We start from the raw sequence: 115,000 nt of genomic DNA on the forward strand, positions 1-115,000 counted from the left end.
CCCCTCCCCCCTCCCTCCCTCCTTCCTTCCCACCCCTCCTCCCCTCCTTCCCACCCCTCTCTCCCTCTTTCCTTCCCACCCCTCTCTCCCTCTTTCCTTCCCACCCCTCTCTCCCTCTTTCCTTCCCCCCCTCCCCCTACCCCCTCCCTCCTTCCCACCCCTCTCGCCCCCCTCCTTCCCACCCCTCCCCCCTCCCTCCCTCCCTCCTTCCTTCCCACCCCTCCCCCCTCCTTCCCACCCCTCTCTCCCTCTTTCCTTCCCACCCCTCTCTCCCTCTTTCCTTCCCCCCCTCCCCCTACCCCCTCCCTCCTTCCCACCCCTCTCGCCCCCCTCCTTCCCACCCCTCCCCCCTCCCTCCCTCCCTCCTTCCTTCCCACCCCTCCCCCCTCCTTCCCACCCCTCTCTCCCTCTTTCCTTCCCACCCCTCTCTCCCTCTTTCCTTCCCACCCCTCTCTCCCTCTTTCCTTCCCACCCCTCTCTCCGTAATCATGCCTCATCACCTTCCTCAGGAAATCTTTGGACAAAGCTCCTGCACGGATTTGGATGGAGGAGTGTTATTTTATGGAGACACAGTGCGGAATAGGCCCTTGAAGCTACCCCCGCCCCCCCCCGTAACCCCCGATTGAAAGCTAAACCAGGGGTTCCCAACCTTTTTTATACTATGGACCAATACCATTACTGGGAAACTCTGCCCGAACCTAATCGCGGGACAATTTACAACGATCAATTAATTTGCTAACCGGTGCATCTTTGAACAGAGGGAGGAAACCGGAGCACCCGGTGGGAACCCTCACATTGCACGGGGAGGGAGTACAGACTTTCCTGCAGAGGATGATGCTGGGATTGAACTCTGAGCTCCAGCTCCCCGAGCTGTAATGGCGTCATGGTAACCACGACACTACTGTGGCGTCTGTCTGTCTCTGTCTCTCTCTCTCTCTATCTCTCTCTCTCTTTCTCTCTCTCTTTCTCTCTTTCTCTTTTTCTCTCTCTCTCTATCATCCACTTCCCTCTCCCTCCCATCTCTCTCTCTCCCCCCCACCTCCACACCATCTACTCCAAATGGAGTAGATGGTTGGTATCTGCCTCCCAGGTCCGGAAAGTCTCATACCAGAGGGCTTGTAGATGAGAGTTCAAAGGGGGTCGTACAGACTCCTTGGAGAGGATGCCGGGATTGAACAGTGAACTCCGATGCCCCAAACTGCAATGGCGTCATGCTAACCGCTACCCTACCGTGACACCCAGCTACTGTGTCCGTGACCAGTGGCAGGACCTCTGTTGGGCCCAGAACCTCACAGGTAAAGCCCTCCGTTGGGCACATCTACCTGAGACGCTGTCGTAGGAAAGCAGCCTCCATCGTCAGAGATCCTCACCATCCAGGCCCGTGTCCTCTTCCCGCTGCTGCCATCAAGTCCAGGAGCAGTTACTGCCCCTCAACCATCAGGCTCGTGATTAAAAGGGCCCATCACTTGCCCATCCATTGAGATGCTCCCACAATCAATGATCTCACTTTAAGGACTCTTTATCTCACTATCTCATGTTCTCGTTATTTATTGCTATTTATTTATATCCATATTTGCACAGTTTGTTGTCTTCTGCACTCTGGTTGATCTTTCATTGATCGGGTGATAGTTACCGTTCTATAGATTAGGTGACTATGTCCACTGGAAAATGAATCATCAAGTCAGGTTTCTTGTCATTTAACTATATACATGTACACCATCAAACGAGACGTTTCTCCGAACCAGGGTGTAAAGCACATAGAACACATAACACACGTATAACACATAGTAATATAGGAAAGTAAGGATAAAATCTATAGATTAATTATGCATAGATAAACACAGTAAAGAGCACAGATTAAATACTGTATGGTACTGAACAGATTAACCTGTGACTCTTCAAATGCGATGCGACAGGGAGTTCAGAAGCCTAATGGCCTGAGGTAAGAAACTGTTTCTCATCCTATCCTGACCGTCTTGTCTTTATGCATCAGAGTCTCCTGCCCGATGGTAGGAAGTCAAAGAGGATGCTGGATGGATGGGTGGGATCCTTAATAACAATAAGGGCCCTACGTATGCAGCGCTCATGATAAGTGTCCCCTATGGATGGTAGGGAGACCCCTGTGATCCTCTCGGCCGTTCTTACAGTCCTTCGTAGGGACTTCTGGTCCAATGCTCAGCTGCTCCCAGACCAGACAGAGATGTAGCTTGTCAGGAGCAGGGTTGTATATAGAAACATAGAAAATAGGTGCAGGAGTAGGCCATTCGGCCCTTCGAGCCTGCACCGCCATTTATTATGATCATGGCTGATCATCCAACTCAGAACCCCGCCCCAGCCTTCCCTCCATACCCCCTGACCCCCGTAGCCACAAGGGCCATATCTAACTCCCTCTTAAACATAGCCAATGAACTGGCCTCAACTGTTTCCTGTGGCAGAGAATTCCACAGATTCACCACGCTCTGTGTGAAGAAGTTTTTCCTAATCTCGGTCCTAAAAGGCTTCCCCTCTATCCTCAAACTGTGACCCCTCGTTCTGGACTTCCCCAACATCGGGAACAATCTTCCTGCATCTAGCCTGTCCAATCCCTTTAGGATCTTATACGTTTCAATCAGATCCCCCCTCAATCTTCTAAATTCCAACGAGTACAAGCCCAGTTCATCCAGTCTTTCTTCATATGAAAGTCCTGCCATCCCAGGAATCAATCTGGTGAACCTTCTTTGTACTCCCTCTATGGCAAAGATGTCTTTCCTCAGATTAGGGGACCAAAACTGACCAAAACATATATGTACTTTGATAACAAAATTTACTTTCAACCTTCTGGTATAGATAGAGAAATGATTTAAATAAATTAGTAAAGTTTGCAGGTGACACAGAAAGTTGCCAGTGTTGTGGATAGAGAGGAAGGTTGCCTCACTGGCCACTTTATTAAGTACAGGAGTTGTACCCGGTGCAGTCTCCTGCTGCTGTAGTCCATGCACTTCAAGGTTGTGCATTTAGAGATGCTCTTCTGCTCACCACTGTTATAACGTATGGTTATTTGAATTACTGTTGCCTTCTTCTCAGCTTGAACCAGTCTGGCCATTCTTCTCTGACCTCTGTCTCATTAACAAGGCGTTTTCACCCACAGAACAGCCTCTCACTGGATTTTGTTTTCGCACCATTATCTGTGAACGCTAGAGACTGCTGTGCGTGAAAATCCCAGGAGATCAGCAGTTTCTGAGATACTCACACTACCCCATCTGGCACCAACAATCATTCCACAGTCACCCATATCACATTTCTTCCCCGATTCTGATGTTTGGTCTGAGCAACAACTGAACCTCTTGGCCACATCGGCGTGCTTTCATGCATTGAGTTGCTGCCGCAGGATTGGCTGATTAGATATTTGCATTAATGAGCAGGACCACCTAATATAATGGCTGCTTGAGTGTCTCTGTCCATGACTAAATTGAAATAAATTCGTTAACTTTGTGTGGTGGACGCAAAAGCCGCTGGTGCGGTGGGCGGTGAGAAACGTGGCCAAGGGAGGTTGGTGAGATGGAAATGTGGGCAGAGAAATGGCAGGTGGAGGTTAAACTGGACAAGTGTGAGGTACAGCACGTTAGGCCAAATGTCAGAGGACAGTGTCCAGCAAAGGCAGAACACAGAGGGATCTTGCAGTCCAAGTCCATAGTTCAAAGTAAATTTATTATCAAAGTTCATATATGTAGCCTGAGATTCATTTTCTTGTTGGCATCCACCATAGAACAAAGCAGACCATAGGAACAGAATTAGGCCATTCAGCCCATCTCCTTCGCCATTTCATCATGGCTGATACCTTCTCCCTCTCAGCCCCAATCTCCTGCTTTCTCCCCATAACCTTTCCCGTGCCCCGACCAACCATAAGACCATAAGGCAAAGGAGTAGAAGTTGGTCGTTCGGCCCATCGAGTCTGCTCCGCCATTTTATCATGAGCTGATCCATTCTCCCATTTAGTCCCACTCCCCCGCCTTCTCAGCATAACCTTGGATGCCCTGGCTACTCAGATACCTATCAATCTCTGCCTTAAATACACCCAATGACTTGGCCTCCACTGCCGCCTGTGGCAACAAATTCCATAGATTCACCACCCTCTGGCTAAAAAAATTTCTTCGCATTTCTGTTCTGAATGGGCGCCCTTCAATCCTTAAGTCATGCCCTCTCGTACTAGACTCCCCCATCATGGGAAATAACTTTGCCACATCCACTCTGTCCACGCCTTTCTACATTAAACACCCAGCTTCTGCCTTAAATACACCCAATGACTTGGCCTCCACAGATTCATCACCCTCTGGCTGAAGAAATTCCTCCTCATCGCTGTTCTAAATGGACGTCTCTCTGTTCTGAGGCTACGCACCCTCCCCCACCATAGGAAACATCCTCTCCACATCCACTCCATCTCGGCCTGGGCTTCCCAACCTTCTTTATGTCATTAAGCAAGGTGTCTGTGAAACCCAGGCTGGGAACTCCTGATCAGCAGTCGATAGGTTTCAGTGAGGTACCCCCCCCCCTTCATTCTTCGCAATTCCAGCAGGTAAAGGCCCAGAGCCTTCAATTGCGCTTCCTACAATCAGCCATTTATTCGCGGAGTCATACTCGGGACCCTCCTATGACCTCCAGGGAAACGCAACTGACTCGATGAAAAACTACACACAAAGCCTACAGCTCCCTGAACGTGCTGCGCGAGCAGATGGGGAGGTGTAACGTGATGGGTTAACTTACCGGCCGGTTGCAAACCGCTTCGGCTGTGCCAGTGACCGATTGGCCCGTTGGGAGGATGTGGCAGCTCTCTCCCGTTGGCCGGTTTTCATGCCATGACACCGGCTTCCGGTTTGGGGCAGCGCAGGGGGGTAAGTGCGCGAGACCCGGTGTCCCTTCTCGGTAGGAGCTCCCCTTCAGACTGAGCTGCGACTGGTGTTGGACCCTTGGGGAAGTGTGCTGCAGGAAGGTGGGCTCGTGTGCACACCTAGACAAGCACCTGTTTGTTGACTGTTCAGTTTTGTAGTTGTAGACTTAATGAAGTACCTGCTTTGAGTTAGGAGTGTTATTGAGTGCTACAGTTTTGTAACTTTGGAGTCACTTAGTAAAGTACTTGTTCGATTGAGTGTTTGTTTGAAGACCAATAGTTAACATGCTTGCTTGCGGTCAGGGTCTTCTGTCTCGGTAGTCCGCGTAACGGTGTGAAGGTGTACGAAATACTTGCCGTAATCAGTTGAGTACAAGAGTCGAGAGGTCACAGTGCAGCTGTGTAAAGCTCTGGGCAGGTAACACCTGGAGTGTTGCGTACAGTTCTGGTTAACCCCCTCCCAACCCCGACCCAATCACAGGGAGGATGTGCAGGCTTTGGCGAGGGCACAGGAGAGGTTCACCAGGATTGGAGGTGGAGGGGGCAGATTCCACAGCTCTGCTCTCCCGAGAGAGTGTGAGCCTTAAGAAGATGGAGCGGTTCAGACTGTGGAGAGACCTGGTAGAGGTTTACAAGATTATGAGAGGCGGAGATGGGGGCAGACATTCATGCCCTCCATGGACTCTGCCTGCACTTCTCTCTGGCTCAGTAAAGCAAGGACTCCACCCACCCTCCTCAGACATTCTCCCTTCTCCCCTCTCCCATCGGGCAGAGGATACAAAAGCCCAAGAGCCCGTCCCACCAGGATCAGGGACAGCTTCTACCCCGCTGTAACAGACCTCCTATGATGGGTTCTTGACCTCACAACCTATCTCGTTATAAACGTACACCTTATCACTTACCTGCACTGCACTTCTCTGTAGCTGTGAGACTTTATTCTGCATTCTGTTATTGTTTTACCTTGTTCTACCTCAATGCTCTGCGTGCCGATCTGATCTGTATGAACAGTATGCAAGGCAGGATCTTCACTTTTATCTCCGTGCCTGTGACAATGATTAACCAATTCCAATACAGGATTGAAATGTTTAAAATTAGAGGCCGTGCATTAAATTGAGAGGGGGATGTTTAAAGAAGATGTGTGGGGCAGGGTTTTCTCTCCCACAGAGAGTGGTGGTGCCTGGAATGTGATGTCAGGGGTGGTGCTGGGGGCTGTTTGACCGGCACATTAAACAGCCAGGGAATGCAGGGATATGGACCTCACGCAGACAGACGGCTACCGCGGTTTGCACAAACACGATGGGTCGAATGGCCTGTTTCGGGCTTCCCTGACCGAGCTCACGTGTGTCCGCAGGGATCAAGTTGGGGATGCGTTCAGTGCCGCTGGCATCCGCGTGCACCATCTACCACAAGTTCTTCAACCGGACTTCGCTGGGCAGCTACGACCCCTACCTGGTAGCCATGGCGGCCCTCTACCTCGCTGGCAAGGTGGAGGAGCAGCACGTCCGAGCTCGGGACATCATCAACGTGTGTCACAGGTCAGTCTCCCCTCCCAATTGTTCCATTCTGTCATTCTGTCACACACTCCCAGGGTCAGACACAGTGGGAGGGCACGGACAGTCGCTGGTGTGTGTACGCACATGACTGGCCGCTCTCCGCCTCAGGACTCTGCTGCAGAGATTCCTGTACGCCGAGCACCCTCCCAGGTGGCACGTGTTGGCAACATTCTTCCTCCGGAGGGGCTGCTGCCTTCACGAAAATATGCAGCTACCACCGGCGGGCGTCAGCCGTGCTGCTTTGCGGAGTCTGCCCGGCTTCTATCAGGACCTACTGAGAATCTGGAACATGGTTGCCTTAGGCCGGGAATTCCCTCCTCTGGCAGAGAGTGGAGTCCTGGCCGACCCTTGCCCTGCCCCAACGGATGTCAGTGCGGTTCGGGTGTGTGGATCGACTCAGGCTGAGCTGCTCGTCGGGCCCAGGCCCCGCAGCCTTACCCGGGAGCCGAGTCCACACAACTTGAGCCGTCTCTCCTCGACACCCACAATCCTGTTCGGCGGTGTAGTAGGAGGTACCTCTATGGGCTGCTGCTCCACACCCTCCGCTTCCTTGCCCTTGTCCACCGTCCCGACACGCCATGGTGGGCGGTCTTTCCACCTGGAGGTGAGGGGGGTCCCCAGTGGAAGTCCCTTTACAAGGGGGTTCTTCCCATGCACCTGGGGGATCTCGGCTGGAGGGGCTGGACAGAGCGGTACCCTGTAATAAATTCTTTAGTCTGTACACGGATCTCCCAGCTGCGTGTCACTTCTGCGGGCTGGAGGAGACCGTGTACCACATGTACATGGAGTGTGCGAGGCTGCAGCCCCTTTTTGCATATTTGCGTGGGCTGCTTCTCGCCTTCTGGTCGCATTTCAGTCCCACCCTATTTATATATGGTAAGGAGGGGGGCACAGAGGGATGAGGATGTCCTTGTCAACTTGCTCCTGGGGCTGGCGAAAACTGCCATCCGTGGGTCTTGAAAACAGGTGGCAGGAGAATCTGCCCAGGCAGACTGCCTGGCAATGTTTAGGGGATATGTTCGTGCCCGAGGAAATATTGAAAAGGAACACGTGCAGTCCACGACGACCGTAGAGGCGTTCCGGGACCTGTTAGTCACTGTTTTGTATATACTGTATAGCACCAAATTTGTAATAAAAGAAATTTTGTAAAACAAAGGGTCAGGCACAGAGTGAAGCTCCCTCCACACCGTCCCATCACACACTCCCGGGGTCAGACACAGAGTGAAGCTCCCTCCACACCGTCCCATCACACACTCCCGGAGTCAGACACAGAGTGAAGCTCCCTCCACACCGTCCCATCACACACTCCCGGGGTCAGACACAGAGTGAAACTCCCTCCACACCGTCCCATCACACACTCCCGGGGTCAGACACAGAGTGAAACTCCCTCCACACCGTCCCATCACACACTCCCGGGGTCAGACACAGAGTGAAACTCCCTCCACACCGTCCCATCACACACTCCCGGGGTCAGACACAGAGTGAAACTCCCTCCACACCGTCCCATCACACACTCCCGGGGTCAGACACAGAAGGTGAAGATGCATGAATCTTGTTGCTTACGTCCATTTATTAGGTGCTGCAAAAGTAAAGGGCAAACAAAGGAGAAAGAACAGCAAAGTTGTGGTTCTTTGACAAAATCTAACACTCTTTTAAAAAAATAACAAGTTGCCTTGGTAACATGTAGCCAATGAAATGGCGATATTCTAGAGTTGGGATACTTGCTGCGGAGTAACTAGGAAGCTTCTAGAAAAATACACACGAGCGATTCTGCAGATGCTAGAAATCCATCCAAGCAACACAAGATGCTTTAGGAAGTCAGGAGGTCAGGCAGCATCTATGGAGAGGAATAAACAGTTAACCCTTTGGGCCAAGTCTCAGCTCAAAACACCAACTTTATTTATTTCCAGAAAAATGCACAATGGCTAATCCCACATTTCCTAGAAAACTTACTGTCAACTGATCTGACTCAGGTCTATTATCACTGACACAGAGCACTGTGCAAAAGTCTTAGGCACAATGGCGTATCTAAGGTATGACAGGTGTGGCACGTGCCCTGGGCGTCACTGAGCAGTTTCTATTAAAGTCAGACAAGCCGTCCTCGGATTGCGAAAAAGGAATTTTCTTCAGATGTATGATATCTGTTTGATTATCATGGAGGAGAAGCACTAGGATGGCCTTATTTCAGAGCATTGTGTAAGAAGACAATGAAACGTTTCTTCACAAAGAAGGAAAGTGGAGCTGAAGGACGGAAGAGATGAAAGTCGGAGGTGGAGGAAGCCAAGAAGTCGAGCAAGTTCTTCAGGCCCTTCTTTGAAAAGCCCGCAACAAGCAGTTCGACACATTCCATGGAGTCGCCTGCACCTGCTACAAGTTTGTTAGAATCCAAAGGTGGATCATGTACAAATGCGTCACAGGCTGAGGAGGAAGTCAGGTCAGATAAATCTGAGTATGATGAGATTAAGAGTGAAGCTGCCACAGAGAACGTGGACATGACAGGAGGGGAAGACGGTGGTGGTGGTGGTGATGTTGAGTTTATTGTTGAGATTTTACCTGACAACAGTGAACCTGGTGACACTGAACCTAGTGAACTGGATGGTGTCAAAGAGCCTGGAACTCTCAGACCAGAGGTAATTGAACAGCATGACGTTGGACTTCCGAAGTTTGACAAGGATACTGAAAAAGAAATTCTACCTGATGCGTTGAGAACAGAAATAATAAAGCTGGGTTTGAAGTATTTCCAGAACAGTGAGGGGCCTTTCCTACCAACAAATAACCGCTCAATGAACAAAACTTGGTTCAAGAGGAAATTGGGAAATGGTCATGGTGAGGAAGTGACTCACTCATGGCTGGTCTATTCCCCTTCTAAAAGGTCTGCATTTTGTGTCTGTTGTCATCTCTATTCCCAGTCAGACCATCAATCCTCATTGGAACAGGAAAGTGGATTCAACCAGTGGAAAGCACCTGAAAGGATTAGTGTTCATGAAAATGCCAAGAATCATAGGGAATGCTTCACACAGTGGAAAGAAATGGAAAGAAATTTAGCTGGAAACAGAGGAGTTATTGACGCGGTATTTCAGTCACAGATTGAGAAGGAAAAGCAGAAGTGGCGTGATATCTTGACGAGAATCCTTCACTGCATAAAATCCCTTGCGACTCAGAACCTGGCTTTGCAAGGACACAGGGAGTCACTTCAGCTAGATGATGACTCCGATGTGGAAAATTTCCTTGGCTTACTGAAACTACTGGCCATCTTTGACCCTGTCATAAAAGAACACCTCACTCATTTGGAAAGTCATCCTGGATCCACGTCTTATCTTTCACCGGGTGTCCAGAACGAATTCATCCACATGATGGCATCCACTGTTTGCCAGAGTTTACTGAGAAGCAGTTGTAAAGCCAAGTACTATGGTCTCATATTCGACTCAACTCCTGATCAGGCACACCGTGAGCAGATGTCAAGTAGTGAGGTTTGTGGAAGTTGATTTTGAGAGGAAAACAGGCCGTGTTAGAGAGTCCTTCCTTGGTTTTATCCAGATAAGCCAGAAGGATGCTGAGAGCTTAGTTGAAGACATCTTGAAACAGCTAGAGAAGGACAAAATGGAGCTACAAGATTGCTATGACAACGCTGCTGTGATGGCTGGACACAGAAGTGGTGTTCATCAAAGAGTCAGTGAGAATAACAACCTGGCAGTGTCTGTGAATTGCGACAATCACTCACTCAACTTGGTGGGTGTACATACAGCCAAGCAGGATATACAATGATGGTCACAGGGTTTTTTGGAACCATCGAAGCTCTCTACGTGTTTTTCTCTCGTTCAACACAGCGCTGGGAAAAACTCAAAAATGCCATGCCTGTGGTTGTTAAGTCAGAGTCCGAAACCAGGTGGAGTGCAAGGACAGAAGCAGTGAAGCCCATCAACAAGCACCTTGAGGAGATACTTCAAGTTCTCCAGGACATGATAGACAATGAAAACAAGACCAGTAAAACAAGAAGTGACACAAGGCAGCTGTACAACTCCATGTTGAGTTACGATTTTCTGATTTTGCTAGGATTTTGGAACAAAGTACTTATTCGCATTGACCGTATTCAAAAGAGGCTACAGGATCCTAGCATGAACTTCCACGATGCTGCCCTGGATTTGAAAGCCCTCCGAGATCGTTTTTATGATGAAAGAGAAGTGTTGGTCAGTGAGTCACTCGAAGAAGGAGTCGGTCTCTGTCAGGAATGGAATATCGAAGTTGAAAGACGTCAGAGACGAAAGAAACGAATGGCTGATGAGAACTCGAGAGACGCTGGGTTCACAGCTAAGGAGGAAATGGAAAGAGTCATGAAGGGAACACTTGACCATCTTCACAGAGAAATGGATGAAAGGTTCGCTCATTTGCACAACACTGGCACCAAGTTTGGGTTCCTTCTCGATGTCGAGGGAGTCTGTTACGGTGCTGACAGTAACGACCTAAAGAAGAAGTGTGAAAATTTGGGCCAATTGTACAGCTCTGATGTTGATGGACAGCAGCTATATGAAGAAATTTTGGATTGCAGAATGTTACTGTCAAGGCAGGTCAACGTGAAAATATCAAGATCTGAAGAACTTCTTGAATTTATTGTTCAGTATGGAGATGACAGTGTCTTCCCCAATCTTCGCATTGCTATTCAGATAATGCTAACCATCGCAATTTCCATCGCCAGCTGTGAGAGATCATTCAGCAAGTTAAAACTAATACTTTCGTATTTGAGAGCCTCCATGGGTCAAGGCAGACTCTGTGACCTTGCTCTGCTGAGTGTAGAAAGAGAAGAAACTGAAAGAACTGATTTTGATCACATCCCAGACCAATTTGCATCAGTGAAAGCAAGGAAGGTGCAGTTAAAATTTTCATGTAGTGCCATAATTTGTTAATTAAAAGATTAACGAGCTTGACTTGTATTTTTGAGTTGATATTATGGTAAAGTTATCTAAAAGATGGGTGTCAGATGTTTGGATGGGGAGGGGGAGTGCGCAATTTCAGTGCTTGCCATAGGCACTATTTTCCGTAGATACGCACTTGCTTAGGAGCCTAAGACGTTTGCACAGTACTGTATTTGTCAACGTGAAGCAGAGAGCGAGTTTGTAAATCTAGCGGGAGCAAAGGATGCTGGGAATGGCGAGGCTGGAGCGCCGCGAGAGGGGTGTGGGACAGGTGGCAGAGAAGGAGTTGGCGGGGTTTGGCGTGGGTGCAGACACACCCAGCCCTGAGATACCAGTCAAATCATTCGATCCCAAACAATTGGTTTATTGATTTTTACAGAATGTCTCTCTGGTGCTTCCTGCTCCCTTCCCTCTCCCTTCCCCCTTTCCCAACCATGATTCCCTTCTCCCTGCCCCCTTCCCACTCTCAGTCCACAATAGAGCTCCAGATCAGGATCAGGTTTATCATCACTCATTATGTCAAGAAATTTGTTTTTGTTTGTGGCAGCAGTACAGTGCAATACATAAAATTACTACAGTACTGTGCAAAAGTCTTAGGCACCCGAGCTATATACATGTGCCTAAGACTTTTGCACAGTACTGTGTATGTATATTGGGTGGCGGGGTGGAGATCGGTCTCTACCAAAGGCGTAAGGCGCTCCTTCCCTCCACTAGCCTGCAGGTCACCCTTGGGCAAGGTGTAGCACCTGCTTAGCCCCCCGATCAGAGTCACATGAAGCCTGGGAGCGGGTGGTGGATGGTCGTACGAGCTGCTGGTGAACATCGCAAGTCCTAGTTACGTGACCACTGACGCCAGGCAGGCAATCTCTAAAGAGTATTGATAATGGCCGGGGTCTCCTGTCCTGTAAAGACACTGCCCAGAAGAAAGCAATGGAAAGTCACTCTCCTGTAGAAAAATTTGCCAAGAACAATCACGGTCCTGGAAAAGACCGTGATTGTCCACGTCAAACGATACAGCACAAAACGAACGACCGTGTAAGTGATTACATAGAAATACAGTCAGGCACTCTCTAATCTATCATCCGTGTGTCCGTCAGGTACCTGAATCCCCACATGGAGCCCCTGGAGCTGGACAGCACCTTCTGGGACCTGCGGGACAGCCTGATTCAGTGCGAACTTCTCATGCTGAGGCTTTTGAACTTCCAGGTCTCCTTCCAGCATCCACACAAGGTGAGGAACCCCGCGGCCTGCTCAGCTCTCCCCTGGGCCGGCGCTCTCCTGCGCGCGTACAGTAATCGGGTGGGTTTAATTTTCCCAGCCACTCTGCATCCGGCTGTCCCATTCCGTGTTTGGTTTTCCCAGAACCTGGATCGCATAACACACACACACACACACACACACACACAAACAACGTACCGTCAGTGGCCCACTTTAATTAGATACACCTGCTTGTTAGTGTATATATCTAGTCAGCCAATCACGTGGCAGCAACTCAGTGAGTAAAAGCATGCCGACGTGGTCAAGAGGTTCAGACCAAACATCAGAATGGGGAAGGAAATGTGACATTGACCGTGGAATGATTGTTGGTGCCATATGGGGTGGTTTGAGTATCTCAGAAACTGCTGATCTCCTGGGATTTTTACGCACAGCAGTCTCTAGAGGTTACAGAGAAGGGTGTGAAAAAAACAAAACATCCAGTGAGCGACAGTTCTGTGGGTGAAAGCACCTCATTACTGAGAGAGGTCAGAGGAGAATGGCCAGACTGGTTCAAGCTGACAGGAAGGCGACTGTAACTCAATTAGCCACGCGTTACAACAGTGGTGTGCAGAGGAGCATCTCCAAACGCACAACACATCAAACTTTAAAGTGGATGGGCCACAGCAGCAGAAATCACAAACATACACTCAGCGGCCACTTTATTAGGTACAGGAAGTTCTGCACCATTCGTAGCTCCTCAGATAGTGAAGCAGTTCATACCCAAATGCAGCAGGACCTGGACAATATCCAGGCTTGGGATAACAAGTGGCAAGTAATATTCGAGCCACGTAAGTGCCAGGCAATCGTCCCTTGACATTCAGTGCCATCACCATCACTGAATCCCCTATCAACATCCTGTGGGTTACCATTGACAGGAAACTGAACTGGTCTAGTCTTATAGACACCGTGGCTACCAGAGCAGGTCAAAGGCTAGGAATCCTGCAGCTTGTAACTCACCTCCTGACTACCCAAAGCGTGTCCACCATCTACAAGGCTCAGGTCAGGAGTGTAATGGAATACTCGCCACTTGCCTGGGTGAGTGAAGCTCCATCAACACTCAAGAAGCTCGACACCATCCGGTACTAGGCAGCCCACTTGATTGGTACCCCTTTGTCACATACCCCGTGACGGGTTAAAGAACCAGCAGAAATAGAAAACACTTCGGAGTCCAGTATTGCTATTAACTAATAATATTTATTAGTAACTACGTTAGTAACATTTATTTAAATGTAGATAAATCAAACAGATTAGCAATGATTATATATATATATAAGTAAATATATCAGTAAATGTGGAAATACATGTGAAAAATCAAGCTTCCTTAAGTCTAGGGGTTAAAAAGATACAGTCTTACGATGATGAGTAAAGTTCAGTTCAGTTCGTGGTATTGAGTTGAGTAGTGATGGAGAGAGAGAGAGGGAGAGATTTGAGTCTTCAGATGAGCTGTTGTCGTCGATCTTCTCGTTGTCCTCCGAAATCCTTTAAAAGTCACCGACTGTGAACACACGAAGGAGACCGGTTTTCTGTGGTGGAGATATCACCCAGGCAAGGGTGGACACATGGACAACTCCCCACCGGTCACTGCCTTTTCTCTTCACTGCAAGAGCTACTGATCGATCTGCCTGATCGATCCTCCAGAAAACTCACGTTTTCTGCGGGCACAACAAAGCTCATTCAGTGTCCAAAACATGTACCTGAGGTCTACCATCTGACCACCTATTTTATCTTGCTGTGCTGAATATCAACTGTCTCTCAAATAGCTCCTTCCTTTCTCTGTGTAAGAAATGTAGAAGCAGGCGATGTCCTTGAAGAAAGCAGAAACAACCTGTGAGCAATCTTCATCTCTCTCTCTCTCTCTCTTTCTTTCTCTCTCTTTTCAAAACAAGGTATCAGTGTCAAACAACTCTCTCTTTTCAAAAGCACAGTCCATAGGGGTAATTGAGCACAGTTCATAGGGGTAATTCAGGACCCTGTCACACCTTCCACAAGCATCCAATTCCCCCACCATCGATGAACAATTGCAGCAGTGTGTACTGTCTACGAGATGCACTGCAACAGCACACCAATGTTCCCAAGGCAGCACCTTCCAGACCCACGACCACCACCATCTAGAAGGACGGGAATAGGAGATACCTGGGAACACCACCACTTGGAGATCCCTCTCCAAGTCACTCACCATCCTGACTTGGAAACATATCGCCGTCCATTACCGGTGGGTCAAAATCATGGAATTCCCTCCCTAACAGCACTGCGGGTGTACCTACACCTCAGGGACTGCAGTGGTTCAAGAAGGCAGCTCATCACCTCCTTCTCAAGGGCAACTAGGATTGGGGCCCAAATCCAGTAAATGAATAAAATTTTTTTAAAGTACCCGCTCAGTGTACATTTGCTGCTGATGAAGTTAAATGGAGCTTTGAAGTCCGCCTGGGGTGTTTCTGCTATCTCTCTCTCTCTGTCTCTCTAGTACCTGCTCCACTACTTGGTCACCCTGAAGTGCTGGATGAACCAGCATACGTGGGAGAGGACGCCGGTGGCGGTGACGGCCTGGGCTCTGCTGAGGGACAGTTACCACGGCAACCTCTGCCTGCGCCACAAACCCCAGCACATCGCCGTGGCCGTTCTCTACTTTGCTCTGCACTGCTACGGGCTGGAGGTGCCCGGGGAGGCCACCGCCAAGAGGCTGTGGTGGGAGGTGCGTTCCAGGGTCCGCCCACCTTCTACTCCCCCCCCCCCCAGCAGAGCGGCGTTCCCTCCTTGCCTCCCCTCCTGCAGTGTGGAGATCCCTCCCCCCGCCTCATTAGCTGCCCCCTCCCGCAGAGCTGTGTTCCTATCTCACTGCACCCCCGCAGGGCTTCACTCTGACCAGCAGCGTTCCACCTCACTGACACTCCCTCGGCACAACCTCCTTACCACTCCTCCCACAGCGAGGCTCTCCCTCCTCGTCTCCTCGCCCCACAGCGCTCCCTCCTCACCGCCCCTCCCGCAGCACAATCTCTCCTCACCGCCCCTCCCTCAACACAATCTCTCCTCAATGCCCCTCCCTCAACACAATCTCTCCTCAATGCCCCTCCCTCAACACAATCTCTCCTCAATGCCCCTCCAATGCAATCTCTCCTCCCTCAGCACAATCTCTCCTCAACGCCCCTCCCTCAGCACAATCTCTCCTCACCGCCCCTCCCTCAACACAATCTCTCCTCACCGCCCTCCCTCTACACAACCTCTCCTCACCTCCCCTCCCTTAACACAATCTCTCCTCACCGTCCCTCCCTCAACACAATCCCTCCTCACCTCCCCTCCCTCAACACAATCTCTCCTCACCTCCCCTCCCTCAAGACAATCCCTCCTCACCTCCCCTCCCTCAACACAATCTCTCCTCACCTCCCCTCCCTCAACACAATCGCTCTTCACCTCCCCTCCCCCAACACAATCTCTCCTCACCGTCCCTCCCTCAGCTCAATCTCTCCTCACCGCCTTTCCCTCAACACAATCTCTCCTCACCGCCCCTCCCTCAACACAATCTCTCCTCAATGCCCCTCCAACGCAATCTCTCCTCCCTCAGCACAATCTCTCCTCAACGCCCCTCCCTCAGCACAAACTCTCCTCACCGCCCCACCCTCAACACAAACTCTCCTCAACGTCCCTCCCTCAGCACAATCTCTCCTCGCTGCCTCTCCCTCAACACAATCTCTCCTCACCTCCCCTCCCTTAACACAATCTGTCCTCACCTCCCCACCCTCAACACAATCTCTCCTCACCGCCCCTCCCTCAACACAATCTCTCCTCACCGCCCCTCCCTCAATATAATCTCTTCTCACCTCCCCTCCCTCAACACAATCTCTCCTCACCGCCCCTCCCTCAACACAACCTCTCCTCACCTCCCCTCCCTTAACACAACCTCTCCTCACCTCCCCTCCCTTAACACAATCTCTCCTCACCGCCCTCCCTCAACACAACCTCTCCTCACCTCCCCTCCCTTAACACAATCTCTCCTCACCGCCCCTTCCTCAACACAATCTCTCCTCACCGCCCCTCCCTCAACACAATCTCTCCTCACCGCCCCTCCCTCAACACAATCTCTTCTCAATGCCCATCCAACGCAATCTCTCCTCCCTCAACACAATCTCTCCTCAACGCCCCTCCCTCAGCACAATCTCTCCTCGCCGCCTCTCCCTCAACACAATCTCTCCTCACCGCCCCTCCCTCAACACAATCCCTCCTCACTTCCCCTCCCTCAACACAATCTCTGCTCACCTCCCCTCCCTCAAGACAATCCCTCCTCACCTCCCCTCCCTCAACACAATCTCTCCTCACCTCCCCTCCCTCAACACAATCTCTCCTCACCTCCCCTCCCTCAACACAATCCCTCTTCACCTCCCCTCCCCCAACACAATCTCTGCTCACCGTCCCTCCCTCAGCTCAATCTCTCCTCTCTGCCCCTCCCACAGCACAGAGATACCCCGTCACTGCCCCCCCGCTGCGGGTTAAGGGGACATTAACAGGAGCCATTCTCTCTTCCCCGTCAGGTCCTCAGCGATGGAATCTCCCGGGACATCATCCACAGCATTATCGCCGAGATCGTGGACATCTATGAGATGGACGCCAAGCTCTGAAGGAGGGGGCATTCGGTGGGTGAGGCACACCCACCCTCTGAACTGGAGCTGTCTCACCGCGCCGTGCCGTGACACGGTGCCTCGGTCACCGGCGACTCTGGGCTCGGGCAGAATTCCTGACCCCCCCTACCCCCCGAGTGATGGTTCCAGCCGGCAGCTGGATGCCAGAGGTTGAGGGCGGGACACTGGGGAGGGTGGGGGTGCAAGCTGGGGCACGGGGAGCAGTGTTGCCCAGTTACCACCTCTGTGGCATGTGGACAGGGTGCATGCGTGCCTCTGTTTCTGTCTCTGTGTGTGCGTGCATGGTTTGTGTCTGTGTGTGTTTGCACGCGTTTGTGTCTGCCTGTGTGCACGTGTGAGTGTGCGCGTTTGTGCGTGTGTGTGTGGAGAGATGGCCATATGTTTGTAACATGATTAAATTTCTTCATGCACAATACCATTGTTTGTCAGTGAGGGGGGAGCACAGCACTGTTGGGGGACAGTGAGGAGGGAGTGAAGAGTTGGGGTTCAGTGAGGTGGGAGTGAAGCGATGTGGGGGTTCAGTGAGGAGGGAGTGAAGCGATGTGGGGGTTCAGTGAGAGAGCGAAGCGATGTGGGGGTTCAGTGAGGTGGGAGTGAAGCGATGTGGGGGTTCAGTGAGGAGGGAGTGAAGCGATGTGGGGGTTCAGTGAGGAGGGAGTGAAGTGTTGTCGGGGTTCAGTGAGGAGAAGTGAAGTGTTGGGGTTCAGTGAGGAGGGAGTGAAGAGTTGGGGTTCAGTGAGGAGGGAGTGAAGCATTGTGGGGGTTCAGTGAGGAGGGAGTGAAGCATTGTGGGGGTTCAGTGAGGAGGGAGTGAAGCGATGTGGGGGTTCAGTGAGGAGGGAGTGAAGCGATGTGGGGGTTCAGTGAGGATGGAGTGAAGCGATGTGGGGGTTCAGTGAGGAGGGAGTGAAGCATTGTGGGGGTTCAGTGAGGAGGGAGTGAAGCGATGTGGGGGTTCAGTGAGGAGGGAGTGAAACGTGGGGGTTCAGTGAGGAGGGAGTGAAGCTTTGTGGGGGTTCAGTGAGGAGGGAGTTGAAGTGTGGGGGTTCAGTGAGGTGGGAGTGAAGCGATGTGGGGGTTCAGTGAGGATGGAGTGAAGCGTTGTGGGGGTTCAGTGAGGAGGGAGGGCAGCACTGCAGGAGGGATGTTGAGAGCACCATGCCAAGGGAGGGGGATGGTGAGGAGAGAGCGTCACGCTGTGGGAGGGGTGATGACGAGGGAATTTCAATGTTGCGGGTGGGGTGGGTGAGGAGGGGTGGTTGTCCGTACTGTAGGGGGGCAGCCAGCGTGGAGGATGGTGGTGTGAATCCCTCTCACTCTCTCTCTTTGTGCCTCCTTGACCAGTTCAGTCTTCAACAAGGGGGCTGCCAGCAAAGAGGGCCGACCCCAGCGTAAGCAAAGTAGGAGGAGGTGGATTCTCTCCCAGATTCTGCCTCACCGATGTCTTGCACAGCTCTAACGGGACGTCCCAACCCCTGTATTCAGTTCCCTGACCGACGAAGGGCAGTGTGCCAAATGTCTTCTCACTGTCCTGTCTACCAGTGACGCCACTTTCAGGGAACCCTGTACCTGTACCCCTGGGTCTGTGTTCTACAACACTCCCCAGGGCTCCGTCATTCACTGTGTAAATCCGGCCCTGGCTTACCTTCCCAAAATACAGGACTTCATGGCTGTCAGAGTTTAACTGCGTCTGCCATTCCTCAGCCTCCCTCCCCAGCTTATCTCAGTCCTGTCATAGCTGAGGCTAGCTTCACCCCAGAGTCTATTGTTAAGGATGAGGTTTTGAGGTACTTGGAGACTAATGATAAACTAAGTCAAAGTCAGCGTGTAAAGGGAAATCTTGCCTGACAAACCTGTTAGAGTTCTTCGAGGAAGTAACAAGCAGGGTGGACAAAGGAGAGGCAGTGGGTGTCATTTACTTGGATTTTCAGAAGGCGTTTGTTAAGATGCCACACATCAGGATAAAGTCCTATGGGGTACAGGAAAGTTACTGGCATGGATAGAGGAATGGCTGACAGGCAGGAGGCAGCGAGTGGGGATAAAAGGGGCCTTTTCTGGTTGGCTGCCAGTGACTAGTGGTGTTCCGCAGGGGTCAGTATTGGGACTGCTACTTTTCACATTGTTTTGTCAGTGATTTAGAGATAATAGAATTGATGGCTTTGTGGCAAAGTTTGCAGATGATACGAAAATAGGTGGAGGGGTAGTTAATGCTGAGGAAACAATGCGATTGCAACAGGACTTAGACAAATTGGAAGAATGGGCAAAAAAGTGGCAGATGGAATACAGTGCTGGGAAATGTATGATAATGCATTTTGGTAAAAGGAATAATAGTGAAGACTATTATCCAAATGGGGAGAAGGTTCAAACATCAGAGGTGCAGAGGGACTTGGGAGTCCTTGTGCAAGATGCCCAGAGGGTTAATTTACAGGTTGAGTCTGTGGTAAAGGCGGCAAATGCAGTGTTAACATTTATTTCAAGGGCAATAGAATATAAAAGTAAGGAGATAATGCTGAGCCTTTATAGGACACTGATCAGGCTGCATTTAGAGTAATGTCAGCACTTTTGGGCCCCATATCTCAGAAAGGATGTGTTGTCATTGGAGAGAGTCCAGACGAGATTCATGAGGATGATTCTGGGATTGAATGGGGTTAATATATAACGAGCGTTTGGCAGCTTTGGGTCTGTATTCACTGGAATTTGGACAGTGTGTGGGGATCTCATTGAATGTTTAAAGGACTAGATAGGGTGGATGTGGAGAGGATGTTTCCTCTGGTGGCACAGCCTCGGAATTTGAGGGGCGACCTTTTAGCACAGAGGTAAGGAGGAATTTTTTTAGCCAGAGTGTAGTGAATCTGTGGAATGCTCTGCCACAGACTGTGGTGGAGGCCAAGTCTGTGGGTATATTTAGTTTCCTGATCGGTCAGGGCATCCAAGGATACGGCGAGAAGGCAGGTGTATGGGGTTGAGTGGGATCTGGGATCAGCCATGATGGAATGCTGGAGCAGGCTCGATGGGCTGAATGGCTGAATTCTGCTCCTATGTCTTATAACGTCAAGGAGTACAGCCTGTTCTGCTCACAATGTTGTGCTGACTTTTTAGTCCACTCCAAGATCAATCCAAGCTTTTCCTCCCACACAGCCCTCCATTTGTCGATCATCTTATGTACCTGCCTAGGAGCCTCTTAAACGTCCCTCATGTATCTGCCTCTACTACTACCCCTGGTGGTGCATTCCATGTACCCACCACTCTCTGTGTAAAGAAACCTGCCTCTAGCACCCCCCCCTATGCTTTCCTCCAGTCAACTTCAACAAATGTCCTGTGGTATTAGCCATTTCCGCCCCAAGATGGTGCTGGCTGTCCACTTTATCCATGGCTTTTATCATCATCTCCTCTCATCTTTCTTCACTCCAAAGAGAAAAGCCCCAGCTCGCTCAACCTATCCTCATAAGACATGCCGTCTAATCCAGGCAGCAACCTCGTAAATCTCCGCACCCTCTCTAAAGCTTCCACGTCATTCCTATAATGAGGCGACCAGAACTGAACACAATACTCCCAAGTGTGGTCTGACCCAAGTATTATAGAGCTGCAACATTACCTCACGGTTCTGTAATTCGTTTGGGACTTCTCCCCGGTGCTCAGTAACTTTAGGGCACCCCTCTTCACAGGGAACATTAGATCACAGGAAGACAGTCACCCCAAACATACAGTCAGGTTGACAACATGAAGGGAGACTGCATCTTTAAACAAACACCTCCCTAAAAAAAAAGTTTTAAATTTGAGCTTCTGGTTTTTGCTAGTATGGTTAACATCAAGAACTCCATGTGACATTCCCAGGAGGGAAATAGGACGATCTGAGCTGGATTCAGGCAAGAGCAAGAAAAGCCCTGAAGAGGGGTCCTTGTGTGTTGATGTACTGGGAAGAGGGGTTATAACCATGTCTCAGTCTGGTGTTGGGACGGCACAGTAGTGTGGTGGTTGGCATGACGCGTTACAGTGCCAGCGACCCGGATTCAGTTCCTGCCCACTGCCTGTCAGGAGTTTGTACATTCTCCTCGTGACCGCGTGGGTTTCCTCCAGGTTCTCCGGTTTCCTCCCACAGTCCTATCATACCAGTTGGTAGGTTAATTGGTCATTGTAAATTGTCCCGTGATTAGGGTAGGATTAATAGACAATAGGGCCCTTTGAGCCAGCACCGCCATTCACTGTGATCATGGCTGATCATCCACAATCAGTATCCTGTTCCTGCCTTCTCCCCATATCCCTTCACTCCGCTATCATTAAGAGCTCTATCTAACTCTTTCTTGAAAGAATCCAGAGAATTGGCCTCCACTGCCTTCTGAAGCAGAGCATTCCACAGATCCACAACTCTCTGGGTGAAAAAGTTTTTCCTCAACTCCATTCTAAATGGCCTACCCCTTATTCTTAAACTGTGGCCTCTGGTTCTGGAATCCCCCAACATCGGGAACATGTTTCCTGCCTCTAGCGTGTTTCAGTCAGATCCCCTCTCATCCTTCTAAATTCTAGTGTATACAAGCCCAGTCGCTCCAATCTTTCAACACATGACAGTCCTGCCATCCCGGGAATTAACCTCGTGAACCTACGCTGCACTCCCTCAATAGCTAGAATGTCCCTCCTCAAATTTGGAGACCAAAACTGTACATAATATTCCAGGTGTGGTCTCACCAGGGCCCTGTACAACTGCAGAAGGACCTCTTTGCTCTTATACTCAACTCCCCTTGTTATGAAGGCCAACATGCCATTAGCTTTTTTCACTGCCTGCTGTACTTGCATGCTTGCTTTCAGTGACTGATGAATAAGGACACCAAGATCTCCTTGTACTTCCCCTTTTCCTAACTTGACACCATTCAGATAGTAATCTGCCTTCCTGTTCTTGCCACCAAAGTGGATAACCTCACATTTATCCATATTAAGCTGCATCTGCCATGCATCCACCCACTCACCCAGCCTGTCCAAGTCATCCTGCATTATCTCAACATCCTCTGCACATTGCACACTGCCACCCAGCTTTGTGTCATCTGCAAATTTGCTAATGTTACTTTTAATCCCTTCACCTGAATCATTAATGTATATTGTAAATAGCTGCGGTCCCAGCACCGAGCTTTGCGGTACCCCATCAGTCACCGGCTGCCATTCTGAAAGGGACCCGTTAATCCCTACTCTTTGTTTCCTGTCTGCAAACCAATTTACGATCCATGTCAGTACCCTACCCCCAGTACCATGTGCTTTAATTTTGCCCACTAATCTCCTATGTGGGACCTTATCAAAGGCTTTCTGAAAGTCCAGGTACACTACATCCACTGGCTGTCCCTTGTCCATTTTCATAGTTACATCCTCAAAAAATTCCAGAAGATTAGTCAAGCATGATTTCCCCTTCGTAAATCCATGCTGACTCGGACCTATCCTGCTACTGCTATCCAAATATGCCGCTATTTCATCCTTTATAATTGACTCCAGCATCTTCCCCACCACTGATGTCAGGCTAACTGGTCTATAATTCCCTGTTTTCTCTCTCCCTCCTTTCTTAAAAAGTGGGATAACATTAGCTACCCGCCAGTCCTCAGGAACTGATCCTGAATCTATAGAACATTGGAAAATAATTACCAATGCGTCCACGATTTCTAGAGCCACCTCCTTAAGTACCCTGGTGTGCAGACCATCAGGCCCCGGGGATTTATCAGCCTTCAGACCAGTCTATCCAACACCATTTTCTGTCTAATGTGAATCTCCTTCAGTTCCTCCATTACCCTAAGTCCTCCGGCCACTATTACTTCTGGGAGATTGTTTGTGTCTTCCCTAGTGAAGACAGATCCAAAGTACCTGTTCAACTCGTCTGCCATTTCCTTGTTCCCCATAATAAATTCACCCTTTTCTGTCTTCAAGGGCCCAACTTTGGTCTTAACTAATTTTTTCCTCTTCACATACCTAAAGAAGCTTTTCCTATCCTCCTTTATATTCTTGGCTAGCTTGCCTTCGTATCTAATCTTTTCTCCCCGTGTTGCCTTTTTAGTTACGCTCTGTTGCTCTTTAAAAGTTTCCCAATCCTCTGGCTTCCTGCTTATCTTTGTTATGATATTAAATCAGGGCATTGCCCCATTCTACACTGTATCTTGTTTTCTAATCTGTCTTTCCCCTCTCCCTCTCTCACCCCTGAGACAAAAGATCAGAATTAGGCTGTTTGGCCCATCAGTCTGCTCTGCCATTCCATCATGGCTGATTTGTTATCCCACTCAACCTGTCTTCTTCCCGTAACCTTTGACACCCTGACTAATCAAGAACCTATCAATCTCTGCTTTAAATATGCCCAGTGACACGGCCTCCACAGCTGCCTGTGACAATGAATTCCACAGATTCACCACCCTCCGGCTAAAGAAATTCCTCCTCATCTCCATTCTAAAGGGATGTCCCTCTATTCTGAGGCTGTGCCCTCTGGTCCTAGACTTCCCCCACGATAGGAAACAACTGCTTCATCTCGATCTTTCGAGGTTCGTTCAGTTTCAATGAGATCACCCCTTCAATCCTCAGAACTTCACCCTTTCCCTTCCGGCTCTCTCCCCACCCCCACCCCCAACTGTGACCCAGTCCCTTTCGTTCTCTTCTCTCATCCGCCCATCTCTCTTCTCTCTCCCAATATTCCCGGCTAAGAGCGAGGTGTCTGCACCATCCCAGCAGAAATCCCATCAAAGTTCAAAATAAATGTATTATCAAAGTACGGATATGTCACCACATACAACCCTGAGATTCATTCACAGGAAAATACAGAAAATGAGTACAATTTATGAAAAACAATACATAATCAAAAGTTGGCAAACAGCCAATGTGCTAAAGAGGTCACGGAGATGGGGAGGCTTGTAGGGGAGGAAGGGGGTCATGTAGAGAGTGGTGTAGGCAAGGGCGGGGGTCACTGAGACAGAGAGGGGTGTGGGGGAGGGAGAGGGTCACAGGGATGGGGAAGGCTGCAGGGGTGAGAAGGGCTCACAGAGACGGGGAGGTGTTCATGGAGACTGGGAAGGGTTTAGGAGAGGGAGGGTGTCATGGAGACGGTGAGGCTTGCAGGGGAGAGAGGGGGACACAGAGATGGGGAACAGTGTAGGGGAGGAAGGGGTCACGTAGAGGGGGGTGCAGGTGAGAGTGGGGTCACTGAGATGGAGGGGGGTGTGGGGGAGAGAAGGGTTCATAGAGATGGAGGAGGGGTGTAGGAGAGAGGGGTCACAGAGACTGGGAAGGGATTAGGGGAGGGAGGGCATCATGGAGAAGGAAATGGGGTCGTAGGGGAGGTAGTGGGTCACAGATGGGGAAGGTTTTGGGGGAGAGAGTGGATCAGAGAGATAGGGAAGAGTTTAGGGGGTCACAGATGTGGACAGGGTTGCAGGGGAGGGAGGGGGTCACAGAGACAGGGAGTGAAGGAGGGGGGTCATAGAGATGGAGGGGTGCAGGCGAGGAAGAGTCTCACAGTGTAGGGGAGGGGGGCCACAGAGAGGAGCCTTCTGATCCGCGTGAATGAGGCCACGGTTTCAGTGGGCTACAGCGGATCGGGAGGTGGACATTACACAGATACATTCCAGAGGCCTGTCGTGCTGTTCTCGAAGCTACTCTGGTATCAGATGTTAACAAATGAAAAGAATAGCCCGCTGACTGCACAATGCCCAAACCTCTTGACATTTTCTGCCTATTTAAGTCTCGTACAGTGCGTAGACTGCAACCTGATAATCTTCAGCTTCATGTTCCTGTCATAGTCACAGAGCACTTCAGCACAGAAACAGGCCCTTCGGCCCATCAAGTCTGGGTCTTATTCTGTCTCCTCCCATCGGCCTGCACCGGGACCACAGTCCTCCGTACCCCTCCCATCTGTGTACTGAACCAAACCTCTCTTAAATGTTGCAATTTCACCCGCATCTACCACTTCCGCTGCCATCTCGTTCCACACACTCACCCCCACCCCACTGAAGAAGCTTCCCTTCAAACTTCTCACCTTTCACCCTTAACCCATGACATCTAGTTCTAATCTCACCCAACTTCAGTGGAAGAAGCCTGCTTGCATTTACCCCACCCGTACCCCTCGTAATTTTATATACGTCTATATTCCTCATTCTTCTAAATTCCAGCGAGTACCGGCCCAGAGCCGTCAAACGCGCCTCATATGTTAACCCTTTCATCCCTGGAATCATTCTCACGAACCTCCTCAGAACCCTTTCCAGTGTCAGCACATCCTTTCTTCGACAAGGGGCCCAAAGCTGCTCACGATCCTCCAAGTCAGGCCTCACCAGTTCCTTATAACGCCTCGAAATGCATGTTAACATTGCATTTGCCTTCTTCACCGCCCACTCAACCTGCAGATTAGAGAATCTTTGCACAAAGACTCCCAAGAGTCTTTGCACCTCGGGTGTTTGAATTTTCTCCTCATTTAGAAAATCGTCTATGCTTTTATTCCTTCTTCCAAAGAGCATGTCCGTCTGCCTCTTCTATGCCCATTCCCCTAATTTCTCTTAATCCTTTTGGGTCAGCAGTCTCCCAGCTTCCTCAACACTACCTGCCCCTCCACCTACCTTCATCTCGTCTGCAAACTTGGCTACAGAGCCATCAATTCTCTCATCCAAATCATTGGCATATAACATGAAAAGAGTGGGGTGACACTTGCAATTTTCCAGTCCTCTGCAATCATTGCACAATCTATCGATGCTTGAAAGATCATTACTAATGGCTCCACAATCTCTTCAGCCACCTCTTTCCGACCTCTGGGGTGTTCTCCACCTGACCTACTCACCTTCAGACCTTCCAGCTTCCCAACACTGACACCTGCAGCACATGACTAGTCACCGACAGCCAATCAGAAAAAAGCTCCCTTTGTTCCCTCTCTTTGCCTCCATACCAGAATCTCTCCTGTAATACCATAGGCTCTTGATGAGCAGCCCTCATGTGTGACACCTTGTCAAAGGCCTTATGAAAATCCAAGCACACAACATCCACTAAGTCTCCTTTGTCTATCCTGCCTGTTAGTTCCTCAAAGAATTCCAACAGAGTTGTCAGGCAAGACTTTCTCTGAAGGAAACTGTGCTGACTTTGGCCTGTTTTATCCCTCTGTTCTACTACCCTCCTCGGTGCCCTTAGTGTTTGCTGTGTAAGTTCTACCCTGGATTAATGTCCTAAAGTGCAACAGCTCACACTTCCTTCTTTCAATCCACTGTATCAGGTGGTCCACCACCCTGTCCTGTTGTTTGTCTCAACCCTGGGCACGGAGCCCCCGCTGTTGGTCTGACCCAGATGGATAGGGAGACAAGAACTGTGCACAGTGCTCCTGGTGTGGGTCTGACCCAGGGATACAGAGATGGGAACTGTCCACGATGCTCCTGGTGTGGGTCTGACCCAGGGATACAGAGATGGGAACTGTCCACGATGCTCCTGGTGTCGGTCTGACCCAGGAGATATGATATAGGAACTGTGCATGGTGCTCCCAGTGTGAGTCTGACTCACATATACAGATGGGATCTGACCAAAGGTTATGGAGATGGGATCAGTGCACGGTGCCCTAGTGTGGGTCTAACCCTTGGTTTGGGGACTCCTGACTGCACCGGGAACAGCATATTCTAGGGAAAGTGTAGCCCTGCCCACCCTACCCTCAGCCTATCCTGTTGCCTAATATTGGCATAGTCTTACTCATTCCCTCTCTTGCTACATTCCTGGCCTATAATTCCCACTGAAATCAATCCACAAAATGCACCCTCCTCTCCTCTCTCTGTCCCCCATTCCCTCTCTCCCCTTCTCCCTCTCTCTTCCCCCTCCCCATCTCTCACCCTTCCTCCCTCCCCATTCCCCCTCTCTACCCCTCTCACCCTTCCACCATCTCTCCCCTTCCCCTCTCTCTTCCCTCTTCCCATCTCTCCCCTTCCCCCTCTCTCCCCTTCCACCCTCTCACCCCATTCCCCCTCTCTACCCCTCTCGCCCTTCCACCATCTCTCCCCTTCCCCTCTCTCCCCTTTCCACCATCTCTCCCCTTCCCCTCTCCCCTTTCCATCCTCCTGCCCTTCCCCCTCTCTACCCTTCCCACTTCGCCCTTCTCTCCTTCCCCTTCCACCTCCCCTCACCCTCCCATTCCCCCTTTCTCCTTCCCCTTCCCTTACCTCCCCTTTCCCCCTCTCTCCCTCCCTTCCCCCTCTCTCCTTTCCACCCTCTTTCTCCCTCCCCTTCCCCTCTCACCCTTCCCTCTCCCCTTCCCCCTCTCTCCTCCCTGGAAAGCTTCCATTTCTGAGGTGCAGAACTGAGCACTGTTGTCCCAGTGTGGTCTAACCAGCGTTTTATCGGGTTCAACGTTACCCCGTGGCTCCCTAATTCATTTCGATGTCCCCCTCATCCTCTCCCTCTGCTCCCTAAATCGTGCCGGAGTGTTGGAGAGAGGAGTTTTGAAAGCAGAGGCGGAGGGAGGAGTGTATTGAGGGATAGAGGGGAGAGGTTGGGGTCTGTTGTGTAGTTAATATTTGAGTAATATTGTAAATGTATTGTTTGGGATACCAATAATGTTTCAATAATTCACTGCGGGTTGAGTGCAAATTACGTGATGACGCTATCACGTTCGCGCTTCGGTTAAAGTGAGACCCGCATTTTGGACAACTTCGTCTTCCTTTCGATCCGTTTGGAGTTACAAAGCACAGGGGGAGAGAACCGGACCCCACTTGACCAGTGACCCTTCCGCCATCCCCATGTCACCGACGGCTCGGGCCCGTTTGCCCTCTCGGGACACTGTCCATGGTCAGCCCCGCACGGTGACCCATCTTCCAGGCCTGGATCCGGGGCTCTGCTCCGTCCCAGCAGCATCACCCCTGGCAACCCCCCCCCCCTTGTCGTCTTGCATCTCTCCCCTCCATTCACCCTGTCTCCTCCCATTCCTACCCACCCCTCCATCCCTCTCCCATCCTCCCTCACTCCCCCTCCGTATTCCTATCACCTTCCCTCTCCCTATCCCTTCTCTCCTCTCCCCCTCACCATCTCCCATCCCCCTCACACCTCCCTCCCCCTCCCTCTCCCCCCGCCTCCACTCACTGTTTCCTCCCCTTCCCAGCCACCCACCCATCCCCTCTCCCCCGACACACTCCTATTCTCTCTCCCCTTCACTCCCTCTTTCTTCCCCATCTCACCACCCCTCTCCTCATCTCCCCTCCGCCTCTCTCCCCTTCCCCTCTCTCCCCACTCCCCCTCATCCCTCCACTCTTTCCTCACCATCTCCCCACCCCTTTTACTCCCTCCTCTTTCCTCCCCATCTCACTACCTGTCTCCCCTTCCCCTCTCCTCTCACTCCCCATACTCTCAATCTCCCCTCTTCCTCCGATCACACTCCCCCTGCCCAGTCTCCCTCCTCCCACTTACCCCTCCCCTCTCCCTCCTCCCACTTACCCCTCCTCTCTCCCTCCTCCAATTCCTCTCCTTCCTACAATTCAGTTCATCATCACACCTCCATCCACTCCTTTGCCTCCATTCACCTGCCTCCCCTGAATGCCCCCGTTCCTCCCAATTCAAGTGCCGTCCCACTCTCCAGAGCCTCCAGCAGCAGGGCCACCTTTGACAGAACCTGCGACAAGTTTGCTCGACTACGTCAGGCCCAGAGTGGGGCCACCAGACCTGAGCCCCAGCAATGGCTGTACGGGAAGAATCTCATTAATGAGGTTCACTCAGCTGGCCTCCACCGCAGGCCTGTAACTGTGGGTCTCGACTCGGTCACACACCGCTATGTCTGGGCCAGGCCTCAGAAATGAGAACGCCCTCCCCCCGCTCAGCCGGGCCTCGAGTGAGGCTACCGATTCCACCAAGGCCTGGCATTGAAGTATGGGTCCAAAGTGGGCACAGGAGTGGGGCGGGGGGGGGGGTCTCTAATAAAGCTCCAAAGGCCAGATCCCCCAGTCTGGTCTTGGTTGAGGCCCACATCTGGTCCGCAGGCAACGATCCCCAGCAGGCCCGGGCCTCGAGTCGGATCCGAATCTGGGCATGAAGGCCTGTCCTTTCCCCTCATCACTGTGCGAAGGAGCGTCTAGCCGCTGATTCAGCCAAGAGCACCACAGTGACTGGAATACTTGGCACTGCCTTTAATTAGACTTTCTTTTACATTACTCAGGATTTGATATACCACATTTGTAGATCAGTGATAAATGCACCATACACAACGATACAATGGACAGGTTATACGATAGGTCTGGGGGAAAGAAGGCGGCGTTGGGTCTGCGACAGCTTTTGGGGTGATGCTGTGGAGCTGAAGGGGGCTGCTGATTCCTCCCTTCCTTTCTCTCTCTCTCTCTCTCTCTCTCTCTCGGAAGGGCTGGCCAGTCGGTGCACCGCGAGCCTCGCCCGCCGCTGGGGTTGGGCTCCCCGGGCCGCTCAGTGCTCCGTCCGCCGCCGGCCTTAGAGGTTCTGCGCGGGTGCGACTTACCAGCAGCGATCGCCCGCGGTCGGCGGGTTTAGCCCCCCCACCACTCACTACATGGCGGCGGGGAGAGAGTGGGCTGGGGGGGGGAAGGGGGTGGAGAGAGAAGGAGGGGGTAAATGGTGGGGGTGCAGAGGGGATAAGGAGGGGGAGAAGTATGGAGCTCCTCTCCCTTTCCCTTTTCTCTCTCTCTGCTTTCCTTCCCTTCTTTGCCTCTTTCCTCTCTCCCTCTCTGTCTGTCTGTCTCCCTCCCCCGTCCACCTCTCTCACCCCCTTTCCCCTCTCTCCCTCCCCGTCCACCTCTCTCCCTCTCCCTCCGTCCCCTCTCCCTCTCCCTCCGTCCCCTCTCTCTCTCTCCCCCATCCCCTCTCTCTCTCCCTCTTCCTCTGTGTCTCTCCCTCTTCCATTTTACACCCAACCACTCTTTCTCCTTTCCTCCTCCCTCTACTCTCTACCCCGCACCCCCATCCTCCTCTCTCCCCCTCCCGGAAAACCAGAGACAAATGGATGGGAGTGAGGAGAGGGGGGTAATTAAAGACTGCTGACCGGCGAGGGCAGGGCAGGGATTTGGGGGTTTAAGCCAGGCGACGGTGAAGATAGATTGCTGAGTCGAGGAAAGCGGGAGGGCGAGAGATGGCCGGGACAGGGAGATATTGGGGGGAGGGGGCTAGAGAGAGGATCAGAAAGAATTGGAGGAGGAGGTTAGGAGGGAGGGTGAGAAAGAATTGGAGGGAGAGGGAGGGATAGGTTAGGAGGGAGGGTCAGAAAGAATTGGAGGGGCGGGAGGGAGAGGATGAGAGGGTCAGAAAGAATTGGAGGGGAGGGATAGTGCGTGGGGAGAGAGCGGGAAGAGGTGAGAGAAGGTTTGAAAAGTTGGAGGTGCAATGCCATTGGAGAACGAGGGAGGGAGGAAAGAGAAGCAGGTTGAGGCTGAGGGAGAAAGGCGAGTGGGAAGGAAAGAGAGAGAACGGACAAAGGGGGAGGTGAGGATGGAGAGGAGTTAGGCACTGTACAAGGGCTGGTCACACTGACCCTGCCCGGAGACGGGGTGGGGGAGAGTGGAGTGGAGAGAGCGTCTGGCGGACTATTTGCGGTAGTTGCCGAACTGGATGGCCATCCTGTCAGTGACGCAGCGGAAGGTGGCCGGCTGGACATCCCAGTAATTGACGGGGTTGTTGAAGAGGCTGATGCCGTGGTAGGAGGCCCTCTTGAATCCGAAGCCGGTGGAGCAGAAGTCGTTGACGCCCACTTGGCTGATGTTGTTCGAGTGGAGATAGGCGACCTGCAGGGAGGGGGGAGATGGCATCAGAGTCGGGGCTTCACCGCGGCCCCTCCCGCAATGCAGTGATCTATCCTCACCGGTGCTCCCCCATGTCCACCCCTCCAGCGGCGCGGCACTCCCCCATCTCCGCCCCTCCAGCGGCGCGGCGCTCCCTCCTCACTGCCCTCCCGCAGCGCGCAAACTCGGCGGCGATTCAAGATTGCATATTGAAATGTATTTATCGAATAGACAGCGAAATGCGTCGTTTGCGTTAACAATCATCACGCCCGAGGGTGCGCTCGGGGCAGCCCGCAAGTGTCACTGCACATCCCGGCGCCAGCATAGCAAGCCCGCCGTGCTCGGCAAAACAACACAGACACAGCCCGCGGCCCCCGCCCCTCACCTGCAGGTACTTCATGTGGTTGAGTCCAGCTGGGACGCGGGTCAGCTCGTTGTGCTCCAGGTGGATCTCCCGCAGGTTCTGCAGAAACGCCAGGCTCCCGTTCTCGATCACCCGGATGTGGTTGAAGCCGAGACCCAACCTGCAGTGGGAAGAAACGCCGACACACGTTCACGCTCCCGCCGCTGGAGGCCGACTTCCCCGCTTTCCGGGAGGGTGAGCACGCGTGGATTATGTTGTGGGGTTGGAGAGAGCTCATCTGAGCGTTAGCACCTCGTGTGACCTGGCCTGGGTCCCGCATACAGTCACGATCAGGAAGGAGGAGGGGCAGGTAGTGTTGGGGAAACAGAGAGGCTGCAGAAGCACTTGGATTAGGAGAATGGGGAGCATATGAGGAGCGATTGAAGCCTCTGGGCCTTTACTCGCTGGAATTTAGAAGGAAGGAAGATCCCATTGAAAGCTATTGAATGTTCTATGGCCTCGACAGAGTTCAAATGGAATACAGTTTCGGGAAGTGTGTATGGTCACGCACTTTGGTCGAAGGACTATTTACACTTAGACTATTTTCTAAACGAGGAGAGCATTTTAAAAATCTGAAGTGCAAAGGGACTTTGCAGGATTCCCTGGTGGTTTATTTCCAGGCTGAGTTGGTGGTAATGAAGGCAAATGCAATGTTAGCATTCGTTTCGAGATGACTGGAATATGAAAACAAGGATGTAATGCTGAGGCTTTATAAAGCGTTGGTCAGACCACACCTGGAGTATTGTCAACTGTTCTGGGCTCCTTATCTAAGAAAGGATGTGCTGACATTGGAAAGTGTTCAAAGGAGGTTCATGAGAATGGTTCTGGTAATGATGGAGTTAACACATGAGGCATGATTGATGGATCTGGGCCTTTACCCACTGGAATTTAGAAGAATGAGGGAGGATTTTATTGAAACCTATTGAATGTTGAAAGGCCTCGATAGAGTGGATGTGGAGAGGATGTTTCCTTTGGTGAGGGAGTTGAGGACGAGGGGGCCTCAGAGCAGAGGGACGTCGATTTAGAATGGAGATGAGGAGGAATTCCTTTAGCTGGAGGACGGTGAATCAGTGGGATTTGTTGCCACAGGCAGGTGTGGGGGCCAGGTCACTGGGTGCATTTAAGGTTCATGGGTTTTTGATTAGTCAGGGTGTGAAAGGTTATGGGGAGAAGGTACGGGGATTAGGGTTGAGCTGGATAATAAATCAGCCATCCTTCCTCAGGAAGTTAAGGAGGTTTGACTTATTACTGAACACACTAACAAACTTCTACAGAGGTCCTGTTGAAAGTGTCTTGACTGGTGAATCCTGGTTAGGAATGGAAATTTGGACGTGTGGGGAGCTGCAGAGAATATTGGGCCCAGCTCAATATGTTATGGGTACATCTCACCCCCACCGTCGGTCATACCTACAGCAAGCACTGCCTGAAGAAGGCAACGTCCACCATCACCTGGGCCGTGCCATCTTCTCTCGGCTCCCGTCGGGCGGGGGGGGGCGGGTACAGAAGCCTGACCTGCCACACCACCAGGGTCAGGAACAGCGACTTCCCTTCAACCATTCGGTTCTTGAACCAACCGACACAACCCTAATCACTGCCTTGGCACAGCGACACTGGGCTAGAACGGACTTGGTGTTTTTGTTCAAATTGTGTTCTTTCTTGTAAAAATCGTGGATAATTTATGTAATTTTTTTTCTTGGGAAAGGTTCTGTCTCTGATGCAATATGCCTGTGACTCTGCTTCAAGTAAGTTTTTCATTGCACCCGTGTATATAACAATAAATAATTTTTACTTTGAAATTTCCCATGTCAACAGTCACGGGACAGTGCTCAGGTAGTCACCACATGGTGGCAGTACCACCCTGCTAACTTAACACTGATTGGGTGGCTGGCTTGTTCCTGATCTATCCTGGGATCCCTCTAACATCCCTAACTTGGTTAATTGGTTAATTATAGATACGGTGAAGACCTTGTCTTGCACACTGTTCATACGGATCAGATTATTACACAGTGCATTGAGGTAGAACAAGATAAAACAATAACAGAATGCAGAATAAAGTGCCAAACAAGAGAAGATCTGCAGATGCTGGAAATCCGAGCAACACACACAAAATGCTTGGAGGAACTCAGCAGGCCAGGCACCAGCTATGGAAAAGAGTACAATCGCTTTTCACCTCCATCCCCCACCAGGAAGGCCTCAAAGCTCTCCGTTTCTTTCTGGACACCAGACCCAACCAATTCCCCTCCACGAACACCACTCTCCTCCTCCTAGTGGAACTTGTCCTCACTCTTAATAATTTCTCCTTTGGTGCCTCCCACTTCCTTCAGACAAAAGGTGTAGCCATGGGCACTCGCATGGGTCCCAGCTATGTCTGCCTGTCTGTCAGCTATGTGGAACAGTCTGTGTTCCAAACCTACACTAGTGACCGTCCCGCACTTTTCCTACACTACATCGATGCTTCCTGGACCCATGTGGAGTTTGCCGACTTTTTCACCTTTGCCTCCAAATTCCTCTCCATTTTCAACACCTCCCTCCCTTTTCTCGATCTCTTTGTCTCTATCTGTGGAGACAGCTTATCTACCGATGTCTATTGTAAACCCGCAGACTCTCACAGCTACCTGGTCTATACCTCTTCCCACCCTGTTACTTGTAGAAACACCATCCCCTTCTCTCAGTTCCCCCCGTCTCCGCTGCATTTGCTCTCAGGCCGATGAGGCTTTTTATTCCAGAACGAAGGAGATGTCCTCCTCCTTCAAAGAAAGGGGCTTCCCTTCTTCCGCCATCAACGTGGCCCTCAACCACATCTCTTCCATTTCACGCACGCCTGCTCTCACCCCGTCCTCCCGCCAGGTCCTCACCTACTACCCCACCAGCCTCCGCGTCCAGGCATAATTCTCTGCAATACCCGCAATCTCCAATGGGATCCCACCACCAAGAACATCTTTCCCTCCCCCCCCTCACTTCCTGCTTTCCGCAGGGATCGCTCCCTACGCGACTCCCTTGTCCACTCGTCCCTCCCCACTGATCTTCCTCCTGGCACTTATCCTTGCAAGCAGAACAAGTGCTACACTTGCCCCTACACCACCTCGCTCAGTACCACTCAGGGCCCAAACAATCCCTCCAGGTGAGGCGACACTTCACCCGTGAATCTGTCAGGGTTATCTACTGTATCCGGTCCTGGTGTGGCCTCCTGTATATCGGTGAGACCTGACGTAGATAGGGGGATAGTTTCACTGAGCACCTATGCTCCGTCTGCCAGAAAAAATGGGGTCTCCCAGCGGCCAGCCATTTTAATTCCACTTCCCACTCCCATTCTGATATGTCAATCCATGGCCTCCTCTACTGTCGCGATGAGGAACAACACCTTATATTCCATCTGGGTGTCCAACCTGATGACATGAACATCAATTTCTGAACTTACGTTAATGCCCCCCCCCCACCTCCTCACCATTCCCCATCTCCTTTTCCCTCTTTCATCTTATCTCCTTGCCTGCCCATCACCTCCCTCTGGTGCTCCCCCCCCACACTTTTCTTTCTTCCATGACTTTCTGTCTTCTCCTATTAGAACCCCCCTTCTCCAGGCCTGTATCTCTTTCACCAGTCAACTTCCCAGCTCTTTGCTTCACCCTTCCCCTCCCGGTTTCACCTATCACCTTCCTCTCCTCCCCCCACCTACTAACTCTACTCCTCATCTTTTTTTTCTCCTGTCCTGCTGAGGGGTCTTCACCCGGAACATCGACCATAGATGCTGCCTGGCCTGCTGAGTTCCTCCCGCATTTTGTGTGTGTGTCACAGAATGAAGCGTAACTGTTACAGAGAGGATGCGGTGCAGGCAGATAATAGGGACAAGGGCCACGGAGAGGTAGATTGTGAGGTCAAGGGTCCGAGTTATTGTAGAAGAGGTCCATTACTGCGGGGTAGAAGCTGTCCCTGAGCCTGGTGGGACGGGCTTTCAGGCTTTTGTATCTTCTGCCCGATGGGAGGGGGGAGGAGGGAGAATGTCCGGGGTGAGTGGGGTCTTGGATTCTGCTGGCTGCTTTACCGGGGCAGAGGGAAATGCAGACACAGTCTGCGGAGGGGAGGCTGGTTTCCGCGATGGGCTGAGTGGTGTCCACAGCTCTCTGCGGTTCCTCGCGGTCACGGACAGAGCTGATGCCGTGCCGAGCCGTGATCAATCCCGATAGGATGCTTATTATGGTGCATCAATAAAAATTGGTGAGGGTCATATGATGGATTCCTTTAGCTTCTTGAGGAGGTAGAGGCTTCCCAGGCCACTAGATGGGTCAGTCCTCTTTGTATCTCCTCTGAGCCGCAGCGTTCCTTTCTCACCCCCGCCCCCGTGGCTCGACACTCCCTCCTCTCCGCCCCTCCCGCGGTACTCCCTCCTCTCCATCCCCACCCCAACACCTGCGGCGCGGAGCTTCCTTCTCTCCGCCCCGCCCATAGCACAGGACCCCCCCCCCACTTTCATCCCGCAGCACAGTGCTCCCTCTCTCCATTCCCTCCTACTCCTGCGGAGCGACGCTTCCTCCTCTCCGCCCCTCCCGCAGCATGGCAGGCTCTACACTCCCCCAACCCACGGTGCGGTGCCCCTCATCCCGCTCCCCTGTCCCACCTGTACAGCTGACTGTAACGGATGAGGTCTTCCAGCTCAATGGCCTGGATCTTGTTGTGGTCCAGGTGGAGTTCGTGGATGCTGTTGGGCAGATCTGCGATCAGACAATACCAGGCTGGTCAGTGGGTCCACTGTGCACTAGTATGACTCGTTAGCCCAAATGCCCGGCTTTCGTGTTGCAAAGAATATCAGACACATTTCTGCATGTGGGTCAGACACAGAGTGATGCTCCCTCTGCACTGTCCCATCACACACTCCTGGGGTCAGACACAGAGTGAAGCTCCCTCCACACCGTCCCATCACAGAATCCTGGGGTCAGACACAAAGTGAAGCTCCCTCCACACCATCCCATCACACACTCCCGGGGTCAGACACAGACTGAAGCTCCCTCCACACCGTCCCATCACACACTCCCGGGGTCAGACACGGAGTGAATCTCCCTCCACAGCATCCCGTCACAGAATCCTGGGGTCAGACACAAAGTGAAGCTCCCTCCACACCATCCCATCACACACCCCCGGGGTCAGACACAGAGTGAATTCCCTCCACAGCGTCCCGTCACAGAATCCTGGGGTCAGACACAAAGTGAATCTCCCTCTACACTGTCCCATCACACACTCCCGGGGTCAGAGACAGAGTGAAACTCCCACCACACTGTCCCATCACACACTCCCGGGGTCAGACACGGAGTGAAGTTGTTCCAACACCTCCTGTCCATCACACACTCCCGGGGTCAGACACGGAGTGAAGTTGTTCCAACACCTCCTGTCCATCATTGCCACCTCTCCAGGCACCTACTCACCTTTGGGAACGCCCGAAAGTTTTGCCTCTGAAATGCGGATGTAATTCAGCTTCAGACCATCGAAGGCTCCCTCTTCGAATCCCGAGTTCTCCAGAGGGTTCCCTCCCATCTCTGTCACGGGGACAGCAGTGTTGGATGTTAGTACAAGGTAAGAATCTCGCTTGTCTTGCACGTGGCATAAATGATTCCCCATTCAATGTAAAGACCCCAACAGCAAGCACTAGTGGCCGAACACCCCTGACTTATAGATAATGGAGAGGTAATGTGGCAGATGTGGAGTGCATGGTCTAACTTCACCAAGGGAAATGGAGAAGTCCCAAGGAACTGCTGACTTGTAGATGGGGGGAGGGTAATGTGGTGGATGCGGAGTGCATGGACTAACTCTACTCAGGAAAGTGTGAATTTTCCTGTCACATTTCAGATGCTTGAACTTGTTTATGGGACTCTATTATAGAGCATCCAACAGTCAGCAAGATTTAGAGGAGAAAATTTGTGGAGAAGTCGTAGACAGTTGCAAGAAAAATAAGTTTGTTTAACTTTCCACAAACTTACTGGGACTCTCCTCCTGTGAAAAGGCTGGGTGGGGAAAGAGTTCATCAGCTGTGTTCAGGAATGTTTCCTTAATCAATATACAGAGGTCCCATCGAGAGAGAGTGTGATCCTGAATCTCCAATGATGGACAAGACAGCTGACAGAAATGTGTGCAGGGGATCCAGTGAACATTTCAAGATAATTACGGAGAAGGGTAGGTCTGGTCCTCAGCTTGAGTTTCTAAATGGGAGGAAGGCCAGTTTTGATGGTCTCGGGAGGGATCTGGTAAAGATAGATTCCATTCTGGCAGGGGCCCGCTTGGCAAGGGAGAGGCGTTCAGCAGTGACATTTGAGAGAATGGAGTTTATGTTCCTATCAGAATAAAAGGCAAGGATATCACGTTTAGGGAGCCTTGGCTTTTCAGAGGTATTGAGTCTTTAGGTAAGAAGAAGAAGAAGGAGGTGCTTAGGAGAATCAATGGCATCTACGGCAACTCCTTTCCTTGCATCTTCAGAAACAGCTCTGTTTTCATCTTTAATATCGCTATTTTTCCCTTTCAGGGTTCTTTTGAAGATCCTGACTTGGAGTTACACACTGACTACGGTTCTTTGTGGGAACGGGGCCCCATCTTGGGGTTTCATGTATGGCCATTATTCGGTATGCCAAGGATGCGGTCTAAGAGTTTCACTCGCCTTTGGTGGACCAAGATCTCGTGGCTCTGGAGATGGGGGTTGGGGGGGGGTGGATTGGAGGTCGGTGTCTGGGCAGGAGATACGTGTGTCATGGGAGATGGAAGATGTAAGGCTGTTTGCCCAGAGACCCAAGATATTTGGGCACAGAGGTCGGAAAAAGTGACACAATGTACTTTTAACATCGTAAACCAGCGAGTTGATTGTTATGCCTCCTCTCTCACTGTGAAGAAGAGACACCTCTTTTTTCCTTATTAGGGAGAGAGAGAGCCTGTGGTATGTCAAATACCGGGTGAACAAGTAGTCTTTGGAGTACTGCAAGTCTGTGTCTTTTCTGTTGCTTTGCTCACACTTGAGTGCTTGGTGGTGGGTCCTGATGCAGTTTTTTTTGCCGGTGGAGGTAAGGGGGGATCATTGCTTGCTGCGGGAGGGAGGGGGGAGTGGGGGGTTAGTTTGGAGTTCTAACATTTAATTGTCATTCATTCTTTGGGACACTCCTGTTTTTGTGGATGTTTGTGAAGAAAAAGCAATTCAGGATGTATATTGTATACACTTCTCTGACATTAAATGTACCTTTAATATCACAGAGGCAGGAAGGAACAAATGAGGTACTTGAGGAGTATAAGAGATGCAAACAGAGGGAAATCAGGAGAGATCTGGAAATACAGATCCCCATTTCCTTGAAAGTGGTGTCACAGCTGGATAGGGTCGTAAAGAGAGCCTCTGGCATACTGACCTTCATAAATCAAAGCACTGAGTACAGGAGTTGGGATGCTGAAGTTGCATAAGACATCGGTAGTAACAAATGTCCTCCCAGAGGACCACAATCTTGTCGTAGGGCTCGGAGGCTTGCGTGCCTCAGTGACCTGGAGAGCGACGTTGGCTGGAGTCAGGGCTTTATGCTTTGGCTCTTGGTAGGGTCACCCATGCCAAAACAGGTCAAAGGGTAGAGGCCAGACTAAGAGTGGCCCACCGGTCCTCCAGGTTCACTCAAGGCCAACAACCCTGACTGGTCAAATAAATAAAACTTAAGGGATGCTTGATTTTGTTAGTCGAGGCGTTCAGTTCAAAAGTCAAGAGATTATGTTGCAACTTTATAAAACTCTGGTTTGGCCACATCTGGAGTATTGCATGGCCGCCCCTCTCTAGGAATGACTTGAGGATTTGGAGAGGGGGCAGCAGAATGCTGCCTGGTTTAGAGGGCATGCGCTACCACAAGAGGCTGGATAAACTTAGTCTGTTCTCTTTTGAATGGCGAAGGCCGGGGGGAGATCTAATAGAGGTTTATAAGATTATGAGAGGCATGGATAGAGTAGATAGGGAGTATCTTGTGCCCAGGTTTGAAATGTCTAATACCAGAGGGCAGGCATTGAAGGTGAGAGGGGGTAGGTTCATACGGGATGTGAGGGGTAGGTTTTTTACTCAGAGAATGTTATGGTGGTAGAGGCAAATACATTAGGGACTTTTAAGTGATGTTTAGATGGGCGCATGAATATAAGAATGATCTGGTCCCAACATATCGATGTAGTTATAAAGAAGGCAAGACAGCGGCTATATTTTATTAGGAGTTTGAAGAGATCTGGCATGTCAACAAATACAGTCAAAAACTTCTGCTGTACCATGGAGAGCATTCTGACAGGCTGCATCACTGTCTGGTATGGAGGGGCGACTGCACAGGACCGAAAGAAGCTGCAGAGGGTTGTAAATCTAGTCAGCTCCTTCTCAGGCAAAGTACCCAGGACATCTTTAGGGAGCAGTGTCTCAGAAAGGCAGTGCCCAGTATTAAGGACCTCCAGCACCCTTTTCTCACTGTTACCATCAGCTAGGAGGTACAGAAGCCTGAAGGCACACAATCAGCGATTCAGGAACAGCTTCTTCCCCTCTGCCATTCAATTCCTAAGTGGACATTGAATCTTTGGACACTACCTCACTTTTTAAAAACAATATACAATATTTCTGTTTTTGCACGATTTTTAAAATCTATTGAATTCACATATTTGTTTATTTTTTTTCTTTGCTGGATTATGTATTGCATTTGTTTACAAATTTCACGTTACATGCTGGTGATAATTCACCTGATTCCGGTTCTGGATGTTGGGATTAGTTTTTTTTGGGTGTGTTTGATTTACTCTTTAGCTGGTCCAGCCCAACATTGTGGGCCGAAGGGCCTGTTACTGTACTGTACCGTTCTATGTTCCATGTAAAAACTGTTAAAAAGAAACAGCAATGGAGAGTCCTTCTATGTCTGAGTGGCCAAGGATAGACAGAGATGGAGGCCCTTCATTTCTGCCCTAAATGGCAGGAAAGATACCAATTGAAAGAGATGCAGAGAAAATTTACAAGGATGTTGCCGGGATGTTGCGTTACAGGGAAAGGTTGAATAGGCTACGACTTTATTTTCCAGAGCATAGGAGAATGAGAGGAGATTTGATAGAGGTATACAAAATTATGAGGGGTACAGACAGGGTAAATGCAAGCCGGCTTTTTCCAGTGAAATCAGCGACACAAGAGATTCTCTGGAGGCTGGACACCCAGAGGAACGCACACATAATGCTGGGGGAGCTTGGCATTTTCTGTGAGTTTCCTCCACTGAAGACGAGTGCAATCAGAACTAGAGTGCGTGGGCTCACTCCACCCGGGTAGGTGGGGAGTGTCCTGTCACCCTCCTGACTTGTAGATGTGGGAAAGGTAATGCGGCGGATGCAGAGTGCATGGACTAACTCCACCCGGGTAGGTGGGGAGTGTCCTGTCACCCTCTTGACTTGTAGATGTGGGCAAGGTAATGCGGCGGATGCAGAGTGCACGGACTAACTCCACCCGGGTAGGTGAGGAGTGGGAAGGAAGGGGTTTGGTTTTCTTGTCACTCACCGATACAGTTCATGCTTTTAAGCCCTCGGAAGGCCTCCTTGGGAACCTTGGTGATGTGGTTATCGTGAATCCTGAGCTCAACCAGGGACCGAGGCAGATTCTTGGGGATTTCCACCAGGGCGTTCTTGGACATGTACAATTTCTGGATGGAGACCAGTGGCTGAAACGCTCTAGGATGGACCTTTTTGATCTTGTTATTGACCAGGTACAGTGCCTGGGTGGTGAAGACAGAGAGATGAGATCCCTCTTCGTCGCCCCACCCACAGCAAGGGGTTCCCCTCTCACCGGCCCTCTCGCAGCCCGGCGCTCCCTCCTCACCACACCTTTGCTGGGGCTCCCTCTCACAATTCACTCCCACACTGCGGCGCTCCCTCCTCACTGCCCCTCCCACAGTACTCCCCCTTCTCTGCCCCCTCCCACAGTACTCCCTCTTCTCTGCTCCCTCCCACAGTACTCCCTCCTCACTGCCCCCTCCCACAGTACTCCCTCCTCACTGCCCCCTCCCACAGTACTCCCTCCTTGTTGGCCCATCTGCAGACTAGTGCTCCTTCCTTCCTCCCACCATCCTATAACGCAGCATTCCCTCCTCAACCCCTCCACAATGCTCCCTCCTCACCCCCTCCACAATGCTCCCTCCTCACCCCCTCCACAATGCTTCCTCCTCACTCTCCACAATGCTCCCTCCTCACCCCCTCCACAACACTCCGTCTTCACCCCCTCCCACAACATTCCCTCCTCACCCCCTCCCACAACATTCCCTCCTCACCCCCTCCACAACGCTCCCTCCTCACCCCCTCCACAACGCTCCCTCCTCACCCCCTCCACAGCATTCCCTCCTCACCCCCTCCACAGCGTTCCTTCCTCACCCCCTCCCACAGCATTCCCTCCTCATTCCCTCAACAGCATTCCCTCCTTACTGTCACTCCCACAGCACTTCCTCTTCACCCTCTCCCACAGCTCTCCCTCCTCACTGCCCCTCCAACAGCGTTCCCTCCTCACCGCCCCTCCCAGTGTGTTCTCTCCTCACCCCCTCCCGCAGTGCTCCCACCTCTCCGCCCCTCTCACAGCATCAACATAAACAGAAATTTGACACGGCGTTTGAGCGTCAGGAAACCCTTACGTAAAGTTTGCCGAGGTTTTTAAAATCTTTTTCCTTAATCTCGGTGATCTTGTTGTTCTGAAGATCCAGTAAAGTCGTGTCACTGGGAATGTTGGCCGGAACCTCCTTCAGTCCTGGTGAGAGAGAAGACAACAGGTTCATGTCCCTGTGTAGACAATGGGTACAATCAATCGGTTCCCTGCAAGTTCACCCCTGAATGATTAGGATCTGGGGAATGTTGTACAACAGAGGGATTTCCTTGAAAATAAAACCTGACCTCCACTCCTGGGAAGCTTTGACACTCTTGAGGAGGAGGGTTTGGGGTGTCAGAGGCAACCCCGATATCACATATTGAGATTGTGCAGAGGGCCTGAGTTCTGGAGGACAGAAGTTACAACGGGGAGCAGGTCAGCTTTGATCTGGAGACACTTCCCGACGGAAGAGAAACTTGGACTATGGAAGCCCGTCACTTTGCACACTGTTCTCTGGGCCTCGACATTGAATGTCCATCGGACATTGTTGGAGAGCGCACAGCTGGTGGTGACCACTAGGGGGAAGCAAAGACCCACAGCCAACTTCTCCCTGTGGCCTGTCCTGTTAACCCCCTCCTCGCCAAACAGATGACACTAAAACAGGCAGTGGAAATCAAAGATAAAGTAAATTTATTATCTAATTATGTACACTGAGTGGCCACATTATTGGACACCTGCTCTACCTAATAAAGTGGCCGCTGAGGTACATTCGTGGCATTTCACTGCCGTAGCCCACCCACTTCAATGTTTGGTCTGTTGAACTCCGCTGTTGTGAGAGCGTAAGGCCTCCATCGATCATGCACGCTGCATCCTAACTGTCTCGATATGCAGACTGGACAGTACAATACGGAGAGCAGGCTGTTGCCCATGCATCAAGCTTGGCCCCTCTGCGCATCTGGCGAGCCCAAAGGAGTGGTACAGACCAGTTCAGCTTGGCACCAGCAGCGAGACAGGAGTTGCCAGTCAGCATTGAACTCAGTGTAAGAGTTCACTGTGTGTCAATGCAAGGAGCATTCATAACAAGGTGGATGAATTAAAAGTGCAGATTGTTATTAATGATTATGATATAGTTGGGATCACAGAGACATGGCTCCAGGGTGACTAAGGATGGGAGCTCAACATTCAAGGATATTCAATATTCAGGAGGGATAGACATGAAAGAAAAGGAGGTGGGGTGACATTGCTGGTTAGAGAGGAGATTAACGCAATAGAAAGGAAGGACATTAGCCGGGAGGATGTGGAATCGATATGGGTCGAGCTGCATAACACTAAGGGGCAGAAAACACTGGTGGGAGTTGTGTACAGACCACCTAACAGTAGTAGTGAGGTTGGGGATGACGTTAAACAGGAAATTAGAAATGTGTGCAATAAAGGAACAGCAGTTATAATGGGTGACTTCAATCTATATATAGATTGGGTGAATCCAATTGGTAAGGGTGCTGAGGAAGAGGATTTCTTGGAATGTATGCGGGATGGTTTTTTGAACCAACATGTTGAGGAAACAACTAGAGAGCAGGCTATTCCAGACTGGGTATTGAGCAATGAGGAAGGGTTAATTAGCAATCTTGTCAAGAGAGGCCCCTTGGGTAAGAGTGACCATAACATGGTGGAATTCTTCATTAAGATGGAGAGTGACATAGTTAATTCAGAAACAAAGGTTCTGAATTTAAAGAAGGGTAACTTTGAAGGTATGAGACATGAATTAGCTAAGATAGACTGGCAAATGACACTTAAAGGGTTGACGGTGGATATGCAATGGCAAGCATTTAAAGATCGCATGGATGAACTACAACAATTGTTCATCCCAGTTTGGCAAAAGAATAAATCAAGGAAGGTAGTGCACCCGTGGCTGACAAGAGAAATTAGGGATAGTATCAATTCCAAAGAAGAAGCATACAAATTAGCCAGAAAAAGCAGCTCACCTGAGGACTGGGAGAAATTCAGAGTCCAGCAGAGGAGGACAAAGGGTTTAATTAGGAAAGGGAATAAAGATTATGAGAGAAAACTGGCAGGGAACATAAAAACTGACTGTAAAAGCTTTTATAGATATGTGAAAAGAAAAAGACTGGTAAAGACAAATGTAGATCCCTTACAGACAGAAACAGGTGAATTGATTATGGGGAGCAAGGACATGGCAGACCAGTTGAATAACTACTTTGGTTCTGTCTTCACTAAGGAGGACATAAATAATCTTCCGGAAATAGTAGGGGACAAAGGGTCCAGTGAGATGGAGGAACTGAGCGAAATACATGTTAGTAGGGAAGTGGTGTTAGGTAAATTGAAGGGATTAAAGGCAGATAAATCCCCAGGGCCAGATGGTCTGCATCCCAGAGTGCTTAAGGAAGTAGCCCAAGAAATAGTGGATGCAAGAGTGATAATTTTTCCAAACTCTTTAGATTCTGGACTAGTTCCTGAGGATTGGAGGGTGGCTAATGTAACCCCGCTTTTTAAAAAAGGAGGGAGAGAGAAACCGGGGAATTATAGACCGGTTAGCCTAACATCGGTGGTGGGGAAAATGCTAGAGTCAGTTATCAAATGTGTGATAACAGCACATTTGAAAAGTGGTGAAATCATCGGACAAAGTCAGTGTGGATTTGTGAAAGGAAAATCATGTCTGACGAATCTCATAGAATTTTTTGAGGATGTAACTAGTAGAGTGGATAGGGGAGAACCGTGGATGTGGTATATTTGGATTTTCAAAAAGCAAGGTCCCACACAGGAGATTAGTGTGCAAACTTAAAGCACACAGTATTGGAGGTAAGGTATTGATGTGGATAGAGAATTGGTTGGCAGACAGGAAGCAAAGAGTGGGAATAAATGGGACCTTTTCAGAATGGCAGGCAGTTACTAGGGGGGTACCGCAAGGCTCAGTGCTGGGACCCCAGTTGTTTACAATATATATTAATGACTTAGATGAGGGAATTAAATGAAGCATCTCCAAGTTTGCGGATGACTTGAAGCTGGGCGGCAGTGTTAGCTGTGAGTAGGATGCTAAGAGGATGCAGGGTGACTTGGATAGGTTAGGTGAGTAGGCAAATTCATGGCAGATGCAATTTAATGTGGATAAATGTGAGGTTATCCACTTTGGTGGCAAAAACAGGAAAACAGATTATTATCTGAATGGTGGCCGATTAGGAAAAGGGGAGGTGCAACGAGACCTGGGTGTCATTATACACCAGTCATTGAAAGTGGGCATGCAGGTACAACAGACGGTGAAAAAGGCGAACGGTATGCTGGCATTTATAGCAAGAGGATTCGAGTACAGGAGCAGGGAGGTACTACTGCAGTTGTACAAGGCCTTGGTGAGACCATACCTGGAGTATTGTGTGCAGTTTTAGTCCCCTAATCTGAGGAAAGACATCTTTGCCATAGAGGGAGTACAAAGAAGGTTCACCAGATTGATTCCTGGGATGGCAGGACTTTCATATGAAGAAAGACTGGATGAACTGGGCTTGTACTCGTTGGAATTTAGAAGATTGAGGGGGAATCTGATTGAAACATATAAGATCCTAAAGGGATTGGACAGGCTAGATGCAGGAAGATTGTTCCCGATGTTGGGGAGGTCCAGAACGAGGGGTCACAGTTTGAGGATAGAGGGGAAGCCTTTTAGGACCGAGATTAGAAGAAACTTCTTCACATAGAGAGTGGTGAATCTGTGGAATTCTCTGCCACAGGAGACAGTTAAGGCCAGTTCATTGGCTATATTTAAGAGGGAGTTAGATATGGCCCTTGTGGCTACGGGGATCAGGGGGTATGGAGGGAAGGCTGGTACAAGGTTCTGAGTTGGATGATCAGCCATAATCATACTGAATGGCAGTGCAGGCTCGAAGGGCCGAATGGTCTACTCCTGCACCTATTTTCTATGTTTCTATGTTTCTAAGACTGCCTTAAGGGACTCCAGCTTCAGATTTTACCCTCAGAGTTTACTCCCGAGCCTTCCCGGTAGACACAAGGCAGTGGAGGTTTGAGATTGGAGTTTTCCTAGGAAGATGAACCACGGCTGATGGGCCCATCTGCCTGAAGCGACTGGTTTTAAAGTGCCAGTGACCTGCCTTTGCCCCTTCTCCTGTCAATAGAAATGGTTCAGCCATGCTGAGAATATAGGCCACACATGAAGGCCAGGAGCTGGACTTGGTTGTCAGAGGCTATTTGAGGTGCATACCATTGGGAGCATTTAATAGGTAGTGGAGGCTTGTCCCCATTACCATCCCCGGCTATAACAACTGTTCTAATGTGGGGTTGTTTGAGTTACTGTTGCCTTCATGTCAGATTGAACCAGTCTGGCCATTCTCCTCCGACCTCTCTCATTAACGAGGCGTTTTCGCCCACAGAACTGTCGCTCACTGGATTTTGTTTTTGATTCTCTGTAAACTCTAGGGACAGTTGTGCATGAAAATCTCAGGAGATCTGAGATACTCAAACCACCCCACCTGGCACCAACAAGTACTCTACGGTCAAAGTCACTGAGGTCACAGTTCTTCCCCCATTCTGATGTTTGGTCTGAACAACAACTGAACCTCTTGGCCATGTCTGTATGCTTTAGTGGTCAAGTCCTTGAAAGTGAGACTGTAGGTTGCGGAATCAATTCAGTGTAGAGGTGAGTGAAGTTATCCACACCGGTTCAGCAGCCTGATGGTTGTAGGCTAGGAACTGTTCCTGAACCTGGTGCCACTGACAGTGAAGGCGGTTTACCAGACTTACAAGGGGGATCTCGATCAGCTGGGTAAGTGCGCTGAGGGACGGCAGGTGGAGTTTAATTCAGATAAGAGTGAGGTGTTGCAGTTTGGGAAGGGAAACAAGGACATTCACAGTGAACAGTGGGGCCCTGGGGAGTGCTGTAGACCGGGAGCCCCAGGGGTTCAGGTACACAGTTCTCTGAAAGTGGCATCACAGGTAGACCAGGCGGTGAAGAAGGTGCAAAGGAGGCTGCACTGGGAGCACAGATAATCTCCATAACCTTTCCCATCTCCATCTGACACAAGGACTGCTCTGCACGTGATTCCCTTGTCATTTCGTCCCTCTCTTAACCCTGCACGCAACGCAATGCCACACCTCCTCCCTCACCTCCATCCAGAGCCACAAACAGTCCCTCCAGGTGAGGCAACACTGCTGTGTCCGGTGTTCCTCTACATCGGTGAGACCCAACGGGGACTGGGTCGACTGCTTCATCGAGCGACTTCGCTCTGTCTGCCGCCAAAGGCAGGATTTACTGGTGGCCATCCATTTTAATTTGATTTCCCGTTCGGACGTGCTGGTGCACGGCCTCCTCTACTGCCACCATGAGGCCAAACGCAGGTTGGAGGAACAATGCCTCACTTTCTGTCTGGTAGCCTCCAACCTGATGGCACGAACATTAATTTCTCCAACTTCCCTCCTCTCCATTGCCCTCTCATTCCCCTCGCACCCCTTCTCTTTTCCTCTCCTACCTATCACTTCCCTTCTGTGCCCCCTCTCCCTTTCTCCCATGGTCCACTCTCCTCCCCGATCAGATTCCCCCTTCTGCAGCTCTTTACCTCTTCTGCCTATCACCTCCCAGCTTCTTACTTCACCCCTACTCTCACACTCATCTTCCCCCTCACCTATCACCTGCCAGCTTGTACTCTTTCCCTCACCTCCCATCTTCTTATTCTGGCTTTCTACCCCCTTCCTTTCCAGTCCCGATGAAGGGTCTCGGCCCGAAACGGCGAATGATTATTAACCTCCATAGTTGCTGCCTGACCTGCTGAGTTCCACCAGCATTTTACTTGTGTTGTCCGAGGACGCAAGGCCGACGGTGACCACCAGGGGGCAGGAAAGCACCATGATCAACTACCCCCTGCGTCTAGTCCCGGTTACCCCCTCCTGAACAAACAGGAGAGTCTAAATCAGCATTTATTGTGTGGGGAGGGGGAATCTCGATCAGCCGAGGAATAGCAGACGGAGTTCAATTCCGATCAGAATCAGTTTTAATGTCACCCGCACATGTTGCGAAATGTGTTAACTTGGCGGCAGCAGCACAACGCAAGACATAATATAGGGAAAAACAGCTGTGGATTACGGCAAATGCATATATATTGATATATATTAAATAGTTAAATTAAATAAGTAGTGCGAAAACGGAAATAAAGAGGTAGTGAGGTAGTGTTAAAGGGTTCAGTGTCCATTCAGAAATCAGAAGGCAACGTGGAGGAAGCTGTTCCTGAGTTGCTCAGTGTGAGCCTTCAGGCTCCTGCACCTCCTCCCTGATGGTAGCAGTGAGAAGAGGGCACGTCCTGGGTGATGGGGGTCCTTAATGACAGACGCCACCTTTCTGAGGCATCGCTCCCTGAAGATGTCCTGGATACTACGGAGGCGAGTGCCCGTGATGAAGTTGACCAATTTTATAACTCTCTGCAGCTTGCTTCGATCCTGTGCAGTGACCCTCCCCACCCCATACCAGACGGTGGTGCAGCCAGTTAGAATGCTCTCCACTGTACACCTGTAGAAATCTGCGAGTGTTTCAGGCGACAGACCAACTCTCCTCAAACTCCTAATGAAGTATAGCCGCTGTCTTGCCTTCCTTGCAGCCGCGTTGGTATTGTGTCCAGGTTAGGTCCTCAGAGATATTAAAACCCAGGAACAAGAAACTGCTCACCCCCCCTCCACTTCTGTTCTCTCTAAGCGTGAGGTGTCGCAATTTAGGAAGACAAATCAGGGTAGCTCTTTCACAGTGAACAGCAGGGCCCTGGAGAAGTGTTGTAGAACAGAGACACCCAAGGGTACAGGAATTCCCTATATCCCTGAAAGTTGATACCCGGGTAGACTGGGCGAAGATTAACTCATGCAGGATTCCCTCAAGGTTAACTTGCAGGTCGAGTCGGTGTGGGGGGTGGGGGGCGGGGAATGCGGGAAAGGTAAGTGCAACGTTAGCATTCATTTCGAGAGGCTTAGCATATGAAAACAAGGATGTAATGCTGAGGCTTTATAGGGCATTGGCCAGACCGCACTTGGAGTATTGTAAGCAGCCTTGCGCCCCTTATCGAAGAAAGGATTGCTGGCATTGGAGAGGGCCCAGAGGAAGTTCTCAAGAATGTTACTGGGAATGAAAGCGTTAATGTACGAGGCACATTTGATGACCCTGAGCCTGTACTCTCCCGAGTTCAGAAGAATGAGAGGGAGATCTGATTAAAACCTATCAAATGTCAAAAGGCCGAGATAGAGTGGATGTGGAGGAGATGTCTCCTCTGGTCGGGGAGTCGATGACCAGAGGGCACCGTCTCAGAATAGAGGGACGTCCGTTTACAGCAGAGATGGGGAGGAATTTCTTCAGCCAGAGGGTGGTGAATCTGTGGAATTCACTGTCACAGACGGCTGTGGAGGCCAAATCTTTTGAAGTGGTGCTTTTGATAGGTTCTCGGTGAGGCAGGGGATCAAGGATCACAGGGAGAAGGCAGGAGAATGGGGTTGAGAGGGATAGTAAATCAGCCATGACGGAATGACAGAGCAGACTCGATGGGACGAATGGCCTAATTGTCCTCCTATGTCTTACGAAGAAGGCGCTTGGCATTCTGACGGTCATCGATCAGGCCACTGAGTACAGGAGTTGGGAAGTTACGGTACAATTATACAAGATGATGGTGTGACCACACTTAGAAGATATTCCGCAGAGGCTGGAAATCCAGGCAGTGCACACACAAGATGCTGCAGGAGCTCGGCAGGTCGGGCAGCATCCACGGAAACAGATAAAAGCTCCATGTTTTCGGCCGAGAAGATTTATGAGGATGTTGCTGGGACTCGAGGGACTGAGTCAGGGAGAGAGGTTTTTCTTTTCTGTGATTTTTGCCTGATGCTTTCCATTTTGCTGAGCAAAGGGGAGGAGTTTGGGAGGGGGGAATGATGTTCTTGTCATATTCTGTTAGTTTTTGGTGTGGGGAGAGACGGGTTTGGGGTCGATGTTCCTGTCCCACCTTGTGTAGGGAGAGTGGGGTCGATGAGGGGGAGGGGAGAGGGGTCGATGGGGGGGAGGGGAGAGTGGGGTTGATGAGGGGGAGGGGAGAGTGGGGTTGATGGGGAGGGGAGAGGGGTCGATGGGGGGAGGGGAGAGTGGGGTTGATGAGGGGGAGGGGAGAGTGGGGTTGATGGGGGGAGGGGAGAGGGGTCGATGGGGGAGGGGAGAGGGGTCAATGGGGGGAGGGGAGAGTGGGGTTGATGAGGGGGAGGGGAGAGTGGGGTTGATGAGGGGAGGGGAGAGTGGGGTTGATGATGGGGAGGGGAGAGTGGGGTTGATGAGGGGGAGGGGAGAGTGGGGTTGATGGGGGAGGGGACAGTGGGGTCGATGGGGGGAGGGGAGAGTGGGGTTGATGATGGGGGTGCCCTTTTTTGGTGTTGGGGGGTTGGGTTTAATGTTTCTTTTTGTTCTTTCTTTCTTTCGTGGCTCTCTGGGAAAGACTAATCTCAGAGTTGTATACAGATACCTGCTTTGACAATCAATGACTATTTGGACCTTCAGGTTGAGAAAGGATGTTGGGATTTTGTTCTTCAGAGTGAAGGAGACTGAGCGGTGACCTTTTAGTAAGGCATCCGTTAGTCTTGCAAGACCATGGATCTGTGCCTGGAAAGTCTTCACTCTTCAGGGTGCAGGCCTGGGCAAGGTTGAATGGAAGACCAGCAGTTGCCCATGCTGTGTCTCCCCTCTCCAGGACACCAATGTTGTCCAAGGGAAGGGCATTAGGACCCATACAGCTTGGCACCGGTGTCGTCGCAGAGCAATGTGTGATTAAGTGCCTTACTCGAGGACACAACACGTTCCCTCGGCTGGGGTTCGAACTCACGACCTTCAGGTCGCTAGTCGAATGCCTTAACCACTTGGCCACATGCCCACAGGGTGACCTTTTAGAGGTTTATAAAACCACGAGGGACATAGATAAGGTGCATGGTCACAGTCTTTTCCCCAGGGTGGGGGTGGCTCTGAAACTGGAGGGCACAGGTTTGAGGTGAGAGGGGAGAGACTTAAAGGGGACTGAGGGGCAACTTTTTCACCCAGAGGGTGGTCCCTATAGGGAATGAGCTGCCAGAGAAAGTGGTTGAGACAGGTAGAGGAACGACGTTTAAAAGACCCTCGGACAGGTACGTGGATAGGGTTAGGGTTAGAGCAGCAGATCCCAACCGTCTTTACCGTTAATCAAGACGTCCGCAGACTCCCAGGTTGGGAACCCCTAGTTTTGTGGGATATGGGTCTAACGGGGGCTACTGGGACTAACTTAGACGGGAATTTCGGTCGGCATGGTTCGGATGAGCTGAAGGGTCCATCTCGAGCAAAGCGGTTCTTCCCCGCTGCCTCTCCTGCAGCTTGGCGCACGCTCCCCGCCGCCCTTCTCTCGGTGCGGCACTCCCTCCTCACCGCCCCTCCCGCGGCGAGGCACTCCCTCCTCACCGCCCCTCCCGCGGCGAGGCGCTCCCTCCTCGCCGACCCTCCCGCGGCGAGGCGCTCCCTCCTCACCGACCCTCCCTCGAGGGGGCGCTGGTTCTCCGCCCGACCCTCCCGCCGCACGACGCTCCCTCCGTGCCTACCGAGGTCCGAGCACTGGACGACACGTATCTGGCACTGGCATCCGAACGGGCAGGTAGGGTAGATTGGGGGAAGGACCGTCTCGTCCAGCTTGACCGTTGGGACGTCGGCATCAATGAAGGCGGAACCCTCCTCGTCGTTCTGCATGGCATCCAGCAGGTCCCTGAAGAAGCCGCGTTGATTGAAGGGTACGGCCCACCCGCCAATCAGCAGGGAGGAGATGAGGAGGAGGAGGGCATGCATGGCTGCGATGGGAGGTGAGGGGGTGTTGCGTCTCTCTCTCTCGGTGCGCGGAGTATGGGGGCGGGAGATCACCTCAGGGCTTCGGATCCGGGTCTGACCTGCGGAGAGTTCAGAGTGAGATGGTAAGGGCTGGATTCCCGGTGAGGTCGGTGCTCTTTTGTCCGTTGTCCGCCTCATTCCGACTGGGCTCCCAAAAACCCAAAGGATGCAGACAGAAGGTGATGGGAAAAGGCTGATCAGCCCCAACACCTCCCTGCTAGCCCATCTCCCCATCCCCCCTCTCTTTATACCCCATCGTCGCCAAGTCCACGCACCTTCGTTGGGATGCAGGAGGGAAGCCCACGGGGTCACAGTGAGAACGGGCAGACCCTGGGCACAGATACAGCTGGAGGTGGGCATCAAACCTCAAGAGAGAGAGTGGGGGAGAGAAGGGGGAGACAGAAAGGGGGTGAGAGAGAAATGGGGAAAAGACACAAAGGGGAGAGAGAGAGAGAGATGGGAGAGAGAGAAGGGGGTAAAGAGAGAGAGAGGACTTTGTATGTTCTCCCCGTGACCGCCTGGATTTCCTCCGGGTGCCCTGGTTTCCTCCCACAGTCCGAAGACGTGCGGCTCGGAAGGTTAATTGCCCATGGGTGTAATCGAGTGCCACGCTGGGCCTCATCGGGCTGGAGGGGGCTGTCACTGCGCTGTACCTCGAAATAAAATTAACCGTACTCCAGCAACTCGTTCCACACTCACACCACCTCCGGAGCGAAGCAGGTCCCCTTAAACATTTGACCTTTCACCCTTAACCCATGACCTCTGGTTGTAGTCCCACCCAACCTCAGCGGGAAAAGCCTGCTTACGCTTACCCTATCTCAACCCCTCATAATTCTGTCTACCTCTGTCAAATCTGAGGAAACCAGAGCACCTGGAGGAAGCCCATGGGGGGGGGGGGGGCGTGTACAAACTCCTTATAACCAACGGCTGCGATTGAAACCGGGGTCTCTGGCGCTGTGAGAGAATACAGAGGAAACATAGAAAGATATTGCCAGGACTTCAGGGCTGGAATTCAAGACTGAACAGGTCAGAACCAGGTTTAATATATCTGGCATATTTCGTGAAAGTTGTTGTCCTTGCAGCAGCTGTACAATGCAATGCATAATATTACAGAACATGTGAATTACAGCAAAAAATACATATATACAGTTAAATTAAGTAAGCAGTGTAAAAATGGAAATGAAAAGTAATGAGAGGTAGGGTTCATGGGTTCAATGTCCATTCAGAAATCGGATGGCCGAGGGGAAGAAGCTGTTCCTGAATTGTTGAGTGTGGGCCTTCTTCCTGACGGTTGCAACGAGAGCAGGGCACGACCTGGGTGATGGGAGCAGGATTGGAGGTTATTCCCTGGTGTGTAGGAGAACGAGGAGAGATCTGACAGAGGGATACAAAACCATGAGGGGTATAGACGGGGAGAATGTGGGACAACACTTGCAGGCTGACCCCAAGCAAACCTTGGTTGCTTAGGCAAATGGTGTAAACGTGATAATTAAATCTGAAACAGAACACAAGCCAGAGGCCATTCGGCCCATCAAATTCCTGCCAGCTTGCTCGGAAAATAAAGGCTGTATGTGATTCAGGATCGTCTTTGGAACAGCTGCCTTTTCTAACAGCCGGCAGCAGACTCAGACAACGGGAGCGTTTGAACCTCTGCAGAAGGTACCACTTAAGTTATCTGCATGTAGACACAAATCACTCTCACTCGGAGTTCCTGTGGAGAGGGACTGTTGCAACAGGTGTGGGCTTGTGAGTTAACTGAGCCACCCAGGGGCTTGCTCAGTCAGGGGAAATTATCAAAGAGCTTTCAACATGCAGTAACTTACACCATCTCGGGTTCAGACACAGAGCGAAGCTCCCTTGACACCGTCCCATCACACAGAGTGAATCTACCTCAACACTGTCCCATCACACACTTCCCGGGGTCAGACACAGAGCGAAGCTCCCTTGACACCGTCCCATCACACACAGAGTGAATCTACCTCAACACTGTCCCATCACATACACCCGGGGTCAGACACAGAGTGAAGCTCCCTCCACACCGTCCCATCACACACTCCCGGGGTCAGACACTGAGTGAAGCTCCCTCCACACCGTCCCATCACACACTCCCGGGGTCAGACACAGGGTGAAGCTCCCTCCACACCGTCCATCCGCACACTCCCCAGGTGAGGCACAGAGTAAAGCTCCCTCCACACCGTCCCATCACACACACCCGGGGTCAGACACAGAGTGAATCTCCCTCCACACCGTCCCATCACACACTCCCGGGGTCAGACACAGAGTGAATCTCCCTCCACACCGTCCCATCACACACTCCCGGGGTCAGTCACAGAGTGAAGCTCCCTCCACACCGTCCCATCACACACTCCCGGGGTCAGTCACAGAGTGAAATTCCCCCCACACCATTCTCCGTGTCAGAACAATCTTCACGATGTTGTGAAGTGTTAAATGGTATAGATTAATTAATTAATTAATCCAGGCATCTATGACATCATCACCACAATCTATAACCTCATGAGTCCTTCTAGCAAAGTGAAGAAATTGTGTCGGATACTGAGGGACCGAGGGAGCTCGGTGTACGAGGGTAGGACACACACCATGAGTGGTGGGGAGTGTCGAGGGACAGAGGGACCTCGGTGTACGAGGATAGGACACACACTGTGAATGGTGGGGAGTGTCGAGGGACAGAGGGACCTCGGTGTACGAGGGTAGGACACACTCCGTGAATGGTGGGAAATATCGAGGGACAGAGGGACCTCAGTGTACAAGGTACGACAACACAGGTGGGTAAGGTGGTGAGGAGCGCTTCCGGGATACCTGCCTTCATTAGCCGGGACACAAGTACAAGAGCAGGGAGGTGATGATACAATTTTATGACCCATTGGTCAGCCCACAGCTGGAGTTCAGTGTTCATTTCTGGTCTCCACATGACAGGAAGGAGGTGACTGCACTGGAGACGGTGCAGAGGAGATTCCCCAGGACTTTGCCCGGGATGGAGCGTTTCGGTTACGAGGAGAGACCGGAGAGGCAACGTCTGTTCTCCCTGAAGCAGGGGAGGCTGAAGGGGGACTGATAGAGGTGGACAGATTGACGAGGGGCAGACACAGGGTGGGAGAGTAGGGGCCCTCTTGCTGGGTCAGAGGACCTGAGTTGTAAGGAAAGATTGAATAGGCTAGCTCTTTATTCCTTGGAATAAAGATTAAGAACGTAGAAGATTGAGAGGAGATTTGATAGAGGTAGACAAAGTTATGAGGGGTATAGATAAGATAAATGCAGGCTGGCTTTTTTCCACTGTTGTTGGGTGGAACTACAACCAGAGGTCATGGGGTAAGGGTGAAAGGTTTAAGGGAAACTTCTTCACACAGAGGGTGGTGAGAGTGTGGAACGAGCTGTGGTGCATGCGAGCTCAATTTCAACTTTTAAAAGAAGTTTGGACAGGTGCATGGATGGGAGGGTGTGGAGGGCTGTGGTTGCTGTTCAGGTCAATGGGAGGAGGCAGTTTAAATGGTTCAGTGCAGACTAGATGGGCCAAAGGGCCAGTTTCTGTGCTGTACCTCCTCATCTCGGTTCTCAAAGGACGCCTCTCTATTCTGAGTCTGTGTCCTCTGGTCTTAGACTCCCCCAGCATAGGAAACATCCTCTCCACATCCACTCTGTCAAGCCCTTTCACAATTCGATAGAGTTCACTGAGGTCACCCCTCATTCCGCTGAACTCCAGTGAGTACAGTCCCAGAGCCTTCAAACTCGTCTCCTATGACAAGCCTTTCAATCCTGGAATCATTTTTGTGAACCTCCTTTGAACCCTCTTCAGTGTCAGCATATCCTCTCTTCGGTAAGGAGCCTAAAACGGCTCACATACTCCAACTGACGTCTCGCCACTGCCTTACAAATCCCCAACGTTAACGGCATCTTTCCCACAGCCAGACAACCAAAACTGAACACCACCCTTCAAGTGTGATCTCACCACGCCTGTTCAGCGGTCCGTATGCGCTGGAATTCAGAGGAATGAGGGCTGACCTCAGTGAAACCTATCGAATGGTGAAAGGCCTTGACAGAGTGGATGTGGAGAGGATGTTTCCTTTGGTGGGGGAATCTAAGATCAGAGGGCACAGCCTCAGAACAGGGGGGCGTACTTTTGGAACGGAGATGAGGAAGAATTTGTTTAGCCGGTGGGGGTGAGTTTGGTGGCTGCAGAGGCCAAGTCACTGGGTGTATTTCAGGCAGAGGTTGATAGGTACTTGATTGGTCAGGACGTGAAGAGATACAGAGGGAAGTCAGGAGGTAGGGGCTGAGAACAAAAATGGATCAGCTATGATGAAATGACAGAGCACCCTCGATGGGCCAAATGGCCTAATTCTGCTCTGATATTTTATGGTTTTATTCAGAGTCTCGGGAAAGAGTGGGGCCGTAGGATTAGTTTGGGGACTGACACAGGGCTGTGGGGAGAGAGTGGGACAGTGGGATTAGTTTGGGGACTGACACAGGGCTTTGGGGAGAGTGTGGGACAGTGGGATTAGTTTGGGGACTGACACAGGATTGTGGGGACAGAGTGCGACAGTGGGATTAGTCTGGGGACTGACACAGGCTGTGGGGAGAGAGTGGGACAGTGGGATTAGTTTGAGGACTGACACAGGGCTGTGGGGAGAGAGTGGGACAGTGGGATTAGTTTAGGGACTGACACAGGGCTGTGGGGAGAGAGTGGGACAGTGGGATTCGTTTGGGGACTGACACAGGGCTGTGGGGATAGAGTGGGGCCGTGGGATTAGTTTGGGGACTGACACAGGGCTGTGGGGAGAGAGTGGGGCAGTGGGAATAGTTTGGGGACTGACACAGGGCTGTAGGGAGAGAGTGGGGCCGTGGGATTAGTTTGGGGACTGACACAGGGCTGTGGGGAGAGAGTGGGACAGTGGGATTAGTTTGGGGACTGACACAGGGCTGTGGGGAGAGAGTGGGACAGTGGGAATAGTTTGGGGACTGACACAGGGCTGTGGGGAGAGAGTGGGACACTGGGATTAGTTTGGGGACTGACACAGGGCTGTGGGGAGAGAGTGGGACAGTGGGATTAGTTTGGGGACTGACACAGGACTGTGGGGAGAGAGTGGGACAGTGGGATTAGTTTGGGGACTGACACAGGGCTTTGGGGAGAGTGTGGGACAGTGGGATTAGTTTGAGGACTGACACAGGGCTGTGGGGAGAGAGTGGGACAGTGGGATTAGTTTAGGGACTGACACAGGGCTGTGGGGAGAGAGTGGGACAGTGGGATTCGTTTGGGGACTGACACAGGGCTGTGGGGAGAGAGTGGGGCCGTGGGATTAGTTTGGGGACTGACACAGGGCTGTGGGGAGAGAGTGGGGCAGTGGGAATAGTTTGGGGACTGACACAGGGCTGTAGGGAGAGAGTGGGGCCGTGGGATTAGTTTGGGGACTGACACAGGGCTGTGGGGAGAGAGTGGGACAGTGGGATTAGTTTGGGGACTGACACAGGGCTGTGGGGAGAGAGTGGGACAGTGGGATTAGTTTGGGGACTGACACAGGACTGTGGGGAGAGAGTGGGACAGTGGGATTAGTCTGGGGACTGACACAGGCTGTGGGGAGAAGGTGGGACAGTGGGATTAGTTTAGGGACAGACACAGGGCTGTGGGGAGAGAGTGGGACAGTGGGATTAGTTTGGGGACTGACACAGGGCTGTGGGGAGAGAGTGGGACAGTGGGATTAGTTTGGGGACTGACACAGGGCTGTGGGGAGAGAGTGGGACAGAGGGATTAGTTTGGGGACTGACACAGGGCTGTGGGGAGAGAGTGGGACAGTGGGATTAGTTTGGGGACTGACACAGGGCTGTGGGGAGAGAGTGGGACAGTGGGATTAGTTTGGGGACTGACACAGGGCTGTGGGGAGAGAGTGGGACAATGGGATTAGTTTAGGTATTGACACAGGGCTGTGGGGAGAGAGTGGGACAGTGGGATTAGTTTGGGGACTGACACAGGACTGTGGGGAGAGAGTGGGACAGTGGGATTAGTTTGGGGACTGACACAGGGCTTTGGGGAGAGTGTGGGACAGTGGGATTAGTCTGGGGACTGACACAGGATTGTGGGGACAGAGTGCGACAGTGGGATTAGTCTGGGGACTGACACAGGCTGTGGGGAGAGAGTGGGACAGTGGGATTAGTTTGGGGACTGACATAGGGCTGTGGGGAGAGAGTGGGACAGTGGGATTAGTTTAGGGACTGACACAGGGATGTGGGGAGAGAGTGGGACAGTGGGATTCGTTTGGGGACTGACAGAGGGCTGTGGGGAGAGAGTGGGGCCGTGGGATTAGTTTGGGGACTGACACAGGGCTGTGGGGAGAGAGTGGGGCAGTGGGAATAGTTTGGGGACTGACACAGGGCTGTAGGGAGAGAGTGGGGCCGTGGGATTAGTTTGGGGACTGACACAGGGCTGTGGGGAGAGAGTGGGACAGTGGGATTAGTTTGGGGACTGACACAGGGCTGTGGGGAGAGAGTGGGACAGTGGGATTGGTTTGGGGACTGACACAGGACTGTGGGGAGAGAGTGGGACAGTGGGATTAGTCTGGGGACTGACACAGGCTGTGGGGAGAGAGTGGGACAGTGGGATTAGTTTGGGGACTGACACAGGGCTGTAGGGAGAGAGTGGGGCCGTGGGATTAGTTTGGGGACTGACACAGGGCTGTGGGGAGAGAGTGGGACAGTGGGATTAGTTTGGGGACTGACACAGGGCTGTGGGGAGAGAGTGGGACAGTGGGATTAGTTTGGGGACTGACACAGGACTGTGAGGAGAGAGTGGGACAGTGGGATTAGTCTGGGGACTGACACAGGCTGTGAGGAGAGAGTTGGATAGTGGGATCAATTTTGGGACTGACACAGGGCTGTGGGAAGAGAGTGGGCTAGTGGGATTAGTTTGGGGACTGACACAGGGCTGTGGGGAGAGAGTGGGACAGTGGGATTAGTTTGGGGACTGACACAGGGCTGTGGGGAGAGAGTGGGTCAGTGGGATTAGTTTGGGGACTGACACAGGGCTGTGGGGAGAGAGTGGGACAGTGGGATTAGTTTGGGGACTGACACAGGGCTGTGGGGAGAGAGTGGGACAGTGGGATTAGTTTGGGGACTGACACAGGGCTGTGGGGAGAGAGTGGGACAGTGGGATTAGTTTGGGGACAAACACAGGGCTGTGGGGAGAGAGTGGGACAGTAGGATTAGTTTGGGGACTGACACAGGACTGTGGGGAGAGAGTGGGACACTGGGATTAGTTTGGGGACTGACACAGGGCTTTGGGGAGAGTGTGGGACAGTGGGATTAGTCTGGGGACTGACACAGGATTGTGGGGACAGAGTGCGACACTGGGATTAGTCTGGGGACTGACACAGGCTGTGGGGAGAGAGTGGGACAGTGGGATTAGTTTGAGGACTGACACAGGGCTGTGGGGAGAGAGTGGGACAGTGGGATTAGTTTAGGGACTGACACAGGGCTGTGGGGAGAGAGTGGGACAGTGGGATTCGTTTGGGGACTGACACAGGGCTGTGGGGAGAGAGTGGGGCCGTGGGATTAGTTTGGGGACTGACACAGGGCTGTGGGGAGAGAGTGGGGCAGTGGGAATAGTTTGGGGACTGACACAGGGCTGCAGGGAGAGAGTGGGGCCGTGGGATTAGTTTGGGGACTGACACAGGGCTGTGGGGAGAGAGTGGGACAGTGGGATTAGTTTGGGGACTGACACAGGGCTGTGGGGAGAGAGTGGGACAGTGGGATTAGTTTGGGGACTGACACAGGGCTGTGGGGAGAGAGTGGGACAGTAGGATTAGTTTGGGGACTGACACGGCTGTCGGGAGAGAGTGGGACAGTGGGATTAGTTTGGGGACTGACACAGGACTGTGGGGAGAGAGTGGGACAGTGGGATTAGTCTGGGGACTGACACAGGCTGTGGGGAGAGAGTGGGACAGTGGGATTAGTTTGGGGACTGACACAGGGCTGTGGGGAGAGAGTGGGACAGTGGGATTAGTTTGAGGACTGACACAGGGCTGTGGGGAGAGAGTGGAACAGTGGGATTAGTTTGGGGACTGACACAGGGCTGTGGGGAGAGAGTGGGACAGTGAGATTAGTTTGGGGACTGACACAGGGCTGTGCGGAGAGAGTGGGACAGTGGGATGAGTTTGGGGACAGACACAGGGCTGTGGTGAGAATGTGGAACAGTGGGATTAGTTTGGGGACTGACACGGCTGTGGGGAGAGAGTGGGGCAGTGGGATTAGTCTGGGGACTGACACAGGACTGTGGGGAGAGAGTGGGACAGTGGGATTAGTTTGGGGACTGACACAGGAATGTGGGGAGAGAGTGGGACAATGGGATTAGTCTGGGGACTGACACAGGCTGTGGGGAGAGAGTGGGACAGTGGGATTAGTTTGGGGACTGACACAGGGTTGTGGGGAGAGAGTGGGACAGTGGGATTAGTCTGGGGACTGACACAGGGCTGTGGGGAGAGAGTGGGACAGTGGGATTAGTCTGGGGACTGACACAGGGCTGTGGGGAGAGAGTGGGACAGTGGGATTAGTCTGGGGACTGACACAGGGCTGTGGGGAGAGAGTGGGAGAGTGGGATTAGTTTGGGGACAGACACAGGGCTGTGGGGAGAGAGTGGGATTAGTTTGGGGACTGACACAGGGCTGTGGGGAGAGAGTGGGAGAGTGGGATTAGTCTGGGGACTGACACAGGACTGTGGGGAGAGAGTAGGACAGTGGGATTAGTCTGGGGACTGACACAGGCTGTGGAGAGAGTTGGACAGTGGGATTAGTTTGGGGACTGACACAGGGCTGTGGGGAGAGAGTGGGACAGTGGGATTAGTTTGGGGACTGACACAGGGCTGTGGGGAGAGAGTGGGACAGTGGGATTAGTTTGGGGACTGACACAGGGCTGTGGAGAGAGAGAGGGACAGTGGGATTAGTTTGGGGACAGACACAGGGCTGTGGGGAGAGAGTGGGACACTGGGATTAGTTTGGGGACTGACACAGGGCTGTGGAGAGAGAGTGGGACAGTGGGATTAGTTTGGGGACAGACACAGGGCTGTGGGGAGAGAGTGGGACAGTGGGATTAGTTTGGGGAATGACACAGGGCTGTGGGGAGAGTGTGGAACAGTGGGATTAGTTTGGGGACTGACACAGGGCTGTGGGGAAAGAGTGGGACAGTGGGATTAGTTTGGGGAATGACACAGTGCTGTGGTGAGAATGTGGAACAGTGGGATTAGTTTGGGGACTGACACAGGGCTGTGGGGAGAGACTGGGACAGTGGGATTAGTTTGGGGACTGACACAGGGCTGTGGAGAGAGAGTGGGACAGTGGGATTAGTTTGGGGACAGACACAGGGCTGTGGTGAGAATGTGGAACAGTGGGATTAGTTTGAGGACTGACACAGGGCTGTGGGGAGAGAGTGGGACAGTGGGATTAGTTTAGGGACTGACACAGGGCTGTGGGGAGAGAGTGGGACAGTGGGATTAGTTTGGGGACTGACACAGGGCTGTGGGGAGAGAGTGGGGCAGTGGGATTAGTTTGGGGACTGACACAGGGCTGTGGGGAGAGAGTGGGGCAGTGGGAATAGTTTGGGGACTGACACAGGGCTGTAGGGAGAGAGTGGGGCCGTGGGATTAGTTTGGGGACTGACACAGGGCTGTGGGGAGAGAGTGGGACAGTGGGATTAGTTTGGGGACTGACACAGTGCTGTGGGGAGAGAGTGGGACAGTGGGATTAGTTTGGGGACTGACACAGGACTGTGGGGAGAGAGTGGGACAGTGGGATTAGTCTGGGGACTGACACAGGCTGTGGGGAGAGAGTGGGACAGTGGCATTAGTTTAGGGAATGACACAGGGCTGTGGGGAGAGAGTGGGACAGTGGGATTAGTTTGGGGACTGACACAGGGCTGTGGGGAGAGAGTGGGACAGTGGGATTAGTTTGGGGACTGACACAGGGCTGTGGGGAGAGAGTGGGACAGTAGGATTAGTTTGGGGACTGACACGGCTGTCGGGAGAGAGTGGGACAGTGGGATTAGTTTGGGGACTGACACAGGACTGTGGGGAGAGAGTGGGACAGTGGGATTAGTCTGGGGACTGACACAGGCTGTGGGGAGAGAGTGGGACAGTGGGATTAGTTTGGGGACTGACACAGGGCTGTGGGGAGAGAGTGGGACAGTGGGATTAGTTTGAGGACTGACACAGGGCTGTGGGGAGAGAGAGGGGCCGTGGGATTAGTTTGGGGACTGACACAGGGCTGTGGGGAGAGAGTGGGACAGTGGGGTTAGTTTGGGGACTGACACAGGGCTGTGCAGAGAGAGTGGGACAGTGGGATTAGTTTGGGGACTGACACAGGGCTGTGGGGAGAGAGTGGGGCCTTGGGATTACTTTAGGGAATGACACAGGGCTGTGGGGAGAGAGTGGGACAGTGGGATTAGTTTGGGGACTGACACAGGGCTGTGGGGAGAGAGTGGGACAGTGGGATTCGTTTGGGGACTGACACAGGGCTGTGGGGAGAGAGTGGGACAGTAGGATTAGTTTGGGGACTGACACGGCTGTCGGGAGAGAGTGGGACAGTGGGATTAGTTTGGGGACTGACACAGGACTGTGGGGAGAGAGTGGGACAGTGGGATTAGTCTGGGGACTGACACAGGCTGTGGGGAGAGAGTGGGACAGTGGGATTAGTTTGGGGACTGACACAGGGCTGTGGGAGGAGAGTGGGACAGTGGGATTAGTTTGAGGACTGACACAGGGCTGTGGGGAGAGAGTGGGGCCGTGGGATTAGTTTGGGGACTGACACCGGGCTGTGGGGAGAGAGTGGGACAGTGGGGTTAGTTTGGTGACTGACACAGGGCTGTGGGGAGAGAGTGGGACAGTGGGATTCGTTTGGGGACTGACACAGGGCTGTGGGGAGAGAGTGGGGCCGTGGGATTAGTTTGGGGACTGACACAGGGCTGTGGGGAGAGAGTGGGGCAGTGGGAATAGTTTGGGGACTGACACAGGGCTGCAGGGAGAGAGTGGGGCCGTGGGATTAGTTTGGGGACTGACACAGGGCTGTGGGGAGAGAGTGGGACAGTGGGATTAGTTTGGGGACTGACACAGGGCTGTGGGGAGAGAGTGGGGCCTTGGGATTACTTTAGGGAATGACACAGGGCTGTGGGGAGAGAGTGGGACAGTGGGATTAGTTTGGGGACTGACACAGGGCTGTGGGGAGAGAGTGGGACAGTAGGATTAGTTTGGGGACTGACACGGCTGTCGGGAGAGAGTGGGACAGTGGGATTAGTTTGGGGACTGACACAGGACTGTGGGGAGAGAGTGGGACAGTGGGATTAGTCTGGGGACTGACACAGGCTGTGGGGAGAGAGTGGGACAGTGGGATTAGTTTGGGGACTGACACAGGGCTGTGGGGAGGGAGTGGGACAGTGGGATTAGTTTGAGGACTGACACAGGGCTGTGGGGAGAGAGTGGAACAGTGGGATTAGTTTGGGGACTGACACAGGCCTGTGGGGAGAGAGTGGGACAGTGAGATTAGTTTGGGGACTGACACAGGGCTGTGCGGAGAGAGTGGGACAGTGGGATGAGTTTGGGGACAGACACAGGGCTGTGGTGAGAATGTGGAACAGTGGGATTAGTTTGGGGACTGACACGGCTGTGGGGAGAGAGTGGGGCAGTGGGATTAGTCTGGGGACTGACACAGGACTGTGGGGAGAGAGTGGGACAGTGGGATTAGTTTGGGGACTGACACAGGAATGTGGGGAGAGAGTGGGACAATGGGATTAGTCTGGGGACTGACACAGGCTGTGGGGAGAGAGTGGGACAGTGGGATTAGTTTGGGGACTGACACAGGGTTGTGGGGAGAGAGTGGGACAGTGGGATTAGTCTGGGGACTGACACAGGGCTGTGGGGAGAGAGTGGGACAGTGGGATTAGTCTGGGGACTGACACAGGGCTGTGGGGAGAGAGTGGGACAGTGGGATTAGTCTGGGGACTGACACAGGGCTGTGGGGAGAGAGTGGGAGAGTGGGATTAGTTTGGGGACAGACACAGGGCTGTGGGGAGAGAGTGGGATTAGTTTGGGGACTGACACAGGGCTGTGGGGAGAGAGTGGGAGAGTGGGATTAGTCTGGGGACTGACACAGGACTGTGGGGAGAGAGTAGGACAGTGGGATTAGTCTGGGGACTGACACAGGCTGTGGGGAGAGAGTTGGACAGTGGGATTAGTTTGGGGACTGACACAGGGCTGTGGGGAGAGAGTGGGACAGTGGGATTAGTTTGGGGACTGACACAGGGCTGTGGGGAGAGAGTGGGACAGTGGGATTAGTTTGGGGACTGACACAGGGCTGTGGAGAGAGAGAGGGACAGTGGGATTAGTTTGGGGAGAGACACAGGGCTGTGGGGAGAGAGTGGGACACTGGGATTAGTTTGGGGACTGACACAGGGCTGTGGAGAGAGAGTGGGACAGTGGGATTAGTTTGGGGACAGACACAGGGCTGTGGGGAGAGAGTGGGACAGTGGGATTAGTTTGGGGAATGACACAGGGCTGTGGGGAGAGTGTGGAACAGTGGGATTAGTTTGGGGACTGACACAGGGCTGTGGGGAAAGAGTGGGACAGTGGGATTAGTTTGGGGAATGACACAGTGCTGTGGTGAGAATGTGGAACAGTGGGATTAGTTTGGGGACTGACACAGGGCTGTGGGGAGAGACTGGGACAGTGGGATTGGTTTGGGGACTGACACAGGGCTGTGGGGAGAGAGTGGGACAGTGGGATTAGTTTGGGGACAGACACAGGGCTGTGGTGAGAATGTGGAACAGTGGGATTAGTTTGAGGACTGACACAGGGCTGTGGGGAGAGAGTGGGACAGTGGGATTCGTTTGGGGACTGACACAGGGCTGTGGGGAGAGAGTGGGGCCGTGGGATTAGTTTGGGGACTGACACAGGGCTGTGGGGAGAGAGTGGGGCAGTGGGAATAGTTTGGGGACTGACACAGGGCTGTAGGGAGAGAGTGGGGCCGTGGGATTAGTTTGGGGACTGACACAGGGCTGTGGGGAGAGAGTGGGACAGTGGGATTAGTTTGGGGACTGACACAGGGCTGTGGGGAGAGAGTGGGACAGTGGGATTAGTTTGGGGACTGACACAGGACTGTGGGGAGAGAGTGGGACAGTGGGATTAGTCTGGGGACTGACACAGGCTGTGGGGAGAGAGTGGGACAGTGGGATTAGTTTAGGGAATGACACAGGGCTGTGGGGAGAGAGTGGGACAGTGGGATTAGTTTGGGGACTGACACAGGGCTGTGGGGAGAGAGTGGGACAGTGGGATTAGTTTGGGGACTGACACAGGGCTGTGGGGAGAGAGTGGGACAGTAGGATTAGTTTGGGGACTGACACGGCTGTCGGGAGAGAGTGGGACAGTGGGATTAGTTTGGGGACTGACACAGGACTGTGGGGAGAGAGTGGGACAGTGGGATTAGTCTGGGGACTGACACAGGCTGTGGGGAGAGAGTGGGACAGTGGGATTAGTTTGGGGACTGACACAGGGCTGTGGGGAGAGAGTGGGACAGTGGGATTAGTTTGAGGACTGACACAGGGCTGTGGGGAGAGAGAGGGGCCGTGGGATTAGTTTGGGGACTGACACAGGGCTGTGGGGAGAGAGTGGGACAGTGGGGTTAGTTTGGGGACTGACACAGGGCTGTGCAGAGAGAGTGGGACAGTGGGATTAGTTTGGGGACTGACACAGGGCTGTGGGGAGAGAGTGGGGCCTTGGGATTACTTTAGGGAATGACACAGGGCTGTGGGGAGAGAGTGGGACAGTGGGATTAGTTTGGGGACTGACACAGGGCTGTGGGGAGAGAGTGGGACAGTGGGATTCGTTTGGGGACTGACACAGGGCTGTGGGGAGAGAGTGGGACAGTAGGATTAGTTTGGGGACTGACACGGCTGTCGGGAGAGAGTGGGACAGTGGGATTAGTTTGGGGACTGACACAGGACTGTGGGGAGAGAGTGGGACTGTGGGATTAGTCTGGGGACTGACACAGGCTGTGGGGAGAGAGTGGGACAGTGGGATTAGTTTGGGGACTGACACAGGGCTGTGGGAGGAGAGTGGGACAGTGGGATTAGTTTGAGGACTGACACAGGGCTGTGGGGAGAGAGTGGGGCCGTGGGATTAGTTTGGGGACTGACACCGGGCTGTGGGGAGAGAGTGGGACAGTGGGGTTAGTTTGGTGACTGACACAGGGCTGTGGGGAGAGTGTGGAACAGTGGGATTAGTTTGGGGACTGACAGAGGGCTGTGGGGAGAGAGTGGGACAGTGAGATTAGTTTGGGGACTGACACAGGGCTGTGCGGAGAGAGTGGGACAGTGGGATTAGTTTGGGGACAGACACAGGGCTGTGGTGAGAATGTGGAACAGTGGGATTAGTTTGGGGACTGACACGGCTGTGGGGAGAGAGTGGGGCAGTGGGATTAGTTTGTGGACTGACACGGGTGTGGGGAGAGAGTGGGACAGTGGGATTAGTCTGGGGACTGACACAGGACTGTGGGGAGAGAGTGGGACAGTGGGATTAGTTTGGGGACTGACACAGGACTGTGGGGAGAGACTGGGACAATGGGATTAGTCTGGGGACTGACACAGGCTGTGGGGAGAGAGTGGGACAGTGGGATTAGTTTGGGGACTGACACAGGGCTGTGGGGAGAGAGTGGGACAGTGGGATTAGTCTGGGGACTGACACAGGGCTGTGGGGAGAGAGTGGGACAGTGGGATTAGTTTGAGGACTGACACAGGGCTGTGGGGAGAGAGTGGGGCCATGGGATTAGTTTGGGGACTGACACAGGGCTGTGGGGAGAGAGTGGGACAGTGGGGTTAGTTTGGGGACTGACACAGGGCTGTGGGGAGAGAGTGGGACAGTGAGATTAGTTTGGGGACTGACACAGGGCTGTGGGGAGAGAGTGGGACAGTGGGATTAGTTTGGGGACAGACACAGGGCTGTGGTGAGAATGTGGAACAGTGGGATTAGTTTGAGGACTGACACAGGGCTGTGGGGAGAGAGTGGGACAGTGGGATTAGTTTAGGGACTGACACAGGGCTGTGGGGAGAGAGTGGGACAGTGGGATTCGTTTGGGGCCTGACACAGGGCTGTGGGGAGAGAGTGGGGCAGTGGGATTAGTTTGGGGACTGACACAGGGCTGTGGGGAGAGAGTGGGGCAGTGGGAATAGTTTGGGGACTGACACAGGGCTGTAGGGAGAGAGTGGGGCCGTGGGATTAGTTTGGGGACTGACACAGGGCTGTGGGGAGAGAGTGGGATAGTGGGATTAGTTTGGGGACTGACACTGGGCTGTGGGGAGAGAGTGGGGCAGTGGGATTAGTTTGGGGACTGACACAGGACTGTGGGGAGAGAGTGGGACAGTGGGATTAGTCTGGGGACTGACACAGGCTGTGGGGAGAGAGTGGGACAGTGGCATTAGTTTAGGGAATGACACAGGGCTGTGGGGAGAGAGTGGGACAGTGGGATTAGTTTGGGGACTGACACAGGGCTGTGGGGAGAGAGTGGGACAGTGGGATTAGTTTGGGGACTGACACAGGGCTGTGGGGAGAGAGTGGGACAGTAGGATTAGTTTGGGGACTGACACGGCTGTCGGGAGAGAGTGGGACAGTGGGATTAGTTTGGGGACTGACACAGGACTGTGGGGAGAGAGTGGGACAGTGGGATTAGTCTGGGGACTGACACAGGCTGTGGGGAGAGAGTGGGACAGTGGGATTAGTTTGGGGACTGACACAGGGCTGTGGGGAGAGAGTGGGACAGTGGGATTAGTTTGAGGACTGACACAGGGCTGTGGGGAGAGAGAGGGGCCGTGGGATTAGTTTGGGGACTGACACAGGGCTGTGGGGAGAGAGTGGGACAGTGGGGTTAGTTTGGGGACTGACACAGGGCTGTGCAGAGAGAGTGGGACAGTGGGATTAGTTTGGGGACTGACACAGGGCTGTGGGGAGAGAGTGGGGCCTTGGGATTACTTTAGGGAATGACACAGGGCTGTGGGGAGAGAGTGGGACAGTGGGATTAGTTTGGGGACTGACACAGGGCTGTGGGGAGAGAGTGGGACAGTGGGATTCGTTTGGGGACTGACACAGGGCTGTGGGGAGAGAGTGGGACAGTAGGATTAGTTTGGGGACTGACACGGCTGTCGGGAGAGAGTGGGACAGTGGGATTAGTTTGGGGACTGACACAGGACTGTGGGGAGAGAGTGGGACAGTGGGATTAGTCTGGGGACTGACACAGGCTGTGGGGAGAGAGTGGGACAGTGGGATTAGTTTGGGGACTGACACAGGGCTGTGGGAGGAGAGTGGGACAGTGGGATTAGTTTGAGGACTGACACAGGGCTGTGGGGAGAGAGTGGGGCCGTGGGATTAGTTTGGGGACTGACACCGGGCTGTGGGGAGAGAGTGGGACAGTGGGGTTAGTTTGGTGACTGACACAGGGCTGTGGGGAGAGAGTGGGACAGTGGGATTCGTTTGGGGACTGACACAGGGCTGTGGGGAGAGAGTGGGGCCGTGGGATTAGTTTGGGGACTGACACAGGGCTGTGGGGAGAGAGTGGGGCAGTGGGAATAGTTTGGGGACTGACACAGGGCTGCAGGGAGAGAGTGGGGCCGTGGGATTAGTTTGGGGACTGACACAGGGCTGTGGGGAGAGAGTGGGAACAGTGGGATTAGTTTGGGGACTGACACAGGGCTGTGGGGAGAGACTGGGACAGTGGGATTAGTTTGGGGACTGACACAGGGCTGTGGGGAGAGAGTGGGACAGTGGGATTAGTTTGGGGACTGACACAGGGCTGTGGGGAGAGAGTGGGACAGTAGGATTAGTTTGGGGACTGACACGGCTGTCGGGAGAGAGTGGGACAGTGGGATTAGTTTGGGGACTGACACAGGACTGTGGGGAGAGAGTGGGACAGTGGGATTAGTCTGGGGACTGACACAGGCTGTGGGGAGAGAGTGGGACAGTGGGATTAGTTTGGGGACTGACACAGGGCTGTGGGGAGGGAGTGGGACAGTGGGATTAGTTTGAGGACTGACACAGGGCTGTGGGGAGAGAGTGGAACAGTGGGATTAGTTTGGGGACTGACACAGGCCTGTGGGGAGAGAGTGGGACAGTGAGATTAGTTTGGGGACTGACACAGGGCTGTGCGGAGAGAGTGGGACAGTGGGATGAGTTTGGGGACAGACACAGGGCTGTGGTGAGAATGTGGAACAGTGGGATTAGTTTGGGGACTGACACGGCTGTGGGGAGAGAGTGGGGCAGTGGGATTAGTCTGGGGACTGACACAGGACTGTGGGGAGAGAGTGGGACAGTGGGATTAGTTTGGGGACTGACACAGGAATGTGGGGAGAGAGTGGGACAATGGGATTAGTCTGGGGACTGACACAGGCTGTGGGGAGAGAGTGGGACAGTGGGATTAGTTTGGGGACTGACACAGGGTTGTGGGGAGAGAGTGGGACAGTGGGATTAGTCTGGGGACTGACACAGGGCTGTGGGGAGAGAGTGGGACAGTGGGATTAGTCTGGGGACTGACACAGGGCTGTGGGGAGAGAGTGGGACAGTGGGATTAGTCTGGGGACTGACACAGGGCTGTGGGGAGAGAGTGGGAGAGTGGGATTAGTTTGGGGACAGACACAGGGCTGTGGGGAGAGAGTGGGATTAGTTTGGGGACTGACACAGGGCTGTGGGGAGAGAGTGGGAGAGTGGGATTAGTCTGGGGACTGACACAGGACTGTGGGGAGAGAGTAGGACAGTGGGATTAGTCTGGGGACTGACACAGGCTGTGGGGAGAGAGTTGGACAGTGGGATTAGTTTGGGGACTGACACAGGGCTGTGGGGAGAGAGTGGGACAGTGGGATTAGTTTGGGGACTGACACAGGGCTGTGGGGAGAGAGTGGGACAGTGGGATTAGTTTGGGGACTGACACAGGGCTGTGGAGAGAGAGAGGGACAGTGGGATTAGTTTGGGGAGAGACACAGGGCTGTGGGGAGAGAGTGGGACACTGGGATTAGTTTGGGGACTGACACAGGGCTGTGGAGAGAGAGTGGGACAGTGGGATTAGTTTGGGGACAGACACAGGGCTGTGGGGAGAGAGTGGGACAGTGGGATTAGTTTGGGGAATGACACAGGGCTGTGGGGAGAGTGTGGAACAGTGGGATTAGTTTGGGGACTGACACAGGGCTGTGGGGAAAGAGTGGGACAGTGGGATTAGTTTGGGGAATGACACAGTGCTGTGGTGAGAATGTGGAACAGTGGGATTAGTTTGGGGACTGACACAGGGCTGTGGGGAGAGACTGGGACAGTGGGATTAGTTTGGGGACTGACACAGGGCTGTGGGGAGAGAGTGGGACAGTGGGATTAGTTTGGGGACAGACACAGGGCTGTGGTGAGAATGTGGAACAGTGGGATTAGTTTGAGGACTGACACAGGGCTGTGGGGAGAGAGTGGGACAGTGGGATTAGTTTAGGGACTGACACAGGGCTGTGGGGAGAGAGTGGGACAGTGGGATTCGTTTGGGGACTGACACAGGGCTGTGGGGAGAGAGTGGGGCCGTGGGATTAGTTTGGGGACTGACACAGGGCTGTGGGGAGAGAGTGGGGCAGTGGGAATAGTTTGGGGACTGACACAGGGCTGTAGGGAGAGAGTGGGGCCGTGGGATTAGTTTGGGGACTGACACAGGGCTGTGGGGAGAGAGTGGGACAGTGGGATTAGTTTGGGGACTGACACAGGACTGTGGGGAGAGAGTGGGACAGTGGGATTAGTCTGGGGACTGACACAGGCTGTGGGGAGAGAGTGGGACAGTGGGATTAGTTTAGGGAATGACACAGGGCTGTGGGGAGAGAGTGGGACAGTGGGATTAGTTTGGGGACTGACACAGGGCTGTGGGGAGAGAGTGGGACAGTGGGATTAGTTTGGGGACTGACACAGGGCTGTGGGGAGAGAGTGGGACAGTAGGATTAGTTTGGGGACTGACACGGCTGTCGGGAGAGAGTGGGACAGTGGGATTAGTTTGGGGACTGACACAGGACTGTGGGGAGAGAGTGGGACAGTGGGATTAGTCTGGGGACTGACACAGGCTGTGGGGAGAGAGTGGGACAGTGGGATTAGTTTGGGGACTGACACAGGGCTGTGGGGAGAGAGTGGGACAGTGGGATTAGTTTGAGGACTGACACAGGGCTGTGGGGAGAGAGAGGGGCCGTGGGATTAGTTTGGGGACTGACACAGGGCTGTGGGGAGAGAGTGGGACAGTGGGGTTAGTTTGGGGACTGACACAGGGCTGTGCAGAGAGAGTGGGATAGTGGGATTAGTTTGGGGACTGACACAGGGCTGTGGGGAGAGAGTGGGGCCTTGGGATTACTTTAGGGAATGACACAGGGCTGTGGGGAGAGAGTGGGACAGTGGGATTAGTTTGGGGACTGACACAGGGCTGTGGGGAGAGAGTGGGACAGTGGGATTCGTTTGGGGACTGACACAGGGCTGTGGGGAGAGAGTGGGACAGTAGGATTAGTTTGGGGACTGACACGGCTGTCGGGAGAGAGTGGGACAGTGGGATTAGTTTGGGGACTGACACAGGACTGTGGGGAGAGAGTGGGACTGTGGGATTAGTCTGGGGACTGACACAGGCTGTGGGGAGAGAGTGGGACAGTGGGATTAGTTTGGGGACTGACACAGGGCTGTGGGAGGAGAGTGGGACAGTGGGATTAGTTTGAGGACTGACACAGGGCTGTGGGGAGAGAGTGGGGCCGTGGGATTAGTTTGGGGACTGACACCGGGCTGTGGGGAGAGAGTGGGACAGTGGGCTTAGTTTGGTGACTGACACAGGGCTGTGGGGAGAGTGTGGAACAGTGGGATTAGTTTGGGGACTGACAGAGGGCTGTGGGGAGAGAGTGGGACAGTGAGATTAGTTTGGGGACTGACACAGGGCTGTGCGGAGAGAGTGGGACAGTGGGATTAGTTTGGGGACAGACACAGGGCTGTGGTGAGAATGTGGAACAGTGGGATTAGTTTGGGGACTGACACGGCTGTGGGGAGAGAGTGGGGCAGTGGGATTAGTTTGTGGACTGACACGGGTGTGGGGAGAGAGTGGGACAGTGGGATTAGTCTGGGGACTGACACAGGACTGTGGGGAGAGAGTGGGACAGTGGGATTAGTTTGGGGACTGACACAGGACTGTGGGGAGAGACTGGGACAATGGGATTAGTCTGGGGACTGACACAGGCTGTGGGGAGAGAGTGGGACAGTGGGATTAGTTTGGGGACTGACACAGGGCTGTGGGGAGAGAGTGGGACAGTGGGATTAGTCTGGGGACTGACACAGGGCTGTGGGGAGAGAGTGGGACAGTGGGATTAGTTTGAGGACTGACACAGGGCTGTGGGGAGAGAGTGGGGCCATGGGATTAGTTTGGGGACTGACACAGGGCTGTGGGGAGAGAGTGGGACAGTGGGGTTAGTTTGGGGACTGACACAGGGCTGTGGGGAGAGAGTGGGACAGTGAGATTAGTTTGGGGACTGACACAGGGCTGTGCGGAGAGAGTGGGACAGTGGGATTAGTTTGGGGACAGACACAGGGCTGTGGTGAGAATGTGGAACAGTGGGATTAGTTTGGGGACTGACACGGCTGTGGGGAGAGAGTGGGGCAGTGGGATTAGTTTGGGGACTGACACAGGGCTGTGGGGAGAGAGTGGGACAGTGGGATTAGTTTGGGGACTGACACAGGGCTGTGGGGAGAGAGTGGGACAGTGGGATTAGTTTGGGGACTGACACAGGGCTGTGGGGAGAGAGTGGGACAGTGGGATTAGTCTGGGGACTGACACAGGGCTGTGGGGAGAGAGTGGGACAGTGTGATTAGTTTGGGCACTGACACAGGATTGTGGGGAAAGAGTGGGACAGTGGGATTAGTCTGGGGACTGACACAGGGCTGTGGGGAGAGAGTGGGACAGTGGGATTAGTTTGGGGACTGACACAGGGCTGTGGGGAGAGAGTGGGACAGTGGGATTAGTTTGGGGACTGACACAGGGCTGTGGGGAGAGAGTGGGACAGTGGGATTAGTTTGGGGACTGACACAGGGCTGTGGGGAGAGAGTGGGACAGTGTGATTAGTTTGGGGACTGACACAGGGCTGTGGGGAGAGAGTGGGACAGTGGGATTAGTCTGGGGACTGACACAGGGCTGTGGGGAGAGAGTGGGACAGTGGGATTAGTCTGGGGACTGACACAGGGCTGTGGGGAGAGAGTGGGACAGTGGGATTAGTTTGGGGACTGACACAGGGCTGTGGGGAGAGAGTGGGACAGTGGGATTAGTTTGGGGACTGACACAGGACTGTGGGGAGAGAGTGGGACAGTGGGAATAGTCTGGGGACTGACACAGGGCTGTGGGGAGAGAGTGGGACAGTGGGATTAGTTTGGGGACTGACACAGGGACTGTGGGGAGAGAGTGGGACAGTGGGATTAGTTTGGGGACTGACACAGGGCTGTGGGGAGAGAGTGGGACAGTGGGATTAGTTTGGGGACTGACACAGGGCTGTGGGGAGAGAGTGGGACAGTGGGATTAGTTTGGGGACTGACACAGGGCTGTGGGGAGAGAGTGGGACAGTGGGATTAGTTTGGGGACTGACACAGGGCTGTGGGGAGAGAGTGGGACAGTGGGATTAGTTTGGGGACTGACACAGGGCTGTGGGGAGAGAGTGGGACAGTGGGATTAGTTTGGGGAATGACACAGGGCTGTGGGGAGAGAGTGGGACAGTGGGATTAGTTTGGGGACTGACACAGGGCTGTGGGGAGAGAGTGGGACAGTGGGATTAGTTTGGGGACAGACACAGGGCTGTGGGGAGAGAGTGGGACAGTGGGATTAGTTTGGGGACTGACACAGGGCTGTGGGGAGAGAGTGGGACAGTGGGATTAGTTTGGGGACTGACACAGGGCTGTGGGGAGAGAGTGGGACAGTGGGATTAGTTTGGGGACTGACACAGGGCTGTGGGGAGAGAGTGGGACAGTGGGATTAGTTTGGGGACTGACACAGGGCTGTGGGGAGAGACTGGGACAGTGGGATTAGTTTGGGGACTGACACAGGGCTGTGGGGAGAGAGTGGGACAGTGGGATTAGTTTGGGGACTGACACAGGGCTGTGGGGAGAGAGTGGGACAGTGGGATTAGACTGGGGACTGACATCGGCTGTGGGGAAAGAGTGGGACAGTGGGATTAGTTTGGGGACTGACACAGGGCTGTGGGGAGAGAGTGGGACAGTGGGATGAGTTTGGGGACTGACACAGGGCTGTGGGGATAAATTTGGACAGTGGGATGAGTTTTGGAACTGACACAGGGTTGTGGGGAGAGAGTGGGACAGTGGGATTAGTTTGGGGACAGACACAGGGCTGTGGTGAGAATGTGGAACAGTGGGATTAGTTTGGGGACTGACACGGCTGTGGGGAGAGAGTGGGGCAGTGTGATTAGTTTGGGGACTGACACAGGGCTGTGGGGAGAGAGTGGGACCGTGGGATTAGTCTGGGGACTGACACAGGCTGTGGGGAGAGAGTGGGACAGTGGGATTAGTTTGGGGACTGACACAGGACTGTGGGGAGAGAGTGGGACAGTGGGATTAGTTTGGGGACTGACACAGGACTGTGGGGAGAGAGTGGGACAGTGGGATTAGACTGGGGACTGACATAGGCTGTGCGGAGAGAGTGGGACTGTGGGATTAGTTTGGGGACTGACACAGGGCTGTGGGGAGAGAGTGGGACAGTGGGATTAGTCTGGGGACTGACACAGGGCTGTGGGGAGAGAGTGGGACAGTGGGATTAGTCTGGGGACTGACACAGGGCTGTGGGGAGAGAGTGGGACAGTGGGATTAGTTTGGGGACTGACACAGGATTGTGGGGAGAGAGTGGGACAGTGGGATTAGTCTGGGGACTGACACAGGGCTGTGGGGAGAGAGTGGGACAGTGGGATTAGTCTGGGGACTGACACAGGGCTGTGGGGAGAGAGTGGGACAGTGGGATTAGTTTGGGGACTGACACAGGCCTTTGGGGAGAGAGTGGGACAGTGGGATTAGTTTGGGGACTGACACAGGGCTGTGGGGAGAGAGTGGGACAGTGGCATTAGTCCGGGGACTGACACAGGACTGTGGGGAGAGAGTGGGACAGTGGGATTAGTTTGGGGACTGACACAGGACTGTGGGGAGAGAGTGGGACAGTGGGATTAGTCTGGGGACTGACACAGGCTGTGGGGAGAGAGTGGGACAGTGGGATTAGTTTGGGGACAGACACAGGGCTGTGGGGAGAGACTGGGACAGTGGGATTAGTCTGGGGACTGACACAGGCTGTGGGGAGAGAGTGGGACAGTGGGATTAGTTTGGGGACTGACACAGGACTGTGGGGAGAGAGTGGGACAGTGGTATTAGTCTGGGGACTGACACAGGCTGTGGGGAGAGAGTGGGACAGTGGGATTAGTTTGGGGACTGACACAGGGCTGTGGGGAGAGAGTGGGACAGTGGGATTAGTTTGGGGACTGACACAGGGCTGTGGAGAGAGAGTTGGACAGTGGGATTAGTTTGGGGACAGACACAGGGCTGTGGGGAGAGAGTGGGACAGTGGGATTAGTTTGGGGACTGACACAGGGCTGTGGGGAGAGAGTGGGACAGTGGGATTAGTTTGGCGACTGACACAGGGCTGTGGGGAGAGAGTGGGACAGTGGGATGAGTTTGGCGACTGACACAGGGCTGTGGGGAGAGAGTGGGACTGTGGGATTAGTCTGGGGATTGACGCAGGCTGTGGGGAGAGAGTGGGACAGTGGGATTAGTTTGGGGACTGACACAGGGCTATGGGGAGAGTGTGGAACAGTCGGATTAGTTTGGGGAATGACACAGGGCTGTGGGGAGAGTGTGGAACAGTGGGATTAGTTTGGGGACTGACAGGGCTGTGGGGAGAGAGTGGGACAGTGGGATTAGTTTGGGTATTGACACAGGGCTGTGGGGAGAGAGTGGGACAGTGGGATTAGTTTGGGGACTGACACAGGGCTGTGGGGAGAGAGTGGGACAGTGGGATTAGTTTGGGGACAGACACAGGGCTGTGGGGAGAGAGTGGGACAGTGGGATTAGTTTGGGGACAGACACAGGGCTGTGGGGAGAGAGTGGGACAGTGGGATTAGTTTGGGGACAGAGACAGGGCTGTGGTGAGAATGTGGAACAGTGGGATTAGTTTGGGGACTGACACAGGGCTGTGGGGAGAGACTGGGACAGTGGGATTAGTTTGGGGACTGACACAGGGCTGTGGGGAGAGAGTGGGACAGTGGGATTAGTTTGGGGACAGACACAGGGCTGTGGTGAGAATGTCGAACAGTGGGATTAGTTTGGGGATTGACACGGCTGTGGGGAGAGAGTGGGGCAGTGGGATTAGTTTGGGGTCTGACACAGGGGTGTGGGGAGAGAGTGGGACAGTGGGATTAGTTTGGGGACTGACACAGGGCTGTGGGGAGAGACTGGGACAGTGGGATTAGTTTGGGGACTGACACACAGCTATGGGGAGAGAGTGGGACAGTGGGATTAGTTTGAGGACTGACACAGGGCTGTGGGGAGAGAGTGGGGCCGTGGGATTAGTTTGGGGACTGACACAGGGCTGTGGGGAGAGAGTGGGACAGTGGGATTAGTTTGAGGACTGACACAGGGCTGTGGGGAGAGAGTGGGAGAGTGGGATTAGTTTGGGGACAGACACAGGGCTGTGGGGAGAGAGTGGGATTAGTTTGGGGACTGACACAGGGCTGTGGGGAGAGAGTGGGACAGTGGGATTAGTCTGGGGACTGACACAGGACTGTGGGGATAGAGTGGGACAGTGGGATTAGTCTGGGGACTGACACAGGCTGTGGGGAGAGAGTGGGACAGTGGGATTAGTTTGGGGACTGACACAGGACTGTGGGGAGAGAGTGGGACAGTGGGATTAGTTTGGGGACTGACACAGGACTGTGGGGAGAGAGTGGGACAGTGGGATTAGTCTGGGGACTGACACAGGCTGTGGGGAGAGAGTGGGACAGTGGGATTAGTTTGGGGACAGACACAGGGCTGTGGGGAGAGAGTGGGACAGTGGGATTAGTTTGGGGACAGACACAGGGCTGTGGGGAGAGAGTGGGACAGTGGGATTAGTTTGGGGACTGACACAGGGCTGTGGGGAGAGAGTGGGACAGTGGGATTAGTTTGGGGACTGACACAGTGCTGTGGAGAGAGAGTCAGACAGTGGGATTAGTTTGGGGACAGACACAGGGCTGTGGGGAGAGAGTGGGACAGTGGGATTAGTTTGGGGACTGACACAGGGCTGTGGGGAGAGAGTGGGACAGTGGGATTAGTTTGGCGACTGACAGAGAGCTGTGGGGAGAGAGTGGGACAGTGGGATTAGTCTGGGGACTGACACAGGCTGTGGGGAGAGAGTGGGACAGTGGGATTAGTTTGGGGACTGACACAGGGCTATGGGGAGAGTGTGGAACAGTAGATTAGTTTGGGGAATGACACAGGGATGTCGGGAGAGAGTGGGACAGTGGGATTAGTTTGGCGACTGACACAGAGCTGTGGGGAGAGAGTGGGACTGTGGGATTAGTCTGGGGACTGACACAGGCTGTGGGGAGAGAGTGGGACAGTGGGATTAGTTTGGGGACTGAGACAGGGCTATGGGGAGAGAGTGGGACAGTGGGATTAGTTTGGATATTGACACAGGGCTGTGGGGAGAGAGTGGGACAGTGGGATTAGTTTGGGGACTGACACAGGGCTGTGGGGAGAGAGTGGGACAGTGGGATTAGTTTGGGGACAGACACAGGGCTGTGGGGAGAGAGTGGGACAGTGGGATTAGTTTGGGGACAGACACAGGGCTGTGGGGAGAGAGTGGGATAGTGGGATTAGTTTGGGGAATGACACAGGGCTGTGGTGAGAATGTGGAACAGTGGGATTAGTTTTAGGACTGACACAGGGCTGTGGGGAGAGACTGGGACAGTGGGATTAGTTTGGGGACTGACACAGGGCTGTGGGGAGAGAGTGGGACAGTGGGATTAGTTTGGGGACAGACACAGGGCTGTGGTGAGAATGTGGAACAGTGGGATTAGTTTTGGGACTGACACACAGCTATGGGGAGAGAGTGGGACAGTGGGATTAGTTTGAGGACTGACACAGGGCTGTGGGGAGAGAGTGGGGCCGTGGGATTAGTTTGGGGACTGACACAGGGCTGTGGGGAGAGAGTGGGACAGTGGGATTAGTTTGAGGACTGACACAGGGCTGTGGGGAGCGAGTGGGGCCGTGGGATTAGTTTGGGGACTGACACAGGGCTGTGGGGAGAGAGTGGGACAGTGGGATTAGTTTGAGGACTGACACAGGGCTGTGGGGAGGGAGTGGGGCCGTGGGATTAGTTTGGGGACTGACACAGGGCTGTAGGGAGAGGGTGGGACAATGGGATTAGTTTGGGGACTGACACAGGGCTGTGAGGAGAGAGTGGGACAGTGGGATTAGTTTGGGGACAGACACAGGGCTGTGGGGAGAGAGTGGGACAGTGGGATTAGTTTGGGGACAGACACAGGGCTGTGGGGAGAGAGTGGGATAGTGGGATTAGTTTGGGGACAGACACAGGGCTGTGGTGAGAATGTGGAACAGTGGGATTAGTTTGGGGACTGACACGGCTGTGGGGAGAGAGTGGGGCAGTGGGAATTGTTTGGGGACTGACATAGGGGTGTGGGGAGAGAGTGGGACAGTGGGATTAGTTTGGGGACTGACACAGAGCTGTGGGGAGAGAGTGGGACAGTGGGATTAGTTTGGGTCTGACACACAGCTATGGGAAGAGAGTGGGACAGTGGGATTAGTTTGAGGACTGACACAGGGCTGTGGGGAGAGACTGGGGCCGTGGGATTAGTTTGGGGACTGACACAGGGCTGTGGGGAGAGAGTGGGACAGTGGGATTAGTTTGAGGACTGACACAGGGCTGTGGGGAGAGAGTGGGGCCGTGGGATTAGTTTGGGGACTGACACAGGGCTGTGGGGAGAGAGTGGGACAGTGGGATTAGTTTGAGGACTGACACAGGGCTGTGGGGAGGGAGTGGGGCCGTGGGATTAGTTTGGGGACTGACACAGGGCTGTAGGGAGAGGGTGGGACAATGGGATTAGTTTGGGGACTGACACAGGTCTGTGAGGAGAGAGTGGGACAGTGGGATTAGTCTGGGGACTGACACAGGGCTGTGGGGAGAGAGTGGGACAGTGGGATTAGTCTGGGAACTGACACAGCGCTGTGGGGAGAGAGTGGGACAGTGGGATTAGTCTGGGGACTGACACAGGGCTGTGGGGAGAGAGTGGGACAGTGGGATTAGTCTGGGGACTGACACAGGGCTGTGGGGAGAGAGTGGGACAGTGGGATTAGTTTGGGGACTGACACAGGCCTTTGGGGAGAGAGTGGGACAGTGGGATTAGTTTGGGGACTGACACAGGACGGTGGGGAGAGAGTGGGACAGTGGGATTAGTTTGGGGACTGACACAGGACTGTGGGGAGAGAGTGGGACAGTGGGATTAGTCTGGGGACTGACACAGGCTGTGGCGAGAGAGTGGGACAGTGGGATTAGTTTGGGGACAGACACAGGGCTGTGGCGAGAGACTGGGACAGTGGGATTAGTCTGGGGACTGACACAGGCTGTGGGGAGAGAGTGGGACAGTGGGATTAGTTTGGGGACTGACACAGGACTGTGGGGAGAGAGTGGGACAGTGGGATTAGTTTGGGGACTGACACAGGACTGTGGGGAGAGAGTGGGACAGTGGTATTAGTCTGGGGACTGACACAGGGCTGTGGGGAGAGAGTGGGACAGTGGGATTAGTTTGGGGACTGACACAGGGCTGTGGGGAGAGAGTGGGACAGTGGGATTAGTTTGGGGACTGACACAGGGCTGTGGAGAGAGAGTTGGACAGTGGGATTAGTTTGGGGACAGACACAGGGCTGTGGGGAGAGAGTGGGACAGTAGGATTAGTTTGGGGACTGACACAGGGCTGTGGGGAGAGAGTGGGATAGTGGGATTAGTTTGGCGACTGACACAGGGCTGTGGGGAGAGAGTGGGACAGTGGGATTAGTTTGGCGACTGACACAGGGCTGTGGGGAGAGAGTGGGACTGTGGGATTAGTCTGGGGATTGACGCAGGCTGTGGGGAGAGAGTGGTACAGTGGGATTAGTTTGGGGACTGACACAGGGCTCTGGGGAGAGTGTGGAACAGTCGGATTAGTTTGGGGAATGACACAGGGCTGTGGGGAGAGTGTGGAACAGTGGGATTAGTTTGGGGACTGACACAGGGCTGTGGGGAGAGAGTGGGACAGTGGGATTAGTTTGGGTATTGACACAGGGCTGTGGGGAGAGAGTGGTACAGTGGGATTAGTTTGGGGACTGACACAGGGCTGTGGGGAGAGAGTGGGACAGTGGGATTAGTTTGGGGACTGACACAGGGCTGTGGGGAGAGAGTGGGACAGTGGGATTAGTTTGGGGACAGACACAGGGCTGTGGGGAGAGAGTGGGACAGTGGGATTAGTTTGGGGACAGACACAGGGCTGTGGTGAGAATGTGGAACAGTGGGATTAGTTTGGGGACTGACACAGGGCTGTGGGGAGAGACTGGGACAGTGGGATTAGTTTGGGGACTGACACAGGGCTGTGGGGAGAGAGTGGGACAGTGGGATTAGTTTGGGGACAGACACAGGGCTGTGGTGAGAATGTGGAACAGTGGGATTAGTTTGGGGATTGACACGGCTGTGGGGAGAGAGTGGGGCAGTGGGATTAGTTTGGGGACTGACACAGGGGTGTGGGGAGAGAGTGGGACAGTGGGATTAGTTTGGGGACTGACACAGGGCTGTGGGGAGAGAGTGGGACAGTGGGATTAGTTTGGGGACTGACACACAGCTATGGGGAGAGAGTGGGACAGTGGGATTAGTTTGAGGACTGACACAGGGCTGTGGGGAGATAGTGGGGCCGTGGGATTAGTTTGGGGACTGACACAGGGCTGTGGGGAGAGAGTGGGACAGTGGGATTAGTTTGAGGACTGACACAGGGCTGTGGGGAGAGAGTGGGAGAGTGGGATTAGTTTGGGGACAGACACAGGGCTGTGGGGAGAGAGTGGGATTAGTTTGGGGACTGACACAGGGCTGTGGGGAGAGAGTGGGACAGTGGGATTAGTCTGGGGACTGACACAGGACTGTGGGGAGAGAGTGGGACAGTGGGATTAGTCTGGGGACTGACACAGGCTGTGGGGAGAGAGTGGGACAGTGGGATTAGTTTGGGGACTGACACAGGACTGTGGGGAGAGAGTGGGACAGTGGGATTAGTTTGGGGACTGACACAGGACTGTGGGGAGAGAGTGGGACAGTGGGATTAGTTTGGGGACAGACACAGGGCTGTGGGGAGAGAGTGGGACAGTGGGATTAGTTTGGGGACAGACACAGGGCTGTGGGGAGAGAGTGGGACAGTGGGATTAGTTTGGGGACTGACACAGGACTGTGGGGAGAGAGTGGGACAGTGGGATTAGTTTGGGGACTGACACAGTGCTGTGGAGAGAGAGTCGGACAGTGGGATTAGTTTGGGGACAGACACAGGGCTGTGGGGAGAGAGTGGGACAGTGGGATTAGTTTGGGGACTGACACAGGGCTGTGGGGAGAGAGTGGGACAGTGGGATTAGTTTGGCGACTGACACAGAGCTGTGGGGAGAGAGTGGGACAGTGGGATTAGTCTGGGGACTGACACAGGCTGTGGGGAGAGAGTGGGACAGTGGGATTAGTTTGGGGACTGACACAGGGCTATGGGGAGAGTGTGGAACAGTAGATTAGTTTGGGGAATGACACAGGGATGTCGGGAGAGAGTGGGACAGTGGGATTAGTTTGGCGACTGACACAGAGCTGTGGGGAGAGAGTGGGACTGTGGGATTAGTCTGGGGACTGACACAGGCTGTGGGGAGAGAGTGGGACAGTGGGATTAGTTTGGGGACTGACACAGGGCTATGGGGAGAGAGTGGGACAGTGGGATTTGTTTGGGTATTGACACAGGGCTGTGGGGAGAGAGTGGGACAGTGGGATTAGTTTGGGGACTGACACAGGGCTGTGGGGAGAGAGTGGGACAGTGGGATTAGTTTGGGGACAGACACAGGGCTGTGGGGAGAGAGTTTGATAGTGGGATTAGTTTGGGGAATGACACAGGGCTGTGGTGAGAATGTGGAACAGTGGAATTAGTTTTAGGACTGACACAGGGCTGTGGGGAGAGACTGGGACAGTGGGATTAGTTTGGGGACTGACACAGGGCTGTGGGGAGAGAGTGGGACAGTGGGATTAGTTTGGGGACAGACACAGGGCTGTGGTGAGAATGTGGAACAGTGGGATTAGTTTGGGGACTGACACGGCTGTGGGGAGAGAGTGGGGCAGTGGGATTTGTTTGGGGACTGACACAGGGGTGTGGTGAGAGAGTGGGACTGTGGTATTAGTTTGGGGACTGACACAGAGCTGTGGGGAGAGAGTGGGACAGTGGGATTAGTTTGGGGACTGACACACAGCTATGGGGAGAGAGTGGGACAGTGGGATTAGTTTGAGGACTGACACAGGGCTGTGGGTAGAGAGTGGTGGTTGTCTTTGGTTATCATTTTCGGAAGAGGTAATTGTGAAGATTAACCACCCAGTGCCCTGACCGGTGAAGGCTGACATGCCAGACGCCTTCTTTACCCGCGAGGGCATGGTTCACAGAGTCGGACAGTGGCAACCCTGCTTCCCTCTCTTCTACAGAAGAGAGGAGCGGGAAGGTGTGTGTTGGGACAGACAGGTTGGGAGGAATCCTGTGCCCCCTTGCTCTAAACTGGCGTGCTTCTGTCTGGTGGGAGCCAATGGGTTAAAATGCAGGGATTGGGGAGGAGATCCCCCACCCCCCGCCGTTCAAGAGGAACGTAAACCCAGATGTGCTCCCCAGTGTCCCTGCACACAGCTGGGTATGTTTACACAGTGTTACAGGCTCGTCCATCAATCGGTCTATACTGACCCGGCTGTGTTCCTGAGCTGGTCCCATTGGCCTGTGTTTGGCCCGTCTCCTCTAAACCTTTCCTATCCAGGTGCCTGTCCAAGCGACTTTCAAACGTTGTCCCTCTACCGGCCTCAGCCACTCCCTCTGGCAGCTCATTCCATATAGGGACCACCCTCTGGGTGAAAAAGTTCCCCTTTAAATCTCTCCCCTCTCAGCGAAAACCTGTGAGCTCAACTTTTAGACTCCTCTCCCCCTGGGGAGAAAGACTATGACCATCCACCTTCTCTGCATTCCTTGTTTACCTACGCCCCTCACGGTTTTATAAACCTCTTTAAGGTCACCTCTCAACCTCCTTCACTCCAGGGAAGACAGTCCCAGTCTGTCCAGCCTCTCCTTATAACTCAATCCCTCCAGTCCCAGGAACATCCTGGTGAATCTTTCCTGCCCCGCTCCAGCTTAATGACATCCTTCCGATAGCTGGGTGACCAGAACTGCACACAATACTCCGAGTGCGGTCTCACCGACGACTTGTACAGGTGTAACGGGACGTCCCAACTCCTGTACTCAGTGTCCCGTCCCAGGAAGGCCAGCGTGCCAGATGCCTTCTTCACAAACCTCAAGATGGGGGACAGCGCAGCCTCTCGTTTGGCACCTCATCCACATTTCAAACTCTTCCTCCTCCAACAGAGTGGCTGTACTGCCTGCAGAGAGCGGAGTGAAACTCCCTCCACACTGTCCCATCACACACTCCCGGGGTCAGACACAGAGTGAATCTCCCTCCACACCGTCCCATCACACACTCCCGGGGTCAGACACAGAGTGAATCTCCCTCCACACTGTCCCATCACACACTCCCGGGGTCAGACACAGAGTGAAGCTCCCTCCACACTGTCCTATCACACTGTCCCGGGGTCAGACACAGAGTGAAGCTCCCTCCACACCGTCCCATCACACACTCCCGGGGTCAGACACAGAGTGAATCTCCCTCCACACCGTCCCATCACACACTCCCGGGGTCAGACACAGAGTGAATCTCCCTCCACACCGTCCCATCACACACTCCCGGGGTCAGACACAGAGTGAAGCTCCCTCCACACCGTCCCATCACAAACTCCCGGGGTCAGACACAGAGTGAAGCTCCCTCCACACCCTCCCATCACGCTCCCCTGAAATCAGAGGCAGAGTGAAGCTTCTTGCACACCGTCTCACCATTCTGGTACTTTCCGGACCTTTCTTCCAACAGGCGTCCACCCCCCACCCCCACACCCAGATGTGACAATTATAGTTGTGGATAATCTTCAAAACACTCACAACGGTTTTACTGTGTCTGTCCTCAAATGTCACAGTTTACCCTGCAGTTTCCTGTCTGTACTCCCCACAGCATTAGTTCATACACCCCTCCCCATCTCCATAACCCCCACAGGCTCATACACCCCTCCCCATCTCCGTAATCCCCTCCTGGTCGTACACCCCTCCCCATCTCCGCAACTCCCTCCTGCTCGTACACCCCTCCCAATCTCCGTAATCCCCACTGGCTCATACACCCCTCCCCATCTCCGTAATCCCCTCCTGCTCGTATACCCCTCCCATCTTCGTAACCCCCTCCTGCTCGTACACCCCTCCCCATCTTCGTAACTCCCTCCTGCTCGTACACCCCTCCCCACCTCCGTAATCCCCACTGGCTCATACACCCCTCCCCATCTCCGTAATCCCCTCCTGCTCGTACACTCCTCCCCAGCTCTGTAACCTCCTCCTGCTCGTACACCCCTCCCCATCTCCGTAATCCCCTCCGGCTCGTTATCCCTCCCTATCTCTGTACTCTCTGTGGTTCTTACACCCCTCCCCGTCTCTGCAACCCCCTCCCTCCCTCCCCTAAACCCCTCCTTGTCTCGGTAACATTCTCCCTCCCACTTCTACGTAATCCCCTTCGAATCGTTCACCCCTCCCAGCTCCGTAACCCCCTCAGGCTCATACACCCCTGCCTGTCACTGTGACCCCCCCTCCCTCCTCTACGCCTCTCCCAGTCTCTGTGTCCCCTCCCTCCCTTACACCCCACCCCATCTCTATGACCCCCGACTTCCCCTACACCCCACCCCATCTCTGTGACCCCCTCCCTCCCCTACACCCACCCCATCTCTATGACCCCCGCCTTCCCCTACACCCCACCCCATCGCTGTGACCCCCTCCCTCTCCTGCGCCTCTCCCCATCTCCATGACCCCTTCGTTCCCCTATACACCTCCCCATCTCTGTGAATCCGTCCCTCCCCACCTCTGTCACCCCTCCCTCCCCTTCTCTGTGACCCCTTCCCTCTTCTCCACTCCTCCCCATCTCTGTGACCCCCCCCCCTCCCTCCCCGCCCGCCTCTCGATTTCCCTTCACCCTCACGGCTCCCTCTCTCCCCCCGCTGAACCGGTGGCCCCAGATCTCCGAGAATGCCTGTGCCCCGACCCCCGTCCCCCGGCGGGTCTCCCCTCGGGTCTAACCTCCGCTGTGAGGGCGCAAGCTGCCGATGCAGGGAGAACAAGGTGAGGAGCGACTGGTCAGACAGAAGGCGCAGCCGCTGCTGTTATCGGAGCGCAGATCTGTTTCTGGGTTTTGTGTTCAGGGGGGTTTGTTCTTGGACTGGAAGTATGCTGGGACACGCTTGGAATGTGGTGTTTGGACAGCGGAGTCGAGCTCTCCTCCAGCGCCTCGATCCGATGCGCTGCTCACACAGGGCAGGCGGGGGCACTGTGTCGGCAGCGGGGAGCGGGGAGGAAGGAGCGGGGAGTGGGGAGGAGGAAGGAGGGAGCGGGGGAGGAGGGAGGAGGGAGCGGGGGAGGAGGGAGCGGGGAGGGGGAGGAGGGAGGAGGGAGCGGGGAGGGGAAGGAGGGAGCGGGGAGCAGGGAGGAGGGAGCGGGGAGCAGGGAGGAGGGAGCGGGGAGGAAGGAGCGGGGAGTGGGGAGGAGGAAGGAGGGAGCGGGGGAGGAGGGAGCGGGGAGGGGGAGGAGGGAGGAGGGAGCGGGGAGGGGAAGGAGGGAGCGGGGAGCAGGGAGGAGGGAGCGGGGAGGAAGGAGCGGGGAGTGGGGAGGAGGAAGTAGGAAGCGGGGGAGGAGGGAGGAGAGAGCGGGGGAGGAGGGAGCGGGGGGGGAGGAGGGAGGAGGGAGCGGGGAGGGGGAGGAGGGAGCGGGGAGCAGGGAGGAGGGAGCGGGGAGGAAGGAGCGGGGAGTGGAGAGGAGGAAGGAGGGAGCGGGGAGGAGGGAGGAGGGAGCGGGGAGCGGGGAGTGGGGAGGAGGAAGGAGGGAGCGTGGGAGGAGGGAGCGGGGAGGGGGAGGAGGGAGCGGGGAGGAAGGAGCGGGGAGTGGGGAGGAGGAAGGAGGGAGCGGGGGAGGAGGGAGGAGGGAGTGGGGAGGGGGAGGAGGGAGCGGGGGAGGAGGGAGCGGGGAGCGGGAGGAGGGAGGAGGGAGCGGGGAGGGGGAGGAGGGAGCGGGGAGTGGGGAGGAGGAAGGAGGGAGCGTGGGAGGAGGGAGCGGGGAGGGGGAGGAGGGAGCGGGGAGGAAGGAGCGGGGAGTGGGGAGGAGGAAGGAGGGAGCGGGGGAGGAGGGAGGAGGGAGCGGGGAGGGGAGGAGGGAGCGGGGAGGAGGGAGCGGGGAGGGGGAGGAGGGAGGAGGGAGCGGGGAGGGGGAGGAGGGAGCGGGGAGCAGGGAGGAGGGAGCGGGGAGGAAGGAGCGGGGAGTGGAGAGGAGGAAGGAGGGAGCGGGGAGGAGGGAGGAGGGAGCGGGGGAGGAGGGAGCGGTGAGCGGGGAGGAGGGAGCGGGGAGATTGTGAGTGATGGCAAGAGTTGCCGAGGGTCTAAGAGTGAGAGAGAGAGTGAGGGGCAGAGTGAGGACAGAGTGCTGAGGGTCTGGGAGTGAGGCAGTGAGGATAAAGTTAACGAGGGTCTGGGGGTGACAGAGAGTGAGGGGTAGTTGGGACAGAGCTGGTGAGGGTTGAAGTGAGAGTGAGAGGCAGAGTGAGGACACAGAGAGACAAGGAGAGTGAATGAGAGAGTGAGAAGGAGCGAGGAAGAGAAAGATGCAGGGAGAGTGAGGGAGAGAGGGAAGGAGAGGAACAGAAAGAGGGAGAGAGAGAGGAGTGAGTGAGAGCAAGGGGCAGAGTGAGGACAGAGAGAGAGAGGGAGATAATGATGGAGGGAGAGTAAGAGGGAGGGAGCGAGGGAAGGAAGGAGAGAAATAGGGGAGAAGGAGAGGTAAGGAGAGGGGACAGGGAGAGATAGGGAGGGTGAGCTGGAGAGAATGGAGGGAGAGGGAGGAAAGCTGGTGAGGAACTTGGAGGGAGAGAGACAGGGAGAGGGAGAGGGGGATAGCTGGCACTCTCTGAAGGATAAGGGTCTCGGGGAGAAAGAGGGGTAGTGAGGATAAAGCTGGCGAGTGTCTCGGAGAGGGTGAGCGAGACTGAGGGAGGGAGTGAGAGAGGGAGAGAGAGGGAAAGTGGAGGGAGGGGAGAAAGAGAGAGGCAGAGTGGTAGAGAGGAACTCGGAGGAAGAGAGGGTAAGTGGGGGGAAGGTGAGAGCTGGGGGTGAAGAGGTCAGGGAAAGGTCAGAGCAGAGGGGAGAGGGGATCGAGAGTGAGGGATTTGGGAAGGGAAGGGGACAGAATGACTGGATGAGGGGGGTAAGTGAGTTCTTGGACAACAGGGATCAGAGAGGGAAGGAGGAAAGGGGGATAGTGAAACGGGGGAAGGAGAGAATGTGAAGTGGAGAACGAGGAGAGGGGGAGTGGTGAGTGTGTGGAGAAAGAGGACGGTGATGGAGAGAGGGGGTAGAGCCTGTGGTGGAGAAATTGGGAAGGAGAGGGGGAGTGTGCGGAAAAATACAGGAGGGGTAGAAGGTGAGGGGGAGTGGAGAGAAGGAGAGTAGAGGGAGGGAAACAGCGGGAAGGGCAGAGGGGATAGGAGAGGGTGTTGTAGTAGAGTGAGGGGAAAAGACGGGGAATGGTGAGAGGGGACAGGAGATGGAGCGCGGTGTTAGAGTGTGAGGCGGAAAAAGTGGGAAGAAGAGGAGTGAATAACAGGGGAAAGTGTGTGGAGAAAAATAGGAGGGAGAAGCTGAGGGGAGTGGAGAGAGGAAGAGCAGCGGAGGGAGGGAAACACAGGGTATGGGAGAGGGGAGAAATGGGGAGAGAGAGGAAGAGCGAGAGAGGGATAGAGAAAGGGATAGAGAGAGAGGGAGAGATAGAAAACTGGCTGGGGTCTCAGCGGGAGAGAGAGTCTGAGTAAAGATGGCAAGGGAGAGTGTGGGGCAGAGAGGGGAGAGACAGAGGGAGAGAATGAGTTAGGAAAGCTGGCGAGGGTCTGGGAGGGACAGTGAGGCGAACAGGTGAGGGAGAGAGAGGAAAGAGCTAGTGAGGGTCTCGGAGAGAGAGTGAGGAAAGCTGGTGAGGGTTTTGGAGGGAGGGAGGGATGGAGTGTGAGGAGAGGAGAGAGGAAAGCTAGCGAGACTAGGAGGGAGATGGGAGATGTGAGGTCTCAGAAGAGCTGAGAGATGGTGTGGGATGGAGGGAGAGAGGGGAGAGTGAGGAATGAACTGGGGAGGGTCTCAGAGTGAGTGTGGATGGGGGGAAGGTGAGAGTCGGAGGGGAGGGAGGGAAAGTGAGCGTTTGGGGTGAAGAGGAGGGAAAAGTCAGAGCAGGGAGGAGAGGGGATTGAGAGTGGGGAGTTGGGAGGGGTCAATAGGGGAGGTGGGGGTTTGGGGAGTGGGACGATAGGACCCCTGGACAGGGTCGGGGAGAAGTTTGCTCTTGACGAACAGGGATGAGAGAGGGAGGGAACAAAGAGATAGTGGAAGAGGGATAGAGGGAAGGAAAGTGGAGAAAGTGGGGAGGGGAAAGAGAAGCGTGAAAGAGATGAGGGGAGTGGGAGTGGTGTGTGTGGGTCTCAAGAAAGAGAGGAGGGGAGAGGGTTGTGGAGAGAGATGGCAGAGGAGGGAGGGAAATAGAGGGTAGGGGGAGAGAGAGGGAGAAAGAGAGAGGGAGGGGTGAAAAAAGAGGGGAAGGGACGAAAGAGAGAAGGGAAGGAGGAGAGGGCAAGAGGAGAATGGGATGGGGAGGAGAGCAGCAGAAGAATGTGAATGCGTTGAAAAAGGATGAATAGAGGGGTGGAGAGAGAAAGGGAGAGGAGAGAAAATCAGTGAGAGGAAGATAGTTACAAAGAACAAGATATACAGAGAGAATCAGTGAGTGAGAGAGAGACCGAGACAGAGAGAGAGAGAGAGGGAGGGAGGGAGATAACGAGAACAACGACTCAGATACCACACACGCCGAAAAGGAAAACGTTAAACTTTTTCACGGTACCTCCGGGATGAACCGTCCTCGTTCGGAAACTCCACCGGGTGCTCGGGGCCTCTTGGTTGGTGTCCCGGCTGTAGGCGGCTGTCCGGAGCTGCGGGAGTGTGGACGAGTTCTCTCCCTCTCTCCCTCTCTCTCTCTCTCTCTCTCTCTCCCTCTCCCTCTCTCTCTCTCTCCCGCTCTCTCTTTCCCTCTCCCTCTCTCTCTCTCTCACACACACACAGAGGCTCCGGGCTGCCTGTTCCGGGATGTTCCCTCCCCTGCTCCCGCACCACAACCCCTCCCCGCCGCCTCTCGCTCTGGCTGCGTGCCCCTCTGTCTCACTCGACACCGGGACAGGGCGAACCGGACCCCAGCCCGTCACCGACCCGCTGTCCAGCACCTTGACCGCTCTCTCAGCCTCGGGTTCTCTCTCTCCCGCTGTCCAGCACCTTGACCGCTCTCTTAGCCTCGGGTTCTCTCTCTCCCCTCTCTCTCTCTCTCTCTCTCTCTCTCTCTCTCTCTCTCTCTCTCTCTCTCTCTCTATCTTCCCCCTCTCTCCACCACTCTCTTCTCTTCACACTCTGTCCACCACTGTATCGTCCCTCTCCTCTACCCAACCCTGTATCTCCACCACTCTCTCCTCTTTTCCTTTCACTCTCTCTCCACCAATCCCTCCTCTCCACATCTCTCTCCCCCACTCCATCCCCTTTTCCTATCTCTCTCTCCACCACTCTCTCCTCCATTCAGTTGTCTCTCCCTCCACAACTCTCACCTCATCCCTTTTTCTCTCCACGACTCTCTCCTCTCTTCCCCCTCAATATCTCCTTTCACCTCCTCACCACTATCACTGCGATACTGACCCTCTCTATCTCTTTGCCTCATCGTTACCCGTCCTCTCCCTCACCCCTCTCTCCCCTCCCTCGCCCCCTCTCTTCTCTCCCTCTTTAATCCCTGCACTCTACTAGGCTCTGCTTTTCCACTTTTTTCTCCATCTCCCTCTTATTCTCATTGCCCCACTTTCTTACTCTCTCCCCTCTCTCTACATCTCTTTCTCTATCTATATCTATATCTCCCTCTCTCTCTCTCACTATCTCTCCATATCTCTATCTCCATCTCTCCCTATCTTTCTCTCTATATACCTATGTCTCTCTATCTACCTCTTTCCATATCTCTCTGTCTTTCTCTCTATTTATATTTATCTATCTCTTTCTATCCCTCTCTCTCTCTATATCTATCACTCTATCTCTCATTATGCCTCTCTATCATCTCTCTTTCTCTATCTCTCCCTCCACCCTCTCCTGGTACCAATCCCTCTCTCTGTCCCTCTCCCCTCTCTCTCTCTCTCTTCCTCTCCCACTTTGTATCCCTCTCTATTGCCCATGTCACACTCTCTCCTGTTCCCACTCCTTCTCCAATGCCCTCTCTCATTCCCCCTCTCACTCTCCTCCCCCCACGTTGCCTCTCCTGTTCCCTTTCTCCCTCCCTCTCCCCATTCCCTCTCTCCCTCTCTCATTCCCTCTCTCACCCTCCTACTCTCCCTCTCCCTCACTCCTGTTCCCTCTCTCCCTCTCCTGTTCCCTCTCTCCCCCTCCTACTCTCCCTCTCCCCTGTTCCCTCGCTCCCTCTCTCACTCTCCCAGTTGCCGTGGCAACTCTTGCCTCCCCTCTCGTTTTCACTCCCTTTTCTCCTTCTCTTTCTCTCTCTCTCTGCCACTCTCTACTTTTCCCCGTTTCTCCATCTCTCCCTCTCTCTCTCAGCGTCATTGCCCTCTCCTCCCTCTTCCCCCTCCAATGTAAACACTCCCTCTGCTGTTCCATCCCCCCCCCATTCCTGAGTTGCCTGGAGACCCAACCATTCCCCCGGCAACCATTAATCCTTAAGTGGCCCAGAGCCAGCATCTCAGTCCATGTCTGCAAAACAAGATGGGAGACTCGGGGAGCAAAGGTCAGGAACGGGAAGGAGGAGTAGAGTGAAGTCCACTTAGAACAGAGATGAGAAGGAATTTGTTTAGACAGAGGGCGGTGAGTCTGTGGCCACTGACGGCTGTGGAGGCCAAGTCGCTTGTTATATTTAAAGTGGATGTTGATAGGTTCCTGATGAGTAAAAGACCATAGGCCATATTAGAGAGGAGCAGGATTAGGCCACTCGGCCCATCAACTCTGCTCTGCCATTCACTATTACTCAGCTCCGTCGTGGGCACTAGTATCCAGGGCATCTTCAGGGAGCGATGCCTCAGAAAGGCGGCATCCATCACCCAGGACATGCCCTCTTCTCACTGCTACCATCAGGAAGGAGAAGAGGCCTGAAGGCACACACTCAACGATTCAGGAACAGCTTCTTTCCCTCTGCCGTCAGATTTCTGAAAGGACATTGAACCAGTGAATACCTCGCTACCTTTTTAATTTCCCTTTTTTTGCACTACTTATTGAATTTAACTACTGTAATTCAAGTTTTTCTACCATTGTGCTGCTGCTGCAAAGACAAACACATTTCACTACACATGCCGGTGATATTAAACCTGATTCTGATAACCTTTGATGTCCTGACAAATCAGGAACCTATCAAACTTCGCTTTAAATACACCCAAACACGAGGAGGTCTGCAGATTGCTGTAAGTTCAAGCAACACACACAAAATGCTGCGTTCCATAGGCAGCATCTATAGGAAGAGGTACAGTCGACGTTTCAGGCCGGGACCCTTCGTCAAGACATACACCCGATGACTTGGCCTCCACAGCCGTCTGTGTCAATGAATTCCACACCCTCTGGCTCAAGAAATTTCTCCTCATCTCAGTTGTAAAGGGGTGAGGAGAACATCTCTGTTGTAAAGGGATGTGTGTGCATTCTGAGGCTGTGCCCTCTGGCCCTAGACTCCCCCACTATGGGAAACATCCTCCCCACGTCCGCTCCATCTGGGCCGTTCAGTATTCATTGTTCCAGTGGATCCCCAGCCACCCCCCCCGCCCATTCTTCTAATCTCCACTGCGTACAGGCCCAAAGCCATCAAACACTCATCACACATTAACCCCTTTCATTCCCGAGATCATCCTCGTGAACCTGCTCTGGAGCCTCTCCAATGCCAGCCTTTCTTCCACAAGGGGCCCAAAACTGCTCACAATCCTCCAGGTTCAGTCTGACCAAAGCCTTATAAGGCCTCAGCATTACATCCTTAAAATTAATGCTGCGAGGGGGTCAAGAACTTCACAGTGAACGGATGGACCCTGGGGAGTGTTGTAGAACAGAGGGACCCAGGGGTAGAGGTACATGGTTCCCTGAAAAGGGTAACACAGGTAGACAGGGTGGCGAAGACGGCGCTGGCAGGCTGGCCCTCATTGGTTGGTACGGGAGCTGGGATGTTACGTTGTAGTTGTACAAGTTGTTGCTGAGGCTGCGTTTGGAATATTGTGTTCAGTTGTAGGAAAGATGCTGTATGAAAAATGCCTGAGCTGGAAAGAATGCAGAGGAGATTTACTAAGGATGTTGCCAAGAGAGGTTGGGCAGATTGGAGTGTAGGGGCACGGGTAGGGTGAACACACACAGATTTTTCCCCCAGGTTTGGGGAAAATCAAGAACCAGGGGGCAAATGTTTAAGGTGAGAGGGGAGAGATTTAATAGAAACCCAAGGGGCAACTTTTTCACCCAGAGGGTGGTCCGTATATAGAATTAGCTACCAGAGGAAGTGGTTGAGGCAGGTACATTAACAAAACTCAGACAGATACATAACGTTTCTTCTGATTTTTTTTTTTACAGCTGCATGGACCAACCATTGCTCTGAGCAGGAAATTTTTACATGGCCTGAAAAGCGCACGGCACGTTAAATGTTTCTCTTTTTGTAATTATGCACATCAAACAAACACGAACCACAACTCACAACACAAGTAAACGATGTCAGGCAGTCAGAAAAAGTGATAGGCTCAATGGCAAAACTAAAGTGTTTTGTCTAGATGGCATTGGCGTTCTGCTTATTAACAATGAGCTACTAACTTCCATTCTGGGTTTGCTGTTACAATTTGTAACTTGAAACCCTGACAATATACATACGTTGAAGCTCTAAAATGTTTCAAAGTAATAGTTGTGGTATGTTTATTATTTAGAAATTGTATGGATTATATTCATTAACATATTTATTACAGGATATTTCACAATTATATTAACAGATTTCAAAATTATGATAATATTATATAGAAGAGAATTCCATCTGCGTGGCAACAAAGGCTATGTGCAAGGGAACATTTCAGTTACTGTGCGGCCGTGCACCCGCGCAGCTTAGAGGGAACAGTAATCATGAAATTAATTGTTCTGTTTGAGATACCACTCAGAGCTAGAGTGGGTGTAAACATTTAATAAGGGGCCTGTTGAAACCTCCCTTGCTGAGATCTAGTCTGCAGTAGACTCCATGAAGACATCATCGAGGACCCCCGCCATCAGGGCCGTGCCACTGTCTCGCAGCTCCCGTCGGGCAGGAGCCACAGAAACCTGAAGTCCCACCCCGCCAGGTTCAGGAACAGCGACTTCCCGGCAACCATTCAGTCTTGAACCAACCACCACAACCCTAATCACTGCCTCAGTACGGTGACACTGTGACCAGTTTGGACAATAGACTGGTCCCTGAGTGTATTTTTGTTGTTGCACCATCCTTTTTCACTGCATGGTGCAAATTTTGGTGAAGCTGCACACCGGTCCACATTGACGGATCGGTGGCGGAGAGAGGCAGAAGCTGTAAATTCCTGTTGTTAACGTCTCGGGTGACCCGTCCCCATGCCCAGCACGTAGACACAATCACGAGGAAGACAGGCCCGTGTCTTCACTTTCTCAGGAAGTTTAGGAGGTTTGGCTAGTCACAAAACACTCAAATAAACTTCTACAGATGTCATGTTGAAATTTTCCGACTGGGTGCATCACAGACTGACACGACAATCCAAACCAGAATTAATTCTGATTATATCGCTGGCATATGTTGTGAAGTTTGTAAACTAAGTAGCAGTGGTACAATGATAACATAGAAAGAAAAATAAATAAATTAATCAATTACAGTAAGTATATATGTATGTTAAATAGATTAAAACAGTACAAAAACAGAAATAGTATATATTAAAAATAACTGATGTTGTGTTCATGGGTTCAAGGTCCATTTAGGAATCTGATGGCAGAGGGGAAGAAGCTGTTCCTGCATCATTGAGTGAGTGCCTTTCGGCTTCTGTACCTCCTCTCTAATGGTAGCAATGAGAAGAGGGCATGACCTGGGTGATGGGGGTACTTGGTGATGGACGTCGCTGAGACACTGCTCCATGAAGATGTCTTGGACACTATGGAGGCTAGTACCCAAGAGGGAGCTGACTAATTTTTACTAAATTTTACAACTTTCTGCGGGAACCTTCAGAGAGTGATGGACTCAGCCTGATACATCACGGTCACGTCCCTCCCCACCATCGGTCGTATCTACAAGAGACGCTGCCTCAGGAAGGCAACGTCCTCCATCAAAGATCCCCACCATCGGCGCTGTGCCATCTTCTCACAACTCCCGTTGGGCAGGAGATACAGAAGCCTGAAGCTCCACCCCACCAGGCTCAGGAACAGCGACTTCCATTCAACCATCCGGTTCTTGAACCAATCTGCAAAACCCTAATCCCTACCTCAGCTGTGGATCAGAACCATGGCCTCACCTTTGATTGTGTCATTGTTTTGGCAGTGAGGTCTTGGTTGTGCATAGTCTATTTATGTCCTTCTCTCTTCCCACTATGTTGTACGATTACATATAACCTCTGTTCCGTGGTTCAACTGTACCTAACTGCCTGTGATGCGGCTGCAAGCTAGTTTTTCATTGGACCAGTAAGGACCGGTACCTCACTAGACTTGCGCACACGACAATAAACTCAACAGACATTGGCCGAAACCCACTCTAGTCCTCACTGAGGGGTCGGTGATGGAAAGGGTGGGCGGACTCAAGTTCCTGGGTGGCAAGGTCTCAGAGGACCAACACAGCAATGCAATCATGCCCGTGGCTCGACTTCATGAGGAGTTTGAGGAGGTTACATTGGTAAATCAGACAATGTATAAAGATGCAGTGAGAAACTTTGGCCAAGCGCTTAAGGCATTCGTCTAGTGATTCGAAGGTCGCTAGTTCGAGCCTTGGCTGAGGCAGCGTGTGTGTCCTTGAGCAGGGCACTTAACCACACATTGCTCTGCGATGACACCGGTGCCAAGCTGCATGGGTCCTAATGCCCTTCCCTTGGACAACATCGGTGTCGTGGAGAGGGGAGACTTGCAGCATGGGCAACTGCCGGTCTTCCATACAACCTTGCCCAGGCCTGCGCCCTGGAAACCTTCCAAGGCGCAAATCCATGGTCTCATGAGACGAACGGATGTCTATTTCATAAATACACACACACACACGCACACACAGACAGAAAGATACTTTATTGATGCCAAAGGAAATTACAGTGTCACAGTAGCATTACAAGTCCACGGATATAAATATTGGAAGTAAAGTAAGAAAGAATTAAAAAAATAAGTTACCTCAGACAGTCTAACAGGAGGGGGTTATCACTTCCCTGGTTATAGTTTAACTCATTATAGAGCCTAATGGCCGAAGGTAAGAATTATCTCAGGTAGTGCCATTTGGAGCAGCGCAGTTGTCTTAGTCCGTTACTAAAAGTGCTCCTCTATACAGCCAAGGTGGCATGCAGTGGGTGAGAAATGTTGTCCAGAATTGCCAGGATTTTCCATAGGGTCCTTGTTCTACCACAGCCTCCAGTGTGTCCAGTTTGACTCCTATAACAGAGCCAGCCTTTCGAATCAGCTTATTGAGCCTGTTGGCCTCACCCGTGTTGATGCCATTGCCCCAGCACGTCACCACATAGAAGATTGTACTAGCAACAACAGACTGGTAGAATGTGTGAAGGAGAGGCCTGCAGACTCCAAAGGACCTCAGTCTCCTTAGGAAGTAAGAGGTGACTCTGGCCCTTGTACACAGCCTCAACTGGGTGGTCCATTCCGGTCTGTCATCCAGGTGCACACCCCCAGGTACTTGTAGGTCCTAAACACATCCACGTCCTCACCAAGAATAGTAACAGGGAGCAGTGCAGGTTTAGTCTTCCTAAAGTCCATCACCGTCATCTTTATCTTACTGATTCAGCTAGCACCATTTGACAAAGTCCTCCACCACGGCCCCGTATTCATCCTCCAGTCCTCCCTTTATACACCCAACTATTGCAGAGTCATCAGAGAATTTCAGCAGATGACATGACTCAGTGTTGTATCTGAAGTCCGAGGTATCAGGGTAAAGAGGAAAGGGTGCCCCAGTGCTGCTTGTAGCCAAGTCTGACACACAGCTCTGAAGCCACACAAACTGAGGTCTGCCAGTCGGGTAGTCCATTATCCTGGATACAATGGCAGTGCCAACCTGCATTGAATGGAGCTTTTCCCCCAGCAATGAGGGCTGTATGGTATTGAAGGCACAATAAAATGGGATCCTCACAGTGCTGCCCATCTTATCCAAACGGGAGTAGGCTCTGTTCAGCAGGTAGATAACAGCATCGTTGACTCCAATGTGCTCCTGAGAGGCAAACTGCAGGGGGTCGAGGGCTGATCTGACCGGGGGTCGGAGGTGAGCCAGGACCAGCCTCTCTAGGGTCTTCATGATGTGTGAGGTCAGGGCCACTGGACGGTAGTCATTCAAGACTTTCATTTGGCCCTTCTGGCCACACATGATGTTTTCCACACAGTCGGGACACTTTCCAGGCTGAGATTCAGATTGAAAATGCACCGGAGATCTCCACACGGCTGCTCGGCATTCTCCTTCAGGACCAGTCCCAATGCTTTGCCGTGTCTGAGTTTCCCCAGAGCCCCCCCCCCCCACCTGCTCAGTGGTGAAGTTGAGTTCATGATGACTGGGGACTTGTGGAAGGTGGGGGCCAGGAGGGGTGAAGATCAGGATGATAGTGGTCGGTATGTGGAGGTGTGGATGGTAGGTGCAGGGCAAGGAAGGGATGTAGACAATGGTAGCCTGTGTTGTTCATCCATGTGTTGAACTGGAGGGGAGAGGAGGGGAGGTGTTGGTGCTGAGGGAGCACTTGCTGCCTTGGCACCTGGAGTGGTAATCTGAGGGGGTTGTGAACGGTAGGGCAATTGTCAAACCTATTGAAGAATTGGTATGTATATATGCTAGGGGCAGGAAGTGTTTTGGATTTTGAATTTATTTTTGGATTTTGGAATATGTAATGATATAACTTGGTATCACCATTGTTCCCGACTCTGAATTTACATGCTACTGGTGAGCAGTCCCCGTCTTACACTTGTTCACCGCACATATGTGTTTAACAGTAAAAATAATTCAATATCATTAATATAATGAAAATATAATGTGTGCAGGGTAACAAAAGCAGTGTTGGGAGAATTCCTGAATCAGCTGCTGAACAACAACAGCGCCTGGTGGAATTTCCCATTTGTGACGTTGTGTCAGGAAGTTTGGATTTCGGAGGATTTTGGATTTGGGAATCTCAGATCAGGGTGCTCAACCTGTCCGGACGCCGTTATGTTTAGTTTGTAATGGAGGGGGTGTGTAATCTATGTTAACTTAAGTAGACGTGGATTTCTTCTTATAACACATTGCGTGGTTGCTGTGAGATGCTCGTTTCCAGGGTGTTTAGACCCTGGGATATCCCTCCATCACAATAAGCTCAAACTTGAACTTCTCTTGCTTCACTTGGCTGATTTTCAACCCAGTTCATACTGTGGGAGGGGCTTTGAGGAGGGAGCGGCGCACTGCGGGAGGGGCAATGAGGAGGGAGTGAGAAAGGGGAGAGGGAGGAGGTACAAGGGGAGAGGGACTGCCCACGGCAGTTGCCCCTCAGGTTCCTATTAAATCTCTCCCCTCTCACCTTAAACCTGTGCCCTCTAGTTCTTGATTCCCCAACGCGAGGCGAAAGGACTTTCCTATTGACACTATCTCGTGATTTTGTACACCTCTATAAGGTCACCCTCAGTCTCCTATGCACGAAGTAATGAGGTCTTAGCCAGATCAACGTCTCTCTCTGCAAACCTTTTAGCACTATGACATTAAAGAGTCACCGAGGGTTACAATTTAATCATAAGTTGAACAAAAGTATTTTTCCCTGCTCTTGGCTGAAAAAGTGAATTGTGTCAGTTATCCCCTTCAATGCTTCCCACCCCAGGGTCTCCCCCTCACTGTGGTGGGGGGGGGGTGAGCAGCGATTAGCTCACTGATCCCACACGTCCCTTGGGGATGTGGGTGGGGACTGGAGCGACCGGGAGAATGAGAACACAGGTGACACAGTTAGTAAGTTTGAAAAACTGGTGGTGCGGTAGGACGGGGAACCTCACCTAACATTACAGCAGGATCCAGATCAGCTGGGAAAGGCGGGCCGAGGAACGGCAGATGCAGTTTAACTCGGACAAGTGTGAGGTCTCGTATTTTGGGAAGTTAAACCAGGGCAGGACTTAGACAGTGAATTTATTCATTATTTAGAGATACAGGAAAATGTACAAGTACCAATTAGCCTACTGACCAATAGATCCTTGGACTGAGGGCGGAAACTAGAGCACACTTAGCAATGTTAATTGCCATGCAACCCACTATGCTGACAGGGTTCAGGGGAATTGTTATAGACCAGATGGACCCAGGGGCAGCACTGTGGTGCAATAGGTGAGCCGCTGTCACAAGGCCCCCGAGACCCAGGTTTGGGTGTGTGTTTGTGCTTGGTCTGTTACACCTTGAGTTTTTTCCTTGTTGCTCCCTAACAATGCGCAGGGTCAGTGGGTTAATTGGTTCAAAAGGGAGTGAGATTTGGGAGAAAAGATGAAAAAGTGTCTTTGGAAGGAAATGGGTTGTCCAACAAGCAGCCAGTACGGCTCTGATGGGCCAAGTGGTCTTTCTCTAACTGTGCTGTGTAAGGATAATTTGCTGGCCTCCGTTGGGAGGATTTATTGTGGGAGAGAGGGACGAAGGGAAGGACCAGGTGCCCTCGAACCTCGGAGTCACCTGTTGCGGCCGCCAGGGAAGGAGACACTACAACTGGATTCCATGCTGGGTGGGGGTCCGGCCCCTCCCATTGGTGCTGCCCTCCAGTGTGCGCTGAGTGGAAGATAAGCTGGATTCCATTTGTCCACGGCTACACTTGCGTGAGATAAGATACTGCTGCGTACTTGTTCCAGGAGAAACATGGCTCCAGCTCAACATCTGTGCACCATCAGTCCACAGACCACGTCACTCAGGGACTTTGGCAATATTGTTATTCTTCCTATACTTTTTTTGTAACTGTGCGATTCTCTGCTATCATACCTGCATGTGCTATTTGTGCCTTGTGCTGTGTGTTGGTAACGTGTTTTGCATCTCAGCTCCGGAGGAAACGCTGTTTCGTTTGGCTCTCTTTCGAATGACAGTTAAACTTGAACTTGAGTGGTAGAAGACTGACGGAAGAAAAATAAGTATTGCCCAAGTCAGGGTGAGACAGCAACGTAGTGGTTAACACAGCATTTCACAGTAGCAGTTCAATTTCCGCTGCTGCCTGTAAGGAATTTGTACATTCTCCCCGTGACCGCATGGGTTTCCTCTGGGTGCTCCAGTTTCCTCTCACAGTCCTGAGATATACTGCTTGGTAAGTTAATTGGTTGTTGTAAATTGTCCAGTGAGTAGGCTAAGATTAAATCAGGGATTTCTGGGCAGCTTGGCTTGAAGGGACAGGTGAGCTTACTTTGCACTGTAACTCAATAAATAAAGTCTCTGAGTGTTGTGACATGTAGACTGATGGTGCACAGATGTTGTCCTGGAGCCATGTTTCTCCACGAACAAGTACGCAGCAGTTTCTCATCTCACGCAAGTATAACCGCAGACAAACAACATCCAGCTTATCTTCCCTCTAGCGAGCACTAGAAGGCAGCACTGAAGCATCATGGTAGAGAGAGGGGAGGAGGAGGAAGTGAAAGGAGGGTTGGTGAGAGAGGGACTGAGAGAGAGAGGGTGAAGGAAAGGTAATGAGAGGAAGAGAGAGAGAGAGGCGGAGGTTGAGAGAGTGTGAAAGTGGCTCGATGAGAGGGACAGAGAGGTCGAGGCGAGGCTGGAGTGGGGTGGGAGTGAGAGAGGGAGAGTGGTTTAGCCGTGGAATTATGAGATCCGGGATAAAGCAGGAGCTGGCAGTGGGTAGCCCGTTTGGGAAATGGGGTGGCATTCCCAAGGAGCCCGCTGATGGCTTAGGCTAAATCTCCCAACTCCCTCCTGCTTGCTTGCCTGATGGTGCTATTTCTGTTGGGATGCAGTGGGGAGGGAGCAAGGGAACATCACAATGGGACTCCCTCGACCCGATAAGTTCCCTCCTCATCACCTCCCACCCCGCCAGTGCTGCGCTCGCTCCAAACCACCACTCCTACGTGCTACCACCCCCTCCCCAGCACAGGGCTCTCACATCACCAGAGTGGTCCTTTCTCACTGCTCGTCCTGCGATGCAACACTCCCACTTCACCAGCCTTCCTTCCCCTCAGCGTCCCTCCCTCATCATGGCACTCCACCTTCAATGCCCACTCCTTGCCATTCCTCCCTCCTCACCAACACAGAGATCCCTCCTCACCACCACTCCATCGTTCAACAATGGTGCTTTTCCTGGGCAGGTTCAGAGAGACCTTTATGTTTGCTTCAAGAACTGATCTTGAACTGAATCAGACTAACCCAGCTAAGATCCTGACTCAGGATATTCCCAAGCTTCCATGCTAGTCCTCTGGAGAACCAGTGCCATCCCCAACATCAACAGGTCTCCAGGAGGGTTCGATTTAACCCTGTCCACCTGAACCATGCAGAAACAGGCCCTTCAGCCCACAGTCCTTGTGCTATCAAGCCTTTGCCAATCCTGCTTTATGACCCCCACATCCCGACGAATCCACCGAGCCACAGATTACTAGGATGTGGGGGGGGTTGAGAAAGAGATGGAGAGAAGGGGGCGAGGGGGGGAGAGAGGGGAAAGAGAGGGCAGGAGGGAGGGGAGAGGGGGAGAGAGAGGGGAAAGAGAGGGCAGGAGGGAGGGGAGAGGGGGAGGGGGAGAGGGGGAGAGAGAGGGAGAGGGGAGGGGGAAGGGGACAGAGAAGGGGAGAGAGAAGGGGAGAGAGAGAGAGGGAGGAGGGAGAGGGAGGAGGGAGAGGGAGGAAGGAGAAGGAGGAAGGAGAAGGAGGAAGGAGAAGGAGGAAGGAGAAGGAGGAAGGAGAAGGAGGAGGGATAGAATGAGGAGGGATAGAATGAGGAGGGAGAGAGAAAGGAGAGAGAAGGGGTAGAATGAGGAGGGAGAGGGGTACAGTGAGGAGGGAAAGGAGGGAGAGGGTTAGAGTGAGGAGGGAGACGAGGGAGAGGAGAGGAGTGCAAAGAGAGCAGGGAGACAGCAGGGTGGGTGGGTAAAGGGGAAGAAGTGTTTTGACAGGAGAGAGGGGCGGACAGACTTTGTGTCCTGACCCTGTGTGACTTACAAAGCCAGGACTGTTTGCTGCTGACAGTGAGCGGGAGGCAGCCTCCCTCACCCCTTTGCCAGCAGCCAGCACCATGCCAGGCCAATCTCTACGAGCCAGGGACGCAGGCCAGCCTGACTTAAACACTTCCAGATGGCCCATGTTCTCTGAAAACATGCCTGCAGGATTAGTGCATTTTAAGAGGCATTCTGAGATGTGGTGGTCAGACAGACGGGGGGGGGGGGGGAGAGAGGGAGAGAGAGAGAGAGACAGAGAGACAGAGATTGAGACAGAGGGAGACAGAGAGAGAGAGAGACAGAGACAGAGAGAGAGACAGAGAGAGAGAGAGACAGAGAGAGACAGAGAGAGAGAGAGAGAGAGAGAGACAGAGAGACAGAGAGAGAGAGACAGAGAGAGAGAGAGAGAGAGACAGAAAGACAGAGAGAGAGACAGAGGGAGAGAGAGAGAGAGAGACAGAGAGAGAGAGACAGAGAGACAGAAACAGAGAGAGAGACAGAGACAGAGACAGAGAGAGAGACAGAGACAGAGAGAGAGAGAGAGAGGCTCGTCCTGCGGGAGAGTAGAGATAGCTCCTGAACTGCCTCGCCACCACTCCCCTCTCAGACTAACCAACTGAAGGACCAGTCCCGGATGGCCATTCAGAAACACTCTTTGGTGAACCGGTCGAGGGGCAGACACGCCTTGCGTGTTGGTGAAACAGGGGAGCACGCGGTGACCTCTCGGAGATTCCAGAATCACTGCTGTCTCTCAGCCTCTCGGTCACTGCGGGAGATCTGATGGAAACCTCCGTTCCCCCTCCCTCCGGTAGATCCAGAATCCACATCCCTCTGCCTCGCAAACATTCCCAAACTCCACTCGCACTTCCCCTCGAGGGAGGGAGCCCCATCCTATCCCTGGAGAGGATCGGCTCTCATGTGCTCGCCCACAAGAGAGGAACTTCTGAGTAGACCGTACCACATAGGAGCAGAATTAGGCCACTAGGCCCATCAAGTCTGCTCTGCCATTCCATCATGGCTTACGTATTAACCCTCTCAACCCCATTCTCCCCCTAACCTTTGACATCCTTAAAAATTGGAAACCTATCAACCTCTGCTTTAAATATACCCAATGACGTGGCCACCACAGCTGTCTGTGGCTTTGAAATCCACAAATTCAACGCTCTCTAGCGAAAGAAATTCCGCAAGGCTCAGTGCTGGGACCCCAGTTGTTTACAATATATATTAATGACTTGGATGAGGGAATTAAATGCAGCATCTCCAAGTTTGCGGATGACACGAAGCTGGGTGGCAGTGTTAGCAGTGAGGAGGATGCTAAGAAGATGCAGGGTGACTTGGATAGGTTGGGTGAGTGGGCAAACTCATGGCAGATGCAATTTAATGTGGATAAATGTGAAGTTATCCACTTTGGTGGCAAAAATAAGAAAACAGATTATTATCTGAATGGTGGCCGATTAGGAAAAGTGGAGGTGCAACGAGACCTGTGTGTCATTATACACCAGTCATTGAAAGTGGGCACGCAGGTACAGCAGGCGGTGAAAAAGGCGAACGGTATGCTGGCATTTATAGCGAGAGGATTCGAGTACAGGAGCAGGGAGGTACTACTGCAGTTGTACAAGGCCTTGGTGAGACCACACCTGGAGTATTGTGTGCAGTTTTGGTCACCTAATCTGAGGAAAGACATCTTTGCCATAGAGGGAGTACAAAGAAGGTTCACCAGATTGATTCCTGGGATGGCAGGTCTTTCATATGAAGAAAGACTGGATGAACTGGGCTTGTACTCATTGGAATTTAGAAGATTGAGGGGGGATCTGATTGAAACGTATAAGATCCTAAAGGGATTGGACAGGCTAGATGCGGGAAGATTGTTCCCGATGTTGGGGAGGTCCAGAACGAGGGGTCACAGTTTGAGGATAGAGGGGAAGCCTTTTAGGACCGAGATTAGGAAAAACTTCTTCACAGAGAGAGTGGTGAATCTGTGGAATTCTCTGCCACAGCAAACTGTTGAGGCCAGTTCATTGGCTATGTTTAAGAGGGAGTTAGATATGGCCCTTGTGGCTACAGGGGTCAGGGGGTATGGAGGGAAGGCTGGGTTCTGAGTTGGATGATCAGCCATGATCATAATAAATGGCGGTGCAGGCTCGAAGGGCCGAATGGCCTACTCCTGCACCTATTTTCTATGTTTCTATGTTTCTATGTTTCTCATCTCTGTTCTAAAGGGACATCCTTGTATTCTGAGGCTGAGCCCTCTGGTCCGGGACTCTCCCATTCTCCCTTTCTGTGCCCACTCTGTCTAAGCCTTTCAATATTCGATAGGTTTCCATGAGACGCCCCCCTCATTCTTCTAAATCCAGCAAGTAGCAGCCCAGAGCCATCAAACCCTCCTCATACGTTAACCCTTTCAGTCAAAGGTTGTTAGTGATTCGGGGCCAAAGGAGAGGTCCAGAGACCACAAGAAACTTCAGAGAGATTTGGACACAGCTCATCAGGCAGATAGTGAAGTTTGTTCCCAGGAACTTCAAGGTTTCAAACCTCAGGACCATGGGACCCTCTGTAAATACTAACACACACCCCGGGAACACCCCATAAATACTGACGGACTCCCTGGGACCCATGTAAATACTGACACACTCCCCAGGACCCCCAGTAAATACCGGCACACTCCCCAGGACCCCCTATAGATATCGACACACTCCCCAGGACCCCCAATAGATACCGACACACTCCCCGGGACCCCCTGTAAATACCAACTCACTCCCCAGGACCCCCTGCAAATACAGACACACTCTCTGGGACCCTCCTGTAAATACAGACACACTCCCCGGGACCCTCCTGTAAATATAGACACACTCCCCGGGATCCCCTGTAAATACAGACACACTCCCCGGGATCCCCTGTAAATACTGACACACTCCCCGGGACCCCCTGTAAATACTGACACACTCCCCGGGACCCCCTGTAAATACCAACTCACTCCCCAGGACCCCTGTAAATACTGACACATTCCCCGGGACCCCTGTAAATACCGACACACTCCCCGGGGACCCCTGTAAATATCGACACACTTCCCAGGACCCCCTGTAAATACTGACATACTCTCCGGGACCCCTCTAAATACCACATACCTAATTTTGCACAATAAAAGTGACTACTTTTTCACGGTTGAGTTTATTTTTCGTATATAAACCTCATAACAGTGAATTTTATATCCTATTAGTGTGGTGGTCATTTAATTTTTCAAATATGTGTTTCCGTACCCTGTATGTGGATTTTGCCTGTATCTACACGTTCCCTAACTTTGGCAGGTCACCCCTCCGACTCCGACACTCCAGGGAAAACTGTCCCAGCCTGTCCAGATGCTCCCTCCCTCCAGTCCTGCTAAAATTCCGGTGAGTCTCCTCTGCGGTCTTTCTAGCACTAACGCACCACCAATCTCAAACACAATCCTTGTGAAAGCACCAACCCCTTCTCCCAGTTCCTCCACCTCTGTCACATTTGCTCTCAGGATGAAGCTTTTCATTCAAGAACTAATGAGAGGTCTTTCTTCTTCGAAGAAAGGGGCTTCCCTTCCTCCACCATCAACGCTGCCCTCACCCACATCTCTTCCATTTCGCCCACGTCTGCCCTCACCCCATCCCCCTGCCACCCCACCAGAGATAGGGATCCTCTTATCCTCACCTCCTTCCCCACCGCCTCCGTGTCCAGCACATAATGCTCTGTAACTTCCGCCACCTCCAGCGGGATCCCACCACCAAGCACATCTTTCCCTTTCCCCACTTTCTGCTTTCCGCAGGGATCGCTCCCTAAACAACTCCCTTGTCCATTCATCCCTCCCCACTGATCTCCCTCCTGGCACTTACCCTTGCAAGAAGAACAAGTGCTACAGCTGCCCCTACACCTCCCCCCTCACTACCATCCAGAGCCCCAAACAGTCCACCCAGGTGAGGCGACTCTTCACCTGTGAGTCCGTTGGGGTCATCTGCCGTGTCCAGTGCTCCCGGTGTGACCTCCTGTATATCGGTGAGACCTGATGTAGATCGGGAGACCGCTTCGACGTGCACCTACAGTCCTACCTGCCTGAAGAAGCAGGATCTCCCAGTGCCCACCCATTTCAATTCCGGCTCCCATTCCCATTCCGATTTGTCAATCCTACTGTCGTGATGAGGCCACACTCAGGTTGGAGAAACAGCACCTTATATTCCATCTGGGTAGCCTCCAACCTGATGCCATGAGCTTCTGGTGATGCCCCCCGCCAACTTCACCACTCTCCATTCCCATTCCGTCTCTCACCTTATCTCCTTACCTGCCCATCGCCTCCCTCTGGTGCTCCCCCCTTCCCATTTTTCCATGGCCCTCTACCCTCTCCTATCAGATTCCACCCTCCATCCCTGTATCTCTTCCACTAATCAACTTCCCACCTCTTCACCCGTCCCCCTCACTTGTCACCTACTACCTTGTAGTTCTTCCTCCCTCCCCCACCCTCTTCCTCTGACTTCTCACTTTTTTTCCAGTCCTGATGAAGTGTCTCGGCCCAAAACGTCGACTGTTTACTCTTTCCCACAGATGCTCCCTGGCCTGCTGAGTTCCTCCAGCATTTTGTGTGTGTGTTGCCACAATCGTTGTATCTTGCTGCTCGAAGAGAATGGGTCGGCAGGTTGAGGGGTGGGGTCTCTATATTGGGATTCAGAGAGGTCAGGACTGTATATTGGGGTTTGGAGAGTATGGGGGTGTGTATATTAGGGTTTGGAGAGTGGGGTTCTGTATATTGGGGTTTGGAGAGTGTGGGGTTTGTATATTGGGTTTCAGAGAGGTCAGGACAGTATATTGTGGTATGGAGTGCTGGGGTCTGTATATTGGGATTCAGAGAGGTCCGGACTGTATATTGGGGTTTGGAGTGGTGAGGTCTGTATATTGGGGTTCAGAGAGATCAGGACTGTATATTGGGTTCAGAGAGTTCAGGACTGTATATTGGGGTTCAGAAAGTTCAGAACTGTATATTGAGGTTAGGAGAGTTGGGTCTGTACATTGGGGTTCAGAGAGTCAGGACTGTATTGGGGTTTGCAGAGTTGGGGTCTGTATATTGGGGTTTGCAGAGTGTGGGGTCTGTATATTGGGGTTTGCAGAGTGTGGGGTCTGTATATTGGGGTTTGGAGAGAGTGGGGACAGTATACTGAGTTTGTATTTCAGGGTTGGGATGTGATGTGCATTTCGGATATTCAGGTGAAGCCTATTTTGGGGTTCACTGTGAGGACCATGTTTTGGGCTTCAGGGTGGAGTGTCGTGTTTGGGTCTTGAGATGGGGTGTGTGTTTCGGGGTTTGGGGTGGGTGCGTGCTTTGGGATGCATATTTCAGAGTTTGGGGAGGAAAGGTGAGTATTTCGGGTTTGGAGAGGAAAGGTGAGTATTTCGGGTTTGGGGAGGAAAGGTGAGTATTTCGGGTTTGGGGAGGAAAGGTGAGTATTTCAGGTTTGGGGAGGAAAGGTGAGTATTTCGGGTTTGGGGAGGAGTGCAGGCTCTGTTCCGGGCTCGGAGGGGGTCCGGTCTAGTCCTCAAACCTCTGTGGCCGCAGAACAACACTCTGGTAGGAGCGGATGCAGGACAGGGCGGTGGGCGGAATGAGTCTCCGGTCAATCAGGTTGTTCTCCAGGTGGACAGACACCAGGCTGGAGTCCTCGGCAATCCGCGTGTCACAGATGGAGTCCATTGACACGTGTCTTCGGGGGATCGGTGGGGGGGGGGAGGAAGGAAGAGACTCGCTCAGCACGGGGTCGGGAAAACAGGCCCTTTGGCCGTCCAAGTTCCGCTGACACTCCTCACTCTAATCTCCCCCCAAACCGACCCCAGAATGTCCCCCCACCCCCACGTTCGCACGCCCAATGGGGGTGTCCGATTAACTCCCCGACTCCCCACCTTCGCTGGGATGTGGGAGTGAACCCGAGTGACTGGAGGGAAACCCAGGGACGAACTGTGGGAGGGGCGGTGAGGAGAGAGCTCCTCACTGTGAGAGGGGCGGTGAGGAGAGAGATCCGCACTGTGGGAGGGGCGGTGAGGAGGGAGATCCACACTGTGAGAGGGGCGGTGAGGAGAGAGATCCGCACTGTGGGAGGGGCGGTGAGGAGGGAGATCCGCACTGTGGGAGGGGCGGTGAGGAGGGAGATCCGCACTGTGGGAGGGGCGGTGAGGAGGGAGATCCGCACTGTGGGAGGGGCGGTGAGGAGGGAGCTCCTCACTGTGAGAGGGGCAGTGAGGAGGGAGCTCCTCGCTGTGGGAGGGGCGGTGAGGAGGGAGCTCCGCACTGTGGGAGGGGCGGTGAGGAGGGAGCTCCTCACTGTGAGGGGCGGTGAGGAGAGAGATCCGCACTGTGGGAGGGGCGGTGAGGAGGGAGATCCACACTGTGGGAGGGGCGGTGAGGAGGGAGCTCCTCACTGTGAGAAGGGCGGTGAGGAGAGAGATCCGCACTGTGGGAGGGGCGGTGAGGAGAGAGATCCGCACTGTGGGAGGGGCGGTGAGGAGAGAGATCCGCACTGTGGGAGGGGCGGTGAGGAGAGAGATCCGCACTGTGGGAGGGGCGGTGAGGAGGGAGCTCCTCACTGTGAGAGGGGCGGTGAGGAGGGAGCTCCGCACTGTGGGAGGGGCGGTGAGGAGAGAGATCCGCACTGTGGGAGGGGCGGTGAGGAGGGAGCTGCTCACTGTGAGAGGGGCGGTGAGGAGGGAGCACTGCGCAGTGGGAGGGGCGGTGAGGAGGGAGCACTGCGCTGTGGGAGGCACATGAGGAGGGAGCACTGCGCAGTGGGAGGGGTGAGGAGGGAGCACTGTGCTGTGGGAGGCACATGAGGAGGGAGCACTGCGCAGTGGGAGGGGTGAGGAGGGAGCTCCTCGCAGTGGGACGGGTGGTGAGGAGGGAGTGCCGTGCAGTGGGAGGGGTGAGGAGGGAGCTCATCGCTGTGGGAGGGGTGAGGAGGGAGCTCCTTGCTGTGGGAGGCACATGAGGAGGGAGCCTACCTGATGTGGTTGTCACTCAGCCTCAGCGCCTGGAGGACGCGGAGTTTGAGGATCCCTCGCGGGATGGCCCGGAGCTGGTTGTGGTCGAGCAGCAGTTCCTGCAGTGAGTTGTAGAGGCCCAGGAAGGAGATAGCGTGGATGCCATCGTTACGCAGGTTGTTATAGGACAGGTGGAGGAACTCCAGACCCGGCCTGAGGTGTGCAAACACGTAGCCCGGAATCCGCTCGATCTGGTTGTGGTGGAGAAGCAGCTGCTTCAGGCCGGTGGGGAGAAACGACGGGACGTGCACCATCCGATTGTGGGACAGGTCCAGAGTCTCCAGGTTCCTGCAGGAGATTAACATCCCATCACTTACTACCAGGGTCAGACAGAGTGAAGCTCCCTCCACACCGTCCCATCACATACTCCCGGGGTCAGACACAGAGTGAAGCTCACTCCACACCGTCCCATCACACACTCTAGGGGTCAGACACAGAGTGAAGCTCCCTCCACACCGTCCCATCACACACTCCCGGGGTCAGACACAGAGTGAAGCTCCCTCCACACGTCCCATCACACACTCCCGGGGTCAGACACAGAGTGAAACTCCCTCCACACCATCCCATCACACACTCCCGGGGTCAGACACAGAGTGAAGCTCCCTCCACACGTCCCATCACACACTCCCGGGGTCAGACACAGAGTGAAACTCCCTTCACACTGTCCCATCACACACTCCCAGAGTCAGACACAGAGTGGATCTCCCTCCACACCATCCCATCACACACTCCCAGGGTCAGACACAGAGTGAAACTCCCTCCACGCCGTCCCATCACACACTCCTGGGGTCAGACACAGGGTGAAGCTCCCTTCACACCATCCCATCACACACTCCTGGGGTCAGACACAGGGTGAAGCTCCCTTCACACCATCCCATCACACACTCCTGGGGTCAGACACAGAGTGAAGCTCCCTCCACACCATCCCATCACACACTCCCGGGGTCAGACACAGAGTGAAGCTCCCTCCACACCGTCCCATCACACTGCCGGGATAGGGAAGGGGTCACTACCTCATCTCCTCCCTAGCAGTCACTCTGAGCTAGTTGGCACGGGGTTAAACTAGTGCTGGGAACCCTTCGTTTTCTGGTTGAGCTGATGAGCAGAGAGCGTCCCTGGGGGTACGGTCACAAGCGACACTTTGAAAACTGTCCCGGGGACTCGTATGTTCCTCGTTAATTTTATTGCAGCCTGCGTGCCAGCAGAACCCTGCCACCCCAGCCTCCGTCCCTCTGCTCTGACAACTCGTGGAACCCCGATGGGAATGTACTTTCTCCTCAGCCGAACCCTGCCAACCCAGCTGCATGGCACGATCCCAAACTCCGCCCTGCAGTCCGAGACAAACAACACGTGACCTCGCTGGCTGTTTGAGGTGTGGGGATCTCGCGCTCCCCCTCACCCTAACACAGAGACACACACACACTCATATACATTCACACAGACACACACTCATACACACCCTCATTAATACACACTCACACTCATACACATACAGTCTCACACTCATACACATACAGTCTCACACACACACACACACACAGATACACCAAGACGCCCACACACACATACACAGAAACACCCACACATCTGACAGATACGCTCCCAGGCAGACACACAGAACCTGCCATTCCAAGCTCTGGGGTAATTTACATCAGTGGAGGACTGTCTGCCCATCGAGCTTATGCTAGCCCATTCTGCAGCAATAGCCCCTGTTACCCGTTCTCCCTCCCCCGCGATTCCACCCCTCAGTGCCCATCGCTATTGCACAGGACAACAGCTGCCTACCACAGAAACAGACCCTTCAGCCCATCTGATCAATGCTGACCAAAATATCCATCTGAGCCAGTCCCAACTTTCTGCATTTGGCCTGTATCCCTGTAACCCTTTCCTAGCCATGTATCAGACCGCGTGTCTTTGGAACGTTGTTGATATCCCACCTCAACCACTTCCTCTGGCAGCTCGTTCTGTATACAGACCCACCCACTGGGTGAAAAAGTTGCCCCCTCAAGTCCTTTTCAAATCTCTCCCCTCCCACCCTAAACCTGGTCCCTCTAGTTTTAGACTCCCCTCCCCCGGGGAAAACGACTGACCATCCACCTTGTCTACCCCCCTCGTGCTTTATAAACCTTTATAAGGTCGCCCCTCAGAGTCCTTCACTCCAGGGAAAACAGTCCCAGCCTGTCCAGCCTCTCCTTACAACTCAAACCCTCCAGTCCCAGGAACATCCTGGTGACTCTTTCCTGCCCCCTCTCCAGCTTAATAGCATCCTTTCTAACTCTTAATTAACAACGTCGTTGTGGTGGGTGGGTGGGTGGGTGTGTGTGTGTGTGTGTGTGTGTGTGTGTGAAGTCGATAGAAACAAGGGGTAACTGAAACGGGGATCAGTTTAAATGGCTGGACGAGGGGTTGGCATGAATTCTGTGGGCTGACAGGTCTGTCTCCATGTTGGGTCTCACCGCAGAAAAGAAATGATTTGTCTTTTTTTCTCTCTCTCTGTCCTTGCGGCCCCTCCCTTCAACAGCATGGAGCTCCCCCCTCGCCACCCCTCCCACAGTGCGCAGTGTGTTCCTGAGCCAGCTCCATTGGCCTGTGTTTGGCCCATCTCCCTCTAACCCTTTCCTATCCACGTACCTGTCCGAGCGTCTTTTAAACATTGTTCCTCTACCTGTCTCAACCACTTTCTCTGGCAGCTCATTCCTTACAGGGACCACCCTCTGGGTGAAAAAGTTGCCCCTCAGGTCCCCTTTAAATCTCTCCCCTCTCATCTTAAACCTGTATTTTAGACTCTCCTACCCGGGGGGAGGGGGCAGGGAAGAAACTGTGACCATGCACCTTCTCTACATTCCTCGTGGCTTTATAAACCTCTATAAGGTCACCCCTCAGTCTCCTTCACTAAAGGGAAAACAGTCCCAGTCTGTCCAGCCTCTCCTTATAACTCAATCCCTCCAGTCCCGGGAACATCCTGGTGCATCTTTCCTGTGTCCTCCCCAGCATAATGACATCCTTCCTATAGCTGGTGACACAATACTCTGAGTGCGGCCTCACCGACGTCTTTTACAGGTGTAACGGGACGTCCCAACTCCTGACCCATGAGGGTCAGCGTGACAAATGCCTTCTTCACCGCCCTAACTACCTGAGTCGCCACTTTCAGGGAACCCCTGGGCCTGTCCGTACTCCAACACTCCCCAGGGTCTGCCCATTCACTAGGCAGAACTATCCCTTAAATTCTGGCCCGTAAAAGGTCCTCTCCCACATTATCTTGACTAATACCACAGAGCAGGTCAACTAAGAATCACCTATTTGTATCCCACAGCTCCTCCAGAGTGTGTGTGGAAAGTTTTGTGTCCCCTCCCCAACTTCGAGGGTGGGAAAAGCTTGCTTCACCCTCCGGTATTCAGGATCCTTCCATCACCTGCTTGACTAGGGTGGGGCTGCCACATAATAGCCCCTTCTCCCTTGTACACCAAAGTCCCTCTATCCCTCAGTCCTCCCCACCATTCACAGTACCTGTTCTACCCTTGTACACCGAAGTCCTTCTGTCCCTCGACACTCCCCACCATTCACAGTGTGTGTCCTACCCTCGTACACCGAGGTCCCTCTGTCCCTCGACACTCCCCACCATTCACATTGTGTGTCCTACCCTTGTACACCGAGGTCCCTCTGTCCCTCGACACTCCCCACCATTCACGGAGTGTGTCCTACCCTTATACACTGAGGTCTTTCTGACCCTTGACACTCCCACCATTCAGGGTGTGTCCTGCCTTTGTACACCGAGTTCATTCTGTCCCTTGACACTCCCCACCATTCACGGTCCCTCTGTCCCTTGACACTCCCCACCATTCATGGTGTGTGTCCTACCCTCGTCAACCAAGGTCCCTCTGTCCCTCAACACTCCCCACCACTCACATTGTGTGTCCTACCCTTATACGCTGAGGTCCCTCTGTCCCTCGACACTCCCCACCATTCACGGTGTGTGTCCTACCCTCATCAACCGAGTTCCCTCTGTCCCTCAACACTCCCCACCACTCACATTGTGTGTCCTACCCTTGTACACCGAGGTCCCTCTGTCCCTCGACACCCCCCACTATTCACGGTGTGTGTCCTACCCTCGTACACTGAGGTCCCTTTGTCCCTCAACACTCCCCACCATTCACGATGCACGTCCTACCCTCGTACACCGAGGTCCCTCTGTCTCTCAACACTCCCCACCACTCACATTGTGTGTCCTACCCTTATACGCTGAGGTCCCTCTGTCCCTCGACACTCCCCACCATTCACGGTGTGTGTCCTACCCTCGTACACCGAGGTCCCTCTGTCCCTCAACACTCCCCACCACTCACATTGTGTGTCCTACCCTTGTACACCGAGGTCCCTCTGTCCCTCGACACTCCCACCACTCACGGTGTGTGTCCGACCCTCGTACACTGAGACTTTGGAGCTCAGAGGGGAGCGGAATCCGCGGAAAACTCACCGCAGGTGAAACCAGGCCTGAGGAGAGATCCGGTTTTCCTGAAGACTGTTATTCCGGAGAATGAGGATGGTGAGGTTGATGGTTTTGTTTAGCAATCCTCCCGGGATCTCCTCGATCCGGTTGTTCTCCAGATAGAGCTCCTGTGGGTGGTCAGGGGGTCAGAGGTCAGGCACTTTGCTGTGGGGGTGGGGGTGGCTGGGTTCCAGTCCAGGAAGGCCCAACCCTCCTGGGAATTCCCTGTCGTTTGACCATCCACAGCAGAATTCCACACATAGCAGGACGGGAACTGGATGACCCTTTTTAAATATGGGATAAATATTGGCTCCAGGAGCCTGAGGAATGTCCTCTCCAACTCTACTTGTTGAGCGGGGCAGGTGATGATCCAATGCGCAGACAGTGAGCGGGGTGCCTCACCCCACAGCCCTGGTTGATGATGTGGGTCACAGAGATGGGGAGGGGTGTAGGGGAGGGAGGGGCTAACGGAGACAGGGAGGGGTGTAGAGAAGGGAGGGGGTCACAGAGATGGGGAGGGGTGTAGGGAAGGGAGGGGGGTCACAGAGATGGGGAGGGGTGTAGGGGAGGGAGGGGGGTCACAGAGACGGGGAGGGGTGTAGGGGAGGGAGGGGTTAACGGAGACAGGGAGGGGTGTAGGGAAGGGGGGGGTCATGTAGACTGAGAGGGATATAGGGGAGGAAGGGGGTCATGGAGACAGGGAGGAGTGTAGGGAGGGGGACACAGAGATGGGGAGGAGTGTAGGGGAGGGAGGGGGTCATGGAGACAGGGAGTGGTGTAGGGGAGAGAGGGGGGTCACGGAGACAAGGAGTGGTGTAGGGGAGGGAGGGGGGTCATGGAGACAGGGAGTGGTGTAGGGGAGGGAGGGGGGTCACAGAGACAAGGAGTGGTGTAGGGGAGGGAGGGGGGTCATGGAGATGGGGAGGGGTGTAGGGGAGGGAGGGGGACACAGAGATGGGGAGGAGTGTAGGGAGGGGAACACAGAGATGGGGAGGGGTGTAGGGGAGGGAGGGGGACACAGAGATGGGGAGGGGTGTAGGGGAGGGAGGGGGACACAGAGATGGGGAGGGGTGTAGAGGAGGGAGGGGGACACAGACAGGGAGAATAGTGGTATAAGGAGAGGTGTTATAGGAAGGAAGAGGTGACTCACCCGCAGGGAGGAGGGAAGCCCGGAGGGAAGTGCCCGGAAACGGTTCCGACCCAGGCGCAGGTAGACCAGCTTCCGGAGTGGCCGGAAGGAGGCGGGGTTCAGATTTCCGTCGTCTAGTCCATTGCCCTCCAGATCCAGCGTCAGGAGACGAGACAGACCTGCAGGAGATCCGAGTGTGAGCACCAGGAACCGTGGGGGTGGGGAGAAGAGTGACCGAAATCAGGGGAGGGAGAGGGAGATCGAGAAATGAGGAGAGTTAGGGCGGGGAGCAGATCAAGGATGGAGAGAATGAGAAAGGAGGAACAGAGAGAGATGACAGAGAACAGAGAGAGATGAGGGAGGGTGAGAAAAGGAAAGGAGAGGTGAAAGGTAATCAAGGGAGGGAGAAGGAGAACAAGAAAGTAGGCTGGAATGAGACGAGGGAGGAGATTGGGGTAGGAGAGAGAGAACGAGAAAGGAGGGAAGAATGAGAGGAGGGAGGAGATCAAGGGAGGGAACAAGAAGGACGGAAGAGAAGAAGGTGAAGGACAAGAGATTGGGGGAAGGAGGGAGAGGGAGAAATGAGAGGAGGGAGGAGATCAGGGTGAATGAGAAAGGGGGAAGGGAACCAAGAGGTGAAGTGATCAGAGAGTTGGCGAGGAGAATGAGAAAAGGAGGAGCAGGGAGAGGAGGAAGGAGATTGGGGAGGGAGAGAGTGAGAAAGAAGGAACAGAGGGAGAGATGAGGGAGAAGAAGTCAAGGGAGGGAGAGGAAGATTGAGAAAGGGAGGGAGGGAGAGGAAGAACGAGAAAGG

The 115,000-nt window shown here is 53.3% G+C and overlaps 3 protein-coding genes across 4 annotated transcripts in view; 1 reads left to right on the forward strand and 2 right to left on the reverse strand.

Moving 5' to 3' along the window:
• Nucleotides 1-17,634, forward strand: part of ccnq (cyclin Q) — an 18,060-nt gene extending 426 nt beyond the window's left edge. Inside the window, exons 2-5 of the mRNA XM_063035046.1 lie at nt 6,216-6,399; nt 12,425-12,557; nt 15,049-15,276; nt 17,108-17,634. Coding sequence (XP_062891116.1) covers nt 6,216-6,399; nt 12,425-12,557; nt 15,049-15,276; nt 17,108-17,194 — 632 coding nt within the window. The 3' untranslated portion in view covers nt 17,195-17,634. The remainder of the gene's footprint in view (nt 1-6,215; nt 6,400-12,424; nt 12,558-15,048; nt 15,277-17,107) is intronic.
• An 11,646-nt stretch (nt 17,635-29,280) lies between these two features.
• bgnb (biglycan b) lies at nt 29,281-89,341 on the reverse strand. Of its 2 annotated transcripts, none has more exons than XM_063034740.1 (8): nt 89,098-89,341; nt 51,483-51,821; nt 41,944-42,056; nt 40,824-41,037; nt 36,736-36,846; nt 35,934-36,027; nt 31,304-31,442; nt 29,281-30,921 (listed from the first exon to the last, which is right to left on the reverse strand). In XM_063034740.1, the coding sequence occupies exons 2-8, from the start codon at nt 51,721-51,723 to the stop codon at nt 30,724-30,726; spliced, it is 1,110 nt and encodes a 369-aa protein (XP_062890810.1). In that variant the 5' UTR covers nt 51,724-51,821; nt 89,098-89,341; the 3' UTR covers nt 29,281-30,723. The 2 variants fall into 2 exon arrangements, with proteins under 2 accessions (XP_062890810.1, XP_062890811.1); XM_063034741.1 differs by lacking the exon at nt 89,098-89,341 and adding an exon at nt 85,252-85,406.
• A 13,754-nt stretch (nt 89,342-103,095) lies between these two features.
• Nucleotides 103,096-115,000, reverse strand: part of LOC134338658 (extracellular matrix protein 2-like) — a 30,207-nt gene continuing 18,302 nt past the window's right edge. Inside the window, exons 4-7 of the mRNA XM_063034655.1 lie at nt 114,208-114,365; nt 113,046-113,185; nt 108,536-108,862; nt 103,096-107,247 (exon numbers count right to left, since the gene is read on the reverse strand). Coding sequence (XP_062890725.1) covers nt 107,076-107,247; nt 108,536-108,862; nt 113,046-113,185; nt 114,208-114,365 — 797 coding nt within the window. The 3' untranslated portion in view covers nt 103,096-107,075. The remainder of the gene's footprint in view (nt 107,248-108,535; nt 108,863-113,045; nt 113,186-114,207; nt 114,366-115,000) is intronic.

Source organism: Mobula hypostoma, chromosome 28 (genome assembly GCF_963921235.1).
Source record: "Mobula hypostoma chromosome 28, sMobHyp1.1, whole genome shotgun sequence".
Lineage (NCBI taxonomy): Eukaryota > Metazoa > Chordata > Chondrichthyes > Myliobatiformes > Myliobatidae > Mobula > Mobula hypostoma.

Bases quoted from the DNA above. Each gene is read 5' to 3' on its own strand.
- bgnb (XM_063034740.1), bottom strand. From the start codon at position 51,723: ATGCATGCCCTCCTCCTCCTCATCTCCTCCCTGCTGATTGGCGGGTGG. The intron at 42,057-51,482 runs GTAGGCACGGAG...CTCTCTCACCAG, and splicing joins CGTCCAGTGCTCGGACCTCG to GACTGAAGGAGGTTCCGGCC. The intron at 36,028-36,735 runs GTGAGTAGGTGC...GTCTGATCGCAG, and splicing joins ACTTTCGGGCGTTCCCAAAG to ATCTGCCCAACAGCATCCAC.